Consider the following 144179-nt stretch of genomic DNA (forward strand, 5'->3'; position numbering starts at 1 on the left):
TGTTATTTACCTCCTCTATATAAAGGAAAGACTTCTTCATTTTTCATTTATGGTTGGACAGTGAAAGTATTCCTCTCCCTGGGGCTTAATGAAATTTTTCTCAACATTATTGGTGCCTCTAATTTATTATGTGATGTATGTTTTGACTTAGAAGGATTTTCTTTTTGGTCCCTTCTGCAATATTTTAAAGGGTTTAAACTTGTAAGTGACTCAAGATCACCACAAGGCTTAGTATGAACAACCCATTAAGGGGAAAAAAATCATGTGGAATGAAATCTCATGCTCTGTTGGTGTGAAGTAAAAGTAATCATAAAGCCTCTTTGCTAGGTAGACACTTGATGGGCTTCCCTTAGTAAATATTTGGTTTGTTTAATGGCATAGTCAATCCTTGGTATGGGGAAATCCTATTGATCACTCATCTTTGGAGTGTTTTTTGACTTTGCAATTTAGCCTAATTGGTTAAGAGAATACCCATATTTAGATTCCACACAAACAAAAACTTTATTATATCAAGATTCCACAAAAATAAAGGAAAAATAAAGCTTTCCAAGATTCCAATGCAAATTAGAAAATCATACATTATATTGATCATTCATGAAAAAAATAGTGAACAACATATAATAGCATTGTAATTTATTTTTATTTTAAATAAGGCATATCTTCAAAACCATTGTTATCAAAATCCTTGATGGTTATGTATTATGGCTTTTGAGGCCTATTGTGGCCATGCATGCCACATTCTTTTAGTCCCCACTCTTGCGTCCTTTCATCCTGTATATATGAATGCAAGTCTTAGGATGGAGCTACTTGGGTGCTATGTACGACCAGTCCAACCCATGTTTTGATGACACCTACGTATCTTCCAGATGGTCGTATGTCACAAACTCTCTATGCATTTCATTGGCCATGGATCAATAGTCATTTTATAATTCTCTACATAGAAATCTCATTTCTCATGGCATTCCATGATTCTTTAGGTAGTTCACATATGCCAATGCACAAGGTGGCACATCCAAAATATCAACAAAGGATCAAAATGTTCAAAATAATGTGTATTCGACATAGTTATTTCTTGGAAGAAATTTTCAACTAACTATTAAAAGAAAAACTATATAAGGCTAGCCCTTCCTCACTTGGTTTTTTCTAAAATATTGTCAATTGGCCCAAGGAAGATACGACACTCTTATATTGTAAAGGGAAACAAATCTAAAGAAATTTTGAGAGCCTATCCAAGGGATATTGTTTAGAATGGGTCATCTAGAGTCAATTTTGTGGTTAAAAGCCCATGTTTCGGGGCTAAAAGCCCAAGTTTTGTGTAAATTCTCCACATTTTGTGGTCATGGAGCATGAAGATGTCAAGATTCAATAAAGGGTTTCTACCCTTCTTTTTTGTAAAAGCATGTCAGCTTTAGAGATTTACCCATGGTCCACGGACTATGGGATTGTATAAATAGGAGGTCTTAGGGGAGTCTAAGAGAGTTCAGTTCATAGTTTAGCCTTGTTATGTTTTATGAATGGGTCTATGAGAGCTAAGAGTGAAGAGTCTTAGCATAGGAAAAGGCTCTGCAGCGGAGTGCTCAGAGGCCCAGGGTAGAAGTCCGTAGCTGAGTGCGTCGACCCTTGCATCTATGTGTGTAAGGTAGTCAAAGTCTGTAATGGATATTTTAATCAATAATAAAGAGGAGTATTCTAAAATTACCTGTATATTTTACCTCTGCCCATTACATGTGATTATGTTATGTTGACTACTGGGTTTATGTTTTAATGCTACTCTGATGTGCGAATCTATATGTTTCTCTATTTTATATGACTACAAGTAGAGATATATCTATACGAGAAGATAGCCATTAATTCATGTTAAAGTAACCAATACTTAAGAGAATCTAGATATATACAAAAGTAAGAGTAATTACGGGGCATGTAAGTGCCTGATATATTTATTTAGTGCCCACGAATGACGATCAGAGACTTTCGCGTAGGCTTCAAGGACGAATAAGAAAATTACTTTGATAAGCCCTAAAGGTCTTATCGATCTGTGTGAAGGAAGGTTAGGGAAAATAACCGATGTCACAACCATCTTAGGGTATGGAAACTTGGTTCTTGGATCCCCCTATACTGCTTCGGGTGAGACTTGAGTTCGCGCTCTGTGGATTGATGCTGAAAGGGTTAGTAGTCTAGGGATTTTCTTGGATGCTTAATGTTGAACCTGGATCAAGGCTCATAAAGGCAACAAATGGTTATGTTGCTGGGATTAGGATCTGCATAACGAGATGTGTGATGTCGCATCATTGGAATCCAACTAAGAAGGAGATTGAAGACTAATTGGATAGAAAGATCCAGAAATTCGCAGCGCAAGAAAATAGGAATTTGCGATTAACGAAAGAACAATGGTTGGATAGATATCCATACACAGAGATAAAAAAAATCTTCTTCTATTCCTTCCGAGTTGAATTATATGAATGGATCGCGAAGTTGGAAGACACCCAAGGGAGGTTGAGGCTTGATGGTCTAATTGTCTAGAGCCTTGAGTTAGTGCAGAAATTGGAAGCCTCTGAAGATAAGATCATGCGTGCTATCGATCATTGGCTAAACCATATCATAGGAGGGTTTGTGATAGAGTTCATGGTCGATACTTTAGTCAGTACAACGAAGCAAACCACCACTTCTTCAAGGAGTTGCGAGGTAAGTATTTGAAATTATTTAAATACTTGGATTAAGATGATCTTGTGTGAAAAGTGAGTTATGAAGTTACCTTAATGTTTGGGGCTACCCAAAGTGGAAGGAATTTGAGGGATGAAGGAAGAAAAGGTCCTGAATATAGCCCGCTGATTGAGCCTCCTATGAGTGATGACGAAGGAGCAGCATAGGCTTCTCCGTTGAGTGCTATTTAGTTGATAATAAAAGGGTTCCTGCGAATACCTACACCACCTCCATCCTCACCTCATCCATACACACCGTATCCATCCTCACATCCACCACTTACCCCCTCACCCACATCATCACCACCTCCACCACCATTCAACATGGCGAACTCCATAAAGCTACCTGTGTTCAAGGGCATAGGAAATGAAGATCCAGACTAGTTTTGGTTCATCGCGAAGGCTGTATGGGAAGCTCAGGGTATCACAGATGATCAAATGAAGAAAGAAACGTTGGATAGTGCTTTGTAGGACTGCGCGCTAACTTGGTGCATTAAGTACTACACTGATAATCTGAAGTCCATGTTAGCTAATATCCAAACTGAACTAATAAGGAATTTAGTAGACCTAAGTTTGAGGTGCAATAAATTGTGGGATTCAAGGAGATCATGATGAAGCCTGGAGAGATGCCTTGGGATTTGGATCAAATATTGAAGTGTACGATCCATGAAGCCAACATGAATCTGACTAATGGGCAGCATCGTGAATAGTTTGTGGCCTCTCTCCTGCCTCACCAAAGGGTTGCGCTATCACAACAAAAGATCAGGATCAAGGTAGAAGCTCTGAAAATCGTGATGAGATTACATGAGACACCAATGCAAGATGTTAATCTGGGGGTTTAGTAGATTCACGTGTAGTTGTAGAACCTTTGCCTCAAAATGCAAATTCTAAAGACAAAACAACTTGGCCAGAGGTGCGTGAAGAAGTGTGGTACCTAAAGTGCAAAAGCTAGGGGCATGAAAAAGAACATTCTCTTGTTTTTGCAAATGTTGCATTATGGGGACTAATGCCTTTGAGGTCAAAAGCTGCAGCAGGGCCATGTACAAGGCCCCACTATGGTGTGTTATCTGTGAGGTAGTTGGGAAACACATGATAGACAATTTTCATTTGTTGCAGAAATTCATACAGACACTGCAACAACTCTTCTGCAAATTTTGTCAATCTGTGGGTCATGATGAGCGCAATTTAGGAAATTATGGATTAATCATGGATAGGACACTTTCATATAGGTTGTAGGCACAAAAACGGCCTCTCGACCAAGGTGCTAGAGGATGGCAAGGTGAGTATCAAAGGTGTAATTGAGGTCGAGGTGGAGGAGGACTTGGTAGAGGTCGAGAGAAGATTATTTGTTACAATTGTGGAGGACTAGGAAACTACGTGGAAGACTGCCCAGATCTGATGTAGTTGTCATACCGCTATTGTACTCAATTTGACCATGTGACAGAGGATTGCCCTATATTGTTAGCCAAGATACGTAAGGGGTTGCAGCATCAAGAACCAACTCAGAAACTTTAGATGATGAGGGCTGAGCCTCGCAAGGAACACCCCAAGGTAAATTTTGTGCTGCAGAGTGGAGTAACGACTGGTGAGGATAATGGGAAGTTGCTTGAAGAAGGTAAGTGGGTCCACAAAGCACTAGAAAAGAAGACTAAGTTTGATTTGGAACTCACAAAAGAAACATTTATGGAAGTAAAGAAAAGATTCACAGAGGCCTCTACCTCAGGAAGTCAAGAGAATCTGGTTGAAGAAATGGACCCATCCATGATTACCACATTCTTTGACACCTACATGAAACTGCTCTAGCGTAGTAAGGTTGTGAAGGGACTGCACGAACTGATCAATTGGTGCTTTAGCAAGGAGAATGTTACTGATGAACCCCCCATAGTTAGAAATATTGGTAAGCATAAGGTAAGGATTGGACGTGAGATGAGACTCACCACGCAGATAGGAGAATACGAAATGGACCAAGTTATCTTGGATGTAGGGTTTGACACAAATGTTTTGCCGAAACAAACATGGGAAAGAGACCTATGCTACAATGGCCTTCAATTCAGTTAAGGATGGCCAGTCAACAGAAAATCATCCCAACAGGGAGGTTGAAAGGGGCAAGAACCGATATGGAAGGCGTGAGTGCACTAGAGGATTTTGAAGTAATAGATATTGTGGATGATAGAAATCCCTACCTTGAGCTCCTTAGGATTGATTGGGCCACTGACATGAATGGGGTAATCAACCTAAAGAAGTGAAAGATGATATTTGAGAAGACATAGCTCCACGTAATGGTGCCAGTGGATCCTGCAGAAGGACCATGCTATATAGAACCAGTTCAGAATTATGAAAGTGATGATGATTTGGACCAGAGTTACAAGATAACAGCGTGAGATTGGGATTGGGTGAATCCGACAGTAGACGGATGTATTACATGGGACCGCGAGAGCTCTTATACATCAGATTCGAAAGAAGAACCGGAGCATTAGAAAAACCGACTACATGAAGTATCTACGCTGCGCTGTAGTATGATGACCAAGTCGTTGCACTATGTATCATCAGAGGTAAGAAATACGGCTCACTACGATGACTTAACTGATGTTGATCACTTTTTAGATGCATTTGAAAGGAAAGTACTAGAGAAGCATCACTTCCAGGCATTAGATTGGGCACTGCGCGCTACACCCACAAGATGGTGGGGTACACACAAAGATAGTTTTGATGATTGGCGCAAATATAGGAGGATGATGAGGGTACACTTTTCTCATTCGAAGGTGCGACTAACAGAAAAATATGATGGGAGAAATGATCTCCACGATCATTTGGTGAAATTGACTAAAGTGTATGGAGCAACGCCTCAATAGGAATGGGTCCATCTATTTTGTCATACCTTGGATGTTATACTAATGAATTGGTACTTGGAGATGGAACTCCGCCATGGCATCGAAGAATAGGATGTTTTGTACCATGGATTTTTGATGATGTTCAACTTTGAGGATGGATTTGAATATATCGATGAAGCATTGTAGGATGTTAAGAAAACAATTTTCAGGATACAATAGGATCCTCTAGATTTGATTCAACTTGATTGGACTACCCAGCTGAGCCACACGTTGGAGTGCTACAATGTCACAACAGAAGAAGAAGACAAATACCCGAGGAAGATTAATATTCCAGAGACTAAACGACACCACGAAGTTGAAGGACGATAGCTAGAGAACCCAAACATAACTGATCCACTCAAGACCACTGAGATGATGTGACAGTAAATAAGGTCGCCGAACTACTCCGTGAATATCATGATCTGTTTACCACAAAGTTTTCAAATATGAAATGGATAATAGGGGACCTAGGTGTCACAAAGATCACCTTAAAACTGAACATGAAACCTGTGTAGCAAAGACCTTACCACCTTAATCTGAAGAATAAGGAAAGGGTCAGCTTAGAGTTAGACAAGATTCTCGCATAAGGTATTATTGGACCGGTGGAAGAATCTAATTGGGTAAGCACAATAGTGTTTCAGGAAAGGAAGCAGAAGGAAGAAATAAAGATCTGCATAGATCTCAGGAAGTTTAATGATTCCTATGTGCGTGATCCCTTCCCAACCTCATTCATTGATGAGGTCTTAGATAATGTAGGTGGCCAGGAAGCATATTCGTTCACTGATGGGTTCTCTAGGTGCCATCAGATCAAGATCGTGGAGGAGGATAGAAGTAAGACAACCTTCACGACTAAATGGGGATGCTTCCAATATACGGTGATTCCTTTTCAGTTGAAGAATGCATAGATGTTCTTTTCATGTGTATTCATCATGGTGTTCAAGGATTTCATTCATAAATTTTTGGAAGTATACTTTGATGAATGGAAAGTGTTTCGACTAGTGAAGTGCCATGTGGCAAGTCTGCGCTTGATGCTGGATACATGAAAAAGGTACCAGATCATGCTCAATATGAAGAAATGTTTGTTTTTTGTCCCTTTCGGGATCTTCCTAGGCCATGTGGTATGAGACAAGGTTTGATGGTAGACCATATGAAGATCGCGGTCATAATTAATTTGGAGGTGCCAAGGAGTGTGAAACAGTTGCGCACAACGTTGGGGCATACAAGATACTATAGGAAATTCATTAAGAGCTATGCCTAGATCACCGCGACAATGGAAAAAATTTTAAAGAAGGATGTTACGTTCTGTTGGAATGAAGAACACCAAAAGAGCTTGGATGTGCTGAAGGAGAAAATGGTCATCGCACCAATCCTAGTCTTCCTAGATTGGAAGAAGGAGTTTCATGTGCATGTGGATGTGCCATGTATTGCGCTGGGAGTATTACTGACACAGGCCAGTGAAGGGGACTTGGATCACCCTATAGCATTCACAAGTAGGAAGCTGTCCAAAGCTGAGAAAAATTATTCCACGACAAAGCACAAAGGACTAGCTATGGTGTACGCGCTCCAAAAGTTTAGGCTTCATTTCTCAGGAAGACATTTTAAGATGTATACAGATGATTCTACATTAAAATACATGGTACCCAAGCCTATGTTGGGGGGGAAGATATGCAGATGGTTGTTGTTGTTGTTCTAGGAGTATGATTTTAAAGTTATTGTGAAACCATGACACTTGAATGTTGGACCAAATCATCTGTCACACATTGAAACAAGAGAGGAACCTATGAATTTGGAGGAAGGACTACCTGATGCACAACTCTTTGTCGTCTACATTGCAGACAACCACTTTGAACATATTATACAGTTCTTGAGAATAGGTACGACTCCGGAAGGATATACAAGCCAATAGAAGAAGGAACTGGTGGTACACATGGCATAATTTTTTGTCCTTGCATGTAACTTCTACAAAATGGGATCAAATGAAATATTGTGACATTATGTGCCAGAGTTTGAATGAAACAACATCCTCACTAAGGCTCACAATAGATCTATAGGAGGTCATTATGGAAGAAAAGCAACAACGTAAAAGATTCTACACGTTGGGTTATGGTGGCTGACCTTGAATAAGGATTTAAAAGCATATTGTAGGGCATGTGACACATGCCAAAGGACTGGTAAACTCTCACACAGGGATGAGCTTCTGCTGAATCCATGATATCACTACAACACTTTGAGAAGTGGGTGATTGACTTTGTAGGACCAATTCAGCCTCCAGGAAAAAAGACGGGTGCGCAGTACATCATCACCACGACTGAGTACTTAACCAAATGGGTAGAGGCACAGCCTGTGAAGCACTGTACAAGTGCGATAGTATCCAAATTCATCTTTGAGTATGTGCTGACAAGGTTAAGTTGTCCAATAATTCTAATGAGTGATCGCGTTACACACTTTCTCAATGAGATGATCAGCGCGGTGACTGAAGAGTTTCAGGTTTACCATCAGAAGAGCACACCCTATCATCCACAAGCTAATGGGATGGTGGATGTGTTTAATAAAATATTGGAGAGCATGCTCATGAGGGTTTGAAATGCTCAAAGAAATGATTGGGATGTTCGCATGCCTGCGGTGCTATGGCTTATAGAATGACTTGCAAGAAGTTGACTAGACAAACGCCATGCAGACTGGTTTATGGCATGGAAGTTGTGATGTTGATGGAGTAAATTGTACCTAGTGTGCGCATAGTGACATTCACAGGAATGGAAGATCATGGAGCCCTAGAGGAGAGGCTTGGATAGCTAAGAGAGCTTAAAGAATATGATATTCTAGATCAATTCCATCACAGGTTCAAAAGGAGCGTGAAAAGGAATGGCACGATCGACACATCAAAATACACACCTTCAAGGTAAATGATTTAGTTCTATTATATGATAGCAAGTTTGATAAATTTCTAGGAAAATTTTGAATGCATTGGCTCGGGCCCTATGTCATTAAGGAGATTACCAATGGTGGAGTAGTTTAGTTGGTAAAGTTCAATGGGGAAACATTCCCAAAGCGAGTGAATGGTAGTGGATTGAAGCCATACACCAGCGATCTGACTAGATGAGTACATGGTGGAAGCATAGTCTTAGTGCTCCAAGCAGTTGAAAGGAGGCGCAGGACTATAAACTACACTCCCCGGGTTGGGGAGCTGTGCGATTACAGAACTGCGTCGAATGAAGGAATGTCACAGTTTTAGCAGAAATGCACAGAGATTTGCGCTATCCAAGAACAGACCACGCAGGGTAGTCAAAAAGTGACCATTATGGTCATTCTTCATGACTTGACAATGGTAAATCCACAAAATAGAGCGGGGGCGTGACATTTAAGTTGGAATTTAAGGGAAATATCTGTGGAAATCTCCTACCTATCCAACATTTATGAACGAATTTTGGGGGGAATGGTTGGATTTGAATTTAAGAATGCTTATAAATTACAGGTGGTTGCCCACTGAAAAGCACTTGACATTTTGGAAATTGACATGATGAGCTCTTAGGCGCGCATGAACCATGAGAGTTTTGAAGCTTTGATAGCGAGTTCAGTGTTTGAGAGGTTGCCAAAGAGACTAGGTAGTTGTTGTCTAGTATTATGTTAGTGCCTATAGAAACCATGAGTGAAGGAGAAGTAATGGTAGCTGAGGGAACTGCTTGAAAAGTAGCAATGGTAGCTAAGGAAGCTGCGCCAGAGGTTGAGAGCATCGAAGTACCAACAAAAGTGCCTAAGTCACCGAGGAGTCCTAGGCTAAGGCCTACACCAACACAAGAGGGTCCAAAAGCAAAGAAAGATAAGTAGCAAGTGCCATAGCTAGTGCACACATCACCCAGAAGGCACTCGCAGAAGAAAAAGCCCACCTTGGAGGAGAAGGGAAAGCTAATTGACCTTGAACCTAAAGAGGATGTTGAGGAGATGCCCATGGATGAAGAAGACATTAACATGAGGGTGGAGGATGTTGACATTGAGGGGTCTAACCCTATCTCTAAGCTGCCTAAGTACATTCCTCTGCACAGAGGCAAGAAAAAGCTTCCAAAGGATATGGATGAAAACAAGGTTGTGCTACATACACCCTTGCTGCCAAACAAAATTGCCTTTGAAGGACCCTGCCTGGGGTGCATCCCCCCATTAAAAGTATAGGATTGGGATTTGGATGATACGGAGCTCTTTCCCCACTTAGCCCATAACCATGATAGTGATCAAGTAGCTGATGTGCTTAGTGCATGATAGGTGCCTGTGGCTAGAGGAGCCGATACTGATCACTCACATGCTGATCCATATGATCACTCAGTTGCACATGTAGGAGAAAATCAAGCCATGGTGTTTGGAGGAATGGAAGGTGACCATGACCTCACCGAAGCAATGAAGGATAAATTTAAGCTTGTAAATAAGTCGTGCAACTACTCCATCACTAGCATAACCAAGCTCGTGCTCAAGTTAGTTGCTCAGATCCTGGCAGGCAAGATTATGCGGAAGTGTCGCACAGATGAACTGTCAACACCAGTAGTGTCTTTAGTGGCCCAATGTGTAGAGGGCATACAGTTCAACTGGGTGCTTTACCTCTGCAGTGAGTTTCTTGCTAACTGTCGAGAGGTGTAGGATCAAAGCAGGACATTTCAATACGCATGGATGCTACTATCGATAGCACTGGTCACGTGGGAGTTACGAGGGGATAGTTAGTTTCCTCCGGTCGCACAGGACCTTCAAGAAGTGGAAAAGTTCACTTCACTCTGGGCTACAAAGGACCCCCAAAGGGTCAAGGACAACAAAGTCTTTTGGATATTGATGGAGATGAATATCCACATGGCCATCAACCGCAAACCATGGTTGTCATTGACTGTTTATGATTAGCTGGTAGAGTATGTGGAGTTCAAGGCAAACTTCCACCAGTTCTCCATGTGTGCATGGAAGGATTCTGAACAAAAGTGGTATGACCTCACATACTTGGGCACGGAAGACGCAATCACAACAGTTCTTGACCACTAGCCAACAGACCAGTGCATCTCTTCAGACTTAGTAGCTAGGTCTAGCATGTCCGCAGTGTGACGAAAGAAAGAAGAGGCCAAGCGGAAGATGGAACAACTAACAAAAAAGAGGAAGAAGGAGGCTGAGGACAAAACTATGGCAGAGCATGCTGTTGAAAAATAGATAGAGGAAGAAGACGAGCGTGACTTTGACAGGAGTCATAAGTCACTATCCCTAGAAACAAAAGCAGAGGAGGACTAGCAAATAGGGCAGGGAGGAGTGAACCTAGAGTCTACTCCATTATGGATTAAGCACAACAGGGAACTAGAGGTAGTAGGGCCGCAGAAAAGTCAAAGGCCAGAAAGAATTCCCTCGACCCAATCACCTTGAAAGAATGTGATCTAAATGACATTGGTGATATGGTGAGGGATGCCACGGCGAAACTGCTACGACAGTTTGAGCAGCAGCAAAAGTAAGCCTTGGCCACCATTGAGATAGGTTTACTCGAGCTGCAAATCCAGGCATCACAAGTGAAAACTAGTGTGGATTGTAGTAGCGTGACGTGAACCAACTTGGCACCTGGGACAATTGAAGTAGCAAAAATGGTTCACCCCTTGGAGCCTCGGTTTATCGCTCTTCCAGATGGAGCGCTGACCACGAAAGTAGATGATGATCAGGCCACTGTCCGCGCTAATTCGGATTTAAACCAAAATTCAACAAATTATAGAGATAACCATATACACAGAGATGCAGCTGAAATAATACTTCATTTCATTAATGTAAAATACTAAAATATGCTTACAAACAGAAATGGAAATAAACTAGCTATGGCGATGGTAGCTTATCTCTGAGAAGAGATGTGGCAGCTACATGCATATGAACTATGTTACAATGAGGCTCGAAGGCGTATTTATTGTTGAGAAATAATGGAAAACCATAAACATCTAAAAACCTAACCCTAAGAGATGAAACGCAAAACTGTGGGCCCCGCTTGGGAAAATTGGTACATCAACTTCCCAGGGTCGTAACTTTGGCATACAATATTCGTTTGACACACACCATAGCTCGTTAGAAATATCTATTTGAGGACTACAACTTTGGGAAGAGAAATATCAATCCTTAGACTGATGTTGCTCCTATATTTCCCAAAAAATGATGTTTAGGGCCTCAAAACAGCTCCGGAGGTTCAGGACTCGAAAAACTACTAAAAATAGTAAATTGTGCTACAAATAAGGAAATTGAAAAACTGAAAGAGATAGTTGTGGGGGTCCAAGTGGGATAGGTGGGTGGCCATCAACATCCACCTGGATCATTCCTCCTCGCTTAGGAAGTAATGGTCCACATTGCATTGAGTTCCTCCATCTATTGAACTTGGTCCCTGGTGAGTGATTCTACAATCTCTGATGTGTCCAATAATGGTGGGAAGCATGGTGGAGGGAATTCCACATTGAACATTCAGTGCCAGTGAATGAATGGAGGAAAGTTGTGCTCCAAAGAATAATTTCCAACAGCCTTGGTAATGTTGTAAGGACCAAGTTGGAGTGGTTTGAGCTTCTGATGGGCTCTTGTAAGGCGTTCTTTCTGCAGATGTAACCAAACTTTGTCGCCCACCCAAAACATGTGTGGTACCCCTGTGGGTGAGGAGAAGTTGTTCTTGTGTAATGTCATCACCATATCTATCTTCTACTGCTACTGCGTGGAGGAACCGTTTGCAGGGGTCATGGATGTGGCGACATTCTTTCCCTTACTTTGGGAGCCAACCAGACAAAAAATGAATTTCCTCACTTGGGAGATGAGCTTGTTGCATTTCTTAGTAGTGATCAAGGAGGTAGCGGTAGGTGGGGCTACCTCAGGTATCATATATAATGAATTACACAAGTAAATAATGAAAGAAAGAGGCTGGTACTCATACACAACATGTCGCCACCACAAGTATGGATGGCCTAATAATACATCACAATCATACAGAGGTGCAACATCACACAATACCTCGTTTGTGAAGGGTTTGATGTTCTAGGGAAGGCAACACTGCTGGTGAATTCAGAGATCTCGTCCTTGGTGAAACCACCCTATATTTTATGGTTGTGGGTGTGCTATAGTCGGTGGGCCCAATCGCTTCACAACCTCGGCTGAAATGAAGTTCTTTTGGCTCTCACTGTCAACAATGAATTGTAGTGGCGAACCCTTCACCCACTTCTGTGAGTGGAAAATACGCTCCCCCTCCTCTAGATCTTCGATCTCAATCTTCTGGATCTTGGTAGTGGCAATACTGGTAATAGGCTCCGCATCAATGATCGATTTGCCTTTGTCATTCCCCTTATTGGGTTCTGACTGAGGGTCGGAACATGCATCTGATTTAGAAGCCTTCAACTCGACCACCAGCAACTGCTTGATCCGACACTCACTTATGTTGTGAGTGGGGCTCTTATGGAACTCACACCACTTTCTTGTGTCCTTCTTCAACTTCATGGTGTTTTTCTTTTCTTGTGGCTTCAATGGGTTGTCTTGGGTGACCCCACCCTGGTTTTGTCCTTTAGTCTTCGGATTCACAGATCCATAATCTTACTTCTTCTATTTAAACTTATGCTCAATTTTGATAGTGTATCAATATGTCGTGCCAAGCGAGGAGATGTTCAAGAACTCCATCTCTTCCTAGATGTACCTATGTAGATAGTCATGGTATTTGAGTACCAAATGTATCTCAGAATCCTTGATACCCAACTATGTGCAAAGGGTATGAAAAATGTTTATGAACTCCGACACATCCTAGTTCCTTCCCTGTTGTAGTGTGGTCCACTTTATGTATTTGTCCTCGTAGCTTTTGACAGGTTAGTATTGCTCCTTAATGGCATCCTAGAATGAATTCCAAGTGGATGTGGCTAAAAATAGTGAGCCCATACTTTCATCCTTCTGCTCGCAGTAGGTTTCCCACCAGTCCTTGACGTGGGGGGCTGCTTGAGAAGAGCGAAAATAATTTTTTTTGACTGGAAAAATCATCAACAAAAGAATAAACCTCTAGCATATTTAACCATTTATCTATGACATCTGCATCTATCTAACCCTCGAAGATGTGGATTTCAAAATTAACTTTTACCTTAAAGGGTGTGGCATCTCCAAAGTAGCTATTGGAAGCCAATGTGTCGCCTCAAGGTAGCCGCTAAAGGATCTGGGAAAAGTTTTCCAACATCTTGTTCCTTTGTCACTCGAGGGCTTCTTCAAGCAAGATTTTGATAGTATCTCCTGCCCCCTCATCTTTATTTTCATTTGCCATGGGAGGCCATCGGGCTTTACGAGGCTAGTCTTGCAAAGGTTCAACAAGTTCAAGCCCTAACTCATTATATCCCAACCTTGTTGGGTACATGCAAAGAAAAATAGAGAAAGAGCAGACCGCTCTTATAACACTGATCTAGATTTAAACAAGAACACAACAAATTATAGAGTGAACCATATGCACAGAGATGCAGCAGAAATAATACTTCATTTAATTAATGTAAAACACTGAAATATGCTTACAAACAGAAATGGAAATAAACTAGCTAGGGCGATGGTAGCTTATCTCTAAGAAGAGATGTGGTGGCTACATGCCTTTGAAATATGTTACAATGAGGCTTGAAGACCTATTTATTGTTGAGAAACAATGGAAAACCCTGAACATAAAAACCTAACCTGAGGAGATGAAACGCCAAACTGTGGGCCCCATTTGGGAAAATTGGTACATCAACTTCCCAAGGTCCTAACTTTGGCATACGATCTCCTTTTAACGTGCACCATAGCTCGTTAGAAATATCTATCCAAGGAATAAACCTTTGGGAAGAGAAGCATCAGTCCATGGACCCATGCTTCTCCCAGATTTCCGAAGAAATGTCGTTTAGGGCCTCAAAATGGCTCTCAAAGTCGAGGACCTGAAAAACTACTAAAAATAGTAAATTGTGCTACAAATAAGGAGACTGAAAAACTAAAAGAGACAGTTGTGGGGGTCCAAGTGTGATAGGTGGGTGGCCACCAACATCAACCTAGATAACACACCCTCCAGAAGGTCAAGCTAGACTTGGTCGCACTTCCAAGTGAAGCCCTTCACACCTTGCATGATGGTGTAATCACATAACTTTGGGCTTAGGAACAACAAGAATTAAATGTCATCAACGAGAATAAGGTGAAAAATGCCCAAATGTTTTCTGAGAATACTTCTGCCATCAATCTCTTTAAGGTTATTGTTGGGTCCCTATAATACTAGTGATTACCCCATTACTATTGTAGTTATACCCCTTATTTATATTTTTGTGCCCCTATTACCCCCATATTGTTATTTTTGTGCCCCATAGAATCCCTCTATTGTTATTTTTGTGGCTTTATATTATTATTGTTAGGTCGGCTGGATTATATTGTGACTCCTTAGACTCCTATATATAGAAAGGAGGTTTTATCATTTGTATCATCCAAGAATTGTTCATTTATGTAATGTAAAGAAGGTTTCCCCCTCGAAGAGGCTGAATTCTAAGGCGTTGATCTATCTTTTCTATCTTTTCTTGAGCTGGTTTCATAACATTTGGTATCAGAGCTTTGGATTCTAGGGTTTCGCTGCTCCAAACAGGTCATCGTGGCATTTTCTCTATAACGTTTTTTTGTGATGTTTCAAAAGTAGAAAAAAAACCCATTTGAGAAGAAATCGCGCTGAACTTTGGGTCCGAATTTCAGAGCTTTTCGCGTGATATTTGCAGAGATATGATCTGAGGAAGTTGGTCTTTTTGCAGACTCCTGAATTACATTCAAAACAGGTGACCTGGGGAAAATCGTCATAACCTTCTCTCTGGGGATCGGATTGAAATTTCATAAGACGGTACAGAAAGAGGACAGAATGTAGCTTCTTGTGTGTGTGTTTCAGATTCAAAGGTTGAAACAGCGACTCGTGGCACATCGTACAAGTTCGCTCTACTGAACCAATCTAAAAGCAAGTCACTGTGGGAGATTTCACATAACTCTTCCTTGGAGAATCCAATTTGGCTCAGACTTGTGGCATTGGAAAGAGAACGCAGAAGGCTACTACAGGTAGCAATTTCAGAATTGGATGATCCGAAATTACAGAGATACATCAGATTCAATATCAGGCTTCTATAAAGTGAAAAAATGTGTGTAGTTTTTTTTTAAATTTTTGTGTAAGCTTGGTTTAACGTAATTCAAAGGGAATAGTAAAGCATTATTATCAGTAACTGATGCCCCGAGGAAAGAAAATGCAAACACCTAGTAAGGAACCTGAAAGCTCTAGCATGACTCATGAAGAAGAGGAAGAAATGCTACATGATATATCAAAATTACAAGAACAAGTGCAACAAATGTCACACTCACAAAAGCTAACAGAAGCTAAGATAAGTGGCGTGGAATCCAAGATAAAGGGCATGGAAGCTAAGATGGATGACTCGAAGACACATTTGAAGAGGGACATGGCAGATTTGAAGATAGATTTGAAGACAGACATGGAATAATTGAAGAAGTTGCTACAAGAAAGGGTCACTAATGGTGAAAAGGTAGTAAAGGAAACTCATGATGAGAACAAAAGAAATGTTAATCATGATTCCATAGATGCTAATGTTGGATCGAAGAATCACCATATTCCAAAAATCGATATGAGGAAGTTTGATGGCAAGGATCCCGCCACATGGATATTACAGATGGAGCAATTCTTCGATCTCAATAATGTGCAAAATGCACAAAAGGTACGTATGGCAACTGTATATTTGGAACCAAATCAGTTTGTATGGTATCAATGGCTTTGCTCTCGTAAACAATTTATCACTTGGGCAATTTTTACGGAAGAATTGATAGCACATTATGAAGATACAAAAAGCAACACTTTTTTTAGCCAATTGATAAGTCTCAAACAAAAGGGTTCAGTAATGGAGCACATTGAGGAGTTCCAAAAATTGAACATAAGGGTAAAAGATATTCCAGAGGAGCATAGGGTCTTTAAAGGATAATATCCAACATGATGTTTGCCTTTGGGAACCTGATTCATTAGAGAAGGCATTCAGGTTAGCAAGAAAAATGGAAAGCAAAATTATGGCAATCAGGAAGCATACCACTCACAACTATAAAGACGGAAGTGTTGTTGCCCCTAGTCTTCCACAACCTATAAGGTTGACACCACAAAAATTGGAAGAAAAAAGAGCAAAAGGGCTTTGTTACAGTTGTGATAGCAAATACACTAAAGGTCATAAGTGTGCTGAGAAGAAATTATTCTACATAGATTGTGAAGAGGAAGAAGAAAAGGAGCAAGAAAGGTCAAAAGAAGAAGATATACTCCAGGAACAAAGCCTAGATGAAGAACAAATAAATCCGACCATATCTTGTAATGCATTGGCGGGAATTACCACTCCTCAAACCATCAAGATAGAAGGACAAATCAAGAAGAAAAAGGTAATAGTGTTGATTGATTCAGGAAGCACCCACAATTTTATTCATTGTAGGGTAGCAAAAGAATTGAATTGCTTCCTATATCCAGCACCAGAGTGTCAAGTGATGATTGCAAATGGAGGAACAATAAATTTCTCTGGAAAGTGCCATAATATCAAGCTATCCATGGGAGAATATGTATTGACTAGCCCAATGCTTTCCATTCCAATGGGAGGTGTTGATGTTGTACTAGGAGTCCAATGGCTACAATCCTTGGGTACAATAGCTTTTAATTTTCAAGAACTTTTCATCAAATTTTCTACGGAAGGAAAGGAAGTTGAATTAAGGGGTATTGCAGGGAAACCAGGAAAGATAATCAGCTCTAATGGCATGACAAAGCTTCTAAAAAAGGAGCAAAGAGGTGTAATTGCACAATTATGTTCGCTAGATGTTTCCACATTGGAATCATCTATTTCTCCAGATCTCCAAAAAGTCTTGGACAATCATTCCAAGGTATTTGAGACTCCCAAAGGTCTCCCACCTATGCGTGATCATGATCATGCTATTCATCTGATTCCAGGAAGTGTTCCTCCAAACATCAGGCCGTACAGATATCCCTATGTCCAAAAAAGTGAAATTGAACGTATGGTTGCAGAAATGCTAGAGGCTGGTATAATTCAACCGAGTCAAAGTTCTTTCTCAGCTCCAGTAGTATTGGTGCACAAGAAGGATGGATCATGGCGCATGTGTCCGGATTATAGGGAGCTCAACAAGCTCACTATTAAAGATAAGTTCCCCATTCCTGTTATTGATGAATTACTGGATGAATTGCATGGATCAATTTACTTCACCAAGTTGGATCTTCGTTCGGGATATCATCAAATCAGAATGAAGATTGAAGACATTCCGAAAACGGCATTTAGAACTCATGAGGGTCATTATGAATTTTTGGTCATGCCTTTTGGCCTTACCAATGCACCTTCAACATTTCAAGGTTTGATGAATTCAATTTTCAAACCATTCCTTAGAAAATTTGTGTTAGTATTTTTTGATGATATACTAATCTACAACAAGTCTTGGAAGGATCATGTTGAACATGTTGACAGGGTGCTACAACTATTGGAGGAGAAACAATTATATGCAAAAAGATCCAAATGTTTCTTTGGAGTCCAGGAGGTGGAATATTTGGGTCATATTGTATCTCATGAAGGAGTTAAGGTAGACCCTAGCAAAATTAAAGCCATTAAGGAATGGAAAATCCCCACATCCATAAAGCATCTGCGAGGATTTCTTGGGTTGACAGGGTATTATCGCAAGTTTGTTAAGAATTATGGGAGAATAGCAGCACCTCTAACAACATTATTGAAGAAAGATTCATTTTCATGGACTCCGGAAGCAACAAAGGCCTTTGAACATCTTAAAGAGGCAATGTGCCAAGCACCGGTCTTAGCTACACCGGACTTCACAAAAACCTTTATTGTGGAATGTGATGCTTCAGGAAATGGAATTGGTGTTGTTCTAATGCAAGATGAAAGACCCATTGCTTTTGAAAGTCGTCCAATCAAGGGAAAGTTTTTAAGCAAAGCTATTTATGAGAAGGAAATGTTGGCAATACTCCATGCACTTAAGAAATGGCGACCCTACCTAATGGGAAGACACTTCAAGGTAAAAACGGATCATGATAGCCTTAAATACTTTTTAGAACAAAGATTATCCTCTGAAGAGCAACAAAAGTGGGTCACAAAGATGTTGGGTTATGACTTTGAAATCATCTACAAAAAAGGGAAGCAAAATGTGGTGGCAGATGCACTCTCAAGAAAGGATGAGGATGTGGAAGCATTGTTGTGTGCCATTTCTATTATCCAACCAGATTGGATAAACGAAGCAAGGGAGGAATGGAAGAATGACGAAGAAGTGTGGGCACTTATTCGAAAGCTACAACAAGATTCCAGTACTTCTGATACATTTAGCTGGCAAAATGATTCGTTATGGTACAAAGATCGCTTATACCTCTGTAAGAATTCCCAGCTAAAACAAAAGATTCTTATGGAATTGCACACTTCTCCCTTAGGAGGGCACTCAGGATTTTTAAAAACTTACCACAGGGTTAAGAAGGAATTTTTTTGGGATGGCCTTAAATCAGATATTCAAAAGTTTGTGGCGGAATGTTTGGTTTGCCAGCAAAATAAAGTTGAAACAATTAAGACACCGGGTCTATTACAACCTTTATCCATTCCAAGCCAACGTTGGGAGGAGGTTTCAATGGATTTTATCACAGGTTTACCCAAGTCTGAGGGAAAGAGTGTCATCATGGTGGTAGTTGACAGACTTACCAAGTATGCACACTTTTGTGCATTATCACATCCATTTAAAGCCAGTACAGTTTCTACTGCATTTATGGAAACAGTTCAAAAGCTACATGGAAACCCAAAGATTATTGTAAGTGACAGAGATCCCATTTTCACTGGAAATTTTTGGACAGAATTATTTTCTTGTCTTGGTACTCAGTTAGCTCATAGCTCATCTTATCATCCTCAATCTGATGGGCAAACTGAGATAGTAAACAAATGTTTGGAAGGATATCTTCGTTGCTTTGTATCTGATAAACAGACACAATGGGTCAAATGGTTGCCTCTGGCTGAATGGTGGTATAACACTTCCTTCCATACAGCAACAAAAATGACCCCATTTATGGCACTTTATGGGTATCAACCACCATCCATCACATCATATTTAAGAGAAAATTCTAAGGTTCAGGCAGTGGAACATCACATCGAACATCAACAACAAGTCCTCCAACTCTTAAAGGATAACCTCGTGTTGGCACAAAATAGAATGAAACAACAGGCAAATCAACATCGCAGTGAAAGAAGTTTTGATGTAGGTGATTGGGTATTCCTACGGCTACAACCATATAAGAAAATGTCCCTAAAGCAAGCTAAGAAGGATAATAAATTATCACCAAAGTATTATGGTCCGTACAAGGTGTTGCAAAAGATTGGTACTATGGCATACAAATTGGAGCTTCCTGCAGCTTCTCGATTGCACCCAGTTTTCCATGTTTCATGTTTAAAGAAGGTTATAGGTGACAAGCTCCCAATTCAAACAATATTGCCAGAACTTGACGAGGAAGGAAAAATTATATTGGAACCGGAAGCAGTCACAGAAACAAGAACTCGACAGCTACGAAATCGATCAATTTCAGAGTATCTTATCAAGTGGAAGAACTTATCCGCTGAAGATTCCACATGGGAGGATGAGAATTTTATGCAGAAGTATCCAGAACTACTCAAGCGTTGAGGACAACACTTTTTTGAAGGAGAGGGGCATGTTGGGTCCCTATAATACTAGTGATTACCCCATTACTATTGTAGTTATATCCCTTATTTATATTGTTGTGCCCCTATTACCCCCATATTGTTATTTTTGTGCCCCATAGAATCCCTCTATTGTTATTTTTGTGGCTGTATATTATTATTTTTAGGTTGGCTGGATTATATTGTGACTCCTTAGACTCCTATATATAGAAAGGAGGTTTTGTCATTTGTATCATCCAAGAATTGTTCATTTATGTAATGTAAAGGAGGTTTCCCCCTCGAAGAGGCTTAATTCTAAGGCATTGATCTATCTTTTCTATCTTTTCTTGAGCTGGTTTCATAATAGTTATCACCGTGAAGAATGAGCACACTACCAAGCTAGTGGTGGAGGCATGCATGTCTGTTCCCAAGCTAGATATTCCTGAAAATGTGTTAATGGATGAACAGATTTAGAAGCTTGTTGCTGGAGTGCATGAAGTGAGATCAGAACTGGCCAAATTTTTGTTGGAACTGAATCTTAAGATCATAGAACATGCATTGAGGGACAAGCCCTCGACTCTTCCAAAGGTAAAGGAGCAATGTGAGGCCATTGTCAGAGATGCAGTAGCCACTGTAGATAGCGCAATGAAGGAGTGCACAATGTTATTCGAGCAGGCACTTGAAGTGGTTACCAAATCGCAGGAGGATACCACCTTGCAAAGGTTGGAAACAGAGGCCCGAGAGTTGTAACAGAGATATGATGAAGTCAAAGTGACAGTGCGCATCGTCGCCCTTACATAGAGGCTAGAAAAATTGTAGGAGGCAAAGGTGCTAAAGGAGAAGGTGGATGTAGCGCGATGCAGCGCAGCATAAAGAGAGCATCCTCAAGGCCAGAATAGGGCCTTCGCTTAATGAATCCTATGTGAACACAACCACCGTCAAAGGAAAACTGGCTAGTCTGGAGGGAACAAAACAAAAGGTACAAGCATATGGCACAATGCCAGTGATAGAGCAACTGGTCGAACAGATGAAGTAGGCGACAACACAGTACACCACCAAATTTGCAGTTGTGTAGGTGGAGCTAAGAGGTCTTCATGATAAGATCTCTATGTCGGAAGAGTTACTCAAGGGCGAGTCACCATATTTGTGTTGGGAGCCTATTGGGAACGGGTTCCCTGGGGTCAATTTTGGGGTTAAAGGCCCAAGTTTTGGGGCTAATGATTATGTCAAGAGTCAATAAAGTATTTCCACCCTTCTTTTGTGTAAAATAATGTTGGCTTTAGAGATCTACCCATGCTCCACGGACCATGGGATTGTATAAAAAGGAGGTCATAGAGGAGTCGAAGATAGTTCAGTTCATAGTTGAGTCTTGATATATTTTATGAATGGGTCTGTGAGAGCTAAGATTGAAGAGTCTTAGTGTAGGAAAAGGCTTTCCAGCTGAGTGCACAGAGGCCTAGCTTATTATTTTCCATGTCTTCATAGATTTCTCAAATCTAGAGGTGCATAAAATATTACTTTATCATATAGAACCATTTACTAAATTCTATAGCAAGGTACTCATCTTCTAATTAGTAAGGGATCATAACACTTGACTTCCTGTTATTCTAAGAGCCATGTCTAGTGTTTTGAGTGTCTTTATGCTTGTTGATTTGTATTTTCCTGCATTCATTTTTCAATTGCATATTTCCTCTCATTAAGACCTTGAAAAGAGCACTATTTTTGGTTGGTAAAACCATGAAGTTATTTGGAAAATACCTACCTAATTATGATCCAAGCCAATCCATTTGAAGCTAGGCAATGCATAGCACATGAATAAAAACCAAAAACAAAATAACATAAAAAGGAACCCCTCTCTTAAATCCTAATCCTCAAAATTCTCAATCTCAAATTGGATCTATAATCACCAGAAAAATATCACAATGTATCAAACCAATGGAAGCCTTTAACTCTAGCCTTGCTCATAGTTGGTCAATACCTGACATGGAAGTTGGGTTCAATCCCACTAGTCAAAATTGACACAGATGCAATAGTTGGTTGTGGGGGAAATGTCTTCCTCCCTGAGGCAGTTATTGTTGAAATTTGAGAGACAAGTCAATGAACACTTAATAAAAATGTTGATGTCAACCAAATGACAATTTGGAGATAAGGATGGGTAAAAGCATACGATTTGGGACATGAAGCAGAGTTAGGCCCACATTCATTTAAGTGATTCCAATGATGAAATTACTTGGTCTTATAACACGAACGATGGAAATTATTCAACTAAGTGGGGGTATCTTGCAATGAAAAACCTATTAACATAAACAAATAAATGGTGTTTCAAGAAGCTGTGAAAAATCAAAAGACAATTGAAAGGCATTATTTTCTTTTGGCCTTTTTGAAAATAAAGAGTTCTAATCTAGGAAAAACTGCAATTGAGGAATAAATATAGGGTTAGTTATTATTCAATGTCTAGGAGGAATTCCTTCATGGCCACTTTATATGAAGTTCATTAAAGGCTCTTAGGGCCCTTCCGAAAATAGTTGCTTGGAGAGTTTAGTTGGCCCCAAATTCCAACCTCCTTGAGGAAAAGAAATGACCTCCATTAAATGTGTCACAACAATCCCTAACTTACTATCCATTTATAATCCTTTTCTTTATGTGAATGGTATTTGTATGGTGGGTGAGGTAAGCATCAACAAAAAATTTATTTGGGAAATTTTTGATGGTATTGGGGAATCTACTATCTCAAGAGGAGGATAAAATAGAGCCTTAGGTCCTAAATGAAGCTTCTAGAGTTCAATTAACATGAAGTAACCCTAACCACATGAGAAATTTGAGCTCCTAACTATCAGAAACAATTGAAAATTAGTTCGAGTCAAAAATAAAATCTTCCTTGATCTAGGATGAAATTATGGACCACCAGTTTTTTTCATGAAGGGAGAAAAATGTAAGGGGTGTGGAAATGAATAGGAGATTGTGGGAGAAAAAGGAAATTTGAAAAACATATTTAAGGAGACTAATGGGAGATAAATATTGGATTTGTATGTTGAAGTTATTCAGCATATATGGTAGGTTGCCTCCAATTATAGGAGATGACCTGTAAACATTGGTTTGTTCCTAACAAGAACATTGCTTACAGCTAGTGGTAACTTCTGTGTAATGATTTGTTGGTTGGAGGAGTGTGGTTTCTCCTCTTCTATTTACTAGATATTTATAAGTACTATGTGTTTAATACCTACCTTTTTGTTTATGTAAGAATAAAAGTTTCTTATTAAAGTTAAAAGACACTACGTTGTTAGATACTTAATGGTACATAGTATACAAACATATATAAATTGTATATAATATGTGGAAAAAAATTTGATAAAAACTATTCTAAAAGACAAGTAGGAGATTATGGGTATCTTGAATGAATTCGTATTGAAAACACAGATATCATATTATTTAATGGGTCACTGTAAAATTTAGTGTGATAGGGTTGGCCAGGTGAAGGGAAACCTTGTGAAAAAAAAACCTAGGTCACATAGTAGACCTTGTCAAGAGACAAATCTCTCAGACGATAAAAACCATTCAAAAACCTAGAAGCCAAGCATCATGAATGTTATCTTCTGGCAATAGAGATTATTTGAAAGCTAATTTATATATAATAATGTATGAAATCATTGTCATAAAAATATGTTTGTAACTATATTTATGATGAACTATATGTAACTTACGTATTCATGCAATGTTGAAGACATAAATGAGAAGGTATATAAAGAAATAATGATACTAGATAGGGAAAATAGAATTTAGAAAGTATCTTACATAGAGAAATAACAAGACAAAATCAAGAGCATGAAACATTAGTTCTCCAATAGCTGTCTAGCACCACGACACATAGTAACCTGGACTAAATTTATAGACATCTTGTGAAAAGAAAGCATGTCTATATAGCTTTACTGATAATAGAAATTACTACCAAAGGATCTAGGTTTAAACATTACAAATTCTAGTTAACACATATTTTCAAGAGGATTAAGTACTTTGCAACCATTATAATTTATAATAGGCCCATACAACATAATACGAAGCTACAAATTTGGTCATAATCGATCTAAAATCTAATGGAAAGTTTAACATAAAATTTCAAAGTATAATAAGTCTAAAGAGATTTAGAGCTTTAACACCGGAATTGTCACTAAATAAAATGTGGACTTTGTCATGGTCAATGTAAAATTGGGCTAGATATTTTATTTTTTTCAAAGTCCTAGAACCAATCAATAGGAAGGAAAAAGAAAATTTCATATCTTAGTACTTGGAGACTCAAAATGTATATTCTTGCATATCTAACCCTAACCGCCTATGCGAGAAATGAATTTAGGAAAGGGTTTCAAATTAACCTATAAATACATAAGGATGTGGATTATATTAGGGTTTAGAAAAAAAAGAGAGAAGGAAAACATAAAAAGAAAGTAAACACCAGAACAACAAAGAAATTACCTAAAGATTGGTTATGCCTGAACAACAAGTTTGGAAATGCAAATGTGAGAACAACAATAGGTCTTGGTGAAAGAAATATACGAAAATAAAAGCCAAAATGGGGAAGAAATTTTAACTGAATCGATTCTTATCAAACTCATAGAGTTTGTATGAAAATACTTGCAAATAAAGTTATACAACTAAACCCTACTAAGAATTGAGTTTACACTAACAGAATTTTTAAGAAAACGGAAGAAGAGATGTGATTATGTGGAGAATTTTGGATGGTGAGCGTGCTCAAGGGGTTTTCAAACCCTTAATTATTTGGTGCCCAATGATTAGAAGAAATATAGCTAATACCATGAACAAGTTCCTACTCACCATTGCTAAAGGTGACATTATAGTCTCAAAGCTAGAGTTGCCAACATCCCAACCCATTTTGAGTTAGAGTTTATTTTAAGGCAGAGTATAGCATACAAGAAACAAAGTTAGCAAAATTGGTATCTTCAAGTTGAAGGTTAGTAAATCTAGATTGAGCACCAATGGAAACAATCCATACAAATGAGGAAGTAAGAAACTTTACCTGTTAAGAATTGTCAATCTTGACGATTGGAAGCCCTTTTGTTAACATTGAAATTTGAAGACTAGTAATCAAAACCAAGGTAAGCCCTTTCCTTGGACCTACCACTCAAACCTCGAAATAAAATTTTATGAGAGAAAAGTTTATAATGGAAATCCTTCTCATTGTAAGATTTACAAAGTAAATTATGGAAAAATCTCTACCCTAGTGCGAAGTAATGGCTTACCTGCTGCCGACAAGTTAAGACACTAGGAGAATGAACTATCTAATAACTTTCTAATCAAAAGAGCAACTAATGGGTGAATATTCAAACCTTTGAAACTTGGAGGTAAGTCCCCACCATAAAATACATGATCATTCACGTGCTTGGGTAAAGTGGCATTTGTATAATTCACCATAAAATCTCTAAGCTAAATGGGAAAATGGAATTGCATAGTGGCTACACTTAGAGGTCACAAAAAAATGTACACACATAAAGTCCAAACATATCACAAATAAAACCTTAGTAAAAATTATATCATCCAATATCTTGGCCTAATGGAGGTAATGCCAAAGATATTCACCCTCTATGAAGTTCAACCATAAGCGGTTGACATAATTGTTGTGATGTGTTGTAAGTATATAACATGAGGGCAAGGGTTAAAGACATAATTTTTTATATATAAAAGCAAAGAACTCCATCCCATATAGAGAATCTAGGATGGAACTTTAAAAATAGAAAATGAAAATGTTGTGTCTCTTTTAAAATGTTTTCCCGTGATTAAAATGAAGAAATGTCAATGTTTTTCTATGGTCTAATATATTAAGCTAACTATATATATATACATGTTGCTTAATTAGGATAAATTTTATAAACATGTAAGGTTTTGGCTATATCAAAATACCAATAGCATCCAAAACAATTTAGTAAGAGTCTAGTATTGTTATGTTCATAATGTACATTCAAACTAGATAAAAAAACTTGATATTCAAGTTAAAAACTAGTATCCTATTTTCAATGGATGTGACCCTAATAATAAAAAAATTAGATATGAATGAAAAATCTTGTCTTCAGCTACTGGAAGTGTGCGTTATACTAATTAAGAAACTCTTCTCCTTATAGGTATTCTTCATAATGTATTTGACCTAGCTGTAAGCCCACTCCCATTTTATATAATTTGTCAATCTTTGAATTTATTTCCCTATGAATGTGATCAAAGGATATAACCCTAAAGATTTTAATTAACTGCATAATTCTAATCATTCACTAATCCAACAAAGAAGTGTTTAAGGAAATATAACATTTCAGCAAATTTATAACAACATTTGAATCCCCTATCACTTATAAGTTTGGAATTCTAAAGTCGCACAATTGAAATGAATAACATAAAAAGACGATTTGTATTATTGTAGTACTTGTTCAGTAGTCATATATTTGTTCATGGATTAAATTATTCATTCACATTAGTAATTTTTAGTTGTATTACTTATTAGCTAGTTGTATTTTTTAACCAGTGACTAAATTAGTCACTTATGTTAGTACTTTCTAGTTGGGTCACTTAGTATTGCTCATTTGTGGTAGTATTTCAGTTGGAAAACTTGTGGCAACTAAGTGTTTTAGTCACCTAGTCACTAATTTCTCATTTTATACTAGTGTATTGCATGGAATTCGAAACTTGAGTCAGTTATAGCGATTGGATGATACAGACAATTTTAAAAAGTTGTTAATTTATTTTTTTAATACTGTGAGTTTATGCATTTTCATGTGAAATTTTAAATATTCAATATATACATGTAGATGTGTTATATAAGGTATCCATGATGGTGCCCTGCAAGGTGAACACCACGAGGTATTGCATGAAATTTTAAATTTTAAATATATACGTGTACATTTGTTGTATAGGTCTTCCACAAGGGCACAATGGAGGGGGAACACCATGGGGTATTGCGTGGAATTTGAAACCTTTTATTTATTTATTTTCATAATTAAATTCTCATTTAATTTTAAAAGCTAGAAATTTAATTTTAAAGAACACAATCTTATGTATATATGCATATTACACATGTTGTGGAGGGCACTTAGGATTCTGATGAGAAAGTGAGGATGCTGATAGATCATATATTTTAGCAAAATTCTCTTTGATGCAAATTTTTATTTGATAATTTTTTTTATTATATTTACTTTTATAATGATATACATTTTGTGACTTATTTTAAATAGAACTATTTATTATGAATTGATCTTTAATATGCTAATTTTGGAATTTATGTACATTTTGCATGATGATTCTTATAATGTTAACAGAATAAAATATGGAATTGGCTTCAAATTATTAGGTTTTGTGAAGTTGTTTAATGAATAGTAAAATTGTAAATTACAAAACATGGTAATTGTTGGATTCATGAATAGATAATCATCTTGTATAAAAGAGATACTATGTATGTGGGTTGATACTTAACTTTTAATATAAAGTTGTTCAATGCAAACATACTATAAAATTGCATTATAAAACATATATTCTAAATGACCTCCTTTGTCTTAAAATCTACTTTCATATACTAAATTGTATTTTTCATGAAATTTGAGAAAGCTTAGAGATTCAGAATTAAAATTTGCAATGTTGAATCAACTGAAGTTGCATCAATCTCAAAACTTGCATTAATGTAAATGAAATTTTCAAATATTAAATACTGTGTGGAGGTTTCATTGTTATTTTTAATAGGTTTTGTATGCACTGCATGTATAGGACAAACACAATAAAAAGCATTTTTTTAATAATGTATTTTTTTATGGTAATGTGATTTTAATAAAGTAAATAATGTTACTAAGATATAAATAAAAATATTTGACAAAGATAAAATGATGAGATAAAAAGTCAAAATGCACTGCAAACATGATAGGTGTATAATCAACAACAAACAAGAAATTTGTGATATGCTACATCCTTACATTATAGTAGTATTTGTGATCTTGAATTTCCTTTTAACTTAACAACAAATCCACCATATTAAAGAAAACAATTTGGTAATACTTAGTACTAGCTAGAATGGAAAACTTAAGAGTGCACAAAAATAAAGGCTAACAATCTAATTGAACTCTTTCTCAAATATGAATACAAGGAGAAGATATTATTGGGAAGTTCTTTTAAAAAATTTCTAATGGAATGTCATCCTCAATGATCCATTCATGGTTAGCTTTTGACATTCTCCATTTTTTTACTTTTGATATTTTTCTTGATTAAACTTCTATCAACTTTATGCGTGCTACACACACCAAGTGACTATATTGACAACTTATGGCATCGGGGTGATAGCCTTGAAATTAAACATGATTCTTTGTTTGTTGAGTTTCTTAGAAAAAATATCCTTTCAGTATAATAGACCCTCTTTCATAAATAAAACCATTATCATCATAGTCCTCTAATAACTTCATCTTTCGTTCAGTGCATCACATCAAATAATACTTCAGATTTTCTTTGTTGTTAATGGGTGGAACTACAACAAAAACATCTCCTACACAATAAAAAATTGCAAGAAATTAGCTATCAACATGTACTTGATTTTATTATCTATTTAGATCTATATTTAAACTATTATCTAGGTACTTATTCATAATTATTTTAAAACGATAAAACACACACACACACACACACCCACACATGCACACACACACATATAAATAATCCTTTGGAAACAATCGAAATGTTAGATTCTCTAATAAGGTCATAAACTCTATCACCTTTAGATGGCACTATAGTCTCCTCTGATTCCATGTCTTTGAAGCTTGCAAGCAACATTTCCCCCTTTGTATTAGCTTTTGTATGTTGCCAAGCTTTCATTTACATATTGTCTTCACAAACATCATTGAATTGTGTGTCCTTTATGCAAATAGGACAAAAGAAAGATTATTTTATTCTATCAAATGAAAACACATTTCGTTACTCTTTTGCTTTAATTGAATGCAATTTTTGAGTCTCTTTTATTGTTTCAGATTCATATGTAATGGATATATGTACATCTTGGACTCTAATATGCCAAAAAAACCTATACTAAATTGAAACAAGAATTTAAATATGTTATTTAAAATACAATTTATATATCAAATAGAATCACCAATCAATTATTTAAACTATGTAATTATAAATGTTTAAAATTAGAAAATTATTAAAATTATCATATATTAAAAATATGTGCAAGCTAATCTATATGTACATACATGCGTACCTCCATTGACGGGTTAGTCTAATTTCTTAGTGCAGCAATGCACCATTGAACAAATTTTTCAACTGAGACAAGTGAGTGTGTAGAGTGTTCCATTTGATATCTTCCAAGTGTTGGTTTTACGCATGCCCCTACATCATTATGTTCTCTTTTTCCATGACTAATGTCAAAGAAATTCCAACAATGTTTAATGTTTGTTTTCATATGAAGACAACTCAACCAAAAGAATGATCGTGAAAGTTTGCATTGACCTACACATCCATTTAACCATATCCAATGTTCATTGAATTTTATTCCATGGCCTTTCAATGAGTCATAAATCTTATCAAAGCAATGTTTACACAGAATGTGTATCATGTGTACAATCATCATTGGTATAAAAATGTTATTCTTTAATAACATGTAGATTATCACTTGTGCCTTCTATATGATCAAATTTTGTTCATCATGGCTATATAGAACATGGAAAAGCACAGAGACTTGGTCAAAATGATAATATTCACTCTATATTTCATTTTGGGCAACAAATGTGTAATTTTCTGCAAAATCAACTATCGAAAAAATGGTCCTTGGTGGAAAAATTTCACAATATTTTTTGAGTTGCAGGTCTTGCCATCGAGCTCTATGAGAATGTTTGGTGTATTTATAAATTTCTATCTCAAATTTCTTCCAAAAAATTATCACATAAATTTCTTCTTCCTTTAAATCAATCCTTCTAACACTTGTACTAATTCTTGAAGCAATTGATGTATGGATATATTCATATCTGTTCCATTTCACTTTTATGTTGGAAAATGATTAATCATTCATACAAATAAGATATTTGTCATGAAACAAGGTCAAATTTCCATAATGATCACATTTTTTACCACCAACACATTTCTTTTGGTAAAATAATTCATGATTTTCTCTTCCACGTAGAATTTCTAATATGAAATCATATATAGTGGAAGGAGCAGGTGAATTTTCCAAAAGTTTTTACCAATATTAAGGAAGATTTCATAATATAATTGAAATTCCACATGATAACAACAACAAAAAGTGTCACATACATCAATAGGTTTAAAATACCATGGTTTTTGTTGCACAAAAATACTGATTGAGACATTAATTCCACGATTCTCTTCTATGAACTTCTTGAAAAACTTTATCTGAGTGGTGCCCCATATATATTTTGAATGTTCTTCATATTTATTTTGTGTTATTCTTCACCACATCACATGCCTTAATTTTGGAAAAAAATGTGACTTTTTCATCTAATATTCATATATTATTTTTCTAATATCTTCTTGAGGTCTATCTTTGTATGGTTTCCTACAAATAGATATCCAACATGCAAGCTCGTCATTTGCATCTATTTGTAATCGAAATTTCCTATTCTTGTGCAATTTTTTTGGCACTAACACCTTTCATAGCTATACGACAAACTTCAATTATGTCAAGACTTAAATAATTTTCCCAATGCAGAGAGCCCATGCCAATGCCTCCCAATGCCTTGATCCATGTTCTATACATGTTCAATCAAAATTTTACACATCGGCTCCATATTTTGATGTATCAAAATGTTCCACTCTAGAAATTCACCACAGGAGGTACCTCAATTATAACCAAAACAAGGCATTTATTCCCTAAATTTGGCATTCATCAATCACTTATATGAAAACACCATGTTGCATAATTGGCTCACTTGAAATTAAACATGCTCCTTTGAGCACTCAATCCTCTTTCTGAGCTTCACACTCTTCATCAAAATTTGATTTGAATTTCAAAAGAATTCAAACCCTTCTAAAAGAAAATCCTTTATCTATTGTCTATGGGAATCAAAATCATTCATAATTCCATCACATAAGTTGCACACACAATCTATGAGCATATATTCTTTCTCAAATGTCATTAATAATACGTAAATTGTGTCACAAAACTACAAAATCTGATTATAGATATAATGCACACAATAAATCCATTACATCAATAACTATTACAAAATTAATCACTTGATTATTCTGGCATGGGCATGTTATGCCTAAGCTCCTAACTAACACACTATATCTACTTTCTTTATACTATGTTATCTGCCTCTTCATCCCCATATGCTTACAATGATTAACAAAACTAAGGAAAAATATAGATTTGTTCATATCCTACAATCCTTCTAATTGATCCTAAAATCATGCCAATATTATCTGAAGATCATGCTAAAATCTTCCACTATAATCTCTTGTGCCTAACAAGGAATATTCTCACCCAATTAATCATATCTATTCAAACTTATAGATTATTCTTCACCTTCTATATAAATTCATTTAATAATTTAAATAATTACCAAAATAAGGATCCTACTCCCTTGGCAAATATCAAGAACCCTAGGTCTAGTCAAGACTGTACTTGATTTTTCAATCGAAGATGAGATTCTCCTGCATCAATTTATTAAGCACCTTACTTCTCAATACGTTCAATGTATGCCTAAACATAAATGCTACTACTTAATGCTTAACAAGTGCATAACAAACCTGGTGAAAATTCGATGTAATAAATGTTAATAAAGGAAAAATAATAACCACATTATTGGACACTCATTCCAAGCTTAACATTGGGGAAAAAGTCACAGTGTGGGTGTTCTTTTGGTTTATTATGGCTAAGGAAAATGGAAAAAAAAATGGAAAATGCTTTGGAAAGTAAAAATGACATTAATTGGCATTTTATTTATGAAAATAAAGGAAATTAGGAGAAAAGTAAGGTGAAAGGTTACAGGTTGCATGTGAGGAGGAAAATTAAGGAAAATATATGGAAAATGAAGAAAATAGAGGCCTCATTAATATAAAGGCTTCTCAGAATCAGTTGGTACCTTCTTTCAGTTCAGTTTTGGAGCTCTCTCTCTATTCTCTCTCTCTCTCTCACTGTTGGACACTTAGAGTTTTCTTGGAGTAGTTCAACATTGGATCAAGAAAGGAAAAAGAAGGCAAGACGAATTAAAGATCAAGCAAGGAAGATTAGGATGATTATTTGTAGGTATGATTTCCTTGCTAGATTTAGTATGCATGGTTATGCATGTGTGTTCTTGGTTCTCTTGTTGTCACGGACATAGTATTTTCCAGGGGTGACAATGTTTCTTAGCCTATCCTTTCCATTTCTAGATAGCCACGGTGTGTGAATTCTTTTTTATGTGGTTTTGTTGGATTGTCGGATGGACTTGAACTTGAGTGGTGTGGTCCTAGGATTATTCACAATGCCTAGGAATCCTGAGATGGGATACATGGTAAATCCTGAATGTGAACACCTCAATTCAGCCTAGGAATTCCTTTATGAGTGATGGTCAGATACATGGTAAAGATCACTAGTGATTACCCTTGATTGGGCCTAGGAATCCTGGGCTAGGATGAATGGTAAACCCCAAAGGGTGGAGACCTCGTAGTGCTATGAATCCCTTGACTGGTAATGGTGCAATACAAGGTAAAGCTAAGAGGTTTAGATGGACAAATTCCTCTTAGTGTAGGTGGAGAGATTCGGTGGCATCCATTGTTATTTTTAGCCTAGTGATGTGGTGAGGGTTGTGGTAAATCTTAGTATTATATGTTTATTATTTATGGTCTAGTGATCTAGTGGTGGTTATGGTAAAGCATGGTTCTATTATTGAGGGTGAGGTGGTGTAACCTCAAAATGTCTTGGTTGATTTTGGTTATAAGTCCCACATTCATGCTTAAAATATGGCATGAGGGTGATTTGTTGAAAGAAATATTTGGTTCAACCAATCTATGGTCGAGTGGAATGTGGTAGTCTCATACTAGGTTGGATTTTGCATTCATTATTGAGAACTATTTATCCTTTGTATTCTATGAGAAAATGTGCTAGTTCATATGAGACATTTAAGGCTAATCTATCCTTGATATTTCTAATGGTTATATGTTGGTTATGAGCATGTGTTATGACAACGATGATGTATGGCTCTCATCATGTTTTGATTTGTAAATGAATGTACAATGAATATATGACCTAATAGATGATAATGTAGCTAATGTAGTAAGGCAATGATTCTTAGTGATTCTCAGATAAGTATGAAACCCTTATGCTCAAATATATTGCTATGACCTATAGAATGCAAATTTTTGACATGTTTGATGAAATTCCTATCATGGCTAGTAGGGATGCAATCAAGTTTTTGTTCAAGTATTTGCATTTGTATCATTTTTCTAATGTTAATTTTCATTCTTGAAAGTTTCAAGGAGTTGTGGTCCGTGGCCTCAGTCCTTGCGCTGAAAAAGTGGCATAAAATATGAGTTCACAACATCAGAACTAGTTGAAAAAGACCCTAGTTGCTTGTATGTTCATGCTATGAGAGAAAATGGAGGGCCCCAGTCGCATACACGCCAATTTCATGGGAGCGATTGATGCTCTAGGTAGTGAAGTGCCAAGTTGGTGTAGGGATTCATCACCTGGAAGGGTTGGTTAGCTCCTATAGGTTTCGTGCTATGTGTAGAAGGTCAGATTGGATATGTTGTGTCAATTCCACTTCCTTAAGGTTGAATAGGAGGTTGAATCAGATTGCAGTAGCCACTCACCACATGTTTACCCTAATGGACTTGTTAACTTGGGTAAATGTGGGAGTAGGGTGTTAAAGAGTGGTATTAGATCATGGTTCACCCCTTGGACTCGATGGGTAGTGTGTGTTGTTTATGCATTCATTTCGGTTGCATATCTATTTTCTATGCTTTTTCTCTATGTACTTGTTTTGTACACATGGTGTTGGTCATGGTTGTAGTGATGTCACCATGCGAAATTTGATGGTGTCTTGTTAGATGTGTTTATCATGATTATAGGTCAGCTATGTACTGGTTATGTATGTGAGTGTTTGTATGCATCGTATATACATGCATGTTAACCATATGTTGATTATGCATACATTGATATGGGTGTAGTTGTCATGCATGAAGTCATGATGTGTGGTTGATATGGTAATGCATTGATCACTTGACTATGGTTACGATGATATCTATATGCTATTATGATTATGTTTATACATGTATTTTTCTAATCTGGTGGATCTTGCAAATGAGATATCCTCCCCGAGCTACACTAAGCTATGTTGACCATGTTTATATTTTGGTTTAGCTAACATGGTATTTTTAGAAAGAAAGAGATCAAGATGACTAGCAAGATGCAGGCAGAATACAGTTCAAGAGACTCTCCCTATGGATCAAATGAGTAGTGTGGTGTTGGGAATTCATCTGACTTAGCAGAAAAATTGAGAATCTTGGAGGAAGAATGAAGGAGTTGCAAGGAAAATAATGATAGAATCATGTAGGCATAGGAGAAACAAGCAAAAGTCAATGTACTATCCTTTAGAGTTTGTCAGACTTGAAAAGATAAGAACCACTTCTAATTAGCCATGGACAAGAGGATAAGACTAATGGGGCATATGGGAGTAGATCTCATGGTGGGCATAGATCATATACAGATGACATAGTTAGAGATGGCAGGTTCTTGGATACTCCAGATCAGATAGGTGATGGACATAAGTACTATTCTAGTCTTGGTTCTGACAAGCTCTATGATCATCATGATTATCACTCATATAGGAGGAGTGACAATGGATATTTTCTAGATGAATTTAGGAAAAATAAGTCGCCTACATTTAATGGAGATTAGAAGAAGTCGAATGATGCAAAGGCTTGGTTACTTGGGATGAATAAGTTATTTGATTTGCATAATTACACATATAATATGAAGTTCAGAGTAGTTATCTTCAGCCTTAAAGGTAAAGAAGACATTTGGTGGGAAGATGTGAAGTGAGTCAGAGAGATCAAGACAACAGAGTTGAGTTGGCATGAATTCAAGGGACTTTTCAGGGAGAAGTACTTGTTGGAGAGGTACTACGACAACAAATCTGAGGAATTTTATGAGCTAAAATTGGGATTGATGAAAGATGAGGATTATATGACTAAGTTCTTGGAGGTATTGAGGTATGTATTGTATCTTAAAGATGAAAATGCTAAAGTTCATAGATTTGTCAGGGGATTTCCATTAGCATTTAATGATCGAATTGAGTATGATGAACATTGGTCACTTGAGGAACTTATTGGGAAATTAAAAAATTTCTATGAGTAGTCAAAGCATAAGAATAAATATAAGCAAGGATGGAAATGGAAAGATAAAGCTAAAGGTAAATGGTTGTTATTGGGAAAACTAGTGTCCATTCAGAGCTACTAGTCCCACTAAGACAGGTAGCTATCTTAGAAACAAACAAACTAAAGTCACTTATGTTTTCCCTTATGAGAGATAGATGAGAGAGAAGCAAAGAGTACCAACCTTAGTCTTTCGCTAGTCTCCTTGCTCGTTTACTCTCTCCCTTGATAGAGCTTTCGCCACTCCTTTCTCGCTTGTCCCACTTCAAAGAACACCTATAGAGTTAAGGCAGAAAAATACCATCAAAGCATAGAGATCTATAATCATAAATAATGTAATATCAGATATACATTAACCATATAGATGCATATACAAATACAAGATTCAGAGATATACAAGCATATGGAGGAAAACTCAAATAGCTTTATTAATAGAAGTAGTAGAAGTAAGGATTACAACCAGGCTGTCTAATCTAGCATCATCCTCCTAGCATGAAAGCCCTCTTCACCTCATACAAAGCAAGATCACCCAACAGTGTCTTCAAGGAGAAACCAACAACACTTCCTTGCAAATTACAAAATTCCAGCCTTTGTATCTCTTGGATGAGGGATTCATATATAGATGTTTACAAGAGAATGAGCCAGCTTCTGGGATTTTGATTAGTGTCATTTCACTGATAGTTCTTGGTTCCACTTGGAGATTTTAGATCTCTTACTCATCCCTGGGCGAATTCAGAGAGGAAAGTGTCATATGAGAAGTTTCTAGAAGATTCTCTAGGTTTCCACCTAGCAAACTGCTTATGCCATTTGTCTGCTCTCCCTCATCACACCCTACAGAAGGGCTTTATAGTATGCATCACACCCCCCGTGTGTAATAGGTGAGATGCATCACACCCTATGCATGGAGGAGTCTGTATGGTCCAGTTTTGACCAGTTCTGAGTAGCTTTTCATGGAGAACTTCTGGGAGATGATGTAATCAGCTGACCTTGTTCCTTTAGGGTATGAAACAATACTTTTAGGGGTTTAGGAGCCCTTGGTTTATGGACATATGTGATTGGGGTTGCAGTGCCCAAATATGTCTATAACATTTGCCCACTAAAGCATGAAGTCGTAGATCTTTTGATGTCAGGTGAAATTATTTATAATGAGGATCCGAGGTTTTTCGAACTGGAAGGTGACCTGTAATAAGATGTAAAATAATACATTATCTTCACAATATTTTCATGATCTAGCTGAGGCGGGTATTCCCATCCTCAGCTTTATAAATTCATATTCATGTACATAAGACAGAAAATCGCCTGTGTGGCAGACTAATGATTCTGGTAGAGCCATCATCCTTTAGTTTGGAAGATTATCTATGCATATGCACATTTTATGTCTGTATTTTCCTAAATATATCACAGCCTGGATGGATGAAACTAGATCCGGGGTCTTCAAACTCATTCAATATTTGCCCGAAGTACAAGTCGATCCATATGAAAAGATGTTCTGATGTCGAACATGGAAAGACATCACCTGATCACCAGCCAATGATGTAAGATATTAACAGGCTTGAGAGGAATCACCGATAATAATGATGACCCTCAAGGTACTACAGTACAATTCACGTGGTGTGAATACATGAGATGAAGTCGAACACCACGTAAAATCTTTCGGTCGAAGGCCATTGATGTAAACCTATCGCCGGAAGTGAGAAACTTGCCATTGAGGCATGCAAGCTTCAAAGTACTAAAAGGGTTGTCCCTAAGTCAACTTCTTGGATAATGAGTTGATGTTGTTAAGAAGTGACCTGTCGTAGGAGGGCCTTAATGAATCCCACATCTATGACATGGAACAGAGCAAATGGTTTTGTGGAGGTGAAAACGATCTGATGATACAAGGTTCAGGGTGGTGGTCATGAAAAAATGGAGAGTGAAGGTATTGCAGCGGATGAGCCGTTAGCTAGGTTGGTGAATTCTCTGAGTGACTTCTCTTGAACATACCAGTGATAGTGAAATGGATTGGTAGTGTTAAACCCAAGGTGGATGGTACGGTGGACCAATGGTGATATGACCGGTGAATGAAATAACCCAACTCGACTCAATCATGGTGACGAAGTGAAAGTATCATGTTCAAGAGAAACTTGCTACCAATGAAGCTATTCAAGTTTTCTTCCCTTTCTCCCCAATCGTTCCTAACCAGTACCTCCTTATTTTTTTCAAGCTTGAGGAGGATAACATATGCGTGTTCTATAATTTTCCCTTCGGGCAAACCTGTCGCTATGTTTTAACGAGCCTAGCGACAGTGAAACTCGCTCTTGTCTGCATGGACAACTTTGTCGTTGTTGTTTTAATGAGTTTAACGACAAAGATAACTCGGTCCTTTTCAATTTTAGAGAGTCTAAAAAGGGACAAAAAGGCAACTCCAGTGGTCCTTTTTCGTAGTGTAATCCCTTAAGTCTGAAAAAGTGTAAAATAATATGAAAGGGATGACTTTTTGATAGTTTTAATGAGCTGAACAAGACAAGTGCTCGATCGTTTTGAGTAATAATCCCTCAGGTCCAAAAATATTAAAAGCTAGAGGAGGGATGGCACTTCCGGTCACTTTTAACGAGCTGGAGAGGCCAATTTCTTGAAATATTTTCATATTTTACGAGTCAGATGAAAAGAGCTTAAAGGAGACTCGTTTTTTAGGAACGAGTGATGTTTTTGGATAGCTTCTGGTTTTAGGTAAGGTTTGGGAATTTTTCAATCACGGCAGTGTAAAGAAGGTGGCTAATAGAATCACTCGTTGCAACTGTTCCTCAAAAGGATAAACAATCAAATGGAGGTGTATAATTGGCTAAAAAAGCTTGGAGGTGATGGTAAGAACACAAGCAAGGTTAAAAAGTTGATAATCATGCGATCGCAATGGTTATTTACTGAAGGTGGGGTTCATTTTTTAATGAGCTTAAACTCTTATGGGAACATTTGCTCGTTGCTAGGTTTATTTTTTGACAAGATTGAACTTCACATAAAACTGCTCATGGTGAGGTTTATTTTTTAACGAGCTTGAACTTTGCTTAAAACTGCTCGTGCTAGCCGTATAATAAGGATGTCTCATTAGTAGGTTCATTTTTTAGGGAGCTTGCCCCATGTGCAAATTTTCTCCAGAGCATTTTTGCATGAAAACTAGGAATGACCAACTACTCTCCTAAGGGTTAAAGAACTACTAAGTTTAGGTAGGATAGTCTCTTGGCGAGAAACAATCTCCTTTTCTTTGTTGTTTCCGTCGGTCCTGGCAAAGGTGAATGTTGGATCAGACCAATCACCTAACTTAAGCAGTTGAAGTTAGTAAAACTATGGGGTTAAAGTTAGGCTAGTGGCTTTTCACTTGTGTACAAAAAGGTTTGCATGCCCCCAGGCATAAAGTAGAGTTTCCATGTCACCATATGGAAGTTCTTGCATTAGCAATATTGTTCCACCCGCGTCGCAGACAAAACACTTCCTTGGAGATGTCCATCAAAATAAACAAAGGTGACTGTTGTCAGTCCCAATCACATAACTTTTGATGAGGGAATATTTTTCCAGTCCAAATCCATTTTCCTAAATGGACAGGGGTATCAGACTAGTCATATTCCTCCGTGGAAACCTACCTTATATCTAGGGTTTTCCTGCCGAAGTAGACCATCGCGCATGCCTCCTGGGTTTCAGTCACAATCACCGAATCACTCACAATCATCAAGTGGATAGACTGGATATTGATTAGACATTCCTTGTGCAAAAAGACCAGTTAGGAATGGCATTTGACTAATCACTGTGTTTGAACCAGGAAATGAAAGCTGGTCAACTAGGTGGACCCCTCTACCTTCATGTGGAAAACACATCACTCGAAAGAGTGAGGAAACGATAGCTCCCATGTTATAAATGTAGTCATACCCAAGGAGTATATTGTAATCTATAGGTCCTTGGACTACCGTCATGCTTAAATTAATGGTTTTCCTTCTCAAAGTTATAGGAAAATCTAGAAGGATCCCTAATGGTCGACTGGTTCCTTTGTTGAAGACTATCAAATTTTGAATCTCAGGCAGAAGCGATTGCGAACCAAGTGCTTTCCAAGTAGTTGAGGAAAGGATACTCATAGAAGCCCCTTCATCTATAATAGTACCAACCATGATCATTCTGTAAGCTTGTACTATGATTCAGAATGGTACATTAGATGATAGGCGGGGTCTACCTAGTAGATTCCAGTTGAAGGAAATGACTAGATTGCTTAGAGGTGGGGCTGAATAAATGGCCAGATAAATCTTTGATGAACTTTCTTCCCGTGGTAAAGGAATGGGTATATTTCCCCCATGTTCATTGAAGTCTGTGTTTATGAAGAGAATTTGAACGGTTTCATTCTCATTCTCTTTGGTGACAGTATCATCTCAAGGTGGACACTGTGAAGACAAGATTGGGTCAACTGCCATCTCGACCTGTTGACTTTGGTCCGGTGTGGACCCAAAGAGTTTATCTCCAATGGTAGGTTTTTTTACTGTGTCAGTTGGATTTTCATCTAGCGATGGACTCAGCAAGAGTTTCTTGTGTCCGGGAGGAAGTCACTGTAGTGAAGCAGGACAGTTATCCAAGACGCTCTTAGCTTCATCTAGGAAGGGACAATAGTGGAGGGCATGATCACCTTCACACAGTATACAAGGAAATTTGGATCTTCCTTTTTGTCCATTAACTTAGTTTTCACTAGTTGATGGTGTGCTCTCAACATGATCTTCAGCAATTGAAGACACCAAATTGTGCAAGCGGGGAGACCAGTCCCTCATGATCCATGGGATGCAAGGATGATCTCGATGATAGTGGTCTCCCTTGCAAATGACACATGGAGATTTATTTTTGCAAGGTGCAGTGTGTGGATTTTCGCTAGATGATGCATGGTTGCCCCCTTTTGCTATTGGATTCTTCTTCTTCTTCTCCTTCCCTTTCTTCTTCTTCTTAGTTACTTGGTTTTTAGCGTTGCTAGATTCACCAAGTGAAGAGGAAGAAGGAGAGGGAGAAATAAATGAAGTAGAAGGTTGGGAAGTAACTTCATCTGGTTATTGATTGGATTGCTGAGGAATTGTGGTGTTTTGAATGACAAAGGTAGAGAAAAGCCATACCGGTAGGCCAATTGTGAGTCCTGGAAAGGACAATGTAGCCATATGTGGAGCACCAACATCCCCCCAAGAGGAGGAAGGACTAGGATTTCCCCCAAGGGGAAATCCTTGATTGGTAGATTCCATTTTCTCAACCTAGAGACCAACAAGGGAACATTGACATTATTCCGATTAAAATAAATTTTATGACACTTTGACAAAACTTGCTTTTTCAATTTTTAAGAGTCGAGAAAAAGCTAAAGAAGACTCTAGTCACCTTCGATTTTTAATGAGCCTGAAGTGACAAGTGCTTAGATGGAACTTTTATTTTAAGGAGTCTAAAAAGGAATGAAAGTGACTACTCTAGAAATCTAGATAGAGGGGATTACCAAACCAATCGCAAAACTGAAAAGTACTTTTTACGGTATGACAGTCAATCTTCCCGAATGTTGAGTTTAGTGCATTGTGATCAATAAGGCGGCATACATGGCTTCCTAAGGATAAAGGATGTAGCCTATTGTGGTGTCTGTTGGGTCCCTAGAATACTAGTGATTACCCCATTACTATTGTATTTGTACCCCTTATTAATATTGTTGTGCCCCTATTGTCCCCATATTGGTATTACTATGCCCCATAAAATCCCTCTATTGTTATTTTTGTGGCTTTATATTATTATTGTTAGGTCAGCTGGGTTATATTGTGCGTCCTTAGACTCCTATATATAGAAAGGAGGTTTTTCAGTTGAATCATCAAAGAATTGTTCATTTATGTAATGTAAATGAGGTTTCCCCCTCAAAGAGGCTGAATTCTAAGGTGTTGATCTATCCTTTCTATCTTTTTGTGAGCTGGTTTCATAACATTTGGTATCAGAGCTTTGGATTCTAGGGTTTCGCTGCTCCAAACAGGTCATCATGGAATTTTCGCTATAAATTTTTTTCTGCAATGTTTCAGAAGCTAAAAAAAAATCCATTTGAGAATACATTGCGTTGAATCTCGGATCCGAATTTTAGATCTTTTCGTGTTATATTTGCAATGATATGATCTTAGGAAGTTGGTCTTTTTGCAGACTCCTGAATTACATTCCAAATTGGTGACCTAGGGAAAATCGTCATAACTTTCTCTCTGAGCATCGGATTGAAATTTTGTAAGAAGGTACAGAAAGAGGATGGAATGTAGTTTCTTGTATATTTTTTTCAATGCGAAAAGTCAAAACAGTGACTCGTGGCACGTCGTACAAGTTCGCTCTACTGAACTAGTCTATAATCAGGTCACTGTGGGAGATTTTTCATAACTCTTCCTTGGAGAATCCAATTTGGATCACACTAGTGGCATTGGAAGGACACAGAGGGCTATTTTAGGTCACAATTTTAGAACTGGATGATTTGAAAGAACAGAGATACATCAGAGGAAATATCGAGCTCCTACCAAGTGAAAAAAAGCGTGTAGATTTTTTTAAATTTTTGCTTAAGCTTGGTTTGAAAATTTATTTTGAAGTAATTCAAAGGGCTTAGTAGAGCATTATTATCAGTAACTAATGCCCCGAGGAAAGAAAATGCAAACACCTAGTAAGAAACTTGAAAGCTCTAGCATGACTCATGAAGAAGAGGAAGAAATGCTACATGATATATCAAAATTACAAGACTAGGTGCAACAAATGTCACTCTCACAAAAGCTAATAGAAGCTAAGATAAAGGGCATGGAAGCTAAGATGGACGATTTGAAGACATATTTGAAGAGAGACATGGCAGATTTGAAGACAGATTTGACAAATTTTCTACAAGAAATACTTACTAATGGTGAAGAGGTAGTAAAGGAAACTCAGGATGCAAACAAAAGAAATGTTAATCATGATTTCATAGACTCTAATGTGGGATCGAAGACCCACCATATTCCAAAAATGAACATGAGGAAGTTTGATGGCAAGGATCCTGTATCATGGATATTACACATGGAGCAATTTTTCGATCTCAATAATGTGCAAAACACACAAAAGATGCGTATTACAACTTTATATTTGGAACCAAATCAGTTTGTATGGTATCAATGGCTTTTCTCTCATAAAAAAATTATCACTTGGGAAATTTTTATGGAAGAATTGGCAACACATTATGAGGATACAAAAAGCAACACTTTTTTTAGCCAATTGATAAGTCTCAAACAAAAGGGTTTAGTAATGGAGCACATTGAGGAGTTCCAAAAATTGAACATAAGGGTAAAAAATATTCCAAAGGAGCATAGGATTGATGTGTTCATATGGACTTTAAAGGATAATATTCAACGTGATGTTTGCCTTTGGAAACCTGATTCATTAGAGAAGGAATTTAGGTTATCAAGAAAAATGGAAAGCAAAATTATGGCAACTAGGAAGCATACCACTCACAACTATAAATATGGAAGTGTTGTTGCCCCTAGTCTTCAACAACCTATAAGGTTGACACCACAACAATTGGAAGAAAAAAGAGCAAAAGGGCTTTGTTACAGTTGTGATAGCAAATACACTTAAGGTCATAAGTGTGCTGAGAAGAAATTATTCTACATAGAATGTGAAGAGGAAGAAGAAAAGGAGCAAGAAAGGTCAAGAGAAGAGGATATACTCCAGGAACAAAGCCTAGATAAAGAAGAAATGAATCCGACCATATCTTGTAATGCATTGGCAGGAATTACCACTCCTCAAACCATCAATATAGAAGGACAAATCAAGAATAAAATGGTAATAGTGTTGATTGATTCAGGAAGTACCCACAATTTTATTCATTGTAAGGTAGCAAAAGTGTTGAATTGCTTCTTATATCCAGCACCAAAGTGTCAAGTGATGGTTGCAAATGGAGGAAAAATAAATTGCTCTGGAAAGTGCCATAATATCAAGCTATCCATGGGAGAATATGTATTGACTAGCCCAATGTTTTCCATTCCAATGGGAGGTGTTGATGTTGTACTAGGAGTCCAATGGCTACAATCCTTGGGTACAATATATTTTAATTTTCAAGAACATTTCATGAAATTTTCTGTGGAAGGAAAGGAAGTTTAATTAAGGAGAAGTTTAAATTAAGGGGTATCGCAGGGAAATTGGGAAAGATAATCAGCTCTAACGGTATGACAAAGCTTCTAAAAAAGGAACAAAGAGGTGTAATTGCACAATTATGTTGGCTAGATGTTTCCATAGTGGAATCATCTATTTCTCAAGATCTCCAAAAAGTCTTGGAAAATCATTCCAAGGTATTTGAGACTCCCAAAATTCTCTCACCTATTTGTGATCATGATCATGCTATTCATCTGATTCTAGGAAGTGTTCCTCCAAACGTCAGGCTGTACAGATATCCCTATGCCCAAAAGAGTGAAATTGAACGTATGGTTGCAGAAATGCTAGAGGTTGGTATAATTCAACCAAGTCAAAGTTATTTCTCTACTCCACTAGTATTGGTGCACAAGAAGGATGGATCATGGAACATGTGTCCGAATTATAGGGGGCTCAACAACCTCACTATTAAATATAAGTTTCCCATTCCTATCATTAATGAATTACTTGATGAATTGCATGGATCAATTTACTTCACCAAGTTGGATCTTTATTTAGGATATCATCAAATCAGAATGAAGACTGAAGACATTCCGAAAACAACATTTAGAACTCATGAGGGTCATTATGAATTTTTGGTCATGCCTTTTGGCCTTACCAATGCACCTTCAACATTTCAAGGTTTGATGAATTTAATTTTCAAACCATTCCTTAGAAAATTTGTGTTAGTATTTTTTGATGATATACTAATCTACAACAAGTCTTGGAAGGATCATGTTGAACATGTTGACAGGGTGCTACAACTATTTGAGGAGAAACAGTTATATGCAAAAAGATCCAAATGTTTCTTTGGAGTACAAGAGGTAGAATATTTGGGTCATATTGTATCTCATGAAGGAGTTAAGGTAGACCCTAGCAAAGTTAAATCCATTAAGGAATGAAAAATACCCACATCCATAAAGCATCTGTGAGGATTTCTCGGGTTGACAGGGTACTATCACAAGTTTGTTGAGAATTATGGGAGAATAGCAGCACCTCTAACAACATTATTGAAGACAGATGCATTTTCATGGACTCCATAAGAAACAAAGGCCTTCGAACATCTTAAGGAGGCAATGTGCCAAGCACTAGTCTTAGCTACACCGGACTTCACGAAAACCTTTATTGTGGAATGTGATGCTTCAGGAAGTGGAATTGGTGCTGTTTTAATGCAAGATGAAAGACCCATTGCTTCTGAAAGTCATCCAATCAAGGGAAAGTTTTTACAGAAAGCTATTTATCAGAAGGAAATGTTGGCAATACTCCATGCACTTAAGAAATGGCGATCCTACCTAATGGGAAGACACTTCAAGGTAAAAATGGATCATGATAGCCTTAAATACTTTTTAGAACAAAGATTATCCTCTGAAGAGCAACAAAAGTGGGTCACAAAGATGTTGGGTTATGACTTTGAAATCATCTACAAATAAGGGAAGCAAAATGTGGTGGCAGATGTACTCTCAAGAAAGGATGAGTATGTGGAAGCATTGTTGTGTGCCATTTCTATTATCCAACTAGATTGGATAAACAGAGCAAGGGAGGAATGGAAGAATGATGAAGAAGTGTGGGCATTTACTCGAAAGTTACAACAAGATTCCACTACATCTGATGCATTTAGCTGGAAAAATGATTCATTATGGTACAAAGATTTCTTATACCTCTGTAAGAATTCCAAGCTAAAACAAAAGATTCTTATGGAATTGTACACTTCTCCCTTAGGAGGGCACTCGGGATTTTTAAAAACTTACCACAGGGTTAAGAAGGAATTTTTTGGGTATGGCCTTAAATCAGATATTCAAAATTTTTTGGCGGAATGTTTGGTTTACCAAAAAAATAAAGTTGAAACAATTAAGAGACCGGGTCTATTACAACCTTTATCCATTCCAAGCCAACGTTGGGAGGAGGTTTCAAAGGATCTTATCACAGGTTTACCCAAGTCTAAGGGAAAGAGTGTCATCATGGTGGTAGTTGATAGACTTACCAAGTACGCACACTTTTGTGCATTATCACATCCATTTAAAGCCAATACAGTTTCTACTACATTTATGGAAACAATTTAAAAGCTACATGGAAACCCAAAGATTATTGTAAGTGATAGAGATCCCATTTTCACTAGAAATTTTTGGACAGAATTATTTTCTTGTCTTGGTACTCAGTTAGCTCATAGCTCATCATATCATCCTCAATATAATGGGAAAACTGAGATAGTAAACAAATGTTTGGAAGGATATCTTCGTTGCTTTGTATCTGATAAACAAACACAATGGGTCAAATGGTATCCTTTGGCTGAATGGTGGTATAACACTTCCTTCCATACAACAACAAAAATGACCCCATTTATGGCACTTTATGGTTATCAGCCACCATCCATCACATCATATTTAAGAGAAAATTCTAAGGTTCAAGCAGTGGAACATCACATCGAACATCAACAACAATTCCTCCAGCTCTTAAAGGATAACCTCGTGTTGGCACATAATAGAATGAAACAACAGGTAGATCCACATCGCAACGAAAGAAGTTTTTATGTAGGTGATTGGGTATTCCTACAGCTACAACCATATAAGTAGATGTCCCTCAAGCAAGCTAATAAGGATAATAAATTATGACCAAAGTATTATGGTCCGTACAAGGTGTTGCAAAAGATTGGTACTATGGCATACAAATTGGAGCTTCTTGTAGCTTCTCGATTGCACCCAGTTTTCCATGTTTCATGTTTAAAGAAGGTTATAAGCAACAAGCTCCAAGTTCAAACAATATTTCCAAAACTTGATGAGGAAGGAAAAAGTATATTGGAACCAGAAGCAGTCACAGAAACAAGAACTCGACAGCTACAAAATTAATCAATTTCGGAGTATCTTATCAAGTGGAAGAACTTATCCACTGAAGATTCCACATGGGAGGATGAGAATTTTATACAGAAGCATCCAAAACTACTCAAGTGTTGAGGACAACACTTTTTTGAAAGAGAGGGGCATGTTGGGTCCATATAATACTAGTGATTACCCATTACTATTGTAGTTGTACCGCTCATTAATATTGTTGTGCCCCTATTATCCCCATATTGTTATTATGGTGCCCCATAGAATCCCTCTATTGTTATTTTTGTGGCTTTATATTAATATTGTAAGGTTGGCTGGGTTATATTGTGACTCCTTAGACTCCTATATATAGAAAGGAGGTTTTGTCATTTGAATCATCGAAGAATTATTCATTTATGTAATGTAAAAGAGGTTGCCCCCTCAAAGAGGCTGAATTCTAAGGCATTGATCTATCATTTCTATCTTTTTGTGAGTTGGTTTCATAATAGTCTCCTAATATATACTCGACAGTATGTGGGAGCACAAGTCTGTATTGGCACTTTTCATCTCAAAGAGGAGGAATCACCCAACCTACGATGAAAGTGATAGTTACCAGGCTTTACGACGCCAGAATACATCTCTAGCCTAGACTTCTAAATGTTGTGCGTTAGGTTCCAAAGAATTTTTATGTTCATTGAAGTTTATTTTATAGTTGATCTATCTTGAGAAGTTTTCCTTTAAGGTTCACCACATGATGTAGATAAACAATTCTTAAATACGCAATCTAAGATGATAAACAATCGTTTATTTTCTTTTTGCAATGAAAATCCTAGCTACTAAGGAAAGAGAGATGAAATTCTTTCAACATAGACTAGAGAGCACACACTAGATGCACTTTTCCTAAATAAACTTCAACATGCAGTATTAATGCAAATGCACATGCATGTATTGTTTTCCAGTTTCCTTAATGTGAGAATGACAAAAAGAAAACAAAGTATAGATCTAAACTATCTTCTTTCAAAGCGACAGTACTAACGATTTTCTTTCCAAATAACGAAAGTAAAGCCAAGACGACACTTTGCGATTTTGAATTTAAACTACTTTCGACACTTGAAATACTAATGATTCAAATCAAATACAATGGCAAAAGTGTAATCAACTATCTAAAAGAGGAATTCTTTGTGACACTATTTTTCTTGACTGAAAACGACACTTGCAACACTTTCAAATCAAAAGATGACAGTTCGATTAAGCTACTATTTGCAAAGGAGAACTATAAATGATGAAAAATACATAAAAAACATTCACAATTCCTTTTGATGGAGGTTGAATAATGCAAAGGAAGATGGTCTCAACAGAGATATAATGATCATAGACAGTAAAATCACTTAATAAAGCTAAAGACAATGGAGAAAATCCAAAATTTGGAGGCAGAAACAGTCTTAGTCAATCATCACACCTGTAACACAGGGAAATAGGGATGCATCTCACCTCCAACACATGGGAGGTGTGATGCATCCAGGTTGCAAAGAAGAGAGTGCAATGGTCCAGGGATGAGACTGTGCTTGGTTTTCACTCACATTTGCAGCTAAGTTTAGGGATTTGGGCTGAGCTAATGATTTTCAGTAAACACAAAGTTTAGGGGCTGATCTAATGAGGTTATTTGAGCTACCACAAGGGCACTTAGGATGTTTGCAAGCTAGATGTTCAGTTCATAAACCAACCCGGAGATTGACTAAAGCAACGTTGATCTACTTTGCAGTTGCATAGCAAAAATAGTTCTAAGGCTAGCTAGCTTAACTTCAGGCTCCGTCTGTGGTTTATAAGGAAAAAAACAGTAACAAAACAGACAAAGTATTCGCTCCCCATTGGAGTCACCATTTTGTTATAGGGAAAACTAGTGTCCATTCAGAGCTACTAATGCCACTAAGACAGGTAGCTATCTTAGAAACAAACAAACTAAAGTCACTTGTGTTTTCCTTTATGAGAGATAGATGAGAGAGAAGCAAAGAGTACCAACCTCAGTCTTTCACTAGTCTCCTTGCTTGTTTCCTCTCTCCCTTGAATGATCTTTCACCACTCCTTTCTCACTTGTCCTGCTTCAAAGAACACCGGTAGAGTCAAGGCAGCAAAATACCATCAAAGCATAGAGATCTATAACCATAAATAATGTAATATTAGATATACATTAACCATATAGATGCATATACAAATACAAGATTCAGAGATATACAAGCATATGGAGGAAAACTTAAATAGATTTACTGATAAAAGTAGTAGAAGTGAGGATTACAACCAGGTTGTCTAATCCAACATCATCCGGTTGAAAATGCAACAAGATGATGGAGCTTATGGGAAGGAGTTGCCTTCACGAAGTGGGCTCGAGGGTATTTTTGGCGCAAAGTCTATTTTTAGACATATGGATCATGGTTTACGAGTTGCAGGATGATATTTGTGGATGATTGGTCATGTTGGGAAAAATAGATGAACTTCTACTTTTGGTTCAGAGTGGAGCGATCAGAGTCTATTTTTAGACTGCCAGGCTAAAAATAGAAACAGCCAAATATTATTAGCCCTTAGTAATATTTGGACTCTAAACATTATATTATTCTCTTGGAGCACTTCAGTTTGAGCTAGGGATGTGGCACATGCAGCTGAGAAAAGGAATCACATGGTTTCTTATGTGTTAGTTGAGCTATTGCATGGAGGACTTCAGTTAGAACTCATGCATGTGAGTTCTGTGGAGTTGGATGTGGAGTTGATGGAGTTGTGTTTAGTTTGACTTAGTTGAACTAGTTGTATTTAGTCTAACTAAAGAATACACTAGTGATGAGTTGTGTGAATTAAATATTAATTAATTCACTAATTATTAACTCATAAAGCAACTAAAGAATACATCATTTAACTCAGTGCATGGACAGTTCAACAGAGACAGGTGTTAGAGGTAAGTGAAAGGTGAGTTGTGACTATCCGTTGTGCACGAGATTTGCACATTCATGGATTGAGTAATGCCAATGAGGATTGTGTAGTTTGGGCCAATACCAAGGCAATTGTAGCTTTTTCTCACGTGATTCTCTTGCAGGATTGCGCAGTGGAGGCAGGCAAAGTAGCGGAGGAGATTTGAACCTGTGACTTTTTCAGATCTGAGCTAGTTTTGTGTGTAACAGGTGGAGATAGTATTGAGTACTTGTGAGGAGTATTGTACTATGTATTGTTACATGTTCTCAAACATTATAATATACAGATAGTGTAGGGTTTTTAGCTGTATGCTTTCCCTGGGTTACATAATGTGTTGATATGTGTGATTGATGCTTCAATGTGTGCATGCGATTGATGTTTCATTGTTTTTAAGGCTACTAAATTGATGATCAACATAGAGGAGCTTATGTATTATGGATGTATTCCGCAATAGTGTATAATCGGGATAATCTCTGTGAATAAATGTTTATTATTCAAAATTTCTACATGGTATCAGAGCAGAGTTGATCATCAGATTTATTATTCAGAAAGTGTTTACATTTTATTTCTTCAAGCAGAGTCTGTAATCGGGCCAGGTAGCCTCTAGATTCATCCTTCCTTTGGAAGGTGAGATATCCAGTAAAATCCCATACAGTCAATCTCTATACAAGAAATATTTTGTTCTCACGAATTCTAGATTAGAAGCGGTTGAGTTTTGAGCTGGTGGAATTTGAATTTGCAGCAATGTTTTTCTTGGTGTCAAAGTTGAAATGTCTTTCAACGGATTGTGATTGGAGTATTCTCTTGAAGGCAGCTCAAATTATATTGCATGGAAAGACGGGATGGAGGTGGTGTTAGATGACAATGGGCTAAAGGAGTTCATAGAGGCTGAGGTCCCAAAGCCTACTGATGTTGCTCACGTTGAGGTTGGGCAAAAGAAGACAACAAAGTGTCGAAGGATTCTGTTGGAGGACGTGAAGGGTCCAACCTGCATGGAAAGGCTTCTCCATACTTGATGTGGAAAGAGTTGACAGATTTATTCCAAAGAAAGAGTGACCAGAGAAAGTTGCCGCTTAAGGGTAAACTCAGAAACATTAAGTGCGAGAATGGAGACAGTATGCCCAAGTATCTCACGAAGTTCACCCAATGCCGAGATGATCTTGGAAGTGTGGGGGTGACTATAGATGATGAGGACTTGGTGAGCTTGGCTCTCCTTAGTCTTCCGAAGAGTTGGCATTCCTATCAGGGCTCTGTCAATGATCGGGAGAAATTTCCAAGATGGGAGAGACTTTGGTTGGATCTTGTGCAAGAGGAGATCAGACGGAGCACCGGAGAGAGTTCTTCATCCATGCATGATGAGGAGAACTATGCCTTAGCGAGTTAGGTGAAGAAGGTGAAGGAGAAGGTTTCTCTTTCCGAATCCAGTTCTTCCAATGATGGGTAGAAGGTTGACAAGTCGAAGGTGAGATGCTTTCGTTGTCATGAGTTGGGCCATTATGCTACTAATTGCCCAAAGAAGAAATCCAAGAAGGGATCTGGGGAAGGATCTGAAGGTGAGGCACTTGCTTCACAGTTCGAGTTGGATTTCACACTCTTCACATGCATGGTTTCATCCATGGTGGGAAGTGGTTGGTTTCTTAACAGTGGATCTTCTTTCCACTTGACCGGTGACAAGAGTTTGTTCAGTACTTTGGAGGAGAAAGATCTCCAGATACTCATAGCGATGGGTAATGATGAGAAGTATAGTGTCTCAGGTGTAGGCACGGTTATTTTTTAGAGGGAGCATGGAGCTCGCCTTAGCTTGACCGATTTCAAGTATGTACCGAGACTGAAGAGAAACTTGGTGTTGATCGCGATGCCAGAAGATAGAGGCTATGGTGTAGTCTTCAGTGAGGGAAAGGCTTTCCTGCATAGCAAGACAACTGGAGAAACCCGGAAGATAGGGGTTCGAGTCAGGAACCTTTATTAGTTGCATGTAGATGCATGCAAAGCCTTGAGTAGCAAGGCAAATGATGGAGACTTGGTGGTTGTGAGGGAGCGTATATTACCTCTCAACATGCAGAGCCAAAAGAAGTCTCAGACGATTGTGGAGGAGCCACGATTGGTGCAATAGCTTCAAGAGGTTGTGGAGCAGCCACAACAAGGGAAGCTGAGAGGAGATCAAGTAGAGACATCTACTCATGCAGAGACCTCCAGTAGGGTGAAACTTCGAGCCAGGTGGGCTGAGGTATTGCATGCAGCCATACGTCTAGGTAGGAGGTGGGGTGATGTGTATTGATCGTCCCAAGGAGGAGGGGTAGGATCCTTGAGGTACCCAACCTCTTGGATGAGACCTTGTTACGGGAGCCCCGATGTGGAGTAGCAGGAACTGACTGGTTGGGTAGAGACAGATGCAGATGGAGTGGCAGAGAGAGCGACAGTGTAGGGAATCCTAGGACAACGCATAGCTAGCAAGCTGAAGCAATGCGAGAGGCACAAGTGTTTTGCACAGTGCTAGGTGGCACAGAGAAGTGTGAAATGGTGCGAGATGCATGGAGATGTTGCAGTAGCACATATGTCAGAGAGGGAGCACTTGTCAGCAGCAGGTAGAGCTTCAGCATCAGAGTATGTTCCTAGCCCAACAGAGTGGTCAGTTGAGAGTGTTTTTGTTCCAAGTGTTGTTGGAGCAAGTGGACCGGGCAAATGTGTTGCATGCATAATAATCCAGAGTTATAGGATAGGGGTTGCAAATAATCCATATCTTGTTGAGGGGGAGTGTTGAAAATGCAACAAGATGATGGAGCTTAGTGGAAAGGAGTCGCCTTCACTAAGTGGGCCTACAGGGTATTTTTGGCACAAAGTCTATTTTTAGACTATGTCTATTTTTAGACATATGGATCATGGTCTATGAGTTGCAAGATGATATTTGTGGATGATTGGTCATGTTGGGAAAAATAGATGGACTTCTATTTTTGGTTCACAACCGAGTGATCAGAGTCTATTTTTAGACTGCCAGGTTAAAAATAGAAACAATCAAATATTATTAGCCCTTAGTAATATTTGGACTCTAAACATTATCTTATTCTCTTGGAGCACTTCAGTTTGAGCTACGGATGTGGAACATGCATATGAGAAAAGGAACCACGTGGTTTCTTATGTGTTAGTTGAGCTATTGCATGGAGGACTTCAGTTAGAACTCATGCATGTGAGTTCTGTGGAGTTGGATGTGGAGTTGATGGAGTTGTGTTCAATTTGACTTAGTTGAACTAGTTGTATTTAGTCTAACTAAAGAATACACTAGTGATGAGTTGTGTGAATTAAATATTAATTAGTTCACTAATTATTAACTCATAAAGAAACTAAAGAATACATCAGTTAACTCAGTGCATGGACAGTTCAACAGGGACAGGTGTTAGAGGTAAGTGAAAGGGTGAGTTGTGACTATCAGTTGTGCATGAGATTTGCACATGTATGGATTGAGTAATGCCAATGAGGATTGCGTAGTGTGGGCCAATATCAAGGAAATTGTAGCTTGTGCTCATGTGATTCTCTTGCAGGATTGTGCAGTGGAGGCAGGCAAAGCAGCGAAGGAGATTTGAGCCTGTGACTTGTTTGGATCTGAGCTAGTTTTGTGTGTAACAGGTGGAGATAGTGCTGAGTACTTGTGAGGAGTATTACACTATGTATTGTTACATGTTCTCAATCATTATAATATACAGATAGTGTGGGGTTTTCAGCTGTATTCTTTCCCCGGGTTACATACTGTGTTGATATGTGTGATTGATGCTTCAATGTGCGCATGTGATTGATGTTTGATTGTTTTTACAGATAGTGTGGGGTTTTCAGCTGTATGCTTTCCCCGGGTTACATACTATGTTGATATGTGTGATTGATGCTTCAATGTGCGCATGCGATTTATGTTTCATTGTTTTTAATGTTGCTAAATTGATGATCAACGTAGAGGAGGTTATGTATTATGCATGTATTCCGCAATAGTGTATAATTAGGATAATCTCTATGAATAAATGTTTATTATTCAAAATTTCTACACATCCTCCCAGCATGAAAGCCCTCTTCACCTCATACAAAGCAAGATCACCCACAATGTCTTCAAAGTGAAAGCAATAGCACTTCCTTGCAAATTACAAGATTCAAGCCTTTGGATCTCTTGGATAAGGGATCCATATATAGATGTTTATAGGAGAGTGATTCAGCTTCTGGGATTTTGATTAGTGTTATTTCATTGATTTTTCTTGGTTCCACTTGGATATTTCAGATCTCTTACTCATCCCTGGGCGAATTCAGAGAGGCAAGTGTCATATGAGCAGTTTCTAGAAGATTCTCTAGGTTTCCACCTAGCAAACCGCTTCTGCCATTTTTCTGCTCTCGCTCATCGCACCCTACAGAAGAACATTCCATTATGCATCGCACCCTTGTGTGTAATAGGTGAGATGCATCGCAGCCTATGCATGGAGAAGTCAATATGGTCCAGTTTTGACCAGTTCTGAGTAGTTTTTCATGGATAACTTCTGGGATATGATGTAATCAGCTAACCTTGTTCCTTTAGGGTATGAAACAACACTTTTAGGGGTTTAGGAGCTCTTTGTTTATGGACATATGTGATTGGGGTTGCAGTTCCCAATTATGTCTATAACAATGGCATCCAAAAAGAACAAGGCCTCAGAATGTAGAACAAAATGAGAATGTTGCACCATATAAGAAGTTCAATGTAGCTAGACGGGGACATGGGTCGCAAAAGAAAAATAAAACTCATGGTACCAGAAAGTTGGATTGTTGGATGTTGGGTCTTGAAATTGTCATTCATTTCCATTACACTTTCACTATTATATCCATTATATCACCTCCATTTCATTACTATGTCACTACATTCATCTCACTTTCAGTATCATTGGGCCACATTCATGTTTTTCCAAACTTTATTAATTCTTAGCCTTATTAAGTGAATTTGTGGTTAAAAATTAGAAAATAATGCGCATATGCTAATACCTAACAAGTGGGTTGAGATTTTTGACATGTGTAGGTCAAAAGGAAGCTTCTAGAAGACCTTTATGTGGCACCCTAAGGCCAAATTCGAATTTGAGTGGAGAGAATCATGGGATCATGAGAATATGTGTTACATTTCCTATCTGTATTGAAACTCTAAGAAGACATGTGTCTTATCATTTCCTATTTTGATTAGGACTCTAGAGGTAGAGGGAGAGATTCATGGACTCTCATTAATGAGACGACTTCTCATCTTTTTGTATAAATAGGAGATCTCTCTCCTTCATTTGGTAGCTTTTTAGTCTTAGAAGTTTTGGAAATCTTTGGGGAGCTTTGTTCTACTTTGTAATTTTAAAGAATTTGAATAAAGCTTTGATGTTCTCAACATGGAAGGAGATGTGAAGTAGATGTCATGGAGCATTTAGAATGTAAGGTAGAGTAGATATTACTTTGTAGTTCTGCTTTGATTTCATTCAAGTATGTCATTTCATTGCTTTCAAGTTTGATAGTTTAGATTTTCCATTCACGCAATTTTAATTCATGTAAGTGTGTTCAACTGGTTATTGTAGATTTATCTAATTGTGTAATCTATGCTTAAAAAAATAGTCCAAGGAAGTATTTCCCAATTGGTGATTGGAGCATTAGAGCACACAGTAGATTTGTTTTCCTTTACATGTTTTGTATTTTCTTTCCATTTCAATTTCATTAGAATAGTCACTCATTACATAAACAAATATTTCTGGAGCCTTTAGTTGATGATTGATCTTCAAGCTAATTGGCAAAATATTGAGTTTATGAATGAGATTTTCTTGTTGTTCAGTACCTTTTCTTTCTTAATATAGTCACTCATGTTATAAGCAAATATTTCTAGAGCCTTTAGTTGATGACTGATCTTCAAGCTAATTGGTGAAGTGTTATGTTTATAAATGACTTTACTTGTTGTTCATTAGTTTAGAGTTAGATAGTTTAATGTAATTTTCTTGTGTTATAAGATAATATTTTTGGAGCTTAGTTGATGACTGATCTTCAAGCTAACTGGCGAAGTGTTATGTTTATAGATGAGATTACTTGCTGATCATTAGTTTAAAGTAAGTTTTAGTTTTATTTTTGATTTCTTGGACTTCATTTAGCTGTTATCATTTTTGTTTTCATTTCATAGACATTTTGTTGGCTTAGATTAATCTAATTGTTCAAAGTTTTGATTTGTTTCATTTTCTCCTTTCTTTAGAAATTAGATTCTAACATTAGAAGTCATTAGATTTAATTGTCCATTAACATTTAGAGATTTCACCTAGAAGCATATCTTTTCTTTCTTAGATTAATTTCCTTAAGCATAAGAAACAAAACCCCCAAAAACAACAAAAAATATAAAAAAACAAAGTAAGAAAAAGGGTTAACTAAGAACATATGGTCCAACACACTTCATCAGTTTATGGATTGATAATTTATGTAGAGCAATTTGAGACGTTAAATTGACTAGAAATTTTGGCGCCATTGGCGAGGAAGTGTAATTAGGAGACCTTATTTCTTACATCTAAAAAAAATCAATAATTTCTCGAGTATGCTCTCCTCCTGCACTTTGTGTAATCTGGAGGGTCAGAAAAGGATTTTTATGTTAAAAAAAAAATAAAGACAAAATAAACTTCATCATTTCATTTGATTCAAAGAAAAACTTTATTTTCAATAAATTGTTTTGTTTAATAAAATATATATGTATAATTTTAAATCTTTGAAAGTATATATATAATTTTAATAACAAATCAATTTAAAAAAAATACATAATAAATAAATAAACAACAAACAAATAAATTTTATTATTTTATTTCGTAAAATATATATGTATATTTTTCTTTTGAAAATATAACATGTAATTTTATTAACAAAGCAAATAATTTTTTTTGTACTGGTAAATAACTCACACGCAACAATTCCTTCCTATCTTGCAATCCGAGACTTCGGACTTCGGATCTTTGTAAAGTCACAAGAGGATAGAGAAAATTTTGTCTTTTTCAATCCTGTATGCCTATGTGATATGTTAGTTAACATAGTAGAGAAGAAAAACATAATTTCAAATTATAAAATGCAAAATTGGTAGATCAAAATTACATAAATCGGTGTGTTGATTTAGATAAATATGAAGAAGAGTTGCTATCTCCAAGCGCATAAAATCAAAGAAAATATCTATGTGGTAGGTTATTGCAACTGTGGCTGCTCATAACACTACTGCAAGAATTTTCCAAGACGCTCTTGAACCTGCAAATGAAAAAATTCAACCACAGTAGTCCACAAAAACGCAAAATAGTAAAAAAATTCAAACTTCAACTACATGATCTAGCAAAATGAAGATGAATTAGGGAAAAATAAAACATGGGTTTTTTTTGGCGACAAGGTCAATTAGATAACCTAGAAATTTTTTTAAGAAATTTGCAGCGGTTTGAGAGAATTTTTCATTTCTTTGAAGACCAATTTTTCATGTCGCGAGAGAGAAAAATGGAAATCGAAATGATGAATGTTGGCATTATGGCTAAAGTGTTGTCCTTGATGGCAACCCATTTAGGTGATAGATCACAGTACTTCAAGTCAGCAGCAGAGATTGATGATCAGCTATCAAATATTGAAGAAAATAAGGGGTACACAGGTACACCTTACATAAGGTGCGTACACGCAGGTCGGTGTTACATAAAGTGCGTACATACCCGCAGTTATCCCGTTCAGGAGGTGCGTACCCCCAGTGCACACATTTTAAGGCAAAGAAATTCACACGTGGGGTTTCTTATGTTTAACCCTTGGTATTTAGCCGACATTTTTGTGTTATTATGGTGTCGGCCCGTGGTATTAATCCATGATTTAAGGAAGAGCTTTCCTATATAAAGCAAAGGAGATCATTTGGCTTGTGCATGTTTTGGGTTGAATATCTTATGAGGGCTAGATCTGAAATATTATGATCTCTTGGGAGCATGTCTAGATCTAAATAAGGTGAATCTACTGATGGATTGAGATCTCTTCGGCGCATGTTCAGATCTGTAGATCTGACTGTCTGGGTTATTTCTGAAGTCTTGAAATCATCTATGCCTGAAGGTACGCAGGTACAGTGAAAGAAAAGTGCGTACATACGTAGGAACGAAGCGTTTCAGGTGCACCGGTACGCAGGCACAAAAGGGTTGCAGGTGTGGAGGTCCGCAGGCAGTTCAATGGATACAGTGCGTATGTAAGCAGGCGAGTAGTTGAGCAGGGTGCGTACGTAAGCAGGCGAGTAGTTGAGCAGGGTGCGTACGTAAGCAGACGAGCAGTTGAGTAGGGTGCTTACTGTAAGCAGGCAGTACATGGGTGAAGCTGCTTACTTCTCTTAAAATCTTTGTTTATCATTGCTGTGTTCTGGGTTTGGTTCTATTATTGTTGATCTAGTTACTACAGTTGACTGGGTGATTTTCTTATACTTGATGATCATTTGATGCTTATGGATCTAGTTTGAAAATGTATGAAGAGTGGTCCTTGTAAGAAAAGAAGTAGGGGGTTGTAGCTCCCTTCCAGGAGAGACTGGAAAACGAGAGAGAGAGAGTTGTAGCTCTCTGCAGGTTGCAGCCTGCGTACTGGTAAAGGACTGCACCAGTACAAAACCATTGTAAAAGGAGTTTCTAATTTGAAAGAAGATAGAGACATATTGCAGCAGGTGGTTTTCACCCACATTGGGTTTCCACCTTACATCTTGTGTTCTTTGGTGTGACTATCTGTTTTCTTTGTTCATGCTCATTATTTTATGGTACTGACATGCAAAAATAATTCAAAGAACAAATAAGGAAGATTTATTAAAAGAATTAGATAATACTGATTCACCCCCCCTCTCAGTATTATTTCCAACAATTGGTATCAGAGCAGGTCCTTCAGAGAAGCTTGATCGCTTGAAGGTAGATCGTTCATCATGAGCAACTACGAGAGAGAAGCATCAATCAGGCCACCGGTTTTTGATGGGACAAACTTCAGTTATTGGAAGGTAAGAGTTACTGCCTATCTTCAATCTCTTGGTACAGAAGTTTGGGACATCGTAGAGATAGGCTACACTTTTCCTTCAGCTACTCCTACAGATGCAGCCGAGAAAAAGAAGTATGAAACAAATGTGAAAGCAGTCAGTACTCTATTAGGATGTATATCTCAATCAGAATTCATGAAGGTAATGCACTATAAATCCGCAAAAGAGATATGGGACAAAATTGTCACGAGCTATGAAGGAGATGAACAGGTAAAGCGTGCTAAACTTCAAACTCTCAGAATTCAGTATGAGACTCTCAAAATGTATAATGATGAAAGTGTGGCTAACTATTTTCTTCGGGTAGATGAGGTTGTTAATTGTATGAAAAATTTGGGTGAAGAAATAAAAGAGGCTATTGTGGTTGAAAAGGTTCTAAGATCATTGTCCCCCAAGTTTGAATCTAAAGTATCTGCAATAGAAGAAAAGGAAAATCTACGAATTCTTACTATGTCTCAGCTACATGGAATTCTAACTGCTTATGAAATGAGAAAGGGAGGTCCATCAGACAGAAGAGAAGCTGCTTTCAAGGCATCAGGCAAAGGAGATTATTATGAAGCAAGCCACGTCCCAGAAGAAGAGGAAGAAGAATCAAATTTTGTCAGAAATCTTCAAAGGGGTTCTGGAAGGTTCAGAGGTAAGTTACCTTTTAAATGCTTTGCTTGTGGAAGAGTAGGTCATTATGCTGCAAAATGTCCTTATAAGGATAAAGGAAAGGAACCTGCTAGATGGAACAAGAAACAGAACGTAAATAAGAAAAGCTACTACACTCATGAAGATAGTGATGGTCTATCAAACAGTGATGAAGATGAACAAGGTAATGAATATAAGTTGTTAATGGCATTTGAAGATGATGATTATATGGATGCTATAGATGTGGATAACCTTTATGATGAAATTACTAGACTCAAGAGATGTATAGAAGAAAAGAACATGATCATTGATACTCTACAATTTCAAATTGATGAAAAGGAAAAACATATTGAAAAATTAGAAGGTGAAATTGTTGGTCTTAGAAAAGAGATTGAGAAAACAAAAGCTATTAATCTCAAGTTTGTCAAAGGATCTGAAACTTTGGATGAGATTATCAATGTGCAGTGGTCTCCACTAAACAAGACAGGTCTGGGCTATAATGGAGAAACTTCTCAAGCATCCACCTCAAAAAGTTATCTTGATGCAGCAAGAAGAAATGAGCAAAAGCACAATGAAGATCATCAGGTAAAGCAGGGACGAATTACAAACAAAAACTATCAGGGGCAATCCATCTTAAGGGTGAACAAAAGCTACAACCAGCCACAGGTAAAATCTTCTCAATTTGGTTCAGGAATAGATGACAATAGAAATTACAATCAATTGGCTGGTAGATCCGATAACCGCAGAAGTTTCTTCAATGGACAATGCTTTTCTTGCCATAACTTTGGTCACAAAGCAGCTCAATGTGTTGCATATAAAATAATCATGACTAGGGAAGCTCAAAAACAAAGAAGTATGACCGGGATTACAAAAAGGACCTATAACAACTTTTCGGTTCTTGAAAATGAAGTTGAATGTTCTATTTGCAATAACTTTGGTCATGAAGACTCTGAATGCAGGAGCAAGTTTCAGCAGAAAAAGGAACAAGCCTCAAGCACCAAAACATGGAGAATAAAGGAACCACAAACAGAAAGATGTGGGATAGCATTTTATGCAGAGGGACAGGAAAATCTATGGTACATTGACAATGGATGTTCGAAGCATATGACAGGTGATAAAGAAAAACTTGAGTCATATTATGCTCTAGAAAAAGGAAAGAAAGTCTCTTTTGGAAATGATACTCCTGCAACTATAAAAGGAAAAGGCATTGCTCAGTTAAAAGAAAAGGTCAAGGCTGGAAATGTTTTGTATGTTGATGGATTGAAGCATAATCTTCTAAGTGTCAGCCAGATGTGTGATCAAAGAACCGAGGTTATATTCAGATCAAATGGATGTCTTGTTTGTGATCTTGATACAGGTAAAACAGTGATCAAAGGCAAAAGAACTCCAAATAATCTGTACATATTTGAATTAGGACAACAACAATGCTATCTGAGCAAGGATGATGAGCACTGGTTATGGCATTGGAGGTTGGGACATCTAAGCTTTTCACAAATAAGGAAAGCATGCAAATATCAGGCAGTTCGCGATCTTCCAGATATCAAAATTCCTGACAACACCATATGCAATTCATGTCAGTTTGGAAAACAAACCAGAACTAACTTTCCAGAGAAAGAAGGATCAGCTAGCGTGCTTCTTGAGCTAGTACATACAGATACATGCGGTCCTTTCAGGAAAAGAACACCTCGAGGAGAAGAATACTTGATATTATTCATTGACGATTTCTCCAGGTTTGTCTGGTTAGGACTTATGAAGCACAAAGATGAAGCATTCGAAAAATTCAAATCCTTCAAAGCCTTGGTTGAAAATGAATCAGGTCACAAAATTAAGTGCCTCAGATCCGACAGAGGTGGGGAATTTACTTCAAATTAATTTTTCGATTTCTGTGAAGAACATGGGATAGGAAGAGAATTCTCTACAGCAAGAACTCCTCAGCAAAATGGAGTTGTGGAAAGAATGAACAAAATAGTCCAACAAATGGCTCGTGCTATGCTTGATGAGTCAGGAACTCCCACAACTTTCTGGGGTGAAGTTGCACATGCTGCGGTTGTTATTCTCAACAAAACAAATGTCCGGGTGAACAGCACTCAAACTCCTCATGAGCTCTGGAGTGGTAGGACTCCTTTGGTAAAGCACTTCAAAATGTTTGGGAGAAAATGCTATATCAAGAATACTGATGAGCAGCAGTAGCTTGGCAAACTTGAACCTAGAGCAGATGAAGGCATTCTTCTTGGTTACTCTCCACATAGCAAAGCATACAAATGCTACAATAAAAGACTTGGCAGAATTGTTGACATCATTGATGTAGTGGTTGATGAGAAGGGATACATTCCTAGGCAAGTACATCATGAATACATCGAAGAAGATGAAGGCTACCCCCAACGACAGAATGATGAAGAAGAAGAACCTCAAGAAGAAACTCAAGAAGAACCAGAGGAGCAAACAAGAATAGAAGAAAAGACTCCATCCAGATATGTCCAGAAGAATCATCCAGAATCTTAGATTATGGGGCAGAAAGAAGCAGGTGTACAAACAAGAAGAACAGTTGCAGAAGCTTCAAGCTATTTGGCATTACTCTCCTCTACTGAACCACAAAATGTGAAAGAGGCATGCAAAGATGAATGTTGGGTGAAGGCAATGGATGAAGAACTTGAGCAGATCGAAAAGAACAACACTTGGGAGCTGGTTCCTAGACCAAAGGATAAGAATGTTATCGGAACAAAATGGGTCTTCAAAAATAAATTGAATGAAAATGGGGAAGTAATTAGAAACAAAGCCAGACTTGTTTGTAAAGGGCATGCACAGCAAGAAGGAATAGACTTTGAAGAAACCTTTGCTCCTGTTGCAAGACTTGAGGCCATCCGAATGTTCCTTTCTCTCTCAAGTTTTCAAAACTTCAAAGTATTTCAAATGGACATGAAATCAGCCTTTCTGAATGGAGACTTGGAAGAAGAAGTGTACATTGAACAACCAGATGGGTTCATTCTTGGAAATGATCCAAATCTTGTATGCAGATTGAAAAAGGCTCTCTATGGTCTCAAACAAGCTCCAAGGGCTTGGTACTATCATTTGGACAAATATCTTCATCAACAAGGATTTTCAAAAGGATCAGCAGATAGCAATCTTTATATAAAAGTTGAAAATGACAAATTGTTAATACTTGTTGTGTATGTAGATGACATTATTTTTGGGAGCAATGAAGAAGCTATGAGTCAAAGCTTTGCCTTGGTCATGCAGAAAGAATTTGAAATGTCCTTGCTAGGAGAACTGACATATTTCCTTGGTTTACAAATCCAACAAAAAGAAGGAGGAATCTTTTTATCTCAAACCAAGTATCTCGAATAGATTTTGAAGAAATATGGTATGGAAGATGCAAAACCAGTATGTACACCCATGGTCACATGATGTATCCGCAGTGCAAATGATGAATCTGCAGCAGTGCATCAACCAACCTACATATCTATGATTGGAAGTTTACTATATTTGACAGGTACCCGACCGGACATCATGCATGCAGTTGGAATAGTTGGAAGATTTCAGGCAAATCCGAAGGAGACTCATCTTCAGGCAGTGAAGAGAATTTTCAAATATCTTCAAGGGACTCAAAATTATGGCTTATGGTATCCTAGAGATACAGATCTTACACTTCATGGTTATACAGATGCAGATTGGGCCGGAAGCGTGGATGACAGGAAAAGCACAAGCGGTGGTGCGTTCTTTATGGGTTCGAGACCGGTATCTTGGTTCAGCAAGAAACAGAGTTCGATTGCCTTGTCTACAGCTGAAGCGGAATATGTGGCTGCTGCATCTTGTTTCACCCAACTCCTTTGGATGATGCAGACTTTGCAGGATTTTCAAATCACTTGTACACCACCTATCCCCATCTTATGTGATAACACAAGTGCAATCAGCATCTCAAAGAATCCGGTTATGCATTCAAAAACCAAGCACATACCAATCAAGTATCATTTTCTCCGGGAACAAGTGCTTGAACAGAAGGTCAAGTTGGAGTATGTTCCTTCTAAGGAACAAGTTGCTGATATTCTCACCAAACCATTGCCCAGGGACACTTTTGAATACCTCAGGCAAAAGCTGGGGGTTGTTGATGCATCATCTTATTGCTGAACCTCTTCTGATTGATGGTAAAGGTTCAGGGGGAGCATATAATGCATTGTTGGCATCATGGAGGATGTGCATAAGGAGATCTTGGAAGTAGCTGCAATATGTCTCTATCTCTTTCATGGTGGATTATGGTTCTTCGTTGCAGATCTGGTTCATATTCAGGGGGAGCATGTTCTTAGGGGGAGCATAACCCTTTGCCCTTGATGTCAAAGGGGGAGAATGAGGCTGAAGTTTTGAGGTTGCCATCAAGTCCAAAGGGGGAGATTGTTGGCATTATGGCTAAAGTGTTGTCCTTGATGGCAACCCATTCAGGTGATAGATCACAGTACTTCAAGTCAGCAGCAGAGATTGATGATCAGCTATCAAATATTGAAGAAAATAAGGGGTACGCAGGTACACCTTACATAAGGTGCGTACACGTAGGTCGGTGTTACATAAAGTGCGTACATACCCACAGTTATCCCATTCAGGAGGTGCGTACCCCCAGTGCACACATTTCAAGGCAAAGAAATTCACACGTGGGGTTTCTTATGTTTAACCTTTGGTATTTAGCCGATGGTTTTGTGTTATTATGGTGTCGGCCCGTGGTATTAATCCATGATTTAAGGAAGAGCTTTCCTATATAAAGCAAAGGAGATCATTTGGCTTGTGCATGTTTTGGGTTGAATATCTTATGAGGGCTAGATCTGAAATATTATGATCTCTTGGGAGCATGTCTAGATCTAAATAAGGCGAATCTACTGATGGATTAAGATCTCTTCGGCGCATGTTCAGATCTGTAGATCTGACTGTCTGGGTTATTTCTGAAGTCTTGAAATCATCTATGCTTGAAGGTACGCAGGTACAGTGAAAGAAAAGTGCGTACATACGCAGGAACGAAGCGTTTCAGGTGCGCCAGTAAGTAGGCACAAAAGGGTTGCAGGTGCGGAGGTCCGCAGGCAGTTCAATGGATACAGTGCGTATGTAAGCAGGCAAGCAGTTGAGCAGGGTGCGTACGTAAGCAGGTGAGCAGTTGAGCAGGGTGCGTCCGTAAGCAGGCGAGCAGTTGAGTAGGGTGCTTACTGTAAGCAGGCAGTACATGGGTGAAGCTGCTTACTTCTCTTAAAATCTTTGTTTATCATTGTTGTGTTCTGGGTTTGGTTCTATTATTGTTGATCTGGTTACTACAGTTGACTGGGTGATTTTCTTATACTTGATGATCATTTGATGCTTATGGATCCAGTTTGAAAATTTATGAAAAGTGGTCCTTGTAAGAAAAGAAGTAGGGGGTTGTAGCTCCCTTCCAGGAGAGACTGGAAAAAGAGAGAGAGAGAGAGTTGTAGCTCTTTGCAGGTTGCAGCCTGCGTACTGGTAAAGGACTGCACCAGTACAAAACCATTGTAAAAGGAGTTTCTAATTTGAAAGAAGATAGAGACATATTGCAGCAGGTGGTTTTCACCCACATTGGGTTTCCACCTTACATCTTGTGTTCTTTGGTGTGACTATCTGTTTTCTTTGTTCATGCTCATTATTTTATGGTACTGACATGCAAAAATAATTCAAAGAACAAATAAGGAAGATTTATTAAAAGAATTAGATAATACTGATTCACCCCCCCTCTCAGTATTATTTCCAACAATTAATATTCAGTTGTTTACGCCACACATCAATCTTTTTTACACCATGCCTTAATCTTGTGTGTTGGCATTAAATCTTGACTTTAATGACTAACAGTTTCTCTCCTGACTTGTACTTTAGTTACGAATGATTACATTACGTTTCCAAAGACTCTTCTCTTGAATTATTTACACATTGCAGAGATTGGATCAGGTTAGGCTGTGTTGTTATTGCTCTCAACTTAATGCCTTCCATTTTTAACTCATATCTCATTATGCCACTCCACCACATCTTTCGCCATGCCTCACACCTTCTGTTTTTAACTCGTATTTCATTATGCCAAGGTGGATGCCGTGGTCTATTTGGTTGAATCTCTTGCAGCTCTATATATTATGACTGTGATCTCTGTATTTTTCGGCTGGGCTGCACCAAATATTTTATCTCGAAAATGGACTCATCTTGTTACAATAGTCTTATTCTTTGCATTTGGTTTGTGGTCATTATGGGAAGGAATCACAGAGGATGGAGAATCAAAAGATTTGGTTGAGGTGGAAGCTAAGATGTCTGCTACACTTGCAAAAAAACTCTTTTTAAAATGTTTATGATTTTCCAGCCTTATTTTGAAAAAATTTATTAAAAAAGAATTGAATCAATGAAATGGGTAGGTTATTTGCTCACTTTTTTGAAGGTATTGATTAATTTTGGACTGATGATGAAACATGAATAGCTAACTTTATGTTTAAGATTTTTAGCTATGTTACGTTCCGCAGCTATTTTCCAATTCCACAGTTGTTCTGATTCTGCAGCTAAAACCATTCCATAGCTAATAAAACCTCACTGTTCAAATCAACCTAAATTTCTCATACGAAATCAGATTTTGGTAATTTAAATATCATTGGAAAGATATCAACAAGATCTACACATTAAGAAATCCATCATTAGACTTTGAAATAGTAAATAATGAAATAAATTGCCGAAAATAGACAACAGTTAACTTGAGGCACTAATTCTGAAGCAGGTATAAATTCTTTTGATTTTCTTTTGTGAACTTGTTTCATTAATGCGAATTCATAGTTTTGTGTGTAAATATCATAACTAGAGAGATTGATCACCTCTCTCCTTTGATAATCTTACATTTCATTGTAGAAGAAGTATTATTTTTTTTTCCAGTTCCAAGGGGAAGGACAAATTACTACAAGTGAATAGTGTCTCTATTAAGAGACCAATTTGTTTCATAAGAGGATGATTAGAAACAAAGAGGAAACATGCTAATGCAAAATTAGATCAAAACACTTGAAAAACTTTTAGATCCTATTGTCTCCATTACATCCATACTTCATAATAAACCATTCACCTCATATCCCTTCATATTTTCCATTTACATTCACATACACTTTCCATTATTTTTTTTCCACTCATAAGCCACAAATAAAAGAAAGAGGCTCAGTCACATGCTTATTGCCTATTTCCATTTCTACTTTCCAATGCCATCTTCCACTTTCATATTCACTTTCTTATCATTTTCATTTCACAAATAAGCCCTGCTTCAATACAAATTAATGAGTCCATAGTCATTTGAGTCTAAGTTCCTTGCAAAAACACTTTGAGGCTTGCATGCCTTAATGGAAAGTCCTCATGCCAACAAGAAATGGGAATACATTAATGTCGCTTGTTCCTTAGATCGTCTAGGTGACTCAACATCGGTAAAGTTATTCATACCTAGTAAGATGTGTTTGGGCATCTTGACTCTCATTGTCATCAAGCCTGAGAGTTCTCGTGTTGACTAGTGGCATCTATTAATGGCCACTAAGTCAACAATTTCTTGCTATGTTCGACATCAGGACATCTCTTCACATAGTAGGAATTGTGCCAATGAGTTTTGAAGACATGAAGACTATTACTTTCAGCATTTTGGAGCATATTCAACAAGTTTTAGTAGAAGCAATAAAAAGTCATCTTGACTCTTTTATACATGACTCTTTTTGTACAGCCTCTTGAAGAAGAATATGATCAGAATTTTGTAGCCACCACACATACAACTCATCCATTTCCAAAGGGTAAGTTAAGGTACGTCATTTTCTAACTTTTGACCATAGAATTCCATAAAAAGATAGAATGATAATTGTTGGAAAAACATTTCTCTTCCACATTTCATAAAATTTCCAATACCATTAGTTGGGGGGAAAATACATTCATATTCATATATTTCCATGTTCATATCATATTCAAAATCCCACATACTTCCAAAATATATTAACTATTACATTATTATTATGAGCATACAATGGTTTTTCAAAAGTGCTTAAAAGATAATTGGATACAAACACAATCATGGTTGTCAGACAGGAACCAACCACCATGCAATCCAATAAAGATATACTTTGCAACAATAATCAAAATATCATTATGCGAAGTTCAAAGATAAAAATAGAATGCAACAAAAAAATATGGTTGTAACACAAGAACCAACCATGTTGCAATTCAAGTAAAACACTTTGCAGAAGTATGAAGTTATCAAATGATATCATGCAAAGTTAAGCCAAAGCTCAAGGATCAAAAGAATTAATGTAATATATATTGTATGAGGACATGCAATAGCATTAGTTGGGAGGTATGTTTGGTCTTGAAATTGCCATTCATTTCCATTACACTTTCACTATTATGTCCATTATATCACCTCCATTTCACCTCCATTTCACTGCCATATCACTACATTCATCTCACTTTCAGTATCATTGGGCCACATTTATGTTTTTCCAAACTATATTAATTCTTAGCCTTTTTAAGTGAATTTGTGGTTAAAAATTAGAAAATAATGTACATATGCTTATACTTAACAAGTGGGTTGAGATTGTTGACATGTGTAGGTCAAGAGGAGACTTCTAGAAGACCTTAATGCGACACCCTAAGGCCAAATTCGAATTTGAGTGGAGAGGATCATGGGATCATGAGGATATGTGTCACATTTCCTATATGTATTGAAACTCTAAGAAGACATGTGTCTTACCATTTCCTATTTTGATTAGGACTCTAGAGGTAGAGGGAGAGATTCATGGACTCTCATTAATGAGATGACTTCTCATACTTTTGTATAAATAGGAGATCTCTCTCCTTCATTTGGTAGCTTTTTAGTCTTAGAATTTTTAGAAAGCTTTGGAGAGCTTTGTTGTACTTTGTAATTTTGAAGAATTTGAATAAAGCTTTGATGTTCTCAATATGGAAGGAGATGTGAAGTAGATGTCATGGAGCATATTAGAATGTAAGCTAGAGTAGATTTTATTTTGTAGTTTTGCTTTGATTTCATTCAAGTATGTCATTTTATTGCTTTCAAGTTTGATAGTTTAGATTTTCCATTCATGAAATTCTAATTCATGCAAGTTTGTTCAACTAGTTGATTGCAGATTTATGTAACTGTGTAATCTATGCTTAACAAAGTAGTCCAAGGAAGTATTTCCCAATTGGTGATTGAAACATTAGAGCACATAGTAGATTAGTTTTCCTTTACATGTTTTGTATTTGCTTTCTGTTTCAATTTCATTAGAATAGTCACTCATTACATAAACAACTATTTTTAGAGCCTTTAGTTGATGACTGATCTTCAAGCTAATTGGCAAAATATTGAGTTTATGACTGAGATTTTCTTGCTGTTTAGTACCTTTTCTTTCTTAATAGAGTCACTCATGTTATAAGAAAATATTTCTGGAGCCTTTAGTTGATGATTGATCTTCAAGCTAATTGGCAAAGTGTTATGTTTATAAATGAGTATACTTGTTGTTCATTAGTTTAGAGTTAGATAGTTTAATGTCATTTTCTCGTGTTGTAAGCTAATATTCCCGGAGGCCTTATTTGATGATTGATCTTCAAGCTAATTGGAAAAGTGTTATGTTTATGGATGAGATTACTTGCTGATCATTAGTTTAAAGTCAGTTTCAGTTTTATTTTTGCCTTTAGATTAATTGCAATAGTTTTATTTTTTCTTTCTTGGACTTCATTTAGCTGTTATCATTTTTTCTTTCATTTCATAGAAATTTTGTTGGCTTAGATTAATATAACTGTTCAAAGTTTTGATTTGTTTCATTTTCTCCTTTCTTTAGAAATTAGATTCCAACATTAGAAGTTACTAGATTTAATTTTCCATTAACATTTAGAGATTTCACCTAGAAGCATAGTTTTTCTTGCTTAGATTAATTTCCTTAAGCATAAGAAACAAAACCCTAAAAAACAACATAAACTATAAAACAATGAAGTAAGAAAAAGGGTTAACTATGTACATATGGTGCACCACACTTCATCAATTTACGATACCTGGATTGATAATTTATGTAGAGAAATTTAAGACGTTAAATTGACTAGACATTGGATATGTGGTAAAGATAATCTCAAGAAAGATTGTTAGAAGTATCGAGGTGGTAGGCTTGATATTTACAATGCATAGGAGGCGCTGAATATTGGGGATGTTGGACAAAGCATTCCTTGTGTCTATCCAGTGCTGGATAATACGTAGGTATATCACCAGGAATCTATCATTGAGATGGATCACAAGATTGGTGATTAATTTGTTTCTATTTTGATTGACCTTGAATCTAATTATAGATATATTAGACTTGACTTGGTGGATAAATGTGGTTTAAATAAAGAAGCGCATGAAAAATCTTGGTCAGTATAGTTGGCTACAAATACAAATAAGAGAATTCATCATTGGGTAAGATCTTGTTCATTTGAGGTGAATGGTATGCCTACATCAGGGCATCTAAATGTACTTCCCTTTGGGATCATATAGTATACTTTTGGGTATGGATTGGTTGTACCTTCACAGGATCAAAGTAGATTGTTATGACAAAATGATTGAATGCTTTGATGAGAATGGAAAGCAAAGAATCTTACATTGTAAGCAGAAGGTAGCATCAGTTAGGATGGTGACAAAGATACTAGAAAACTGTAGTTGTGGAAAAGGGTGTGTATTATTTGAAGTACGTTTCCCTAGTGAAAAAGGTAAGGAGGATGAGTGCGAAAGTACTGAGTAGGTACCTGTTTTTATAATAGTTTTAGGATGTGCTTCTAGCAGATATTTCAAAGTTGTCGCCTCATAGAAAAGTGTACTTTTCTATTGAGTTCATATGAGGGGTAGCACTAGCATCAAAGGCACCTTACAGGATGAGCACTCTAGAGTTAGTAGAATTGATGTTGGAGTTGAAGCAAATCATTGATAAGGGGTACATTAGGCCAAGTGTATCACCTTGGGGTACACCAATATTGTCTGTGAAGAAGAAAGATGGTACTCTCAGGTTATGCATTGGTTACAAGAAGTTGAATAAGGTGACCTTCAACAACATGTACCCATTGTCGAGGATTGACGACTTATTCGATCAGTTGAAGGGAGAAGAAATATTTTGAATGATTGATTTGAGATCTAGATTTCAGCAGGTAAGCATCAAGGAAGAGGACATTTATAAGATATCCTTTTGGACTAGGTATGGGAATTTTGATTTTGAGGTAGTTCGATTTCGTTTGATTAATTCTCTAGCTACCTTTATGTGTTTGATGACTAGTGTGTTGCGTCCTTATCTGGACAAGTATTTTATTGTATTCATTGATGACATCTTGATATATTATAAGAATGAGGAAGATCATGTTGAGAATTTAGTGGTAGTATTGAGATTTTTCAAAGAGCATCAGTTTTATGTGAAGCTTAGTAAATGTAGTTTCTTTCAGAAAAAAGGTGCATTACTTAGGATATGTTGTTTCCAAGGAATGAATAGTAGTGGATTTGGAGAATATAAGGGTTATCATGGATTGGGAAACTCCTAGAAATGTGGGAGAGGTAAGATAATTTATGGGATTAGAAGGCTATTATAATAGGTTCATTTGGAACTTCTCCCGAATTGTATATCCTATTACATCACTATAGAGGAAAGGTAGGAAATTTGAATGGATAGAAGAATATGCAGAAATTTTTGAGCAGTTAATGCAGTTATTCACAAATTCTTTGGTGTTAAAGATTGTAGACATGAACAAAGAGTTTGTAGTGTGTACAAATTTTTGAAAGAGATAAATTGGTGGAGTCCTTATGTAGGAGGGATAGGCGGTATCTTATGAGTTGTAGAAACTAAATGAGAATGAAAAGAACTATCCAACTCATGATATATACTTAGTAGTGATCATTCATGCATTGAAGATGTGGAGGCACTATCTTCTTGGCAGGAGCTCTATACTGATGAGTGATCGTAGTGGTTTGAGGTACCTATTTGACCAACTGAATCTAAATGTCAGGTAAGCTAGATGGTTGGCCACGATTAGTGAGTTTGACTTTGAGATCAGGTACATCAAGGGTAAAGAGAATAAGGTTACATATTGTCTTAGCAGGACAGTACAGGTAAATTGAATTGCAGGTATGAATTCTTATGGGATAGATCTAGAATATCAGATCTTACAGGTCGGTCAGTAGGATAAAAAGTACATGGAGCTTAGGCATAGGTTAAAACAAAGTATATGTATAGGTACAGGTAGTGGTACAGGTGCACAGGATGTGGACTATCATCTTTCATTAGATGGCTTGATCATATTTAGGGATAGGATATATGTGCCACACAATAGTGAGCTCAAGAAGATTTTCTTGAGGGAGTTTCATGTGGAACCGTATTCAGGATGCCTAGGATATTAGAAGACATTCACCATAGTGAAGTTATATTAATGCCTAAATATGAAGAAGGATGTGGTGGATTTTGTGGCTAGGTGCATAGATTTCATTAAAGGTTTTTTGAGGACATCTAGACATCATGACTCCATTATGATTTTGGTGGACAGGTTGAAAAAGGAAGCACACTTTATTCCAGTGAAGTCTACTTGTTAGGTCCCTATACTACTAGTGTAACCCCTTATTGTTATTAGTACAACCCCCTTATTATATTTTTGTACCCATGTAGTCCACATATTGTTATTATTGTGCCCTTACATTATTGTCGTTATGTCGGCTTTGATTATATTATGACCCCTTAGACTCCTATATAGAAAGGAGGTCTTGTCATTTGTATCATCCAAGAATTGTTCATTTATGTAATGTAAAGGAGGTTTCCCCCTCGAAGAGGCTTATTTATAAGGCGTTCATCTATCTTTTTTATCTTTTTGTGAGATGGTTTCAAAACATTTGGTACCAAAGCTATGGATACTAGGGTTTTGCTGCTCCAAACAGGTCATCGTGGCATTTTCACTATAGCATTTTCACTACGAAGTTTCAGAAGCTAAAAAGACCCATTTGAGAAGAAATCAGTCTGAACCATTAGTCCGAATTTGAGATCTTGCATCGCTATATTTTCGGAGATATGATATGAGGAAGTTAGGTTTTTTGCAAGCTCCAAAATTTCATCTAAAATAGGTCATCATGGTACTTTCACTATAACATTTTCGCTACAACGTTTTAGAAGCTAAAGAAAAAACCCATTTGAGAAGAAATCGTTCTGAATCTTGGGTATGAATTTTAGTTCTATTCTCGCTACATTTTCAGATATATGATCTATGAAAGTTAGGGTTTTTGCAAACTCCTGAATTACATCCTAAATAGGTGACCTTGGGAAAATCATCATAACTTTCTCCCTAAGAAACAAATTGAAATTTCCTAAGAAGTTACAGAAAGAGGACATGTTGTAGTTTTATGTGCATAGTTTTTAGATCCAAAGGTTGAAATAGTGACACATGGCACGCCATACAAGTTCGCTCTACTGAAACAGTATATAATCAGGTCATCTTAGGAGATTGGGCATAACTCTTTCTTGGAGTATCAAATTCTGATCAGACTTGTGGGGTTAGAAAGGGGACTCAGAGGGCTACTACAAGAGACAATTTCAGAACTTTGATATTTGAAAGTATAGAGTTACAGTCATTTCAATATTGAGCTCCTGAAATCAAAAAAAGGCAATATGAGGAAGTTTGATTGAAAGGATCTAGTAAATTGGATACTACAGATGGAGCAATATTTTGATCTACATTGTGTACCACTGTTACAAAAGGTATGTATTGCATCTTCGTATTTAGAACCGGATCAATTTTTATTGTATAAATGGCTTTGTTCTCGTAAACAACTTATTACATGGTCAATTTTCATAGAGGAAATGATAGAACATTATGAGGATACAAAGAGCAACACCTTCTTTAGAGCAACACCACAACAATTGGAAGAAAAAAGAGAAAAATGGCTTTGTTACAAGTGGAAAGAAAAATTTTGGCAACAAGGAAGTCTACCCCTCACAACTATAAAGATGGAAGTGTTGTTTCTCCTAGTCTTCCACAACCTACAAGGGTTACACCAAAACAATCAGAAGAAAAAGGAGAAAAAGGAATTTGTTACAATTGTGATAACAAATACATTAAAGGTCATAAGTGTGTTGAGAAGAAATTATTTTACATTGATTGTGGAGAGGAGGAAGAAAAGGATTAAGAAATGTCAAAAGAAGAGTATATACACCAGGAACCAATCCTAGAGAAAGAATAAATGAATCTGACCATATCATGTAAATCATTGGAAATAATTACCACTCCCAAATCTCTCAGGATAGAAGGACATATCAAGAAGAAAAAGGTTCAAGAAGTGAAAGATCACATCGAGAAAGAAGAAATGAATCTGACCATATCTTGTAATGCATTGGACGGAATTACCACTCCTCAAACTATTAATATGAAAAGACATATCAGGAAGAAAAATGTTCAAGAATTGAAAGATCACATTGAGTCTCAAGAAATACATCCGACCATATCTTGTAATGCATTGGAAGAAATTACCACTCCCCAAACTATCAATATAGAAGGACATGTCAAGAATAAAAAGGTAAGAGTGTTGATTGATTCAAGCATTACCCATAATTTTATTGATTTTAAGATAGCTAAGGAATTGAATTGCTTCCTATATCCAGGATCAGAGTTTCAAGTGATGGTTACAAGTGGAGAAACCATAAATTTCTCTGGCAAGTGCCATAATATCAAGCTATCCATGGGAGAATATGTATTGAATAGCCCAATGCTTTCCATTCCAATGGGTGGTGCTAATTTTTTACTAGGAGTTTGATGAGCCCCATAAAGGGGTAATTATATGGGCTCATTTTGCCTTCTAACATAGCTAAATCAACCATTCTCTTAGCTCAATGAATTTTTTTTTATTATATTTATGCTTATGGAGTGAGTTGGGGTAGTCATGATGCCCTGAGGTCTAATATGTGTTTAATGCAAATTTTTGTTGAATTTTGAAGACAAAGTCAAAGATTCAATGGACAATTGGTAGCAATAATTCGAAGTGGAAAAAGGAGAGGATTTATAGGAGGGAATTCCCCTCATTTATTACTCCCCACTTCGAATTCTCCTTCATGCATCTTGGAGCACAAATAACCAAATCAATGCACTAGGAAGCAGCAAAACAAGTGGAGGATAACTTATGTTTATCTCGAGTTTTTGAAGCCAAGCCTCCTTGATTTTAAGGAAGCTATTGGGAGCTTCATTTTTATAAGCAGAGAGGCCTACGGCCTCATTACAGAGTAGGTCAAATTTTTGTTGATTTTTGTTGCAGTTTTTCTCTGCTCAACTTTGAGCTTTCTTTTGGTGACAGTTTCATGTAATCCTATTACTATTTTGATAATAAAGATGATATTCTTCTTGAGCTAACGCTGAGTTACCCCTCAGAGGGCTAAAGCTCTTGGGTTAGGGCTCAATCCAAGTAGCTAAGCTCCTCTTATTTATATGCTTTGTTCCAGATTATGAATTAGTTGTTGTTAGATGAATTTCTTTCTTGGTTAAGAATAGGTTGCTTTTGGTGATTTAGAAGGTTGTTTCCATTTGTGTTTTCTATAGCAGGTTGAACAGTGGTAGACAGAAGATACAAAAGACCAGTAATAGTGCCTTCGCCTCCTTTCCTCTCTTTGGGACCATGAGCTGAGGACAAGCCCCTCTTGCTGCGAGAAAAACACAGATTTTCCTTCTTCATAGGATTTCTAGTGTTACAGTCGGTTAGAAGGTTAATGCTTTACTTTAGATCCTGTCTACCATGCTCATTTCTATCTTTACAATAAGTCTCCTTCCATGCTTTCTGTCATTATAGCATTTTTTTCATCACTTCTTTCCATAGCTCATAATTTAGATTAGCTTGTGAAAAATTCTGTTTTTTTTATGAACATAATTTCCTTGCTTGCTTGATCTCCTTGTTCAATTGTCAGTTCTTTTGCATCAAATCTCTTCTCACAGTAGGTTAGCCTATCATCCATCACATTCTCTCCCTGATCTATGCCCTACAGGTCACCCAAAGTTCACCTCAAATCTGCCTTAGTTTTCTGCGTTTTTCCATAGGATTTCATCCTCGCTCCCGACCATCTTTCCCTCTCCTAATGATCCTTGGTGAACCCTAGGTTCCTTAAAACATCATCCCAACCTTCAGCTACCCTTTCCACCCACTCTCACACCTTCAAAACCTTCAAAACTTCTCCCGTCATCCTCCTGTAGACCTCTTGTAGATCCCTTGCAGCCTCCTAAAAATTTTCCTGTAGGCTTCCTTTTGAAGTCTGATTGTGGGAAAAGCCTCCAGAAGGCCACTTGAGACCTCCTAAGACCCATCCACACCATCCTACTTCTTCTCAAGTCCAAAAACCACCCTTCACCACCACCTAATCACTACCACATTCACAGACAAATAAATTACATGCATGACAATTTCACATAAAAATCCAAAAGGATGTTTTTCGTTCATTTACTTCTAGAAATAGCTTGAGTATATTTTGTTTACTTCCTGAGTAGGTAATGGCATTCATTTCATGGTTTTCATCTTTCTTTCTACAAAAGTAGGATTAGTTGGTTAAATAGGGTTTGCTAGGTTTACTTTATATTTCAGTCTTCTTTTCCTTTCTGCAAGTAGAGTAGCCTCTGTAGAGTAAGCTTCATTTATTTCATCACATATAGTGGTTCTTCTGGAATCCATAGAAGTTTGCTTGAGCTCCTAGTGATCTTGCACCAGCTGACCAAGTGACAGCCTATAGTAAGAACTAGTACTTGTACATACAACATCGTCGCTTCCAAGTTTGTTACGAACTACCGGGTTGATTAGAGTAAAGCAGGCAGCCCAGGAGTTGCAGCATTATTGCTACAATATTGGTGCTCACCATATTTTTTGCATCGTTTTCAGGGAAGGGTCATAGTATTTTTTGATTACTACTTTCTTCTATTTTCTATCGCAACATTCTGCTAAGTAGTTTATTTCAGCAAAAGTAGAATAGTTGTTTCTTTCAGTTTCTGCATTTCCTTGCTTTCCTTTCTAATTCTACAAATTTCATTTCAGCAAAACTGGAATAGTTGTTTCTTTTAGTTTCTGCATTTCCTTGCTTTCCTTTCCAATTCTGCAAATTTCATTTTAGCAAGAGTAGAATAGTTGTTTCTTTCAGTTTCTGCATTTCCTTGCTTTCCTTTTCAATTCTGCAAATTTCATTTCAGCAAAGTTCATTTCCATTAGTTTCAATTTGTATTGTTCAATCCATTTCAGTTTTACAGGTACAATCAGTGAAAAAAAATAAAAACCAACCAAAAATATTTCCTTTTATGCCTCATAGGAATAGAGATAATTCAGGAAAATTCTTGGCCAACAACCCCACTACATCACACAGCCAACCTTCTCTCTTCTTCGGTGGCAGTAATCAAGAAGAACCTTTAGGTGAACAAGCAGAGATATTTGGAGAACCTATAGGGGAAGAAGAAGAAAAAAAAATCCATCTTAAGCCAATGGTTGAAAACAAAAATGCTATGGGAAATGGAGAAAGAATAGAGGGTACCTTTCCCATTAGGGAGACCAATGGGGACACCAAAATGAAGAATATAGGTCCTTCAGCCCTACCCCACTTCCATGGTTTGACTACAGAAGATCCTGACACCTTCTTGTTTAAGTTTGTTGTCATCTGTCAAAACTATGACTATGCAAAAGATGAGAGAAAGTTGAAACTATTTCCTTCTACTCTTAGGGATGCAACATTCCACTGGTTCATGGGTTACCTGGCAATAGCTTCACAACTTGGGCTCAAATGCAACAGGCCTTTAATAACAAATATCGAGACTACTGTAGGTCAAAGGATACCATGGAAGAAATCTTTTGAATAACCATGGGAAGTGATGAATCCTTGGAAGATTATGAAGAGAGGTTGCAACTCAGTTACAAAAGGGCCAGGTGCACACTTGACCCTGAATCTTTGAAGTTGGTCTTACTTAGGGGAATTCCAGAAGACCTTCTAGACACCCTCCATCTATTGGATGGGGGAGACATCTACCAACTACCTTATGAGGACATAAAGACTATTTTTAGAAACCATTCTAGAGCAGCTAGAAAGAGAGGTAGGGGGAGTCAACCCATAGCCAATACCTCCTCATCTAATTCATCCATAAACGGTGAACTTGGAAACATGCTGGAAGATTTCAAGAGTGAGATGCTGCAGACTCTTTCCATGCAAATGGATACCTTGCATATCAAATGGAAATAATAGGAAGCAGAGAGGGCTTTGGCCATTTTTTGTCCTAGGTGCACCAGGAGGCATCCTAGAAATGAATGTCCATTGAAATCTATAGAGGTTTTTTCAGTCTGTGAAGAATATCATTCTACAGATAAGTTCCCTTCCTTTCCTGGACTTAAATTTGTATACCAGGGGGCTGAAGGAGCCACTAAACAACTCTATTTAATGAACCAAAGGGGACTGCATGGACCTAGACCATACCAACAGGGGATGCAAGGGACATCTTAGACATACTACAACCCCAACCAAGTCACTTCCATACCTTCTTGGGGCCCTCTTGCTCATCCTTCTTGGTCCACGCCTCCTCCTTGGTACTTTCAATCTCAATATCATGTCCAACTAGCGGCTCATTCATTTCACTCCTATGCTCAGCCACAACCTCAGTGGAATGCATCTCATCATGGGTGGAGGCCCTAATACAAATCTCATCACACTTTTTTACCTCCACCACCTGCTCAACCACAACCATTGCCTCCTGCTCCACCAAGGCAACCCAAAATGCTTGCCCAACCAACCCCGAACCCGAACAATAGATAGGCTCATCAAGTATATAGTGGGGAACCATCATGCCCAACTTATGTTGTGGAGATTCAGGAGATTAACTTGTGATCTAGGAAGGTTCTCCTAGATAGCTAGCCTCCACCTAGGGAGGTTGAGGAAGAGAAAGAGAAAAATGAACTTAAAGCAATTCCACCCTTTCTTGAGAGATTATCTAGGACAACACAGCCTACCCCAGAAGAAACCGAACTTCTGGGAGAATTGAAACGGTTATGTGTGAAGATACTACTTCTCCAAGTTGTAAAATATGTGCCTATCTACAATAGGTTGATCAAAGTGAATTGCTTTAGGCATCCAATAAGGCGCAAGAAAGATGCCCCGACCATCAATGTCATAGGACAATTGCCCGACTTGATGTTGGGGCAGGTAATCTGTCTGAAATATCTAGACCCTTGAAGCCCAGTAGTTGATGTCCACATCAATGGCACCATGATCCCACATACCTTGATTGATCTAGGAGCTGCCATTAATGTGATGACAAAGGACATAATGCTCAAACTTAACCTTCTGGGCTCCTTGAGGAAGACCACGATAGTACTGCAGCTAGTGGACTGCTCCACCGTGACCCATGAAGGGATTGTGGAAGATGTGATGGTATCCATTGATTCCCGAGAGCACCCTGATAATGTTTTATTTCTCCAGCCCAAGGAAAAGCTCACTGGGTATCCTCTAATCCTAGGAAGACCCTAGTTGACTATTGTCGATGCCCACATCAACTGTCAAGTTGGGAACATGACCATCAAGAATGGGCATATGTCTAAATAGTTAATCCTCTACCCTCCTGCCCAACCCTTGCTAGAACATGATCTACCTCTCTAGTTAGAGCAGGAGGATGAGTATGAAGTCTATTCCACACCACTTTGTGCATTAGAAACCACCATGGGGGGGAACCGCAAGATGAGGATGATATCATTGAAAATGTAATTCAGAATCTTCCCCCCCCTAGTATTTTACCATTAGAGCACCTAGTGAAAGAAACACAAGAAAGCCCCTTAATTGATCTCTATGTGGCCAACCTGAACTCTCTCCATGTTAAGAATATAGAGTTCAACCCAAGAAGAACCTTGAAAATCAATCCATCCCTATCCCCTTCCTAGGAGAAGGATTTGTGAAGCTTGTTGAGAAAACATTTAGATGCCTTCGCCTAGAGTTATAAGGAGATGAAACGAGTGCACCCTTCAGTATGTACTCATCATATATACATTAAGGAAGACTGCAAACCAGTCAGGTAGCCACAAAGGAAGATGAATCCAACACTTAAAGACATTGTTAAGGAAGATTTACAAAAATTAATTGATGTAGGATTCATCTACCCCATCTCTAACAATGAATGGATTTCTCCTTTGGTGCTAGTGCCAATGAAAAATGGTAAGTGGAGAATCTGTGTCAATTATCGGGAATTGAACAAAGCCACTAAAAAGGACCATTTTCATTTGCCTTTCATAGATCAAGTGTTAGATGGTTTGGCCAGGAAAAAGTTTTTCTCCTTCCTAGATGGGCTTAGCGGGTACAATCAGATTCAAATCAGCCTGGAAGACCAAGATAAGACCACTTTCACTTGTCATTGGGGTACCTTTGCATATCAAGTCCTTCCTGTTGGTTTTTGTAATGCTCCAACCACTTTCCAGAGGGCAGTATTGAGTATATTTTCTAAACTGATCCATGATGCAGTGGAAATATATATGGATGATTTTACTCCTTATGGCTCTAACTTTCAGGAAGCTTTATCTAACCTAGGAAAAATTTTGCACAAGTGTATTGAAATGAACCTGTTTAGAAAAATGTGAATTTTTGATGATTGAAGGGACCGTGCTAGGTCATGCAATATCTCAACAAGGATTGCAGGTGGACCCCAACAAAGTTGCCATCATCTAAAGGGTCCCACCTCCTCAAAAGGTGAGAGATGTCAGAAGTTTTCTAGCCTTAGCTAGGTATTACAGAAGATTCATTAAAGATTTCAGTAAGTTGGGCTCTCCATTGTTTGGTCTTCTAGGTAAAGATGTCAAATTTGTATGGTTGGAACATTGTTAGGAAGCCTTAGATACCTTGAAGAGTAAACTTGGGACTACCCCAATTTTGAGAGGCCCAAACTGGGCCCTACCTTTCCACATCAACACAGATGCCTCGAAAAAAGCAATAGGACCGAGAAGGAACTCCTAGCTGTTGTGCATTCTTTAAACAAATTTAGACATCATATCACAGGCTATCAGACCTTCATGCACACTGATCATGCTGAAATTAGATATTTAATGAAAAAACCAGATGTAAATGCTCACATTATTAGATGGTTGATTTCACTGCAACAATTTGATTTGACCATTGTTGATAAGCCTGGTAAAAATCTTGTTGCTGACTTTTTGTCTAGAGTAAACTTGCCTACAGGTGAAGAAGGAATGGTGTATGATCAAATGCTAAATGAACACCTGTTTTCTATCGCAGTACTCTCTCCATGGTTTGTTGATATAGCAAACTACTTGGTTTCAGCATAGTTCCCACCACAACTGTCCTCGAAGGAGAAGAGCAAGATAGTGAGGAAAAGCACCCCTTTCACCTAGATTGGGGGTAATCTCTTCAAACATGGCCCAAATTTGATCTTGAGAGGATGTGTCAGGGAGGAGGAAGTTTTTGACATCCTCCTGACCTGTCATGACGGGCCGTGTGGAGGTCATTTTGCGGCAAAGAGAACTGCCTTCAAAATCTTGCAAGGAGACTACTACTGGCCCACTCTTCATCAAGATGTGAGGAGATACACCAACCAATGTGATCGGTGTCAAAGGATGGGGAAACCTACTCCAAAGGATGAGATGCCCATGCAACTTCAAGTGACCTTTGAGGCATTTGAGAAGTGGGGCATGGACTTTGTGGGTCCTATCAACCCTCCTTCAAAACAGAAACAATCCATCATTGTGTGCACCGATTACATAACAAAGTAGAAAGAAACAAAAGAAGTCAAAGTAGCAACAGAGGAAAAGTAGCTGAGTTCTTCAGAGAAAACATATTCTATAAATTCGGGTATCCAAGAGAATTGGTCACAGATCAAGGTAGACAGTTCACTTCCAATTTGATTGAAGACCTGCTCACACATCATAAAATCAAGCACAGGACTTCCACCCCTTACCATCCACAAGCCAATGGGAAAGTGGAAGTCATTAACAGAGCTTTGGAAGAAATTCTGACCAAGGTAGTCAACAGCAGCAGAAAAGATTGGGCGAAAAGATTAGTTGAGGCCACCTGGGCCTACAACACAACATGGAAGACCACCACATGGTTCACACCCTATGAACTGGTCTATGGGAAGAAGGCTTTGCTGTCAATAGAATTTGAATTCAATACACTAAGGATGACAGCTCAGCTAGACCTATACGTTAGCCATGCATAGAAGGAAAGAATACTCCAGGTCAATGGATTGGATGAACAAAGATTGCAGGCCCTTATCCACACAGAGGTGTTTCAACTTCAAACGAAGATATGGCATGACAAAAATATCAAGGAGAAGCAATTCCAAGAGGGAGATTGGGCACCGCTCTATGGTTCAAGGTATAAAGACTTCAAAGGCAAGCTGAGGAAAAGATGGTTGGGACACTACACTGTGGAAAAATGCAATTACAATGGTTTTGTAGGAATTTACAGGGTAATTTCCACAGAAAGAATACCAAAAGGACACCGCTCACAACCAGATCTCAAATCAATACACCAGTATTTTTGACGTGGTTAAAACCCTCAGAGTGCAAGGAGGGAAACAGTCCACGGCCTGTCCCAACGTGGGTACTACAGGCAATTTATTAATCAAAGAATGAAAATTTACATAAGCTTCTCTCATGCACGGATTACACGAACAATGACCCTCCATGCGCTTTAAATAGAACTCATGGACCAATCGGGTGTCAAGCCACGGATCAAGTGTCGGTAATACTGAGGTGAGAGTGAACCGTCGGATCGCTACATATCGTGACCGTTGGATTGTAAGTTACAAAATGTACAATGGTAAAGAAACACACTTTACCTAACTCTAAACTAACTCTATACTAGACCAAGTTGAACTTAACTATATCCTATGTGTCAGAATATCCTAACATCCCCCCTTAAGAACAACTTGGGATAGGATTGAAGGATTTACAAATATGACACAATAGGAGAAGGAAGGAGGCACTAGAGCCTATCCCCCCTTAGTGACAACTTCCTGAACTCCAAGCATATATCGAAGTTTAGTGAACTTCGCCTCTGTGAGAGCCTTTGTGAAGATGTCTGCAACCTGATCATCTGTTGGACAATATTGCACTTCAAGAACATGGTCATGAATGAGCTTTCTGATGAAGTGCATGTGTAGTTCAATGTGTTTGCTGCGCTGATGCTGGACTGGATCTTTGCATAGCTGAATGGCACTTTGATTATCACACCAAAGTGTGGTTGGATGCTGCTGCTCAAAGCCAAACTCTGATAGGATCTGACGAAGCCACAAGGCTTCCTTACTAGCTTCCACAACACCACGATACTCTGCTTCTGCTGACGAAAGAGAAATGGCAGCCTGTTTCTTACAAGCCCATGTAATAGGTCCTAAACCAAGAGTGAAGACATAACCGGCAGTAGACTTCCGATCATCATGGTCACCAGCCCAATCAGAATCAGTGAAACCAACTAACAGAGGAGCTGCTTTGGCACTGTAATGAATCCCAAACTGTACTGTACCTTGAACATAACGAAGTATTCTTTTAGCTAATTTCCAATGACTTTCACGGGGGTTTTGCATAAAACGAGCAACAAGGCCAACAGCAAAGGAAAGATCAGGACGAGTATGGGTTAAATATAAGAGTTTTCCGACAAGTTGACGGTATAAGGTAGCATCAACTTCAGGAGAAGTACAAGAGACTGAAAGTTTGACTCCAAACTGAAAGGGAGAAGGGGCTAGCTTACCGTCTTCCATGTGAAAATGACGAAGAATATCACAAGCATACTTGGACTGGGAAAGGAAAATACCCTCTTGGGATTGCAAGACTTGAAGACCAAGAAAATAGTGTAAGTGTCCTAAGTCTGTCATTTCAAATTTCTTTTTAAGGCTGGACTTCACATGGTTTATAAGGTTGGGATCACTACCATTAAGAATAAGATCATCAACATAAAGAACAAGGATGATAAGAGAGTTGCCCACTTTCTTGGTGTAGACAGTATTGTCAGAATGACACCTAGAAAAGCCAGATTCTAAAAGAAAGCTATCCATTTTGGCATACCAAGCCCGAGGAGCTTGCTTGAGGCCATAAAGGGATTTCTTAAGTCGACAAACAAGGCTGGAGTCTGTTTGTATGAAGCCAATGGGTTGTTCCATATAGATTTCTTCCTGCAAGTCCCCATGCAAGAAGGCAGATTTAACATCCATTTGATGGACTTCCCATTTTAAAGAGGCAGCAAGGGAAAGAACAAGGCGGATGGAGTTCATTTTGGCAACAGGGGAAAAGGTTTCAGTGTAGTCAATGCCTTCAATCTGTGAAAAGCCCTTAGCAACGAGACGAGCTTTATGTTTATCAACTTTCCCATCTGGTCCATACTTGGTTCTGTAAACCCATTTACATCTAACAAGTTTGCGTCCCTTTGGTAGAGGAACAAGATCCCATGTATCATTTGTCATCAATGAATGATATTCTTCATTCATAGCTGCTTCCCAATGTGGATGGCCTGAAGCTTCTGCAAAAGTGTCAGGATCATGATTTACTGGAGCTTGAGCTAGTAAAGAAGAGGCTCTTTCAAACTGAGAGCGTGTACGTCGCTGATCTGTAGGATCACCGGCAAGATCACCTGCTGCATCCCGAGTAGCACGGACCCATCTTGGAAGTTGAGGATCCTGAGAAGGTGGGGGAGGATTATCATCCTCGCTTTCATCATCTGAAGAAGAAATGTTTTCAAAGATAGAAGAGATAGGAAGAGAGAGAGAGAGAGGGGGGGGGGGGGCCTTGGTTTGCGTGCTTGCCTTGAGAAAGCTCTTCTTCCCTACAAAACACAAAACACAAAACCCAACACGAATATGCAAAGAAAAACGAACCTTACGGCTCGAAGTTAGCTTTATCCAAAAAACTAGAAATTTAAAAAAATCTCAAAGTTAGCTTTAGCCGAAAAACTAAATATTTTTTTCAATGTTTCTGATTTTCCGAGATCACACTAAGGTGCAGGGAAAAGAGCATACGCATGAGAAAAATCCTTCCTTTCTGTTTTTGATTTGCCCAGATCGCATAGAGTCGTAGGGCAAAGAGCATATGCAGAAATGAAAGGTATAGATCCGGTTAAAAAAAAAGGCTAAATAAACTGAGACCGAAATAAGCAGAGAGAAAATAACAGTAAACTGCAAAAAAAACACTGTATACCTCCCGATCTGAAAAATGACACAGCTAGGGCTACCGGAAACCTTTTCGCGTGAAACGAAAGGGGTTCCTCACTGGAACAGATGCTTCGAACGCAACAGAGCAGTCCTCTCGGCCCGAAAGCAGTCAGAAACAGTAGATCTAGGAAACGACAGCCGCATGCAGTTCTATCGGCTTCAGATTTGGATCACCAACGGACGCGGCCCTCAAATAGCTCTGATACCATGTAGGAATTTACAGGGTAAGTTCCACAGAAAGAATACCAAAAGGACACCGCTCACAACTAGATCTCAAATCAATACACCAGTATTTTTGACGTGGTTAAAACCCTCAGAGTGCAAGGAGGGAAACAGTCCACGGCCTGTCCCAACGCGGGTACTACAGGCAATTTATTAATCAAAGAATGAAAATTTACATATGCTTCTCTCATGCACAGATTACACGAACAATGACCCTCCATGCGCTTTAAATAGAACTCATGGACCAATCGGGTGTCAAGCCACGGATCAAGTGTCGGTAATACCGAGGTGAGAGTGAACCGTCGGATAACTACATATCGTGACCGTCGGATTGTAAGTTACAAAATGTACAACGGTAAAGAAACACACTTTACCTAACTCTAACCTAACTCTATACTAGACCAAGTTGAACTTAACTATATCCTATGTGTCGGAATATCCTAACAGGTTTAGTTCTGATCAGAACCATTGATGAGGAAGGCATCCCCATGCTTGTTAATGGACATAGGTTGAAAATTTACAAGAAGCCCCTCTGCAAGTGAGAGTTCATTAAAGATCTGAATAAGACAATGATGGTAGTGTAGCATGCGTTAGCCTCCACTTCAACCATTCACTGAAGAAACAAAAAAGAGAAAATAAAAAAATAAGGGCTCAAGTGAAAACCTCCATGAGGTGCTTGAGTCCCATCATTGGGTTGAAAACCTCTTCTTAGATGACCCAGTGATGCCAAAAAAAATAAAAAAAGGAGAAGAAAAAGAGAATAAGATCCCTTGGTAAAAACCTCCCTTAGAGGTGCCCAAGGTAGGCAATCAGGGTGAAAACCTCATTGAGGTGCCCTAGTTGTTTTCAAAAAAAAAAGTTAGAGAAAAGAAGAAAAAGAAAATTGAATTCTAATGTGCATTGCAAGTTCGAAGGATGACCACAAGGAGCAAGAGAATATGCCAAAGAGCCTATTTCACCTCCTCCACACTCTTCTCCATCTTTTTTTACCTTTCTTCCACTCCACCCTATTTTTTTCTGGAAACCGTGTGCTCTACAAGAGGCCCTGTGTTTTCTATAGGAGGCTCCTGTGGGAATCACAGAGAGGCAGAAATGGTTCCACAAAGCAGTTTGAGGGGTTGGGAAGCTTTATAAAGAACATGTAAACCCTCATATAGCTGTCAACCCTCCTTGCCATCCATTCCACGCTTTCATCCCATCATCATCATCATTTTTTCCTTCCTACCACAGAAAAACACAGAAAACCAATTTTTAGAAGTAAAAAACAAAAAATAAAGGAAGCAGCACCTCAAGCCTCACCTAAAGCTTACCTAGTACCTCTCCATCTCCATCAACATCTCTGGCATCACCCTCATAGCTTCCAGTACAGAAATAAGCTGAAATTTTAAAGGGAGAAGTAGCTACAGGAGCTCCTACAAGAATTCTTGTAGCAGATGATCCCATTAAAATCAAGCCATAGCAACAAAAGAAGTGCAACCATGGGATTAAAGGAGACATATGAAGTTAGATCCAACTAGACGATACCTACACAAGACAAACAACCACACATTAGACAACAGAGAGCACGCACCAAAGGAAATACAAGCATGCAACAACAAAAGGAGCCAAAATACCTCACATCACATACATTTGACTTACAGGTAAGTGACTAACCCGCTCCTCTATTGCATTTGTGTAATTGAAAGATATGCATAAGTGAATGAAATGGTTAGGGTTGAACGAGAAAAGGTGGCTAGTTAACTGGGCCACCTTCATCCAGTTGATTGCACTCATCCGAAGATGCCACCACACATGCGCATAGTCAACTCAGAGAAAGATCCCAGGGATAGGTAGTGGAGGGTTCGCAAACTTCGATGCGACGATGAGAGGTGATTGTGGGAAGAAACCATGATGACAAGGCAAGTGGGGACCAATGGTCCAAATATGGCTCCATACATTTTTTCCAACTCAGCCCATCACAAAAAATATCTAAAGAAGAAATAAGTACTCCTCCTTGAAACTCCTTCACCGCCTTTTCTTTCATTCCATCCTCGTCCACTTAGCTACAACAAGATCCTTGTCACCCTATAGCCTTGAAACCATCGTTCTCCATCTCTCTCATCCATCCTCCTTCTATCGGCGTTCTACAGGAGCACTTACAGGTTCTATAAAGCACCTACAGGCAGTTCTACAAGAGGGGTAGTGAGATGTTTTTAAGGAGAAAACACGGGTTTTTTGCTAAATTTCTAGCTTGAGGGGGTAGGTTCCATATATACCCACCTTGATTATCAATATAGGCAAGGAATGATATCATTTTTAAGGAGGAATTGAGTCCATAGAAGAAGAGGAATTACATAAAAAAATTCTGCCTGAAAAAAAAAAAAAAAAACTACACACAGACACACACAGTTTTCCTCTCTTTTCCTATTTTCTTCAAAATTATTGTCTCCACCTCTACATTGGGTGTTCAAAAGGGGTATAAGCACAATGATAGGAGGATTCATGAGGGGGAAGCCCACCAATTCAGCCAGGCTCCATGAACATGCCCAAGTAGTAGCCATATTCACTAGGGCAAATTGGATGTCATTTTTTGAGAAATTCCGAGGGTTTGATGAAGAAGTTGCTCAGGAATTTTCCCTTTCCTTAGTCCCTCACTATAGAACCCATGCCACTATCACTCTTAGAGGTATTTCCATGGAAATCACCCCAGAATTTATCAGTAGGGTTACTACGCTTCCTCTTGGATTGCCTTGGAGCAAAGATGAAAAACCAATTCGAAAGGCTGCCAAGAAAAACTTTTTCCAAAACAATGAACATCTTCTAGAAGAAAAAAATGGCATTAGAAGGACAAGAATATGCTACCCTTGGGATGAGGTCATTTAACAAATCATCAAATATATTTCCTGTGAAGGGAGGTATATCATAGTCTATGGTTACAACTTTAGAATCCTCCATGAGCTGAGATATGGCATGGATACTCCAACACCATAGAAACTCAACATCCCCTCTTTCCTCCTACAGTCCCTCATATACTCCAGCATTAAGTTCAAGGCAGGGAGTCCAGATCAGCTGGCTCACCATGTGTGTTTTAGGGAAAACTAGTGTCTTTTCGATCGACTAGCCCTCTAGGATTGGCAGCTACCCTAGAAACAAATAGTTTAAAGCAATTTGTGATTTCCTCTATGTATGATAGATAAGAGAGAGGCAAAGGAACCAACCTGGATCTTCCGCTTAACTCCTTTCTTGATCTCTCTTCCCCTTGACAGAGCTTGCAACTCCTCTCTGTACTTATCCCGCTTGGAGAGTACCTGTGGAAACACAGTAACATAGAACTATCAAAGCATCTTGATCTATTATATCATAAGAATTTCAGAATCAGAAATACAATGAACATATAATGGCATTCACAAATAACAACATTCACAAATACATTGATTGTATGGAGGAAAACTCAAAGAACTTTATTAAATAGAAGGGAGAATTACAACCTAGTTGTCTAATCTAGCAACATCCTCCCAGCATGAAAGCCCTCTTCACCTCATGAAAAGAAAGATCACCCAACAATACAATTCTCTTTCTCAGATACAAACTATCAACACTTCCTTACAATTTACAAAATTCCAGCCTCTAGATCTCTCAGTTGAGGGATCCATTTATAGATGTGTGCAAGGGTGTGAGTCATCTCTGGGTTTTTTTACTAGTGTCATTCCACTTGTTTTTTTTGGTTCCACTTGGAGATTTCTCGGATCTCTTATTCATCCCTGGGTGAATTTAGAGAGGCAAGTGTCATAGGAGAAGTTTCTAGAAGATTCCATGAGCATCCACTTAGCAAATTGTCTTGGACATTTTTCCATCCTCGCTCATCGCACCCTACAGAAGGCCTCATTAGTATGCATCACACCTGGATATTGCAGAATTCCATATGCATCATACGCTAACAATGGAGCAGTCAGTATGGTCCTGTTTTGGCTAGTTCTGGATGGTTTTTGAGGTGGAACTTTTGGGGAATGCTATAACCAGTTGACCATGATCTTTTAGGGCATGAAGCAACACTTTTAGGGGTTGAAGAACCCTAGTTTATCTACATATAAGATTGGGGTTGAAATGCCCAAATATGTCTATAATAGTTTCCCCCAAAGCATGAAGTCGTAAATCTTTGATGTCAGGTGAAATGCTTTAACATGAGGATCTGAGGTTTCTGAAACTGGAAGGTGACCTGTATAAGGTAAAAAACAATACATCATCAAAATATAATCTTTCATGATCTAGCTGAGGCGGGCATTCCCATGCTCATCTTTATAAATTCATTTCATGTACATAGAAAAGATAATCATCTACAGTTGCAGACTGGTGATTCTTCATATGTAGGGTCATCCTCTCTGGTTTGGATGACTATCTGTGCAACTTCTATGTACATTTGATGTCTTTATATTCCTGAATATATCACAGCCTGGATGGATGAAACTATATTCGGGGTCTTCAAACTCGTTCAATATTTGCCCGATGTACAAGTCGATCCATGTGAAAAGATGTTCTAAAATCGAATATGGAAAGACATTGCATGATTACCAGCGAATAATGTGAGTTGTTAACAAGCACGAGAGGAATCACCAAAAATGATGATGATCCTCAAGGTACTACAATACAATTCACGTGCTATGAATATATGATCCGATGTCAAACACCACACAAAATCTTTCGGTCGAAGGCCATTGATGTCAACCTGTGGCCGAAAGTGAGAAACTTGCCATTGAGACATGCAAGCTTCAAAGTACTGAAAGGGTTGTTTCTAAGTTGACTTCTTGGATAATGAGCTGATGTCAACAAGAAGTGAATCTTCATAGGAGGGCCTTAATGTATCCCACATATATGACACGAAATGAAGCAAATGATTTTCTGGAGGTGAAAACGATCTAACGACACAAGGTTCAGGAATGGCGGTCATGAAAAATGGAGGGTGAAGGTATTGTAGTGGATGAGACATTAACTAGATGGTGAATTCTCTACTGAATGACTTCTCTTGAACATATTGGTGACACTGAGCTGGATTGGTAGCGTTAAACCAAAAAATGGATGGTATGAAAGACCAATGGTGAAGTGAATGGAATAACCCAACCCAACTCAATCATGGTGATGGAGTGAAGGTCACAAGTTCAAGAGCGACTTGCTACCATAAAATCCTTTAAGTTTTCTTCCCTTTTTTGCCAGTCATTGCTGACTAGTACCTATTTATTTTTGTCAAGCTTGAGGAGGATAACATATGCTTGTTTTATAATTTTCCCTTTAGGCAAACCTATTGCTATGTTTTAGTGAGTCTAGCGACAATGAAACTCGTTCTTGTCTGGGTGGACAAGTTTGTCGCTATTGTTTTGGCGAGTTTAACGACAAATATAACTCGGTCCTTTTCATGTTTAGAGAGTTTGAAAAGGTATGAAAAGAAAATCCAGTATTTCTTTTTTGTAGCATAATCCCTTAAGTCTGATAAAAGATTAAAATAATACAAAAGGGATGACTTTTCGATCACTTCAGTGAGCCGAAAAAGACAAACGCTCGAACTTTTTCGTGAGATAATCCCTTAGGTCTGAAAAAAATTAAAATATACAGGAGGGATGGCACTTTCCATTACTTTAGTGAGCTGGAAAGGCCAATAGCTAGACAATATTTTCATATTTAATGAGTCTGAAAAGGGTTTAAAGAGGACTCACTTTTTAGGAACAAGTGGTGTCTATGGTAGCAACTGGTTCCAGGTAAGCTTGGCACTTCTGAAAACATGGTGATGTGAGGGGGTTGACTAATAAAACCACTCATTGCAGATGTTCCTCAAAAGTGTAAACAATAAAGTGGAAGTGTATGATTGGCCAAAAGGATGGAGGTGATGGCAGTAACACAAGCAATGCTCAAAAGGATGATATAATGGCAATCACAATGGTTATTTACTGAAGGTGGGTTCATTTTTTAATGAGATTGAACTCTGGGGGAACATATGCTCAGTGGGATGCAGGTTCATTTTTTAACGAGCTTGAACCTTGCGGAAACTATGCTTAGTTTTTAGATTTCTTTTTTGTGTGAACTAGAAATGACCAAACTAAAATGCTAAAAAAAACTAAAAAGCTAAGGAACCACTGAGATTAGGTAGGATGATTTTTTGTTAGAAGTTGAGACAAAATACTTCCTTTCCTTTGTCCACAGAATAGATGAAGGTGAATGGTTTTTCGAACCAATGACCTAACCTAAGGGGTTAAAAACTAAAAAGCTAAAAGAGCTAAAAAGCTAACAAAACTAGGAAATGAAATTGGTCATTTTTAGCTTGCATAAAGAGGTTTGCATGCCCCCAGCATGATGAAAAGGAGAGTCTCCAGTAACCATATGGAAACTTACTGTGATTATGCAGGAAGGCTTCATCCGCGGAACAGACAAAACACTTCCTACACTTCGTCCACAGAATAGACGAAGGTGAAAGGTGTCTCAGACCAATCACCTAACCTACAAGGAAACTTATCTCTACAGCCGGATTCATCCGCAAAATAGACAAGGGTGCATGCCCCCTAAGCTTCGTTGCATTCACCAAACTACTCGCAGTAATTAGGTGGATGGAATGAAGGTTGAAGAGACACCGTGGATATAAAAGGACCATTTAGGGATGATGATTGACTTGGAGCTATGCTTGAACCAGGAAATGAAAGCTGGTCAATAGTGACAATTTTGCCTTCAAGTGGGAAACACATCTTTCAGAAGAGTGTTGAAACAATAGCTTCCATGTTATAAACATAGTCACATCCAAGGAGTAGATTGTAATCTAATGGTCCTGGGACTACCATCACGTTCAGGTGAACAATTTTCCTTCCCAAAGTTATCAGTAACTTAGGAAGGATCCCTAATGGTCGACTGGTTCCTTTGTTAAAGCCTGACAAATTCCATGTGACAGGCATATGCGTTGGTGAACCACGTGCTTTCCAAGCAGTTGAGGAAAGGATACTCACTGATGCACCCTCATCTATGATAGTGCCAGACACTATCATTTTGTAAACTTGTATTATGATCTGGAATGGTACATAAGAAGGAAGGTGAGATCATGCTAGTCAATTCCAATCAAAGGAACTGACTAAACTGGTTGGAGGGGGTATCGAACAAATGGGTGGATTAACCCCTTGAGTAGCGGGAACTGGGGGATTCTCTTCCTATTGTGAAGGAATGCGCGGATTGTCCCTAGGTTCACCAGACTCTGAAGTAACAAAAAGAATTTGAATAGTATCATTCTCACTCTCTTTGGGAAGGATATGATCTTCTGAAGGTAAAATTTGGTCAACTACCTTCTTGACCTGTTGACTTTGGTCTAGTGTGGACTCAGAAGATTCACTTTCAACGATAGGTGTTTCGACTGACGGTTTAGTTAAGTCAGTCGAATTTTCAACTAGTAAAGGACTTGGGGAGAGTTTCTTGTATCCAGATGGAAGTCGCTACGGTGAAGCAGGACAGTTATGCAAGACTCTTTTGGCTTCACCCAAAAAAGGACAACGAGGAAGGGTATGGTTCCCTTCACATAACTCACATGGTGCTTTGACATTTCTTTTCTATCTGTGAACTTCACTATCACTAGTTGATGGTGTATTATCAACATGATCAGCAGAGGTTGATGACACCGGTTGGTGTGAACGGGGGACCATTCTCTCAAGATCTGAGGAATGCATGAATAATCTCGATGAAAATGGTCTCCTCTATAGATTACGCAAGGAAATATGGGTTTAGGAGCTTTAATGTGCGGATTTTCACCAACTGATGCATTCAAACCTATCGTTGTTTGGTTGCCCCGTTGCTTACTTCTTCTTCTTCTCTTTACCTTTCTTCTTCTTCTTAGCTACCTGGCTATTAGCATCACTACTTTCACCGAGTGAAGAGGAAGAAGGGGAAGGAGAAAAAAATGAAGAAGAGGGTGAAGGGTCAACTTTGGTATCAACTAGATGCTCATTCGATTGCTAAGGAATCACGTTATTTTGAACCACAGAGGTTGAGAATAGCCATACTGGCAGGCCAATAGTAAGTCCTAGAAGGGATAAAGTGGCCATATGAGGAGCACCAATATATCCCCAAGAAGTAAAAGGAGTAGGATTCCCCTCGAGATGGATTCCTTGATTGTTGGACTCCATTATCTCAACCTAAGATCAATGTAGGTGTTAAACACACATGGGAGAAATAATAATATGAATGATAAATCATGAGAGTACAATTTTTATTAACAAGAGATATACATTTATAGTACAACATGTGACCGTTGGGTTCCACATCCCAAGGTCTCTTGGACTACTTAGTCTATTCAGCTTCCACACTAACCCATTTAGGATTAGGTGTCCAACATTCCCCCCCTTAATCCGAAGGGTTATGTATGAGTCCAAGAAGAGAGCTGTAATAAAAAATGTGAAAAAATGCATGGCAGCACAAGGCTAAATGTGCTCTCTGAAATGTTGGTATAAAGGGCGGTGGTTTAAGGATGATGACCAACACTGGAACGCTTAGTGAAATTACCGGAACTCTTCCAAAACTGGAAAGAAGCTGAAGTCTTCTACTAAAGCAAGTGCTCCTATTGTTTTGAAGAGGGAAACCTTCAACCAATAAGGGAGGTCTCACCCCGTATAAAAGGAGAACTTCAACCTGAAAAGGGAAGTCTCAACCTGTGATGGTTTAAGGATGACCAACAACTCTGGAATGCTTAATGCAATTCCTGGAACTCTTCCAAAACTGGCAAGGAGCTGGAGTCTTCTGCTAGAGGAAGTGTCCCATATTTCCAACTGAAGGCATGTTCATGGGCATCTTTGTTTCTGGCTACAACTCTGAAACTGGTGTGGCAGGTTGTGGCTCAGGCTTGCTTGATGTGGCTTTGAAGCTTGTAGATGACCATCATTTCCCCCCTTGTCAGATACAAGGTGAGATGATGGAGAAAACTCAACTGCAAGATTGTTCAATACTCTGGAACAAGTTCTGACATGTGTTTGGAATATCTTCTTGGTTGTTTGTGCCCATTGATAAGAAGCGATCCATCCAAGATGAATCTTTGTTCTTGCAGGACGTTTGTTTCTGAAGCATTTTTGTGAAGAATGGCTAGTTTTATGGCAGTGCTTACATGGATGAAGATCGAAATAGTGATCTTTCAGATGGCCAACTCGGTCACAATGTTGGCATTTTATAATCTATTGTTGTTGTTGTTGCTGTTGCTGTGGAAGAGAGGCGGAGTCTGGAACAACTGGCGGTGAACTGTCATGACGAGCAGGTGAACTGTCATGAATGAATCCAACACTTTGAAACTGAATGGGCTTTGAGTAATCTGGAATATGAAAGGACAAGTCCTTGTCATATCCAAGACCTGTTCTGTGCTTGTTGTGGACAAGCTGTTCCCAAGGTCTGAAGATGGGCTTGGGAAGTGCAGACTGAGTTTTTGCATCTGCATGTATAGCTGCTACTTTATTGGGCATTGGATCTAAATGAACTTCAACAATATTGTCTCGCTATTTATGGGAGTTTGTTTCATTTTTCTGAACAGAAACAGGTTCATAATGATGACTCCACTGTTTTAATTCTTCTTGCTATAGCTTTGTCTCAAGCTGCAAAAACTCAATATTCTCCTGTGCATTTTGTACAAATATTTTAATATTGAATAATAAGGTTTTGTTGATCTTAACCATCTCATCAATAGTGGAATGTATTAGAGTATTTAACAACTCTAATGCATTATCAAGTCTGGTCATTTTCTTCATCATATTATACATTAAAGAAACTGATCACAACTATCAACCTGTGAAGAAGAAGCAACAATCACTCACAATTCAATGTCACTGCAATATCCTTTATAAATGTCAGCAAATGATCAGTGTGCAACATAAAAGATTACAATCAGCCCACCAAACTCTTTATGTAGCAGTGGAATCAAGGAATCAATTTACTATAATGAGTTTTAAATACAGTGCTACACTGGAGCAGCAACAACTGCAAACTTGATTGGATGCTTCAAATACTCGTTCACTCTTCAACGTATATCAACACTTCTGTATCAGCTAATGAGAAGAATATACAACCACACAAACAGCCTCTCAATGACATCCAAATTGTTACAAACTCATTTTGGTATGGTAGAAATTGACCCAGAATACCAACAGACCAACCAACAACAATATGTTAAGTAACACGGTAACTATGTTTGAGTTCCTCCAAGTACCACATACAAACACTTTATAATTCGGCTTTGCTTGTGGGTAAACTAGGGAACCAATTAAAAATCAATCACTTACAGACTGCTTGAGTATGCCTTCTTTTTCTAACCTCTATTTGATGCTTGCCAACTCTATCTGAAGATTCTTTTGCTAAGGTTACATTTCAAGAAGCCGTTATACTGTTGATGCTCTTTGCCCCTGTCATCCTTTGCAAGAAGACACAAGTCTGTTGCCTCAAATCTGCATTACTGCTAAAGATAGACTGCTGCACATCTAAATGGGCATATAGAACTTCAGTGTAAATGTAATTTGGCACGGAAATATATATGACAGGATGCATGTGCGTTTGGTAACCAGAAAGGATGGGTGTGATTGGTAGCTGAAATAGGAAACGTTAAAGCAAAAAATGGCGGATCTGTCAAGTTGAGTTTTGATCCAACATATTGAATATGCTACCATACAGATGCATCATTGAGCGTAATTTCATTTCCAGTTCTTAAAATGAGTAGCATAGAAAACTATGCGTGATTTGAGTTATGATTGATTTCTGTAAGCATTCTTTGAGAAATTTAAGGTTTGACTTTACTCAGAAAGAGACAATTACCGTAAGCAAGATGTGCTAGCAAAAAATGAAGAATGCTCTCAAAAGTAGTCCATGATCCCTTCCCAAACACATCTCCACGATTTCGCTATGCCACGCTCAGCACATCTCCACGCATGAACAACACATCTGTTTTAATACATCGGTTAAATTTTTTTTTTGAATGAGACAACGTAGTATTCCAACAGTGTAGTATTCTGGCACAGCGTAGTGGATAGGTGTGATGTCGCTGGAGGATGGCAGTATATGGGCAGTAGCGCAAGGACTTAGTTAAAGATGCAGACGGGCTTCAAGAGAATCTGGTGCAACCATCTGATTCGGTTGCTCTTTCTGCGAAGAAACTGAGCACATCTAAACCAAACAACTTAGGGACAGCATGTCTAGCTTGCGTAACTGTGAGACATTTGATCGATGCATGTCATCTAGAAAGTGGGTCCACATTCTCATTAGTCGTAGATTTTTGTTTGTTCGAAGGATGCCACACAAGTAAATCAGAGTCCGTGACGGCTAAATCTTTGGCTTCCAGAAAAACGAGAAAATGATCGGTTCTGCCTTTTGGGGAGCCTGCCTTCTCTTATTTATTTCGAATAAATGAACAGTGACAACAACCAACAACGACTCTCAGGTCATATGGAATTTAAAATCGATAACATCCAAAGAGCACCGACCTATTAGACTTTTCTTCGTATATGAATGAATGAGAATGACAGTTTGGCACAGGTGATGATTCTTTCATTGACCAGTATCATGCTATTTCCAAACCTTGGTTCTCGTTGCCATTGAGTGATTCAAAAGATTATTTGAAGGAGAAAACGCCAATGCAATCAAATTTGTCAGTTCAGATAGAAGAATCTCAACCATTGGGAACACCCATGAATGGTATCTCTTTTGATGTAAGTGCTACAACGGAAACAATAGAAAGCAATGTAACATATAGTGAACTCAAGGAACTGTGAACAGAATGGGAGCTGATCAAATATGCGAAATGCTAGATGGACAAGATCCAAATAGATGATGTCGTCTTGGTCGGGGGTTTGACTATCACTTTGCGCAAGAATTCAAAAGAAAGCACAGAAAAGACATCAGCGGGAATGCCAGAGCTCTTTGCAGGCTGAGAACAGCATGTGAGAGGGAAAAAAGAACGTTGTCTTCTACTACACAGACAACGATTGAGATTGATTCTCTATATGAAGGAATTGATTTTTATGCCATAATTACTCAAACTCGCTTCGAGGAACTCAACATGGATCTTTTCAGGAGAAGTATGGAGCCTGTGGAGAAATGTATGCGATCGATGCACATTCGATTGTTAGCTAGAATTGCAACAGTTATTTCCATAAAGACTGTTAGAATTCCAGGAGTGCAGGTTACACAGGCGTAGGTAGGATAGTGCGTTACATAGAATATTGCAGAGTATAAAACCACTATAATTTTAGGAGCAAAGATAGAGATGATTTGAGCACAGAGAAACGTAGCAGCGTATGGGAGCCAAAAGTAGTATCTTTACACGGGATATTAGGTTTGACAAAAAAGGTCAGACAACTGACAGGCAAGTAATAGCAGCGTATTGTACGGAGCAGGCTTTGTATGGAGCAACGCTTTTTAATGGAACATTTATGAACAGAGAGCGCAGTTAATGGCAGATAGAGGTCAGGTAATGAAGAAAAGAGTCTTAAAATAGCCAGAGTCAGGTGTAGCATATATAGTGCTAGAGGTCAGGTAGAAGAGGAAGCAGATTTCTGGCAGACAATGAATTAATGGAGCGTTTCAAGTAATGGGCAGAGTTGACATATATAGAGAGACCACAAAACAAGTGGCTCAAATTGGAGGAGGACCAGCAATCACCCGCTCTGATACCATGTTAAACACACATGGGAGAAAGAATAATCTGAATGATAAATCATGAGAGTATAATTTTTATTAACAAGAGATATACATTTATAGTACAACATGTGACTGTTGGGTTCCACATCCCAAGGTCTCTTGGACTACTTAGTCTATTCAGCTTCCACACTAACCCATTTAGGATTAGGTGTCCAACAGGGAACAGGGATGTTATTTCGAATTTAATAAGTTTTATTGATGCTTTGACACAACTTTTCTTTTTCAATTTTTAAGAGTAAAAAAAAAAGCAAAAGATGACTCTAGTCCCCTTTGATTTTTAATGAGTCTGAAGTGACAAGTGCTCAGATGGACCTTTTCTTTTAAGGAGTCGAAAAGGAACGAAAGTGACTAGTATGGAGATCTAGACAGAGGGATTACCAAACCAATCGTAAAAATGTAAAATACACATTGGTGATAAATTAAAGAGAAATTACCAAGGATTTATGTATGGTAGTCAATCTTTTTGAATTTTGTGTTCAGTGCATTGCGATCGATAGGGCAGAAAACATGGCTTCATTTGGATAAAGGATATAAGCCTATTGTGGTCTCCCAATATATACTCGACGGTACGGGGATCACAAGTCCGTGCTAGCACTTGTCATATCAAAGAGGACGAATCACCCAAGCTTCGATGAAAATGATAGTTACTAGTTTTTACGATGCTGGAACACGTCTCTAGCCTAGACCTCTAGATGTGTTGCGTTAGGTTCCAAAGCGTTGTTAAGTTCATTGAAATTTATTTTAGTTTTGATCTTGTTTAAAATTTTTCCTTTCAATGTTTCACTGCATGATGAGATTTAAAATTCCTAAATATGCAGTCTACAATGATAAACAATCATTGTTTATTTTGAGCAATGAAAATCCTACCTACTAAGGAAAGAAGATTACGATTCTTTCAAACAAAGAGCAAAGAGCACACACTAAATGCACTTTTCCTAAACCATTTTTCGCACACAGTCTAAATGCAAATGCAATCGCATGTATTTGTTTTTCATTCCCCTTATTATGAAAAATTCCAAAAAAAGGGAAAACTGAATGTAGCAAATATCTAAAATATTTTTACTCAAAGTGACATTTCGATAATTTCTTTTTCAAAATAGAAAGGAAGACTAAATGACACTTTTCGATTTCGAATAGAAAATGCTTTCGACACTTAAAATATCAAAAAATCAAATCCTGTACATGAAAAAAAGCTCAAACGACTATCCAGGGAAGGAAAACTCAATGATACTTCTCTTTTTGACACAAAACAACAGTTACGACACTTTTTGTACCAAAACGACAGATCGATTTAAGCAACTTTTCAACAAAGGATCATAAATGATGGACAAATACATAAAAACATTTACTAATCCTAATTAATGAAGGTTGATCTATCTGATGCAAAGAGGTTTCGGAAATGTGGTACTATTCATAAGCAGCAAAATAACTAAAAAGAGCTAAAAGCAAGGAAAAAAACCCCAAATTTCAAGAATGGACACAAGTTCAGTCATTCATCACACCTAGGCTCCACAGAAACAGGGATACATTGCACTTTTTAGACTCAAGAGGTGCGATGCATACTAGTAGACAGTGATAGATAGTGCGATGGGCTAGGGAGCGCAACTGAGATGGGTTTTGGCTCAAATTTGCAGCTGATTTCAGTGAGTTAAGCTGAGCTATGATGGATAGTAAAGATAAAGGTATAGAGGAATGATCTTGAGAGATTATTATACTACTAAAAGGGCATCTAGAATGTTTGTAAGTCAAATTTTTAGTTCATAAACTAAACTGGAGATTCACTGAAGCAGCATTCATCTACTATGCAATTGTAGAGCAACATCAGTTTGAAGGCTATTTGGCTAACTTCAGGAAACGCCTATAGTTTATAAAACAAACAACAATAACAAAAAACATCTATTCGATCCCCAGTGGAGTCGCCATTTTTTTTTTGGGAAAGCTAGTGTCTTTTCGATCGAATAGCCCTCTAGGATTGGCAGCTACCTTAGAAACAAACATTTTAAAGAAATTTGTGATTTCCTCTATGTATGATAGATAAGAGAGAGGCAAAGGAACCAACCTGGATCTTCGGCTTAACTCCTTGGTTGATCTCTCTCCCCCTTGATAGAGCTTGCAACTCCTCTCTATACTTATCCCACTTGGAGAGTACCTGTAGAAACACAGTAACATAAGAACTATCAAAGCATATCGATCTATTATATCATAAGCATTGTAGAATCAGAAATACAATGAACATACAATGGCATTCACAAATAACAAAATTCACAAATACAGGATTGTATGGAGGAAAACTCAAAGAAATTTATTAAATAGAAGGGAGAATTACAACCCATCTGTCTAATCCAGCATCATCCTCCCAACATGAAAGCCCTCTTCACCTCATGGAAAGCAAGATCACCCAACAATACAATTCTCTTTCTTAGATACAAACTATCAGCGCTTCCTTACAAATTACAAAATTCCGGCCTCTAAATCTCTCAGATGAGGGATCCATTTATAGATGTGTGCAAGGGTGTCAATCATCTCTGGGTTTTTTTATTAGTGTCATTCCACTTGTTGTTTTTGGTTCCACTTGGAGATTTCCTAGATCTCTTACACATCCCTGGGCAAATTCAGAGAGGCAAGTGTCATAGGAGAAGTTTCTAGAAGATTGCATGAGCATCCACTTAGAAAACTGTCTCAGACATTTGTCCATCCTCACTCATCGCACCGTATAGAAGGCCTCATCAATATGCATCACACCTAGATAGTGTAGAAGTCTGTATGCATTGCACTCTGATAGTGGAGCAGTCAATATGGTCCTGTTTTGGCCAGTTCTAGTTGGTTTTTTAGGTGGACCTTTTGGGGAATTATGTAATCAGTTGACCATGATGTTTTAGGGCATGAAGCAACACTTTTATGGGTTGAAGAGCCCTATTTTATTGACATATAATATTGGGGTTGAAATGCCCAGATATGTCTATAATAATGGTTTAATTAAAATTTTAGTGAAATAATCCCTCCATACATTCGCAATCCCCATAGTATGGGAAATTTTCTGAAACATGATAGCAGAGTATGACATCAAGGTCCTCACCTATGATATCAGTCCTTCTGATAGTGAGGAGAAAGTGCAACAAGGGGGAGAAGGAGAAGAAACTGAGGAACAAGAAGGGGATAATAAAGAAACCAAAACAGAGTAGGGAGAAACAAAATAAACAGAGACAGAGGAAAAGATAGAAGGAGGAGAAAGAGGGGCAGAAAGGAAAGAAGTGTCTCCTGAGACCCTAGAAAGAGAGGCAACTACTTCTCTCACTGCCCTTAGCACCCAAATTAAACCAAAACAAAAGAGGAAGAGGCAGACCTCAATGTATTTCAGGGCTAGGAAGAGAAAAAGGATCAAAACAAGGAAACCCCAACCTTCTTCTAAAGTGCCTATTGTTATTGAAGATTCACCCTCTGCCCAAGGAAAGGAATCCCCTTCCAAGGCACCTATCACTTATGAAACGGGGACTCCTAGATCTCCCACATGGAAGGAAAAAGTAGAGCTACAAGACCCAAAAATAGTTCTATAGGAGGAACAAACTATTCTATAGGAGACCTTATTAAGACTATAGGAGACCGAAAAACCTGAAAAAAGGATAGAAGGAGAGCCACAAGGGAAGGAGGAAGCAACATAGGCACAAGAACCTGACCCCCGGTCTAGTCTTGGCTCTTACTACAATCTTCTTGAAGGGGGGAGAATCATTCCACAAAAAATTGCAATCCCATTATTCTTTGAGTTGGAGAAAGAAAGAATAAGGGCCCATACGTGGATGCAAATCACTAAATCAAAGGAAGTTAAGGATATTGGCCATATGGAGAATAAACTTAGAGAAATGGGCAGGGAGTTAACTACTGTCAGGCAGAGAGAAATAGCTACAAGGAGTCAACTTGAAACAAAAAATGAATTACTAAGGAGGCAGCAATAAGAGAAAGACGCCCAACTAGCACGCATGGCCAGCGGGTCCATGGAGGCATTGTAATGTAGGCAACCAACAAAAGCATATGCCCTATATATGAAGGACCAGCGGATGCAATTTTAGATCAAGAACTTGGGACAAAGAGGCACAACGCCTTTTCAAGATTACAGACAATTTATGGACCCGTGTGACCAAAGTACAATAGAATATAAGGCAAAAACGACAGAATTTTACCTGCATAATATGGCCCTGACAGAGATAAATGTGTGCAACCCCAATGTTAGGATAGGGGACCTACAACTAATGGCCATGGCTTTCTGGATGAACCATGAGGAGTTAAGGGCAACTGAAGTAAAAAGGTTGATGATCAAAGAGCAGAATGAGCCACTAATGATTAGAGTTGAGTGATCAGATCCCATGGCTCTCATCAACACACACTGGTTGCTTGCAAATAATACGGAAATTGGCCCTAAATACATAAGTGATCAAGCACAGGCCATTGCACATTTTGAGGACATGGAAAGGTTACTTGGGGATGATTGTGTGCATGCATGTATGAGGAGATGGAACACCTTACCACACAATTTGAAGATCAGGGAATATCATTCCCCAATGAGGATGAAGGAGGCACTAAGGAGAGTGCCAATGTATAAGCACTCAATGCAGAGGAGCAGATCAACTGGATTGGCCTCAAACTGAGTCTGCCACTACTATTAAGCATGCTAGAAGGGAGAACTGAAGAGGAAGAGCAGAGGCAGTGGGAAGAGATAGACAGAAAAGCAGGCTTCTATGACAAGGAAGAGGAAACAACATCAGAAGCTTGGGATGCTAGAGAGGCCTCCAAGACCATCAAATATGTGGAGATGGACTAAGTTGCTTAGAGGATGAGCAACACCTTCAATATGGGGGTGATGATGAGCCCCGTAAATGGGTAATTATATGGCCTCATTTTACCTGTTGACATAGTTAAATCAACCATTCTCTTAGCTTACTGCATGTTTTTTTATTATATTTATGCTTATGGAGTGAGATGGGTTAGTCATGATGCCATGAGGTCTAATATGTGTTTAATGTAGATTTTTGTTGAATTTTGAATACAAAGTCAAAGATTCAAAGGACAATTGGCAGCAATAATTTGAAGTGGACAAAGGAAAGGATTTATAGGAGGGAATCCCCCTCATTTATTACTCCCCACTTCAAATTCTCCGTCATGCAGCTTGGAGCACAAACAACCAAATCAATGCACTAGGAGGCAGCCTCACAAGTGGAGGATAACTTATGTTTATCTCGATTTTTGGGAGCCAGGCCTCCTTGAGTTTAAGGAAGCTGTTGGGAGCTTCATTTGTATAAGTAGAGGGGCCTAGGGCCTCATTAAGGAGTTCGTTGAATTTTTGTTGCAGTTTTTCTCTGCTCAACTTCGAGCTTACTTTTGGTGATAGTTTCATGTAATCTTATTACTATTTTGATAATAAAGATGAGATTATTCTTGAGCTAGCACTGAGTTACCTCAGAGGGCTGAAGCTCTTGGGTTAAGGCCCAATCCAAGTAGCCAAGCTCCTCTTCTTTAGATTTATATGCTTTGTTTCAGTTTATGAATTAGTTGTTGTTAGATGAATTTCTTTCTTCGTTAAGAATAGGTTGCTTTTGGTGATTTAGAAGGTTGTTTCCATTTGTGTTTTCTATAGTAGGTTGAACAGTGGTAGAAAGAAGATACAAAAGGCCAACAATAGTGCCTTGGCCTCCTTTCCTCCCTTTGGGAGCGTGAGCTGAGGCCAAGACCCTCTTGCTGCCACAAAAACATAGATTTTCCTTCTCCATAGGATTTCTAGTGCTACAGTTTGTTAGAAGGTTGATTCTTTGCTTTAGATCTCATCCACCATGCTCATTTTTGTCTTTTCAATAAGTCTTCTTCCATGCTTTCTCTCATTATAGCATTTTTTCAACACTTCTTTCCATAGCTCATAATTTAGATTAGCTTGATGCAAAATTCTGATTTCTTTTATGAACATAATTTCCTTGCTTACCTGATCTCCTTGTTTAATTGTTAGTTCTTTTGCAGCAAATCTCTTCTCATAGTAGGTTAGCCTATCAGCCATCACATTCTTTCCCTGATCTATGCCCTACAGGACGCTCAAAATTCACCTCAAATTTGCCTTAGTTTTCTGCGTTTTTCCATAGGATTTCTTCCTACCTCCCGACCATATTTCCCTCTCCTAGTGATCCTTGGTGAACCCTAGGCACCCTAATACATCATCATATCCTTCATATACCCTTTCCAGCCACTCTGACACCTTCAAAACCTTCAAAACGGCTCTCGGCATCCTCCTGTAGACCTCCTGTAGATCCCCTGCGGCCTCTTGTAGATTTTCCTGTAGGCTTCCTTTTGAAGTCCGATTGTGGGAAAAGCCTCCAGAAGGCCACCTAAGACCTCCTAGGATCCATCCACACCATCCTACATCTTATCAAGTCAAAAAACCGCAGTCCATCATCACCTAATGGCTACCACATTCACAGACAAATAAATTACGTGGATGACAATTTCACATAAAAATACATAAAAATCCAAAAATATGTTTTTTGCTCATTTTCTTCTAGAAATAGCTTGAATAGATGTTGTTTACTTCCTGAGTAGGTAATGGAATTCATTTCATGGTTTTCATCTTTCTTTCTGCAAAAGTAGGATTAGTTGGTTAAGTAGGGTTTGCTAGGTTTACTTTATATTTCAGTCTTCTTTTCCTTTCTGCAAGTAGAGTAGCCTCCGTAGAGTAAGCTTTCCTTTCTTTCATCACATATAGAGCTTCTTCTGGAATCCATAGAAGTTGGCTTGACCTCCTAGTGATCTTGTGCCAACTGACCAAGTGATAGCCTACAATAAGAACTAGTACTTGTGCATATAGCATCATCGCTCCCAAGTTTGTTACAAACTACTGGGTTGATAAGAGTAAAGTAAGCAACCTAGGAGTTGCAGCATTATTGTTGCAATACTAGTGCTCACCAGAGTCCAATGGCTAGAATCCTTGTGTACGATAGCTTTTAATTTTCAAGAACATTTCTTGAATTCTTTTTGGGAAGGAAAGGAAGTTGAATTGAGGGGCATTGAAGGAAAAACTGGAGAGATAATCAACTCTAACAACATGAAAAAGATTCTAAATAAAGAACATTAGGGTGTAATTGCACAATTATGTTCACTAGAGGATCCCACATCGAAATCATGTATTTTTCCAGATCTCCAAAATGTTTTGGACAATCATTCCAAGGTATTTGAGACTTCCAAAGGCCTCCCACCTATTCGTGATCATGATCATCATATTCATTTGATTCCACGAAGTTTTCCTCCAAACATTAGGCCTTACATATATCCATATTCCCAGAGTGGGAACTCATTCAAAAGTTGCAGAAGATCCCATGTCAAACAGTATTATGAGAACTTGATAAGGAAGGAAAAATCATATTGGAACATGAAGCAGTCACAGAACTGAGAAATCAAAAGCTACGAAATAGATCAATTTTAGAGTATGTCATCAAGTGGAAGAACTTACCCGCTAAATATTCCACATGTGAGGACAATAATTTATACAGAAGCATCAAGAACTACTCAAATGTTGAGGACAACACTTTTTGAAGGAGAGGGGCATGTTAGGTCCCTATACTACTAGTGTAACCCCTTATTGTTATTAGTACAACCCCTTTATTATATTTTTGTGCCCATGTAGTCCCCATATTGTTATTACTATGCCCCATAGAAGCCCACTATTTTGTTATTATTGTGCCCTTACATTATTATTGTTATGTCAGCTCTGATTATATTATGACCCCTTAGACTCATCTATATTGAAAGGAGGTCTTGTCATTTGTATCATCCAAGAATTGTTCATTTGTGTAATGTGAAGGAGGTTGCCCCCTCGAAGAGGCTTATTTCTAAGGCGTTCATCTATCTTTTATATCTTTTTGTGTGCTGGTTTCATAACAAAGCTCTAAATATTTTTGAACAATAGGTTTCCCTATCATGATATCAGAAATTTTTCCTACCAATTGGATTTTTTTAACATCTTTCTAGTGATGTACCATAGTTTTTCATCAGAGATACGGTCAGATTACATGGTGTTTGGAAGAATATTGTGCCAGATAGATAGAGTCAACTAGGTATTGGAGGACATTTTGAGGATGTATGTGATGTATGAGCAAAGAAGATGGGAGGAGTATATTCCATTGGTTGAGTTCTCTTATAATAATGATTATTAAGAACCTTTGAGAATGAGTTTTTTTGAGGAACTCTATGGGTAGAGTTGTAATACTCCCATCAGATTTAATGACCCGTGAATAGGGTAGTGATTGGACGGGACATGTTAGCATAAATGGAAAAATAATGTAGGTAATCAAGAAGAATATAAAGGTAAGACATGATAGGTAAAAAATCTATGCAAATCAGAATATGTTGTTTAAGGATTTTCAAGTTGGGGAATAAGTGTACTTGCACATCAAGCCAAAGAATATTTCCTCATGGATTGGATTGTATGGAAAGATGGAACCTCGACTTTGTGGACCTTTCAATATTCTTGAAAGGATTGAACTAGTAGCCTATCGACTTGCACTGCCTCCAATAGTGAAATTCCATGATGTTTTTCATGTGTCGTTGCTTAAGAAGTATGTTACAGATGTTGATCATGTGATTAACTGGTCTATATTGCTGGTGGAGAAAGATCTAGAACTATAGCTGGAAACTCAGCATATATTGCAGAGAAAATATCTAATGCTCTGAAACCAAGAAATCGAGTAGGTTAAAGTGTAGTGGAAGCACTTTGGGCCTGATGAAGCTACATGGGAGATGGTGCATCAAATGTGGGCTATGCATCCTTCCTTATTCCTTGGTTGAGCGAATATTTTTGGTAAATGTCTGGTATGATGTTTTTGGTATATGTACATATGTATGTGGATGTAAATACCACCATGTGCTATGTTATAAAGCTTCAATAAGCAGTATGGGTGTCATGTCATTATGGTTATCATGTAGTTATGTTGTCATGTTGGTTCACATCTCAATAAATTGATCATTGTAAATACTACATTGAGCTATGTTATAAAGCTCCATAAGTAGTATGTTTTGATTTCAGCAATATTGTGAGTTGTAGGTATCATTGAACACCGAGGATGGTGTTTCCCCAAGGGGGAGGATTTTGTAACACCCTTATGAAAATTCCATGTAATAAAAGTTAACGAAGGGAAAGTAATAACCACAGTTATGGGACACTTATTCCAAAATAGTTGTTGGGAAAAAACAACTTAGGGTGGGTGTTTATTTTGTTTATTATGGCCAAGGAAAATGGAAAAGAGAATGGAAAAGGCTTTGGAAAGGTTAAATGGAATTAATTGGAATTTTATTCATGAAAATAATGCAAATTAGGAGAAAATGAAGGTGAAAGGTCGGAGGTTTCATGTGAGGAGGAAAATAAAGGAAAATAATGTAAAATAAAGAAAATAGTGTTCGCATTAATAAAAATCCTTCTAAGGATTAGTTGGTACCATTTTTCAATTCAGTTTTGGAGCTCTCTCTCTCTATTCTCTCTCTCTCTCTCACTCTTGGACACTTAGATTTTTCTTGGAACACTTTAGCATTGGACCAAGAAAAGAAAAATAGGGCAAGATGAAGAAACGATCAAACAAGGAAGAGTAGGATCTAACATCTACAATGACATTATTTGTAGGTATTAATTTGCATGTATGATTTCTTTGCTAGGTTTAGCATGCATGATTATATATGTGTGTTCTTGGTTCTCTTGCTATGATGGACATGGGATTTTTGAGGTGTGACAATGTTTTTCAGTCTAGCCTTTCCATTTCCTAATAGCCATGTTGTGATGGATTCTTTTGTATCTGATTGAGATGGATTATGGGATGGACTTGAAGTTGAGTGGGGTGGTCCCAAGATTAATCACAAGGCCTCAAAATCCCGGGATAGGATACATCGTAATGCATGAATGTGAACACATTGATTGACACTAGGAATCCATTGACCAGTAATGGTGAGATACATGGTAAAGCTCAGTGCCGAGTACCATTAATTGGGCCTAGGAATCCCAGCATGGGATACATGGTAAAGCCCAGAGGGTGAAGATCTTGTAGGCCTAGGAATCCCTCAACTGATAATGGTGAGACACATGGTAAGGCTGAGAAGTTAGGATGGATAAATTCCTCACGATGTAGGTGGAAAGATCTGGTGGCATCCATGCTTTTTCTTGGCGTAGTGATCTGGCGAGGGTTACGGTAAAGCTTGATATAGTATGTCTATTGTTTATGTCATAGTGATCTTGTGGGGATTACGATAATGTCTGGTTCTATTGTTGAGGTTGAGGTTGTGTAGCCTCAAGAAGGCTGGGTTGATTTTGATTATTAGTCCCATATTCATGCTTGGAATATGGCATGGGGGTGATTAGTTGAAAGAAAGATTTGGTTCAGACAATCTATGGTTGGGTGGGATGTGGTATTCCGACACTGGGTTGGCTTTTGCATTCATTAATGAGAACTATTTCTCCTTGGTATTTTATGAGAAAATGTACTAGCTCATATGAGACATTTATGAATAATGTAATATTGATATTTCTATTAGTTATATGTTGTTTATGAGCATGTTCTATGACAACAATGATGTATGTCTCTCATCATGTTTTGATTTGTAAATGAATGTACAATGAAAATATTACCGAATAGATGATAATTCAACTAATGTGATAAGGCATCAATGCTTCTTAGTGATTCTTAGATAAGTATGAGAACCCTATGCTTAGATATGTTTTTATGACCTATAGAATGCATATTTGTGACATGTTTGATGGAATTTCTGTCATGACTAGTAGGGGCCCAATCAATTGCATGTTCAAGTATTTGTATTTGTATCATTGTTTTCATGTTATTTTTCATTTATGAAAGTTCCATAGAATTCTGGGTAGTGGCCTGAGTCCTAGCCCTTAAAAAGTGGCACAAAATCCAAGGTCGCAGGCTCAAAACTAGTTGAAAAATACCCTAGTCACTTGGATGTCCATGTTGTAAGAGTGACTCAAGGGCACCAGTCACATGCATTCCCATTTTATCGGAGAGACTGAGGCTCTAGGGTAGTTAAGTGTCAAGTTGTTGCAGGGGTCGATCAGCTAGAAGACTTGGTTAGGTCATGTAGGTTTTGTGGTATGTGCAAAAGGTCAGGTTGGTTGTGTTCCATCACTTCCACTTCCTTAAGGTGACCTAAGAGGTTGAATCACATTGTAGTAGCCTCTCTTCACATGTTTACCCCAACGGACCGGTTAACTTGGGTAAATGTGGGAGGAGGGTGTTTCAAATTATTATCAGAAATATTTGTCCTAGGAAAAAAAGTAAACTTTGAAATGAGAAGTATAAACTGAAAACGATAAATCTAGCCAAAAAACCCCAAAAAACATGAAAAACAACCTAAAAACGAAAAATGTTGATGCTGGAATACTGAAATGTCGAAAAACCTTAAATTTTTGACAATTTTTCAATCATCACATTATGGAAATTTTTTATGACTACAAAACATTTAAAAATGAACACCTAAATGAAAGAGTCATTATACCAAGGGTAATTTCTTTTTTAGAAGCTAAAAATATGATGAATTTAAAATCTTAGCCTAAGACAACTTGACACATTCCAACAAAAATTGAAAAGTCAACCATCAAATTTACACATAGTGTAAGAAAACTCGACTCATTGTAATGAAAACTTAAATACCGACCATGAAATTGACACATTGTGAGGGCAGACTCGATCCCTTATAACGAAAACTTTAAAATCAACAACCAAATTGAAACACAAAGGGATTTGGTTACTAGTTGAGGATAAACATAGATCCTGTAGGAAAAAATAAAATAAAACGAAATAATAAATAAATATATAAATAAATAAAAATGAAAAATATAAAACAAAGCAAAAATTAAAACATTGAAAAGAAAAGAAAAACACAAATATAAAAATATATATCAAAGGCAAAAAATAAATAAAACATGAAAAATTACCCAAAACAAACAAAATTAACTTAAGAATATAAAAACTAAATAAAAAAACAAAAATATAAATAAATGAATAAATATACAAAAAAATATTTCGGAACAAACATAATTAAAAAAAAAAATAGAAACAATTTTAAATAATAAAAAAAGAAACTAACAAAACAAACCAAAAAAATAAAAAACATTAAAATTAAAGTAAAAAGAAAAAAACAATAGAAAAAATAACAAAAAAAAAATTAAATATAAGAAAAAAAAATAAAAATTGAAAAAAAAAACATAATTAAAAAAATCATGTATGAACATTATTAAAAGCAAATTCAAAATTTGAAGCCCTAGGCTTGACTGACCAATTTTGAAAATCAACCTAGGTGCACGCTAGGCCGATTCCAGGAATCAGCCAACTAGCCTAGGGTTGCTCAGCCACTGGGTTATTCGGCCTTGGTAGTTGCACATAGCTGGCAAGGCTGCCTAGCCCAATGAACCTACCACCCTGGGCTATCCGGCCTTGGCAGCTGTGCGTAGCTGCCAAGGCCGCCTAGCCCAACGGCCCTACCGCGGCTTGGCAGGCTGATTCCATAAATTTTATTTTCGTTGTTTTATATAATGGTCATAAATATTTTTTTTTACTTTTATCTTTTTAAGTAAAATCAATTGTGTTTCTTTGTTTTTTTTTTTAATTGTGTTTTTTTAATAATGTTTTTCATTTTCTTTCTTATCTTTATTATTTAGTTTCATTTTTTTTTTTAGTTTTTTTTTTTTTCTAATTATTTAAAATTGTTTCTATCTTTATTTTTTTCAGTTAATTTTCTAATTATTATTTTTTAAAATTAAGTTTGTTTCAAAATATATTCTTGTATTTTTTTTTTTTTTACAAGTTAATTTTGTTTAATCTTTGTGTTTTTTTATGTATATATTTTTATACTTGTATTTTATATATATATATATATATATATATATATATATATATATATATAATGTCATTCCTTTTATTTATTTTGCAAATAAAATTGAAGTTTTCATTATAAAAAAACATTGCAAAGAAAAACAAAAAAATGCATGTTGGGAAAACCCTTAAAAAATTAATATCATAGGATGAAAAACAATAAGAGAAATAAGACAAAAAAAAATTGTGCATACTAAAGACATAATAAAATTTAAAGTGCCAAAAATGCCTTAATTTTTTTTGAATTTATTCGAAATCCACATGAAAATCACCAACATTTAAAAAAAATATCCATACTTAATACATTAGAAAACTTAAAGTGTCAAAAATAAACCTTGTAAAAAAAACAGGCTTATGTTGCATCAACACTTTTCAAAATCAACATGAAAATCACTAACATTTGAAAAAAATGTTCATACATGATAATTAAAGTGTCTAAAATATGCTCCCAAAAAAAGGTGTATTTTGAATCAACACTTTTCAAAATCGAATGATTTTTTGCTACCTCAAAAAAAATAAGTACTCAGTACAATTCCTGTTTCAAATTTTACATTGTTAAAGCATATTTCTTATCTTGTTGGGTGATTCCTAGAACCCATGTTATACCTCATGTATCTCTATCAAATCCATCTAATTGATGTCCGCATCACAATGCAAAACCATTAAATTAATTTTACACTTAACTATATGTTATCTCTAATCCTTACACATCATTCACTTCTTCACATGATAGATTAACATGATAATCTATCATTAGTTCAGGCCTTACAAAGGTATAAAAACTTTATTACTCTCAACTTGACACAAACATTGAGATTTCCCTAGTTCTAGGTTTCACACAGACTAGAAGCCTTTTAGAGACAATTCATGAAAATAATAGGTATATGAAGACCTATATCATTAAATTAAATATGTGCATACACATATAGTTAGAAACTTGTTGAAAATGCACCAAGAAAATCCTAATTTAATTTGTCAATGAATTAAAAGAGGAATTAAATTGTAATTCCATATCTCATTATAACTTGTAATAATTAATTAAGTAAATTTGACTTAGTTAGCTCAGTTAAATTCGAGTTGTGAGTCTAACTAGAGTCATGTAGAGTGCTTCCTAAAATTAGCAGCACTAGTTGAGTTTATTTAGAGTTGTATTTATTTAATTTAGTCTAATTGAGTTAAATTAAGTTAAAATACTTCCAATTGATGTAGGAATTAGTGGTAGATCAGAAACTGTGGGGTGTAACCAATAATGGTGGGGTGTAACCAGAATTAGTGGGGTGTAACTTACTCGTAGTGGGGTGTGACTTAATGTAGTGGGGTGTGACTTACTGTAGTGGGGTGTAACCTGTGGTAGTGGGGTGTAACCTGCAGTAATGGGGTGAAACCAACACTAATCAGTAAACTGAAGATTCGCTCATAACTAACTCATGCATGCCATATCAGAGAACGACCCGGTTGACATTGGATTTCAAGGCATCTTACTATCAGTTATACAATCATTCGAATTGTACAGGTGTTGCATGCAATTAGAGGAAGGACTGTGAGGATTGCACAATTCAAAACTATGGGATTTCCAAATTAAATATGGGCTAATTCCCAAGGGAACAACGTAAGGAAATAGGAGCTTGAAGGCAACAAAATTGGCTAAGTATTGGCTTGAGATTGTATGGGAAGCAATGAGATAGATAGACATAGAGCAGAGGTTGTTCGGGTTTGAGCAAAGCATTGTAATCATCTCATATTTTTTTATTAATGCAATATAGATATAGTAGGGGTCTTTAGTTGTGGATTTCCCAATAAAATTATTACATTATGTGTGATTGAATTATTTCTCTTATATGATTCGTGATTTGAGCGATCGTTTATTGTTTCTACTGATGAGTAAAGTAGTTTCAAATCAATTGTTTTAGCATACTACAATCTGCAATTTGAATCTACAAAAAATTTCTACAAAACTCTTTGTGGCTTGATTGTACATTCATTTTACTATCATCCATTTTTCTCATACTTACTCTCTTTTTATTTCCTGTAGGCTTAGAATATATAGAATACAGAAACATCATAGATTTTCTACATCCTAAAATCAGTAATCTATCGCTAGAATCACTCCATAAATCTCTCATTCTTCTTATGATAATTAAAGGAGTTAACATTGTTTACAATAAGGAATTAAGAATTCCTTCTTCATGTCAAAACTCATTTTGAAACTTTGTCTCCAAAAATATTTGATAGTTTTTGGAGAAAGAATGTGTTTGCATCAAAACCTCTCTATTTCATTCCCTTAAGCTAACTCTTGGGACAAAGGGGTTTGTTGTGGAAAGTTTTTGTTTTATGGAAGTACTAAATATAGGAATAAATTTTGATGAAATATTATAAACGTACAACTAAAATTTGCAAGACCATAAAAAATTATCAGAATAATTTCATATTTTTTGTCTTGTATTCCAAAATTTAGTGGTGTTCTGATAGTAATTATGTTTGTCAGAATATCAACTAAAATGAATCTTCATAAAAATGGTGAGAATGTGAATCCTAACCACTTGAAAATGAATGTAAATAAAAAAACTAAAAGAATATTTGTTTTCAAAGGCACAATATCAATTACATGTGGAATGTCTTTCTAAATATTATAATTACAAATATAGTGATGGGGATTCCAATAATAGTAGAAGCATATGTTTACAAAGAGGTGGCCTATTTGAGGTTTGTATTCTCCATGTGGATCTGTGGGGGTTTAAAACATGCTCTGGGCTATCTTCTACCTGTGCAGTAAAATATTTCTTCATTAGCATATGAAATAGATAAAGGATGTCAAAGAATAAGGATTTCAACAATCCACGCTGACTCTCAAGGACTTCCAGAACAATTCCATTCAATCAGATCTTCATTTTCCCTCAACCCCTGACAATGGGTAAGTTCATTCTTTATTTATTTGTTGCCATAGTTTCATTTTTCTAAGGGTATATGAAATGGTGATTTACAATGAAATTTATTGACCTAGCAGTAGTTTGAAATCTCTTGGATGACATGCATAAAAATTTAGGGCAATGGTTTCACAAAGGAATCTATACAAATGTCACTAAGATAACAAACTATCGTGGTATTGTTATTTTCTTAAGGCTTTTTGAGTTGGGTTTGAACTATGTATAGCTTCGTTTCTTGTAGGGTTTTGAATGATGTGAATAGAGGTGTCCATGAGAAGCAAAAGGTTGGAACAAAGTGGGGTGTTTCCATTAATTGATGTTATGAAATAGGTAATCATTGTGAAAGGAAGGGCTTTACAACTAATCCACAACAAGGTTTTGAGAAAAAGGTATCATACCAATATACATGCTATATAGGGTAGATTAAAAGTTTGTGCATCTGAAAGATTATTTTAAGTTTGTTAGAATTTCGGTCATGAACTTTTAACATGTTTTTATGGCCCTTTATAGCCTTGTGATGGGTGCTACTTTTCATACAATGGATAAGTTATTTTTCTCATCCAGTACTTTCCAATGAGCTATTGTTCATATGCAAAATCTATGGCCCTAACAAAATAACTATCCAAATATTCATTGCATGTCCATATGGTGCCCATGTTAACATACATAATTCTAATATAGGTGTTCATTAACATGTGGGAATCCAATATACACTTTTAAAAACACCATGAAATTTACAAGAGGATTTAAGAACCCTAAACCCAATGCCATTTATAATGCAAGGGTTATTTTTTTCTTTAATTGCTAAGTGTTCCATAGAATGAAGATGAGTGTGGTAGAGATATTAATAACGAAAAGAGAGAAACTCGTAGAGTAGAGAACTACAAAACACTATAATGTCTCATAACTTTGTGGTAAGCTTAAGCACATTTATATTATAAATTTCAAACCGAAAAAAAGAACATAGTAGTTGATAAGTCCATAATATGAGGCACTTTTAACAACATAAGTGAATGATAAACATATATTTTGTTGTGTTACCTATAAAATTATTATTCCATTATCATCAAATTTGGAGACCATGTAATCTATAACAAATTTTAAATTTTGAAAAAATAAACCATAAATAAAAATATAGCAATTGGAATTATTTTCCAATTAGTATGGTTGGGATTATATGGTAACTAATTTTGATAATGTGTTTGTACTAACATTTTGTTTATAAAGTATATTTATATTGAATTGGGTTCCAACCAATGTAAACTATATCCTATTTTCTTTCCTCATTTTGGTCATGTAATTTTATCGAATTTCAATACTTTCCACATAATATGGAAGTAAATCTTGTTTCTATTCTTAAGTCCTATTTTCACTCCATATAATCGTGTGATTGGTTGTATTTGTCCGTGTTTAAAGAGAAGAGTCAGTGTGTTATAAGAGAAGAGATAGAATTAGAGTTAGACATGTAAATCAAATTGAAGATTGGAATTCATATTGAAGACACTTCAAAGGTAATAAAATTCTCTCTGTAGTTCCATTTCAATTATTCTTTATTTTTAATTCATTGTAACTTATTCCTATGATAAAAATGATAATTTAGTTGACTATTTAGTGAATGTTGATTTTCTTACACAGGTTTCTATCAAAATGTGGTTTTTCTATTTTGATCTCTTTGATTGTTCTTCTGCTTTTACTGTATAAGAGGCTCTCTATTTATATCCATCCATCACTCATCCTTGTCATCGCCAGTTTGTTAGATATCAGGCAGGTTTATATCAGGCAGGTCAATTCTGTTAACCGACATTGATTTCTAACATAGAATTGATTTTAGTTTCAATTCAGAGAATTCAGCTTTGGCTTGGACTTGATAATGACTCAGCAATCTGTTTGTGATTTTGTTTTAGATGGGTTGCACATCTCTCCCTGCATTCTCCTTTGCCTGCCTGATACTCATCGCCTTGACATCAGCGAGCGATTTTGGATACTCCCCTGAGGATCTTCTCAGTGAGGACAGAACTGTGAGTCTCTATGAATCATGGCTTGCCGAGCACAACAAGGCCTATACATTAGCAGACGAGAAGCAACAGAGATACGAGATTTTCCGAGACAATCTGAGATATATAGATAAAGTTAACCACCGGAACCTGAGCTTCCGGCTTGGCCTTAACAAATTTTCAGATCTGAGTGATGACGAGTTCAGATCAAGATACCTAAGAAATATATCAACCCAACCTAGAGGTCACGCCAAGAAACTCAAATATGAAGACCTTATTGATCTGCCCGAGTCTATAGATTGGAGGACGAAAGGTGCAGTGACCGCTGTGAGAGATCAAGGCGAATGCGGTGAGTTTGTTCATCTGTGAAATCTAAATTAATTTCAAGAAGCCTCGAAGCTGATAGTGTAGCTCAATTTCAGTTAGGTTTTATGTATAGTAAAAAAGAAAAGGCACTCGCTTTTGTGGGTGAATCTCGTTTCTAATTTGTGGGTTTACTGTTATATATTATCCAGGTAGTTGTTGGGCTTTCACCGTAGCTGGAGCAGTAGAAAGCGCCAACCAAATCGCAACTGGCAATCTTGTTTCCCTTAGCGTGCAAGAGCTTATCGATTGTGACAAGCCTCAGAACAACGGCTGCGACGGGGGCACTTTAGAAGCCGGATTCCAATTCATTGTTAATAATGGAGGAATTGATACAGAAGCAGATTATCCTTACCAGGGCGGAGACGGACAATGCGATACACAAAAAGTATTTTGTTTTGTTTTAATTTTGATGAACTTAGATTTCCAGAATATTTCAAAATCATATCATAGAATTTTAGGAGTTAGATTGGAAAAATGCTAATTGATACATAATTATTGGTGGGGTAGGGAATAATGTGATATAGAAAATGTATTTTATATTATTTCAATTTAATTTAATTGATTATAGATTTTAAAAATATTTCAAAATTTTATTATAGAACTAATTTAAGTAATTGGCAAAATCAAATTACTTCTTTTCCAACTGAAAAAAATCGTGGTTAGAAACTCTCAAACATACATAATCTTGAAAATGATTGGACCACATCACCTTTGGAGACCAAACTTCCTTACTTAATAATTTCCATAATTAATAATTAGACCAGGTCTCCAGCACTAGAATTAAATTACCCTTTTACAAGCCTGAAAAAATAACTTTTATCATTTAAGCTCAATTTGATTTGATTGTTTGTAAATTTCCAAAATCTCCAAAATCCAATGAATTTGACTTTCGCTCTTGTCCATCACATTTTGTAATATCTCCAAAATCTACAATCCAATGATTTTCTGCTGCTGCAAGTTCATATTCAGTTGTATTTCCTGACTTTCTGCTGTTTAATGTTCATTTTCAGTTGAGTCAGAAGGTTGTATCGATCAATGGTTACGGGCGTATGCCGGGAGTTACCGTCAATGACGTTATAGAAGCGGTGGCTAATCAGCCTGTCGCTGCGGCAATCGATGCCTCTAGCCGTCATTTCCGGCATTACCATTCTGTAAGAACTGCACATTAGATTATATTCAGTCTGACTGTATCTCTGGCATGTACATTTTCACAGTTATAAATATTATGATAAATATTTGGGAACATTGTATTTAGTTGTAATATTTAACGTTTTTGGTGAATATTTTATTTATCATTAACTAAAAAAATTTCATAGTTTTGAAAGTGAAATGTTTACGAAAAACATTCAATTTCATAATAAGTCATACAATATGAAATTTGTTTATCATATCTGCTGATTAATATTAATAAATTTTATTGAATTAAGCTTTTGTGATCTTGAACTATAATCAAATCAAAATTCATTTGTTTCTAACGAGCTAATGTGGTTCATCTTATTCTGCTGATGAACCACATTCGATCACACTGACTGATTCAAAAAACATCAAACAAATAAATTTTGATGTTATTATGGTGTTCACCAAAACCTTTCAAATATCCAACCAAATCACACTTTGCATGCGAATCCCATCCGGGTTTGTGTTTTTCATTGCAGGGCGTTCTGTCAGGAAAATGTCGAAAGAAGATAAATCACGGCCTTGTACTAGTTGGCTATGGCAGCGAATGGGGATCACCGGATTACATTATTGGAAAGAATTCATGGGGAACACAGTGGGGAGAAGATGGATACATCAGGCTTGACAGGACCGTTGGCGGGAATGGACAGTGTGGGATCTACAAGGATGTTGTTTTTCCGGCCATATTTTCAAATTAATGTAATATTACATATATTTCAATTTCAACATTTCTTTGTTTATGAAAATTTAAAACATAATTAATGCAACACTACATATTATCTTTTCAATTCTTCTTTGTTTATGAAAATTAAAAACATTGAAAACATATTTTTATCGGATAACATTGATTTTTCTGGTATTAACAGATTTCCCGGGGGAAATATTGCATCGATTTCGTGGTCAAAGTTTTTGGGAAAGCAAGGCCAGGCAGTGAACAATAAAATAACGGAGTAAAGTGCGATGAAAACGAGTTTCCACAGCTTAGCTGTGGCACTTTTATGTTTTGATCCTTTGTATTTGTATGGATTTGCTCAGATGTTAGTAGAAGTAATGGTGTTGTCTTCTGGTCGAGGAATGACTTCCTAACTTGGGCATTTATTTATTTGAATATTCTTTTATTTTATGTTAAAATTTTAATTTATTAAATGATAGGAATGACCTTTTAACTTGACCATTTATTTATTTGAATATTTTTTATTCTATGTTTTAAAATTATTAAACAATCATAAATATAAAGTATTAATAATTTGAAAATGAATAAGATATTGATTAAATATGGATCTAGGGGTCAAATATCTTCATATGTTTTTTACAATGCAAAATATCATTTCAGCGCAACACATTAATGGTGTATAATAATATTAATAGGGAAGGTGTGAGGTAGGTGTGAGCATCTTACTCTAACTTTGGCTAGAAAGTAAAGGTCAGGGAAATATACTTTTTTCTTTTTTCACTCTCAATACTTACAAGGTAACCATGATTTAGGGAAGGTGTGAGGTAGGTGTGAGCATCTTACTCTAACTTTGGCTAGAAAGTAAAGGTCAGGGAAATATACTTTTTTCTTTTTTCACTCTCAATACTTACAAGGTAACCATGATTTAAAGACCTAGGTAACTAATCTTATTTTGAAGGTATGAATTTGAAATCTTTTCAACTTAATAAACAATTGTTGTTAATGCTTAATTTTTTATGATGGTTACTTTTGCTTACCACTTCAAATGTTTTAATCATACATTTTATTTTCAATAGCTTTATATGATATATATACATATTTCTTATAAAACAATATGTAATATATACATAGTTATTAAAATAATTTACATAATATGTGCATCAATGCATATTAAAATGTTTTTTTGTTATTAATATATTTTTAAGAATAAGTCAAATCGTATTAAAATATTTTATTGATAATCCACATTGAATATTTTATTGGCTACAACATTAAAATATTTTCTTTTAACATTTTTTTACTTCTAATTACTTTATATAAAATTATATTAAGTCATATCGAAGACAAACTAAACATGCATAACATATTCACTTTTTGTAAAAAAATTTGTCAGTAAATTTCTTTTACAATGTAAAATAATATTTCGAAAAAAAACATATTAATAGTGTGTACTCATCTTAATGGGGTAGGTGTGAGCATCTTATTGTCACCTTCTTGCTTCAAAGAAAAACTATGACTCCAACCTTCTTGATTTAACTTATACAAAGCTAAAATAAAAGTAAGGGAGATATGCTTGCTTTCTTTCTCACTCTCAATACTTACAAGGTAACCATGATTTAAAGACCTAGGTAACCAATCTTATCCTGAATGTATAAATTCGAAATCTCTTTAACCTAAAAAAAAATAGTTGCTAATGCTTACTTTTTTATGATGGCTATTTCTCCTTCACAAATTGTCGAATACTAATACCACTTCAAATGTTTTAATCATACAATTTTTTTTCAATAGCTTTATATGATATATATACATATTTCTTATAAAACAACATGTAATATATGCATATTTATTAAAATAAATTACATAATATGTGCATCAACGCACATTAAAATGATTTTTTTGTTATTAATATATTCTTAGGTATAAGTAAATTTGTATTAAAATATTTTATTGATAATCCACATTGAATATTTTATTATCTACAACATTAAAATATTTTCTTTTAACATGTTTTTACTTCTAAATACTTTACATGAAATTATATTAAGTCATATGGAAAACTAACTAAACATGCAAAATATATTCATTTTTTGTTTTTTATTATTGTTTCTTTATTTAGAGAATATTTTATTTTTATTTTAAGAGGGACATGTGTCAACTCCATGTTGAGCATAGATGGAATTACACATCTAACTCATGCTTGTTGTAGAATGACACTTTGAGCTCAATAATTGATTAAGAAATTTATAAGAAAGAGACATGATATAACAAAATAAAGTTTTAATTTTAGGATGAATTGATATATTGATTAAGTTTAAGGAATATATATACATATATATCTTATAAGGAATTGGATTTATTGGTTGTCATCAATTTTGTTGGCCATTTTACTAGTTTCTTACTAGTAAATGAATAGTTTGGATTCCCTTTAGTTAAATGCACTATTTTACAGTTATTTTTATTAAGGATTCTATCCATGAATGTGGGGAAGCATCGCTTAGTTTTTCCTTAGAATATAATGGGTTATCTCAACTAGATTGACAATGTTGGTTGACATTAGGCTAGTTACATGCTAGTGTAAGCCTCCTAAGGGCCTTCAAATGAGGAACCTAATCACATAGAACTAGCCAAATGTTGACAAACATTGAAAACAATTGGTTGAGCTAACCCCTTAGGCTAAGTCATTTATATATCTATGTAGCTAGAGAAGAAAAATCTTCTTGTCAAACTCAATGAAAGTTTCCTCACATTCATGGGTGGCATCATTAGTAAGTTTGTTGGTGCAAAATAGTGCACCTCGCATAAGGGGACTCAAGTAAAATATCTATTGGATTAAAAATAGCTAATTTCTCAATAATAATGGAAACTAGTTGAGATAACTCCTTAGGTTCATTCATGTGTGTGCGCATGCGCATGTGTCTCTCCAAAAAAAGCCTCATGGGTAAACACAATAGATATTTTCTTATATTCATATATGACATCCATAATAAACCCATCAATGTGTAATAGTACACCTCACCTAGGTGATCCAAACTTATGCAAGAACAAAACAGAATACAGATATGCACATAAACACATAGATGCAGCAAAAATAAAATTTCATTTCATTAATATCAAAGAACTGAAATATGCTTGCATATAGAAATGGGAATAAACTAGCTCGAGTGATGGTAGCTTATCTCTGAGAAGAGATGTGGTAGTTACATGCCTCTTAACTATGTTACAATGAGGCTCCAAGGCCTATTTTTGTTGAGAAGCAATGGAGAACCCTAAACATCCAAAAGCCTAACCCTAGGAGATGAAGTGCCAAAACTATGGGCCTCATTTAGGTAAATTGGTACATCAACTTCCCGAGGTCATAACTTTGGCATATGATATTTTTTTAGCTACCATAATACCTCATTTCAAAGACCTCGAAGAGGAGGCTAAAACAAAATACGCAAATTGGTTTGGGACATTTCTGGTCTCTCCATTTTCCCTAAAAATATCATTTAGTCCCTCAAAACCGCTCCAAATGTTTAAGACACAAAAAACAACCAAAAATAATAAGTTGTGCTACAATTACGGAAACTGGAAAGAAACAATAGTGGGGGTCCAAGTGGAATAGGCGGGAAGCCACCAATATCCACCTAGATCATTCCTCCCCCCTTAGGAAGTAATCATCCTCATTGTGTTGAGTGCCTCCATTTGATGGGGAAACTTCTACTGAACTTGGTCCCTAGTGAGCCATATGCCTTGGTGTTGGTGTTGGCTAGCTTTGACAATGTGATATAGATGAATCTTCTGATGGCGAGTGTTCTTGATGTATGTGTCCATGATTCGATCAGTTGTGGCATGTTCCATGTAGTCTAGGTTTAACTCTGTTGGTGTGAGTTGTTCTCCAATGTCTGATGTGTCCAGTAATGGTGGAAAATATGGTCAAAGGGGTTCCACATTGAACACTTGGTGCACACCAAGGAATGGTGGAATGTTGAGCTTGAAAGCATTATCCACTACAAGCCTAGCAATGGTGTAAAGTCGATATTGAAGTGGGTGAAGCTTGCAGTGGAGCCCAATGAGGTGCTGCTTTTGAAAATGTACCCAAACTTTGTCACCCACATGGAACTTATGTGGCACCTTATGCTAATCATGATGCTACTTGTACTTAGCATTGGCTTTGTCCAATATGTCATGGACCTACTCACAGATGTGATGAACACACTCAATGAATTTGTTAACCCTGCCAGCTTTGGGCTGAACACAAGTCGAATATGCCTAAATATCTGCAAATGGTATGGCCACATCAATTGGACATAGTGGCTGGAATCCCAAACCCACCTGAAAGGGGTTGTGGCCAGTTAAGTTATGGAGTGCTTTGTTGTAGTTTTGTTGGACATAAGGGAGGATAACATCCCATGTGTGTGGATTCTTTGAGTTGTACATACACAAAATATCTAAAATAATCTTGTTGACGACCTTTGTTTGCCCATCATTTTAGGCATGGAAAGTTGTGAATTTAGTCAGCTTGGTATCCAACATCGGCCAGAGACTTGACCAAAATGTACATAGGAACCTATTGTCCCGATCTGAGATAGTGGACTGTAGGATATTGAAGTGTGCCCACACTCATTCAAAGAAGAGCTTAGCAGTGGTTCTGTTGTGATACTCTTCTTGTAGGTTGCTAGAATGGCAATCTTAGAGAATCTGTCAACGACCACAAAAACACAGTTATTTCCATGCTTACTAGAAGGAAGGCCCAACATGTAATCCATGGAGATGGATTCCCAAGGCCAACTAGGAGTAGGAAGAGGAGTGTATAGGCCTTGTTTCTTGATGGTTGGTTTGGAAATGGCGTAAGCAGTGCAAGATTTTATGTACTTCCCAACATCCTGCCGAAGGTTCAACCAATAAAAATACTTCTGCAACATTGTGATTGTTTTCTCTACCCCAAAATTTCCAATGGCCTGACTGTAGTGTGCCTATCAAATGATCTTGGCACACTCGCTTGAAGTAACATAGAGGTTTCCCAGGTGGCATAACAGTGCATCTTGGAGGTGAAAATTTTGAACTTTCTTACCTTCTAGGAGGTTCTGGTATGTGTTGTCGAATTCTCGATCACTATTGTAAAGATGTGGCCACCCCACAATCTCGTGCCTACAACAGTTGAGCACACTGGTCAATGCCATAACCACCAAATGACTGAGGTAATCTGCAACATTGTTGGTTCTTCCCTTCATGTATGTAATTTTTAAATGAAACTTATGCAGGTATGTGGACCATTTCTAATGGAAATCGTTCTGTAACTTCCCTTGTGTATGTAAGAACTGTAGGGGTCGGTGGTCTATGTGGATAATCATTTACTTTCCTAGCTTGTAATTCTTCCATTGTCAACAGACCGCATAATGGAATACATCTCTTTTTCAAAGGTGGCATACTTTCGAACTATGTCTGAAAGTGTCTCAATGTGATATGCCATGGGATGTTCCTACTGAATAAGAATTGCACAAATAACATAGTTGGAGGCATCTGTCTCAATCCCAAATGGTTGTTGCAGGTCTAGTAATGTGAGCATTGGTGCAAAGTAAAGGTGATGCTTCAACTCGATAAATTCCTTTTTTTGGGACTTGGGACAAAATAAATTTTCTTTCTCTCCTCCCATAGTGACTTCACTCAAAGGCAAAGTGATATGAGAGAACCCCAAAATGAACCTGGAGTAGAAGTTGGTAAGTACTAGAAACCTGCGGAGCTCTGTTAGAGTGGTTGGGGCTGGCTAATCCCGAATGACATGTATCTTGGTTGGGTCCACATGCACACCCTTCTCATCAATGATGTACCCCAGATATTGAGTCTGGGTCATACCAAGAGTGCATTTCTACAAATTGTCACATAACTTGTGTTGCCACAGTGTTCAGACGACTTGCCAAATATGGTTGAGGTTCTCTTCCAAACTCTGGATGAAGATTAGAATGTCATCCAAATACACCAATATGAATGAGCTAGTGAAGGATTGCAACATGTCTTCCATCAGCCTCATGTAGGTTGTAGGGGCATTCGTCAACCCAAAAGGCATGACCAACCATTCAAAAAGGCCCTCCTTGGATTTGAAGGCAATCTTCCTATCATAGCAGCTACTAGCACCCTCCGAAATTTTGCCTTGGCTTCATTTTGAAGCCTCCCTACCAACCATCGTTAGAAATATGTCTTGCACTATCAAGTACTTATGCTTCACCTGAGTTTTAGTGGCCTGTCGGCCTATGCATGTTAGCTTGTTTGTCTCCCTCCCATAGGTCGGCATTCTAGACTTGGACTATTTGTTGGCTAAGACACTCCCCCAGAAAATTGCACAATTCTGGAGGGGAACTAGCCTTCCCTCCAAAAATTACGCAAATCAGTTGAGCAACTTGCTAGCCTCAAAAGTAACGCAGAACAGTCAGACAATCCTCCCTCAAAAAACTGCACAATCTGACCCGACACTAGGCCTCAGCCTAGAAATTTCACAATTCTACAAGGCAGTGGGCTACAAAACCTAGAAATTGCACAATGCCTGATAGACAATCAGCTCTTCTCAGCCCAGTAATGACACAAATTTTCATCCCAGGATTGCAGACTGATGCATGTGCATTCTTGTTGACGGGTTCCCTCTGGGACTAAGCAAAGATGATTTGCATGCATGAGCTGCTTTTCTCGAAATAGAAAAAGGCATCATGCAAAGGCATCCCTAGATTTGAGGGATCTATTTTTAGCTACTAGAGGTTACATGCATAGATCATTTTAGAAACCTCTCACCAAGTGTTGCTCTTTCTTAGATTTGTAGCATGTGCATCATAGCCTTGATCTTATCAAAACTTATGAACTGAACTTTACAAAGCTCATTCACGACATCAGTCTTACAGTTCTAACATCCCACATCGCATCCAAGAGTCTTCGACAATTTCAACTTAGCTATTTCAGGGTGAGTCGGCTTCTCATGACTTGCACTTTGTTTCTTTTGCTTTTCATGATTTGCTTCATGTAAGTGTTGTCTGCTTGATTTCAATGAACACTTGATGTTTTTTTAATGTATATTATCTTGTAGAAGCATCGTTTCAATTTTCATTTGCATCTCACTTTTGTCACATGCATGACACTATTTTTGCACTGATAGTCATCGTTGCAATGACCCACTACACACACATGCATGTTTTCTTTTTCTCTGAATCCTGCACTTACTATTTTCATGCATGATCATTCACTCTTGTTTACACTCAGCATCACCATGCATTCAGTCTTCTCATGTTTTCAGTTGTCCGTCGGCAGGTCTGGGCTTCTCTAACCCGAACCTTGCCTTGCTTGGCTAGCATTGCACATTTCTAGAACTGAAGGCTTTGCCTTCCCTCTAGAAATTGCACAATTCTAGCCCAGCACTGACCTCCAAGATTGCATTGAGAAATTCTGGGAGGCAGTGCCTTGTTAGCCCGAGAAATTGCATAATGCAGTTTGTTGGTTTGCATGCCACTGCTCATTGAAATTATGCATTACGCAGTTTCAGTCCTGAACAGGCCAGGATTGACTATGCATTGCATAGTTCTAGCAGTTAGTTAGCCTCTTGACATCTTGTGTTGTGCCTTGCACAATTTTGGCAGTTAGTCTCCCATCCTCTGGGGGAAAATTGTGTAATCTTCATAGACAATCACACAGGTATGTTGATGTCAGTCCTTCAAATTTTCAACTGACAGATTGCTTGCCATGAGTGTTGCTATGTCTCTAGGTATCAGAGGTGCTTGTCCGCGTCTCAGTAGCACAGGTACAATGGCTTCCAGGAGAGGAGAGTCAAAGACACCGTTGAGAGTGCAACTAGGGATGCAGTCAATCAAGTGTCTATGAACTTGCCTATATATGAAGACATCAAGTTGTTCATACACAAGGATATCAAGATGACATGGTAACGACATCACAATGAGTAGAACCATCGGAAATAGTAGAAGGTAGCAAACTTGCATGCGATAAATGCAAGAGGAAGGTTGTTGACATCGTAGAGGCAGAGAAAAGTTGCAAGTTCAAGCAGATCCACTTATGATCAAAGCAACTTTGGAGATTGAGGCTATGAGGTGACAACATGATAAGAAGATCATGTGAAGGGAGAGAGAGAAATAGAGAAGGATTTGGAGGTGCTGAGGCGGAAAATAAAGGAAGAACAAGAGCTGCACAGACGAGAGATATAGTTAAAGTAGGAACAAGTACAACAAAAGGTGCAACATCCACAAACTGATGAAACTGTTCCCATACAAGTTATAGACCCAACCCAACAACTGGCATGGAGCAGACAGGGTGAGAAATGTCATCGATCGCATGCAAGGGTGTTTGGGAGCATGGATGTTATTATGTGAATGCATTCGATCCCACCCATTGGCAAACTTACCGACGCAAAGACAAGAAGCAATTCCAGCTGGAGTTGAACATGTGTTTCGACAAGTTGATGTGCATGGTCACTAGCACACACATGGAGATCAGCACAGACACTGTGAATCAATATGTTGTTGGTCTAGTTGAACTTAAGATGATGATGCACATGTTAACAGATGAGTTGGATACAAGAGTCATATCACTGTACTCAGATGCAACGAAGGTAAGAGCTTGCTTTTAGCAGGATCTCACCATTGAGCACACAGACACCATCATGGACGACCAAGCTTGGCATCAGTTTGCCACCATCGGTCATCATGAGGATGTCAAAGAGTTGGTCTTCCCATATTTTTTCGAGCCTTAGTCATGTCTTGCATGGCTTTCTCAAGCCAATTTGTCTCACATGGGTACATGTGCAGATTGTATGTAACATCTTGTAAAGTGGAAGCCCAAGTGTCGATATTGGAATGTAATAGTCATAGATTAGTTGAAGAGTCATGAAGGTAGGTGAACAGTCATAGAGGGGAATGTCAAGGGTCACCCCACCCTTTGCTATTTATAGTACCTCATAACACATTGAAGAGGCTTTTGGGTAGCCAAGCTTCCGATAGGAGTATCGTAGAGAAATATTTGAGAGTATTGTAATGAGCCTTGACTTCTCCACAGTGCAGAGCTAGTACATCTCTTTGGAGGAGCAGGCAGAAATGACTCTAACATTCCATTATCGGGACTAGTGGTTGGTCATGGTTGTATTGTATGATTGGAACATTCACTTCTTAATATAATAAAGCCAACATGTTTCATGCATGTGTTCTTATTGTATTTTAGTTATCTTAGTTACTCTAATGATATATGTATCTGTTTCCTTATGCATGTATGTATAGACTCTTTCTATATATGTATGTATGAATCTTACTGAGATGTGTTGTTGGTTTAACCATCACTTTGGATTATTGGTTCAACTGCCTTCCAGGTGGTGATGCATCTTTTCTTGTGTGTCCCCTTCCAAACTGCATGTTTACAAAGGTTTCCAAGGGGCACACTCACCCCACTTTCCATGTGTTAGAACCATTCATGCACTTTTCTTGGCTTGTTGCGCATGTCACACCCTTGCTACCAACAAGGACATCCTACTTACCTCTGCACACAACCGTGATCAAGGCAATACTGTATGACCCACATCTGGGACTCCCACACCAAACAGTCTAAGGTCTAGTTGGGACTTTTTACCAGGGAGATCCCCTAGCATGTTGGTAGGTCCAGCACCACCAAAATTTTGGCACTAGAAGTAGGGAGAGATGAAAAGTTGAGCCCATACATTCTATTTTGAATCTTCGTACATCTATCATGGATACTATCAAAGTTATCCATCTACGATGTTTTTCCCATGCTGAACCTCTCCACATCACAAGGGATTTTGTTGATCTCTTGTCTCAATTCACGTATGATGGTGAAGGAAAAGTAGCATGGCCTCAATACTTATATGACTTCCATGCATTACTTGCAAACTAGTTCTATGTAGAAGAGGCCAGTGTGTTGCCTGCATACACACTTCATGAATCCCCACAATAGTGGTGCTAGAGTCTGCCACCCAATAGCATGCACTCACTAAAGCAACTATGTGATCTCATTGAATCTAATTTCCATCATTTTGATACAGAACCTCTTGACCAAAAACTGTTAAAATGACGAAATACGCCACAGGAATCGCGTATGGATTTTTGGGACAACTTCTGTGTGTTACAGTTTAAAGATCCAAAAATTCAGATGAAATTCCAGTATCTCATGGACAGATTTCAATATTGTCTTACCAAATCTGTCAATCCCAAGAATAATTTCAATCTCAAACCCCACTCAACATACTTCGATGATGGAGCAGCATAATCACAAATGAACATGGTCACTGTTATCACTCAGATTTTCCCAAAAGTTGTAAGAAGAGGAAAGGTGTTCGAGGTAACCACAAATCAACTTTTAGGTACAGAATCTAGCCAATTTGTATCCAAAGAGGGCTCTCTCTTTAAGGTTTAGCTATGTTTTGGAATATATTAGGCTAGTTATTAAAGCTTGGGGTTTTGATTGTGTTTGGTGGTGAAATTCAGTAGCATAGGGGTAGGACTGAATAGTTTAGACCATTGGGATAATGGAGTCAAAGAAGATGGCTCAGCTAGATTTGGTTTTTCAACAAAGGATGGCTTCACAGGGAAAGATAACTAAAAAGGGAGCAAATAGAGACTTGAAAAGATGGAATGGACTTAAAATGGATCAAGGGCAATTAAGAATCCCTCAACATTTTTTAAGAGGAGGGAAATTGGATGAGCACCAATAAAGAGCAATCAAGAATTCTTTACTAAATTATCAAAATGAGTAAACTAGGAAATAGGAGCAATTAAGAATTCAATGCTTATGGTAGTTTAGAAGAAAACATCTAGAATAAAAATGATTGAAGACAGATTGCATTTAAGCACTTTCTACATTATTATTTTTCATTTTAATATTCAAATATGAAACACAATTGATATCATAAACAAGAAAACAATAACACATGAGATATAGAATACTTATTTGTTCGGTGTTTGACACATGAATCCTGTGAAAAGTCCTTTGTATTAATTCTTCATCCAGCCAGCCATGCAAGATTTGTCCAACAACACTTTATTCCAAAGTAATCAGTTTTATAGCAATGTCTAAGAATCCACCCTCAATACTCCGAATGAGGGAGTATTTATACAAAAATTTACAATAAAAATATCTCATAACAAAGAGAGATATATTCTAGGATGACTAACTATATGTTACATGAAAATAGAGACAGATGGTCTCATAGATAGAAGAAAGAGGCAAATTGATGGCTTGTTGTCCCTATTCTTGTGAATGTGCTGGAGGCAGGCCCTATGCTTGGGCATCTTGCTGTCTTCTTTGTAATTCTATGCTTGATGCTTTGCTTTTCATCTTCTTCCTGATACTCTTTAACCTACTCTGATACTCTTTACCTGTTTGATCCTTATTTACCTTTTGTTACCATCATTGACTATGGTAAAAAATGGAAATTTACCTTTTTACCAAGGGTAAATCACAAAATTTCTATCATATCTACCCGCCATTTTTCCAATGGTATTTTAGTCCTTTGAATTTTTCTAAGGATCTCATCAGCCTCGGTGTATTTGAAAAAATTAGGCTGAACTTGGAACAAATGTATTATTTCATGCTCCACATAGAATAGGTTTTCTAGGTTGTTAAAGAGAACTTTGCCTCTAGGTATTGCTTCTGGTGCAACTGCAGTACCAGATGAGCTAGCCTGGTTCTCTGTATACTTAGCCAACTTGTCAACATAGTCTATCTGTGTCATAAATTTTTCATTGATAACTAAAGGACTGGGAAGTCCTTTACTCTGCAATATGCCAAATTTCTGCATAAAATCATCAATTTCCTCTTGCATGTTTAGGCATCTCCTTTCCAAATTCTGCATTAAAGACCTTTTAGTTAAAATGTTCTTGATTTCTAGAATACTCCATGTTCTGTCTCCAATGCCTAGTTGTTCGAGCTGGTACTTATTCTTTGTATTCAAAAAATTGATTAGTCTGGTAGCTTCCTCAGGCATCCTTCCTAATTCTTCCTTAGTTCTATGGACTTCTTCAAGAGCTAGCTTTACCAAATCAATCTGCTAAAAAATTATTTGTATGGATGGAAAAACATCATTTATTGACTAAGTGATGTTGATCCAAAGAATCTTCCTAATATCTGCTGAGGGTTTATCAAATGTGAGGTATTTTTCTAATGATTTCACCTGTTTTCCTAACCCTTTGTTCTCCCTCACCTTTTCTACAAAATTTATCTTTGAAAGATCATATTTTTGTTCTAAGGTAACAAATTATTCTTTTACCTTTTCTAACTCTTAAACTTTGAGCTTCAATTCCTCCATTGATTTTATCAATTCTTCTGTGCTTAGGCCCGAAGTACCTGCTTGTGTTGTTCCTGTTGTTTTTGTTCCTGCTATAGCTTCTGTTGTGACCACTGGAACGTTTGGTGCCAGAGTCATTCCAAGGGTTAAAGGTACTGCAGTGGAAACCACTGGTATCAAATTGGTAGGCTGAGAAGTCGACTCTCCCTGCTTGTCCTTCAATGATTTTTCTTGTTCTTGTTTAGTCTCTTTCAATTGTTCATTAAGCTTGAGGACTAAATCCATAAGCTCTTATTCTGACCTTTGTTGTATGATCTCAATAGTCTGTGGATGCCTTGAAGGAGGCAACTTTAGCTGCTTTCTCAATGCAGCTATGTCTTCATCTTTCTTTTTAATTAAGGCTTCTGCAGCCTTCACATCTTTTGGATCATGACCCAACCCAATGATCAATTCTTCTAAAGATTTTATTCTATTGTCTTTAGCCTATGAGGAGGCTTTCTCCAACTATAATTGGGCAGTTGTACTATTCAAATAATTTTATAGTCTTTGGGCCATCATGGCCTTACTGGTCAATGTAGAATAGACCATCTCCCCTATCTGTTTGTGTAACTCAATCTAGTCCAAGGGATGAATGTACTTTTCCATGACCTCAAAATTGTATTTGAGGTAATCTGTAGCTGATTGAGGCTATTGCACTTTGGGTTTGAAAAAACTCATTAGAATTTTACCTTCTTTGATGTCATAGGTTGACGTCAACCTGTTCTAATTACTGGGAGCCATTTTCAAATACTAATTGTAGACCTGGATCCTCAATGGATCATTTCTGGTTTTTATTTCTTTAAACTTCTTTTTGATATCTGGATTGTCTTTTCTTGGGGGCCTGAAAGATGATACTTCAGCATTTTGTTGTCTCTCCAGCTCTTGCCTCTGTGAGCTAGAAGGTGTCCCACCTACTAGAAAAGTTTGATGACTGTCTACACCTTCTTTTCTTTCACTGTCAGTAGTATCTTCAAAAAATTCCTCTTCTGAAAGAGGATTTATCTCATGCCTCTTAGCACTAGGCTATTCTATGGGTCCACTGGTAGGGGTAGCCACTTCCCTATCTCTCTTTTTGTTCTTTTCCTCATTTACAGGAGTCTACAAGATTGGGGGTTCTCCCACATTTACTTGAGTTGGAGGAGTGTGTATGTGGTACTGCTCCTTAGAAGTTTCAGGCTGTTTAGACATTATTGACTGTTCTGTAGTCTGAGTGCTTGTCTTTGTCTCGTTACCTTTGGAAGTCCCTGTAAGTGGTGTATCGGTCTACTATTAGTGCCTTTAATAGGTCCCAGGTGTTGAGGAAATTATCATCAATGCTGACTTCTGAGAAGTCTCAAATTGTACCTATCCAAAAGAATCTAGGTCAAGAGTCTTTTCAAGATTTTTCATTACATTTTCTATGTTGACCTGCTCACTATCAGTTTCTACTAAGGTCCCTTCCTTCCATTCATCCATGTTGGCAAATTGTTCAATCTTTGGGATTCTATGGTGCAAATATGGTTACCACCTATTCTTCATTCTTTTATCACAGATAAAGCTATGAGGGTCGTATGCAACCTAACCAAAACTTTTGTGTAATTTAAGGTAATCTTTTAGAATTATCTCTGCTTCTTTCCCTGATTCTCCAGTGTTGCAGATGAAAGGGCTTAATTGATGTTTGATCCTAAGTTGTGCTTTCTTTTTGGCTTTAGTAAAATGGACCAAGCCTGAGTTTATCATCTGCCTATAGTATTCCAATGTAAACAGTCTCATTGGAACATACTTTGGTAACTTGAAAGGGGAAAGTTCACACCCATACATCCTAATTTCTATATGATTCTGGTACAAATACCAGTCACCCACTCTATACTGCTTGGAGAGCTGACAAATCCTCTTATTGTCACCACTAATCCTGGGAGGGGAAAATTACTGTTAATAAGGTGGTTGCTAGATGAATAAACTGATCAATGAACTCATCATAGGAGTAAGGAGAATCAAAGGATTCATGGAAGATGGAAGTCCAAAAGATAACAGACCTTGGATTTCCCTTGGTATCAATTTTCATGATAGGGAATGGAAAATTGTCTGATTGATAACAAAGCATGAGATGATATATAAAGGTGGTATACTTGAAAACCCTTTCATTCTCTAGTCTCATGAACTGGTCATGAATTTTATCAGCAATAAAGGAGGCATAATCATACTTGACAGCAGGGAATTTTCCAAGGGTAGAGATTGACAACAACACTAGGGTTAACTCATCAACATACTCACTAGTGCTGAACCCCATAACTAAAGATATCATATCAACTATGAGTCTTCCCATATCTGTGAAGAAAGTTTTGATATAAGGAGGTGGGCCCTTAGGCTGGTGTTTCTGTAGCATGAAAGTCTGATAGAGGCGATTAAGTTCAGATTGGGATAATTTAGTTGATTTCTCAAGTAAATCTCCAATGGAAATGGGAGTGAGGGCTTGACTGGCGTGAAATTGTAACATTGCATTGGTTGATTTGATAGTTATTGGGAAGAGTACTGTTTGACTAGGAGACATAATTGTTCTGTGGTTAGGGTCATAATTGGCATGGCATTGATGAATTATATCAGGGAAAGCATGGAATGAGGAGAGAAAGTATATGGGAAGATTGGATTCCCACAGTCCTATGACATCAGAGCCATTCAAGTAGTCATCTCTACTTTGGCAAAGGACTTTGAGGTGATTTTTATTAGTGGTAAGGTCTTTTATTTGGAAGTCCTTATTTGCCAAAGGTAGATATTCTAAATTTTGATGAGGGGCATTAATGGGTGCAACATTCAAAGCCATCGGGGTTTCTATTTCTGGTTCTTGTGGATTCAAAAGGAAACTATGGTTTTCTTTGTGAAAAGGGCAACACAGAGGCTATGGGGGACTTAAATGATGAAAACAATAACTGAATTATTATGAACTTTGGCCTTTTCATCAATTTACAGTGGAAGACAAGTATTTGCAGTGTTTTTGTTTGGAATTTGATAAATACCTCTTTTTGGGGGATGAGCAATGAAATTCAGGTACTTGGTGTGACTGGAGGGTTCTGGGCGGCATCGGTTACAAGGTTTTGGAGCAGGTTGGTGACTGAAAACTTGAACTAGTTGACCTCAACATTTTTTTGCATGGGCGCACAGGTTTACTGAATAAAACAGTGAAAATGATTTTGTTTTTTTTTTATTTTCTAAGTCAAAGATTGACAGGTTTTTGGATTTTAGACGGGTGACGTCAGCAGCAAATGACATGATGTTTTGTTGTTTGTGGGAAGGCAGTAAGTGATTCTATATTGCACTGCTTACGGGGAAGGGTGGTATTTAGCCTTGAGCCAACGATTCCATAGATCGGTTGACGCGTGGTGGGGTATTGTTTATGAAACCTATTTTTGATTGCATGCTAACATGTTGTCACAAAGGGCCGCGGGATATGCACAATGGCCGTCAGATCTTGAGGACCTGATCAGATGGCTGTCGAGTGATATGAAGTGACAGGTTATAATGGAGGTGGGCTCGATACATTTAAGGGTTAATTAATTATATCATGGTTGATGGGATTGGATGGGGAGGCTGTTAATTAACCATGAGGGTTAATTAATCCTTTATTAATGTGACGGGGGATTAAGGGCTGTTAATGGGTTATTGATTAACTCATCAATCCTGATTAAGGATGTATTATGGTTATAACTAACCAAGGGGTGGGATATATAGAAATTCAGGGTTTTTTATACTTTAAATAATACAGGAGTGGGTTAATTTTTTACAAGGGATTTATATAATAATATGTTAATAGTTAATATGATAATGAAATGAACAAAAGTGTTACGTGTAAAAACATTTGATGTGTGTATTTAAACTAAGGCTTAAAATGAGAAAGGGTTTTTATGAAAAAAATTGTAATTTTCCTAAGTAAAATAGGATTTTACTTAGGAAAAGACTTATGAAGGTGAATGAATGATTTAGGAATGGTTTTAAGTACTTAGGCTTTATAAATTATTGGGTCGAGGGTTCGGTCTCTCCAGAATTTAGAGAAATGCTCTGAGCCCCTCTAATTTAGCAAATACCTTAGCACTTAAGGGAAATTAGTGAGAATTTAGGGAAAATGAGAAGGGGAGTTAATTATTCTGACTTTGCTTTGCTTGAGATGTTTTCAATGTAATACATGCCTTGGCCATCTGATGAAAGTAAAATATTAACACATTTAGAGTCATCATTCATCACATATAACACTGCAACCATCATCTACCTACCCTACCTACTTTAACCTAACATTTTTACTTCTTTATTTGGGTGCACTTAGACTGGCAAACCTTTATCAAACTTTTCTTTTCTTTTACATGGCAATGTCTATCTAATTCTACGCTTATTACATCCAAGGGCTCAGATTAAATTGTTGAGCATCCTTTTTTCACTCTACCTATCTACTTGTTTGCCAAAATTACATTGTTTGGTCAAATCTTTATTCTCTATTTCTAAAACATGAAATTAAAAACATGGAATAACCAAGATTAAATTGTTTGGTTACCATGGATTGTGGCATAGGTTACAAGTTGCACACAATCTTTATTATACATAAAAGTAAATAGTAGTGGCATTTAGACTTGCATACTTTCATGGTCTTTTCTTTTTGTTGGGGTTCATTTTCTTTCCTTTTTGACCTTTTCTTTATTCTTTTTACCCTTTTATTCTTTTTCTAGGGCATACCCTCTTTACATTTTTTTTAAATTTTTTGATTTTTTGGAAAATATGGAAAACCTTTGCAACAAGTAAATGTATGAACATATTACAAAGCTCATCAAGTCAATCATGAGATATGATACCTATTAGTATAGCGGCATAACAACTGTCACAAGTGACTGTCCACCGTCCCCTCATCAAACAGCTCCACCATCGTAGAGTGATGTGGGAGAACATGTACACACATCCATTCAACTATCACATCATCTCAACATCATTTATCTCAATTTTCACACAGATTTGGTTGCAAATCCCATGGGTTGTCACATGCACTTGTTACCTCAACCTCCGTCTTCATGTTCTGTTGATCTTCCGGATTGCATTGTCTTGTGTTCTTCCATTCCGGACTCTACACCTATTGTGAATGAGGATCGAGTCATTGATGGATTTGGTGTTGCATAACCAATGTGTGCTATCATTCATGAAAAGTATGAATGGGATCTTGAACATCAACCAGCGGCGAATCATGATTCCCTTCTATCTGTGCCTCCTTCACTTTTTCCTGACATCTTTGGTGGTTCTGCCATCACTTATTTCACATGTGTATCTTTGTCTATGGATGCACCCATTGTTGATCATTTGCAGAACACACCAGGTGTCAGTCCATCATCCTACAACCGAGAGGACAAATCATTCCTTGAAAATCCACTTGATTCTCCCTCTGCTTTTTCTGGAAATGTAGAGGGAAAACATTCTTTGTTCTCATCTACCCCTCTCTGCGATTTATCAAATCATGAGTTTGCTAACAAACATCCTAAATTTTTTGATCTTGGTTGTCTTGATCTCCCTACTTCTTCATCCAATCATGATGTTGATTCAATCATTGTTAATATATCTAAGGCACTGGTCTATAATGATCTATCTGTCGATGAACTCGAAACCCCACAAACTGTCAAGGCACTTCAACCTGAGCTAATGGTTATGTCAGGTCCTTGCTGTCTTGAAGTTGGTTTTACTTCTGATCAGGAAATTGTTGAAATATCAAAGGCTCCTCATCACTCATCTATATGCATTGAAGATCAATCTAACAGTCTAATTTTTCTTCCTGCACTCGAATTACATAATCCCATTGATCTTGCACTGGAGGAATCTTACACAACAATCACACTTGCACAACCTAAGTGGGCTACCTTCCTCACGTTTGCTTGCATGTCACAGGCAAGATAATGTTTACACTTAACATCTATATGCATTGTAGCACAACACCATGGTAAGTCCACGAATTGCATGTCACGCGTTTGCACTTACTTATGTTCTGTGCACACATTTGAACTAGCATTGTGTTTGAATTCACTGTTATATCCTTCATGTTTTCTAGTTCGCATAGTTGTACTCTTCACAAACCATGCCTCCACCAACATCAGTCGACCAATGCGTCAGTGGCTGCATTGGAGGTATCACATTACGTGAGTAGACCCATGGACCGTTAACTTAGGAGTAGGAGTAGTGTTTTCTTTTGGTTTGCTTGCTTGCATGTACGTTTGCTTCTTCTATTTCATGTTTGTTTGTTTGCCTACGTATTTTCTTGCTCACTTTTCTTACGCATTTTCTTATGCTTTTGCTTTTTTTGTCGTTTGTTTGCTTGCTTACAATCATAGGTTAGTTTCACATGAAACCATGTGTGACTCTTGGAATAAGTTGGGTAAACTACAAGAGGACTTGTGCAGTTATTAATACTTGGTCTTCTGTTGTCCTACCTCTATTTGAAGAACTTGTTTTCTTTAGTCCATGATACATCAATGGAAAATATTTGTTGTTCATAGTGAAGCTAGGTGAAAACACAATGCTTGTGTGCTAAGTAGTATCACCGACTCAAGTCGATTGTTTTGCGTTTATCATTGTCAACTCAGCCAAGTAGGGGAACGTGAGGGGGAAAACCTTAATAATCACATCAGAGGTATTTACAAACTATTTCTCTGAAGAAACAACCTATTCTATTGTCAATAAGTCAGGATCCCTCTTCCACCTCTGAAATGAATAAGTGTTATGCACAGTTATAAAAATGAAAAATGAGAAAAATGAAAATGTGAAATTTTTTCAAAAAAATGAAAATGAATAAGGCGAAAGAAGAGAAAGTCTTCATGCGAAGAGAGGTGATACAAGTAACTCTTTCATGGTAATCGCTAGGCTCTATGGTAGTGTTACAGGGAAAAGTGTCTATTTAGAACTGCTCTATCCCACTAAGGTGTGACAGCTACCTTACAAACAAACAGAGAAAAACTACTTTTGTATTTCCTTTATGAATTATAGATAGAGAGGAATAGAACAAACCAAACTGTGTCTTGCGCTAATCCTTTGATTCGATCCCTCTCTTCTTCAATAATCTCCAGCTACCTGCTCCCTTGCATGCCCAGCTTCACAAAGTACCTGTAAGATCACAAAAGCATAGCACTATACAAAGACATGGATCTATATTCATAAACAACTTAGGATCAGATTTAAATTGACCATACAAATGTAACAAGCATCAATGATACAAAAGCATGGAGGAGAACTCAAATAGCTTTTATTGATAAACAAGAAAAGATCCAGGAGGAGTTACAACCAGTGGTTCCAACCCAGCATCAACCTCCTAGCAAAGAAGCCCCTCTTCACCTCAAACAAAGCATAGATCACACAACAATCTGATGTTTGTCTCTAGAAACCAACAACAATTCCTTACAATATGCAAAATTCCAGCCTCTGGATCTCTGGGATGAGGGATCCATATATAGATATCTATAAGGAGGATGAGTCAGCTTGTGATTTGATTAGTGTCTTCTCTTTGTCAGTTCTTGCTTCCACTTGGAGATTGAGGGCCTCTTACTCATCCTTGGTCGAATTCAGTGAGGCAAGTGTCACAGGAGAAGATTCTGGAAGCTTCCATTGCCTCTCCACCTCGCAGAATGACACTGCCATTTGTCATTTCTCACCCATCGCACCCCATAGAAGGGAGTTTTGAAATGCAACGCACCCTCACAGTGCATTTGGGTGAGATGCAACGCACCTAGCCAGTGGAGCAGTTGCAATGATCCTGTTTTGACCAATTTTGAGTAGTTTTTCATGGAGAACTTCTGGGAGAAGCTGTAATCTATTGACCTTGTTCCTTTAGGGGTTAGAACAACACTTTTAGGGACTTCGGAGCCCTTGGTTTATGGACATTTCATGCTTAGAGTTGTAGGGCACAAAAATGTCTATAACAGTTGCCCCCTAAAGTATGAGGTCGTTAACCTTTTGGTGTCGGGTGAAATGCCTTATTATGAGGATCCGAAGTTCTTTCAATGTTGGGAGGAGACCTGTAATAAGATACAATACAATACATTATCTTCATAATATTTTCATGATCTAGCTGAGGCGGGCATTCCCATGCTCAACTTTATAAATTCATTTTCATGTACATAGGACAGACAACCGTCTGAGTGTAGACTGATGATTCTGATAGAGCCATCATCCTTTTGGTAGGATGATTATCTGTGCTGCAATGCTGTACATTTAATGTCTTTATTTCCCTGAATATATATCGCAGCCCAGATGGATGAAACTAGATCTGGGGTCTTCAATCTCGTTCGATCTTCACTCGAAGTACAAGTCGATCCATGTGAGAAATGTTCTGAAGTCGAACATGGAAAGACATCACTTGATTACTAGTCAATGATGTAAATTGTTAACAAGCGCAAGAGGAATCACCGATAATGATAATGACCCTCAAGGTACTGAAGTAAAATTCACGTGGTGTGAATAAAGGACTTGGCGTCGAACACCACGCAAAATCTTTCGGTCGAAGGCCATTGATGTAAACCTGTCGCCGGAAGTGAGAAACTTGCCATTGACGCATGCAAGCTTCAAAGTATTGAATGGGGTGTTCCTAGATCAACTTCTTGGATAATGAGCTGATGTCGACAAGAAGTGATCTGTCACAGGAGGGCCTTAATGAATCCAACATCAATGACACGGAACGGAGCAAATGATTTTGATGGAGGTGAAAACGATCTGGTGATATAAGGTTCAGGGTGGCGGTCATGAAAGAATGGAGTATAATGTATGGTAGTGCGTGAGACACAGGTGACTTCTCTGGATGACTTCTCTTGAACATATCAGTGACATTGATGTGATGGATTGGTAGCATTAACCCCAAATGTGGATGGTATGGCGTGACCATGGTGATGTGACCGGTGAATGAAACAACCCAACCCGACTTGGAAACAGAGTGGAAGTGTCATGTTCAAGAGCGACTTGCTACCAACAAAGTTTCTTTGAGTTTTCTTCCCAATTTTTCCCCAGTCATTGCTGACCAGTACCTATTTATTTTTGTCAAGCTTGAGGAGGATAACATATGCTTGTTCTATAATTTTCCCTTCGAGCAAACCCATCGCTATGTTTTAACGAGCCTAGCGATAGTGAAACTCGTTCTCGTCTAAAGACAAGTTTGTCGCTATTAATCTTTTTAACGAGTTTAACAACAAAGATAACTCGGTCCTTTTCAATTTTAGAGAGTCTGAAAAGGAACATAAAGGTAACTCCAAAATTCCTTTTTCTTCATCTAATCCCTTAAGTCCGAAAAAGTATAAAACAATACAGAAGTGATGAATTTTCAATAGTTTTAACGAGCCGAACAAAACAAGCACTCGATCTTTTTGTGTAATAATCCCTCAGGTCCAAAAAGATTAAAATCTAGAGGAGGGATAGCACTTCCTGTCCCTTTAACGAGCTGGAGAGGCCAATGGCTCGGCAATCTTTTCATATTTTACGAGTCAGTTGAAAAGAGCTTAAAGGAGACTCGTCTTTTGAGGAACGAGTGATAAAACGGGTAGCAGCTGATTCCAGGTAAGGTTTGGTATTTTCCAATCATGGCAGTGTCACAAGGATGGCTAGTGAAATCACTCTTCGCATCTGTTCCTCCAAATGGGCAAACAATTAGATGGAGGTGAATGATCGGCCCATGAAAAAGTGGAGGTGATGGTGCAAACATGACCAAGGCTTTAATGGCTGAAGTACTACATTCACGATGGTTATTTACTGGGGAATAGTTCATTTTTTAATGAGCTTCAATGCGGGTGGAAACATTTGCTCATGTCTTATGTTTATTTTTTAACGAGCTTGAACTATGTGCTAAAACTACTCGATTAGATGGCCTTGTTTTGATTTTACCATAAATAGCTTTGTCCTTTCAAAGATCGTACTGTATTTTCAACTGCTGCATCAAACTAGTCAGAAATGAACAATATATGCTTGAAAATGAGTTAGAACACGAATATTTTACTTTGAACTACGTAAAAGTAATGAAAAAGTGTTTTTACCTCTCATTTTACCATTTCATTTGAACTTGGCTTGTTGGAGCTTTGGAGGTGCTTTTCCCCCTCGATTTTCATCAGCTAATTTTGGGAGATTCTGTGGACGATTCTCGGCACCGTCTGGACTAGGTAGGAGCTAAACCTGAGCTCTTTCATTTCATGGTTTCCATTTTGCATTTTGAGCTTGATTCCTAGCTTTTCTGATTCCCTGGGGTTTAAAGAACTCGTTCTACCATCAGCGCACCCTCAGTGTATCGAAAACTGCGTTGAATGTTGGCCTGTCTAAAGGCTATCTGACATTCAGCGCACCTAGAACACTGCTGCAGGTGCGTTGGGCGCAAAAAGGGAATTTGATGCACAATTTTTTATGGAAATTTTGCCGGTTTCTTACCAAAATCAAGATCTAACTCCTCTCTTTTTTGTTTTTCAGAGATCTTTGGAGTAAGATGACCATTACATGGCAAGAACGTGAGCATGAAGAAGAGGACATGCTTGGCCTACATGATCCAGTTATAGTGAACGCGCTGCGGAATTGTGGCTTGCTGAAGTTCTTCCGCATTTCTAGAATGAGACAGCAGATCAACTTACTGCAGTATTTTCTCGATGCTTGGGATCCTACCAATCAGGTTTTCCAGATCAGGGGAAAATCTATCCCCTTGACTGTAGTAGACATCTATTTCTTGACTAGCTTGTCGAGGCGGGGTGCCCCCATCTCTTTGTCAGGTTCAGCCCGAGGAGGCGACTCTGTGAGAGATTATGTCCGCCGGTACTGCAGAGAAGGATCTCAGCGGAGTAAAGATGGCAAGATCATCATCCGTGATGTCACTGACAAGTCCCTCAGGACTATTCTGTTTACTTTTGGTAGGATGGCCGGTGGTGCGGCTCTTCATGTAGCCAACCGATCTTACATGCAGCATGCTTTGGAATGCCTCCAACCGAAGGTGTTCAACTGGTGCGACATAGTACTTCTTGTGATGAAAGAACAGTTGACCAAGATAAAGAGTGGGAGGTTGAAGAACTTTGGGTATGGTTCTATTTTGACCGCCTTTACCTTGGAGAAGATACCACTGATGCAGCTGCAGTACATTGCACTCGATTTACCTTCTCCTACTGAACCACGTAGGCGGAGATGGGTTGACCATATGTCTAGGCATGCTGGCCAGTCTCAGATTTCATTTTCTGATACCTTCTTCAGGTGGTTTGATTGTCAGGAGATGGTTTATTCTGAGTATCCATAAGCTAGCATGGACTTCCGGGGTGATCCAGATTTAGTACTGCTGGATGGCGAGTAGTGGGGCGCCATTGGTAAAATCTTTGACCATATTCCTGTTTATCATTTTTTGTTTATAATGTCCTTGTGCTTAATCTATCAAGACTTTAATCAAACTCATGTGTACATAAAGATGTTGGTCCTGTTCGTCCAGTAGTTCGCCTGAGAGTACCAGCTACTGCCCCAGCAGGAGAGGCCGTTGGAAGGGCTATTCTTCGTGACCTCGATGTGGCCAAGACTCTCACAGCATTACAGGAGCAGGTCGAGGGCCTCACTCTTGGTATTCCAGATGTGAGGACTAACGAGCTACCTTTGCGGTTACAACAGCATACTACTGGTGTGCCCAGACGATGGACTCGTCTCTTACGCATGATCGCACAGGCTGTGACTTGCTATCACGAGCATCATTAGACTAGGGTGCCCCCTAGCATTTTGAGTTTTTGGGTCATTTGACCGATTTTGTCTTGGTTACAGAACATTATGTGTAAACCATAAACAGTTATATATATTTTTGATTTTCGGAGTTTTATTTTGGTTAAGCTACATGATCCACATGCAAACATTGATGGTGTGTTTCTTTTTATAAATGTTGCAAATGTCTATCTAACACATAGTTTGCTAATGAGTCAGTTAATGTGTTTAAGTTTTTGGAAATATGTTGATATTGAATAAAATCAAATTGTCTTTCCAAAATATTAACCCTTAGGAACATGCGATAAATAGCTGGGTTTCGGACGGAATATATACCATTGAGTTGTAGTATTACGAGCTGTGAGTCTAGCCTGACAATTAGTCGGCGTATACCATGTGTGATGGCATCAGAGAGTAGTTCTATCAACGCGTTATATTCAGCGATGTTATTTGTTGATCGACCAATACATACCCCTCTGAAACTTACTAACTCGTCGCTTGGATTAAAAATAGCCCAGGCTGCGGAGGATAGGTTCTGCGAACTACGACTCGCTCCTTCGGCATATCCAACACATAATATAGCCAAAGAGGCATCACGATACCACGACGGTAAAGTGTATCACCAACGATCATGTAGTCTTTTGCTTGGTATCGAATACGTTTTTGTTCGGAGTGGGAGGTGTTTGGCCTATATTTTTGAGTTTGGAGATAAATGATTATATCCCCATACCACTCATTGCTTGTAGACATCAGAAACAAACTTTCATCCACGATTGTTTCTTCAGATGTGTCATCGTTGGACGACGATGGGAGATCGCACAATAATTCTGCGAAAACTAGAGCTTTCTTTGACTTGGATTTTACAAAGTCCAGATCAAATTCTTGTAGGATTGCTATCCATTTTGAATATTTTCCCCCCAGCAACTGTCGTGACAATATATAAGTCATGGGGTTGCAATCTGACAGAATGGTAGTTTTCCGAAAGAGGACATAGTGTCAAAATCTCTGTATCGCTTGAACAGCTGTGAGTGCTAGCTTTTCAACATAAGAATATTTGCTTTCTGTATCATTTAAGTTTTTACTTAAATAATATATAGGATGTTCAATTCCATCAACTTCTTGAACTAAAACCATTGCGATGGTCGTATCCGCTGCAACCAGATACAGGTTAAAATCTTTTTGATAATCAGGAGCGTACATTAATGATGCTTTCATTAGGGAATCTTTTAAAGCATCAAAGGAAGCTTGCACAACCTGATCCCAGACAAAGGGTACTTCCTTTTTCAAAAGACGTGTATAACCTTTAGCAAGTTCAGCGTAATTTGGAATGAACCTCCTCAGAAAGTTCGCTTTCCCTTGGAGTTTATGAATCTGAAGCAAATTCGAAAGTGGAGGAAAATTTATGATTACCTGGACCTTACATGGGTCGAGATGAATCCCGTCCTTTGAGACTACAAAGCCAAGTAAACTACCAGAACTGACGCAAAATACACATTTATGTGGATTGAGTCGTATCTTGTAGTGTCGGCAATGTAGAAATATCGCTCTTAAATGCTGCGGGTGATCAGTTCGCTTTCGCGAATGAGCCGAAAGGTCGTCGACGTATGGTTGAACAATGTTTTTGATGTCATGGAAGGCATAATTCATTGCCCTCTGAAACGTCGGCCCTGCGTTCTTTAAACCAAAGGGTAATTTTCGATATGCGAATGTGCCCCACGGACAAATAAATGCAGTCTTTGACTGGTCCTGTGGGCGGATATTTATTTGATTATACCCGGAGAATCCATCCATGAGTGAAAAGATTTCGCATCCGGCGCATTCATCAATTATCTGGCCAATGAAGGGTGTAGGGTAGTTGTCTTTTGGACAAGCTTGATTTACATCCCTATAATCGATGCACACTCTAATTGTTCCTTGTTTTTTCATAACAGGGACAATATTCGATACCCAATCGGTTAGAGGAACCGGGTAGATGAAACCAGCATGGAGAAGTTTTTCAACTTCTACCTTAATGGCAGCGGCTTTTTTGGGGTGCACCTGCCGTAGCCGTTGTCATACTGGTTTGACATCTGGATACATCTTAATTTCGTGTTCAACAATACTCGAGTCAATGCCTGGCATTTCATCATATGACCAAGCAAAGACATCTTTGAATTCACGAAAAAGAGCGTTATATATCTCTAGTTCTGAAGGAGAACAACATTTGCCGACATAAATATTCTCTACAACATCTGTTTTGGTCGAGATAATTATGGCGATAGTCTCTTCAATATTGGACAAGTTTCGCTCGGAATCCACCATGTTTACAGTATTTGATAGGAATTCAAAAACTGAAGGATGATACAGGTCATCTTGATTATCTTCTCCACAATCCGGAAGAAGGGAACGATGGTGGGAATCATTCGATGGTGTCCCTTCAATTACCATAGATTGGACAATTCCTTCGTCAGTGACATGCACTCGCGACCAAGGATTTGAAGGGGTACCATATTCTCTAGACCTATCTATCCAAACGATTGATGAGCGTTGATTTGGGTTTGCCTCCCATGCTAGGAAGATTGATTGCTACAATATTTCCGTTGGGCTTGGGGGCAAAAACATTGCATGATCCATGTCGATATCGTTTTCTGAGATCTTTTTAGAAGATATCATGTTGCAGGTTCCTATCGACGCTACCTCTGCTAGATTTATTGGAGGTGGAAGAGTGAAAGTTCCCATCAGTATAGGATCTTTTAGTAGGCCTACTCCGATATTCTGAAGCAAATGGGGGCTTCCATGGATCATGGGAATGCTTCCAGTAACTTGAGAACCATTTGGGAGGAAGTTTTGTTGATCGACGATTGTAATCCCTCCTTGAAAGGGAAATGCAATCTTTCTAAAATAGGTCGACACAACAGCTGCCATGGCATATATCCATGGTCTTCCTAGTAGGATGCTGTAATCAAGATTCCCATTGATGACTTCAACATCTATTTCTACCGTTTTCCCTCCTAG

The 144179-nt window shown here is 37.6% G+C and overlaps 1 protein-coding gene across 1 annotated transcript; it reads left to right on the plus strand.

Annotated features, from left to right (window-relative positions):
• Positions 1 to 9508: 9508 nt before the first annotated feature.
• LOC149235799 (cysteine protease XCP1-like) lies at positions 9509 to 117486 on the plus strand. Its single transcript, XM_089368670.1, has 8 exons — positions 9509 to 9649; positions 9824 to 10144; positions 114632 to 114691; positions 114901 to 115339; positions 115506 to 115741; positions 116367 to 116507; positions 117012 to 117181; positions 117399 to 117486. Exons 1-8 carry the CDS (start codon positions 9509 to 9511, stop codon positions 117484 to 117486), a joined length of 1596 nt encoding a protein of 531 aa, XP_089224796.1.
• The last annotated feature ends 26693 nt before the right edge of the window (positions 117487 to 144179 follow it).

The sequence above is a fragment of the Pinus tabuliformis genome, chromosome 8, assembly GCF_031772625.1.
Source record: "Pinus tabuliformis cultivar Carrire ecotype Pingquan chromosome 8, CPIR1, whole genome shotgun sequence".
Classification (NCBI taxonomy): domain Eukaryota; kingdom Viridiplantae; phylum Streptophyta; class Pinopsida; order Pinales; family Pinaceae; genus Pinus; species Pinus tabuliformis.

What these genes read in the sequence shown, in the direction of transcription:
- LOC149235799 (XM_089368670.1), top strand. Translation starts at nt 9,509, where the DNA reads ATGCCCATGGATGAAGAAGACATTAACATGAGGGTGGAGGATGTTGAC. An exon ending in GACAATGCGATACACAAAAA is followed by an intron (nt 115,742 to 116,366) that starts GTATTTTGTTTT and finishes GTTCATTTTCAG; the next exon opens with TTGAGTCAGAAGGTTGTATC. An exon ending in ATTTCCGGCATTACCATTCT is followed by an intron (nt 116,508 to 117,011) that starts GTAAGAACTGCA and finishes TTTTCATTGCAG; the next exon opens with GGCGTTCTGTCAGGAAAATG.